At 40.1% G+C, this 130,652-nt stretch overlaps 4 protein-coding genes across 7 annotated transcripts; 3 read left to right on the top strand and 1 right to left on the bottom strand.

Moving 5' to 3' along the window:
• The first annotated feature begins 48,376 nt into the window (after window positions 1-48,376).
• ACTL6A (actin like 6A) lies at window positions 48,377-57,355 on the top strand. 3 transcript variants are annotated; one of them, XM_057400477.1, is made up of 14 exons: window positions 48,377-48,446; window positions 49,385-49,461; window positions 49,656-49,830; window positions 50,199-50,299; window positions 51,625-51,722; window positions 52,415-52,509; window positions 52,745-52,851; window positions 52,935-53,024; window positions 53,196-53,257; window positions 53,578-53,692; window positions 54,092-54,172; window positions 55,154-55,249; window positions 56,302-56,388; window positions 56,920-57,355. In XM_057400477.1, exons 1-14 carry the CDS (start codon window positions 48,422-48,424, stop codon window positions 56,998-57,000), a joined length of 1,290 nt encoding a protein of 429 aa, XP_057256460.1. In that variant the 5' UTR covers window positions 48,377-48,421; the 3' UTR covers window positions 57,001-57,355. The 3 variants fall into 3 exon arrangements, with proteins under 3 accessions (XP_057256460.1, XP_057256461.1, XP_057256462.1); XM_057400479.1 differs by lacking the exon at window positions 48,377-48,446 and adding an exon at window positions 48,935-49,038; XM_057400478.1 differs by lacking the exon at window positions 49,385-49,461 and having other exon boundaries at window positions 48,378-48,446.
• A 2,203-nt stretch (window positions 57,356-59,558) lies between these two features.
• MRPL47 (mitochondrial ribosomal protein L47) lies at window positions 59,559-66,437 on the bottom strand. The gene is made up of 7 exons (XM_057400490.1): window positions 66,337-66,437; window positions 65,650-65,795; window positions 65,003-65,063; window positions 63,739-63,835; window positions 62,035-62,165; window positions 60,162-60,257; window positions 59,559-59,773 (listed from the first exon to the last, which is right to left on the bottom strand). Exons 1-7 carry the CDS (start codon window positions 66,435-66,437, stop codon window positions 59,656-59,658), a joined length of 750 nt encoding a protein of 249 aa, XP_057256473.1. The 3' UTR covers window positions 59,559-59,655.
• Window positions 66,438-66,499: 62 nt separating this feature from the next.
• NDUFB5 (NADH:ubiquinone oxidoreductase subunit B5) lies at window positions 66,500-71,629 on the top strand. Its single transcript, XM_057400491.1, has 6 exons — window positions 66,500-66,723; window positions 67,320-67,408; window positions 68,308-68,374; window positions 69,096-69,157; window positions 70,170-70,276; window positions 71,164-71,629. The coding sequence occupies exons 1-6, from the start codon at window positions 66,597-66,599 to the stop codon at window positions 71,282-71,284; spliced, it is 573 nt and encodes a 190-aa protein (XP_057256474.1). The 5' UTR covers window positions 66,500-66,596; the 3' UTR covers window positions 71,285-71,629.
• A 2,769-nt stretch (window positions 71,630-74,398) lies between these two features.
• Window positions 74,399-129,517, top strand: USP13 (ubiquitin specific peptidase 13). Of its 2 annotated transcripts, XM_057400457.1 has the most exons (21): window positions 74,399-74,745; window positions 86,383-86,508; window positions 90,918-90,978; window positions 99,062-99,183; window positions 99,597-99,739; window positions 99,938-100,122; window positions 104,001-104,095; window positions 104,940-105,127; window positions 107,193-107,264; window positions 107,522-107,615; window positions 112,179-112,304; window positions 113,600-113,753; window positions 118,270-118,444; window positions 120,406-120,494; window positions 120,867-120,989; window positions 123,245-123,271; window positions 124,034-124,177; window positions 125,148-125,314; window positions 125,832-125,991; window positions 127,581-127,665; window positions 128,306-129,517. In XM_057400457.1, the coding sequence occupies exons 1-21, from the start codon at window positions 74,593-74,595 to the stop codon at window positions 128,397-128,399; spliced, it is 2,583 nt and encodes an 860-aa protein (XP_057256440.1). In that variant the 5' UTR covers window positions 74,399-74,592; the 3' UTR covers window positions 128,400-129,517. The 2 variants fall into 2 exon arrangements, with proteins under 2 accessions (XP_057256440.1, XP_057256441.1); XM_057400458.1 differs by lacking the exons at window positions 125,832-125,991; window positions 127,581-127,665; window positions 128,306-129,517 and adding an exon at window positions 124,460-124,498.
• The last annotated feature ends 1,135 nt before the right edge of the window (window positions 129,518-130,652 follow it).

Here is a 130,652-nt window from a genome sequence, read left to right as displayed (position 1 = left end):
AGCTTTGTCCTGGTTGCAAAGTCTGCTTTGTGCTCTCCTGCACTGCAATACATCTGTCCTCTGTTTATTCAAAGGACGGCTGTCATTCAGCAATGTGTTTACTTTGCATTTAATGAGTGATCACATAGCAAAAATCAACAAGGAACGGATTTGATTTTGTTGACCATACCTGAAGAAGAAAAAAACAGCTCTCTCAGAGTCACTATATCACTGTATAAGTTGGTTAACTTATTATAAAAGGAGAAATTTGCACAAGGATAGTGTTACCTTATATATTTCTTAATTCAATCTTCAGAACTCTTGAGGAGTGATTACTGACAAGATACAGCCCCAGAATAAGCACATAATTTCTCATCTTATGTTTTGAAACAGCTCTGGAAAATAGCAGGCAGTAAGCAAAGCACCAGAAAAGTTCAGATGGTATTTAGGATGATATTTAGGTAGTTACATATTATGTAATTATCAGTCTTTGTCCTTCCAGTGCAGCAAATTAAAACATTTTATAAAAATTACATCATTTATCCTCATGACTCATTTGGAAGTCAAGGAAGTTCCCGCAGTTGCAGACTGGGAAAATAAAGCACACAGGACATGGTTCTCAGCAAGGGAACTCATCTTGCAGGGGTGGCATTGCTGCCACCACAGTGGTCCAAGGCTAATAGCAAAGCTGAGTTTGCAAGGAGCAGCATCTTTTCTTAGGCCAACAATACAAATAAAAGTAATTGCCTCTCCTTATAAAACTCATCTTACCCATTGTGTAGTCTGTCTAGTCATTTATTACACAAAGAAGTTATGAATTCCTACTCCAACAGAAATCACCAGTCTGGCTACTGGCAATATTTTACAACCAGTTTTTACCCAGTTCTGCTTCTGATCACTGGTTTCATATGCGCCAAACCCCACTCTGCAAAATCAGAGCTACCTCTAATAGAGCTATTCTTATGCCAATTCAGCAATATGCTTTGTATTATTTTAGAATTTATATAAGGAATCCATTTGTTCTGCAGGGAAAGAGAAATGCTGAGATACAGTGCCAGACGAGTTTTTAAAATCAATATCTAGATCAGTTTCTCTAACATGTTCTCTTTGAATTATGAGTTACTGCAGCCAACACAGCAACTTTGGTTTCTGATAGATTAAATGTTACTGGAGGCCTCCAGAGCCTGGATTCCTGCCCGATGAGTCTGAAACATCTCCAAAGAGAAGGTAGAGGAAGGGAACCTGTTAGGAGGTTGTACTGATTTCACTGTAACTGCAAACCTTAGCCAGGTGCACCATAAACACCCTTTGGATTTCGGATAGAAATTTTGTGAATCACTACATGTCAGAACAGTGAATGGGTAAGAGGAAGTAAGGAGATACTTGCTAAAAAACTCCCCTGTCCTGGCAAAGTCTGAGACCAAAAGGCATAAAGACGGACAGCACACATATAATCTCAATGGCTAAAAATACCACTAAACTTTATGCATGTCTTTTCTTGGTTCAAGAGAAATGCAGAGTTCATTGTCAGACCGGTACTTTCCATGTTCCAGAAAGCCCCTACATTTCATCAGCTCATTATCTAATCACTTCCCAAAACACTTCAGGATCACGTTGTTCAGGAGACAAGTTAAAGTGAAAATAAACCCAATGAACCAACAGACAAACCAGGTAACTATGAGACAAAGATCCAGAGGGAATCCCCTCCACTGGTGTGACTGAATCACACCACCCCTTTGACTGGCTTTAGTATAACAAAAGAAAAACATAAATTGCTCATTCAGACTTCAGAATTAATTTATCAGTGTGGCAATCCACTTTCTTGACACCTCTGTAGTGGCAACACTGGTTTTCTTTCATGATTATTTTTTTTCACTGATTAAATCAGACCCTTCGGCAGTACATACACTTCTGTTTTGTTTTATCGTCATTCTTTGTTTATGTCTGACAGCATTTCTGCTGCTGTAATCCACACAGATATTTGGGTGAGGTGCTAATCTACATAATTTTCCCCTTGCCTTTCCATTAAAAATTAAAATGATACCCCTTACTAATAAATGAGGAATCTCACATCTTTCTTTATTCAAGTTTTATGAAGAGACAGAGACTTGAAAGTTCATTTAATTTACTGATATATTTTAGTTACTGTGCTAAGCAGGATTACACATATTATCTTCATATCCCATTATCCATGATGGGAAAACATATGCACATTCAGATACCCCTTCCTGAATTCATTCCTAAATATGAAAGCAAATATTTTACTGCTTTACCTTCAATCTGCTGGTTTTATTCTTAATCAAGTCCAACATTCACTTATTCCAGGACCCCCCAACTTGATCAGCTGCATGACTGAAGCATGAGAGATCACCTTTTGTCATTCTGTCAGTGGCCTGCTTACATATGGACAACCTTTCACAGCACAAAGCAGCAGTGATCTCTGCACACCAGCTGATGCTCTACATGAAATGCATCTAAGGCAGCAGTTTAGTTCACATTGCGTACGTGTCTCTCCAGAAGTCCAAGAATGAATGCATACAGCAACTGCACTAGCTGCTCACCACCGGCTATGGTCTGTGGATCACTCTTTAACTGGGCAGCTGGAGGAGAGTATCCTCACTGTGTTTTACTAGTATCTACTAAGAAACAGTGAGCTTTAGTTTCTAGGGCTGCCAATCCAGCATAATTCAGTTCCTTTTATTTCCATATGCTAATTCTCTAATACTTAATTCAAAGGAAAAAAAAGAACAAGCAAAAAGAATATCAGGAGAAACAGTAGTCATATTTTTCTTGTTTATTTAGAAGATTGAAGAAACAGTGGGTTTCAGAGAGTACATTTACTTTCTGAGGTCCAGTAAAATAACTGATGAAGCTACACAGTTGGATTGTTGTGCAGCTACAGCTTTGAGTCTAGAGTCCTGATTCCAGAATGAGCCAGGTGATTCATCCTTTGAAGAAAATTGAACAATCAGTGAACACTATTCAAACAGGAGAAAGGGGAGTGCGCATGTATGCAAATATGCTTTATGTATGGCCTTATGTATGAGTGTATTTATGAATAATATATTAATATTTCTTTCAGGCAAAATGATGAAGGATACTCGTGGAACTGCTGCAAATGCTCATCATAGAAAAACGGTAACAACAATCAAACAGGCTGAAAAAGACATCTGATCTACACTGTTCCCTTCAAAGGCCAGTTGCAACATTGAGATCAGTAGCAGGTTTCATGCACTTACGGTAATTTGCAGGGTATTTCACCAGTGTTTAAGATCACTAAGTGAGGCAGAGGAAGGAGAATCTGTATTTAAGACCTACATAGAAAAAATTAAGAGTCTGCCTACAAATCCCAGACTCAGAGGATGAAGCCTCACATCAGCTGTAATTCTCTGGCAATGATTTTGCTTGAAATGGCCAGGGAGAAGGCTCCTTTCTACCAAGGGTGTGGGTGTGGAATTGTAATAGACGCTTCCATAAACTGCTGTCTGCTCAAATGTCATGATGTTGGCTTTCTGCCTCATTTTCAGCTGCAGAGAACAGCAGATGGGAGGGGCAGAAACAATGAAGATCCCTTTTTAACTCTCAATTTGACAGATCTCCCAACCCTTTTCATCCAAATAGCTCTTCTCCAAACTATTAGGAATGGTATTTTCTAGATCCTGCTTTGGAAATTACAATTACTTTACTGTATTCCTAGCCTGATCTTAAACCCCAAGAATTTTACAGTGTTGGCAATAGGGAGCAAACAAGGATTAATTAACTGCACATAGAACAGCAAGTGATCAGTTTTGGTGAGTTTTCAGTTACTTCAACAAATAAAGAGCAGAATGTACATTAAAGTTGTGTTCCAGGTACTAAGTGGTATGAACAGAGACAAAAGAGAAAATGAGAATAGTCATGAAAGAATCTTAATAAAGGATTCAGTAAGTGACATGGGCAGTAAAATACTGTAGAATTAGGAAGAAAGAAGTATTGAAGAAGTGTTATTCTGTTCAGTCTGTCCAGAGATTGTTTGGCCCTTTTATGGAACAAGACAGGAAGCCAAGCGAAGAAGCATGATCAGATCCACTAATTAGCTTTAGAACTTCTTACAGATGTAAGCTACTTTTCAATCACAACAAAACCTACTGTTTCACATTTTAAATGACAGATTCTTGCATTCCACTGCTACCCAGCATCTTAGAAAATAATGGTGTAACAATTTTTTAGTGTATGTATTCACATAGTGCCACGAACAAATGAAAGCACTTACAGAGCCAAACCCCCCTGTATTGTCCCACTGAGCACAGATAAATGTTGCTAATTGCAGACTGCACAATACCGAGCTATTGGGTGTCATACTGCAAATGCTTTGAAGATCAGTAAACTGTGAGTTGCAGTTGCATTACTGTCAAGATGGCAAAAGCTGCTTATTCTTCAGTTTTGGAACCTAAGCTAACCTCCAGGTGTAGCACAGCAAGAAATTTTCACTACAGTTGGTGTTGCATATTAGAAGGATTACAGATATATTTCATCTTCTTCTGAACTTCGAGTCTTAGCTTATGCTGAGATGTCAGGGGTATTATTCAAGCTGGGTAAATTTTAAGTTTTGCCATTTAACTTACAGAATTTTTGGTACCAGAAGAGTTTTATGGTCATGAATGAAGAGATCTGATAAAACAGGCTGGGTTTCCAGGTCTACAGAGGGACAGAAACAATTACTAGTAGTCTTTTCAGCATACTGCTGCTGCTGGCTCTTAACCTGCATCAGCGTTGTTGCTATGACCCCAGCCTTTCCTGAGGGAACAGTGTTTCAGTTATAGTGACTTAACAATACTGGAAATGGCACCGGGACCTAGGCAGAGAAACGACACTGTTTCTGTTGTTATCTGCAACAGTTTAAAAGACTGTAATACAAAATTATACAGCAATACATACTCTGTGCAGTGCGAATTCAGATCTGTACTGTAACTGTGTTTCACTAGCTACTAAGATTTGCTATTTGCAGGTCACACCTGTTAAATGGGCTGGAGGATCTGGAACATTTTTGACTTTTTACGGTTTGAAAACTAAGGTGTCTGTGGTGGTTTGGATGTGTACACTGATGATGACTCAACATTTAGACCTAATTCAGGAAAGGAAAATGAAGAGCAGAGTCTGGGTTTAATCAACTCACTCTTTAAGGAGCAAATGGAATAAAATAATTGGTTTCATTTCTGTTTTCCTTCAGTAAATAGAACTCATAGATGCATAGATTTCTCTTTTGTCAAAGATTTTAAACTGTTCTTCAACTATGAGTCTCTTTCTGTGGGGAAGTAAGGCACAGAGTGGTGTAAAAAGCCTGCCAAGCAACCAGGGGCAGAGCCAAAGTCATAATTCAGATTGCCTGCCCACCTGCATTCCTTCTACTCTTGCTGCTGAGCAAGTTACCAAATATGAGAGCTGTACAGATGGAAGAACAAACGAGGAAACAAAGGAGTGTAATTAATTATGAGCAAAGTGAACAGGACCAGTACAAGAGTCTGAATAACAAAAATGTTAAATGAAAAAGAAACAGAAAAAAAAAAAATTACAGTAAAGAAGTAATTTTTAACACGACTGCTAATGGTGTGCTAATGATTTTCCTCATATACACAGGGCTTCGGTGCAAAACTCTGAATGAAACCATTCATAGTCTTCTGTGTATTGTTTACCAGAAGGTATCAGTGCTCCTTAGCTGAGGCGCTCCTTATTTTTGTTCATTTTGCTTGCCTGTTTTCACTGTGTGTCATTTCAACGCTGGGGAAAGCATCAGCTTGACAGCTTCGCAGGCTAATGTTCTTTCTTCACAGAGAAGGGAAAGATGTGGAGGAAGCTGGCTACAACAGCACTCAGCTGCATGCCTCAGCTCAGCTCTGCCCTGAATGAACCCACTGGCAAGGCTCCGGCCCCCTTTGCTTGCAGAGAGAGTCAGTTAGGGACAATGGCAATACTGGTTTCTGTGATGTTTTTCCTGCTAGAAACTGGACTCCAGCACAGTTCACATCATCCATCAGACTGTGTTAACGTGGTAACAGTTTCTAGTCACTAATGACCTGGGCTAGATTTGACTGGGCAACAGGCCACAATAAGAAAGCCTCTGTTACCCATTACCAGCTCCTCTGAACCATTCAAACCTCTGTAATGCTAGCAACAAAAGAGGCACTTTTTAAAACAAAGCTTCTCACAACTGACAGAGATGCAGTCGCCCCCACACACACCTTTTTCACTCACTGCACTGAACTGGCATTCCTTCAAGAGTTGGGAAGGGCCCAGAGCTGCTGATTCAAAGACATTTTGAACAATTGAAGGCTTTTGTGCCTTCCTGGCTTCTTGCTTCTTTCCTTGGCCTGCTCTGCCTGCCCATGCTGAACGTCAATCAGCAGAGCAGTAGCACCTTTGCAAAGAAGTCCCTAGAATCTTAGCAAGTACATTAACAAGCATGTTGAAAAAAACCAAGGTTTCCACTACTTCAGAGAATAAAAGGCTGGTTTAGAGTGATGGAGCTAAGCAACAGACAGGGTCAAAGGGCTAGGGGGTCGATAAAGTTATATAACCTTGTCTAAACTACAGCAGACACAGAGGTGCATCTTTCAGAAAAGACTTCTGAATGACCCACGTAGTGTGCCCACAGCCTATTTTCAGAGACATCTGCTTACGTCAAATACCCCTGGAAAAACTGTCACAAGGAAATTGCCAGAATCAGTTGCTATTTGCACTTGCAGAGAACTGCATCTTATGTCAAAGTGGTTGTGATCAAGCCAAAGCATTTCTCAAAAAAGGCAGTTGCATCTTTATTCAAGTCTCTGCAGTCTTACAGCTGATGGGTATTTGATGTTCAGTGCCATCTTGGAATGAGTAACAGCTCAAACGTTTATTATGAATTAGTTATGAAGCTGTGGTTAGGACCAGCCTAAGTGAGCAAACAGAAAAAAAATGATTTGAATTCAACAAATTCAAGTCTCCCTCTTTGCTGGTCTGATTAAACTGGATCATCTCAATCTTTTGTAACTACTGAATAGCTGAGAATCTGTTTCTTTTGCAACCTGTCAGTTCGACAGCTACATTTAAAAAAGGAGCTGTTTTCCTGATGATTACCATGTGAAGCTCTAAATGACTGAGCATATCATCTTTCCATTTTAGAAAGCAAATGTTGTATTTACTGTTTAATAACACTTTCAAGGTCAATATAACAGGATATTCCCTGCAATTGTTTTAAATAAATATAAAATTTTAAATTGAAAATAATGGTTTTAAGGTGGCTAGTGAAATTCTGAGGCTACATTGATTAAAATCCCAAACAATTCCATTCATTTCATAAAATTCATTGCAGTTTCAAGTAACATGGAAGAGAATTTACTTTTTTTACGCATCGCTAAAACAAAAAAGAGAACACAAGAGCACTCTGTAGTGCTAATAGGAACCAAATACTGTCTCCATTTGGATGAGGCATACTACAATAAAAATATATTTAATTTTTTAAGCCTAAATCATGTTCAACTATCCCTGTTCAATAGGCATGGTAAGCCTCTCAGAGCAACTATGAAAAGAGATTTGACTGTTCCTTGGATTTCTTCAAGTTTCCTGCTAGATCCCACCGCAACAGGAAACTGGGGAGTTGAGTGATAGACCTGGCACAATGACCTCATTGATCTCTCAATTATTTCTGCTTGAAGAAAAAAAAATAAAGATAGCAAAAGGAACCGGAGAAAGAGGGATATACTGGCTTGTGTGCGCACTGTAGAAATTATTAGCTGAAGAATATCAAATGGGATAATGTCCCTGCATGATTATCTTCAGACTACTCTGATTAGTGACAAATAGCAGAGGGCTGGAGATCTATACAAATGTCATTAGACCAAGGGTTGTAATATAATTTAGTGACATGGCTACAGTGATAGCTGGTTCCCTTTGCACAGCAAAACATACAGTGTTTTAGCACTGTAGATTCACTACTGTGTGCATCTAACTACTGCAGCTGTGTGCATTCACTACTGCAAGCATCCAACACAAATGTGTGGTTGTACAAGCAGGCAAGCAAGGGGTTGATGCTTATTTGCATTACTGTGTATTAAACTGATGACTTAAATTGGCAGTGAGTCAGGTCCTAGGACAAAACGTACTTCCAAACACTGCAACAGTGAAATGCGGTTTGATCTTTCCAGCACACAAAGATTAATTCCTTTTCCCACTACTCCCATTCACCTTGCTTCATCTTTGACTCTCACAGGCCAGGCTGTCACTGGCTTCTTTAGGTGGCACCTGCTGGGGATGCTTTCTGCAGCAGCAGCAGGCAGAGTCTCTGCTGCAGTCTTGTTTCAGGGAATCACCAATGACAAGCATATCGGTTGGGCTCCAGCTGCCCATGCTAGTTCTCAGATTGCTTTTTCTGGGTATCTATTGAACAGTTCTCCTCCCACAATAGGGCAATTTTTAACTCTTCTCTCTAGAGAAGTAGTGAGAAATGAAACTTCTTTGGGATAATGAAAGATAATATTGCTTGTAATCCCATAAAACTTTTGGGGTTGTTTTTGTAATCTTAATTATATCCTGGTTAACTTAACCCAGTGGTCTATGTGAGATAGCAGCATCTCATCTATTTCAGGGCATCACACCAGGAAAGCCAGAAAAAAGTCTGTAGGAAATTGCCCCAGTCCTTTTCTACTCTTCCACCAGTAAAGAAGGACAGATCCTTTTTGATGACTGGAGGATAGGAGTCTGGGTATGTTCAGTGCAGCAATCTAAATGCATTCATAAGCAAATGAGTATTTGTTATTAAATGATACAGTTTTATGAATAACTGTATGTTAGACAATCATTTCCAACTAATTTCCAACCACCAATAAAATCAACCCCAAAAGGCATTCTTAGTAAGTATATAGGACAGAATGAAGTTAACTATTTGAAGTCTTGGTTTTCAAATTCATATTGGTGATTAGGTTCTTTGTAGACTAATTGCAGCTGATCTCTTTTTTAGCGTTTTAAAGTATGCCTGTCATTGTTAATCTACAAAGCATGTGAACGCAATTTTCGGTTTTACAGCCCTGATTTAATCTCATTTGTAAACTCTAGAAAACAAACTTAGCAGTACCATAAAACTGATGAGCAGGGCCCTGAAATATAGTGCACAAAACCATATTCCCTCTAACTTATATCTGTCTTCTGAAGGACATAATGCAGTTACTGTTTGCCTTCTTTCATGGTCATATTGTTCATACCAGTGGGAGGACGCTCGCTTGTGACATATGACTGGCAAAACATCAGCATGCGTTGAAAACAGATACTCTGCAACAGTCTTCAGACACTCTGCATCTAAGCAGAGATGAATAGAATGAAAATATTCTTAGCTTAAGATAGGAAAGGGGGGAGATGTCTCATAGGCTGAAGCACTTCCTTGAAGGCCTTCACAACATAAATAGTAAATTGTGTAACTGATACACTTGAACAGATTGACAAAGCAAGGAACTAAATCCTCAGCACTAGTTTTGAGTGATCATTTAACAAAATGCTATTTCTGTGAACATGTTGTTTTTTTTTTTTCTACAGTATTTGTAAATTCACAAGGGAAAGAGAGAGTTTATGCACAGAAGACAGTACCATGCTTTCTGTTTATTCTGGACACAAAATAAGACCCAGAGCTTCCTCTAAGAGCCTGCTGAGAACATAGACTAAAAGAAAGCCTCCAAGAGGAAGTACTGAAAAGCAAATGGGCAGTGCAGGCAAAGCAGGAGACTCATGACAGAAAGTCAGTCAGTGCGTCAAGAGTTTTGGTTAGTACCTTGAACATATAAATTAAACTCTTTGTCTTTTTTCCTTTTTGATAAAGAGGAAATAATTCATTTCCAGGAATATAAATGGCTTTAATTCACTTGGATCAAGCCTCTTTCTTTTTTCTTTTCCCCTCTGATTCAGTGCTTGACTCAGAACTGTCGTTCTTACAGCTTTTGTCATACTATACCACACTTCCCGGTGGTTTTTACTCCTGCAGTCTGGAGGCACTCTTTGTTCTTATAGTCCCAGTGCCTACTAAGGCTTTTCTTTTCATGTCCTTTGACATTTATTCCCTTGTGTCTTACACATGAGCCAAATCTCCCAATGAATTTGCAAACATGCAGGATCAGCAACTAAAACAGTTTATTTGTTCTTCAGGGTTCTCTGTGTTCACAGGGAAAAGGATGCCTATAGGCAAACACTGCGCTGCTAGGTTTCATCTTCACAAAAAGGAAGCTTAGAGAGGAAAGAAGGCACAAGAGTGCAAAGTTAAAGATTAAAAAACAAAAAAATAGCCTGAGAGACTGGTGGTTACAGATGGAGTTACAGGACACTGAACTTACACGTTTCTTGAAATACATCAAAAGACTCCTTCACTGGGTTGGCAGAGTGTCAACACGAATAACTGATTCCAGCATGTTGTCAGAATAATATGTATCTTTGGATGTATTTTTGAGACATCTTTCAACTTGGATATCTATGCTACATCTACACTTAGGAACCTGAATTGTCTAATGTCCTGGCACCTCAGGCTGGAAAGCACTGCCTGTTCCCATTTACTTCAGCTTTGGTATCTGCATCAGAGAATGCTGTCCTGGCATGATAGAAAATGTAATGTATTCAATTTATGTCCTGCATAAAAGCTGGGATCAGCATCAATGAATAGACCAAATCTGAAGCTTTAATTCAAACCAAAAGCACTGCTGACTATTTCTCTGGATTAGGACTCTATCTTACAAACTTACGTATTAGACGATCTTCAAACTTCACGTTAATGCAGATGTCCCTTTTCTGATGTCAGAAATGTCATGGCAAGTATTCTTGGTGATGAGGAAGGATTTGACATGATCTAACAATCTTATCATTAAAATTAATGGTGGGACAGTGCTGTTAATATATTCTTATCCAGCAGAATGGAAATCTCCTCTTGTTTTCTATCTGCTGTGCACATATAGGACAGAGCTATTGCTATAGATGCATGTATTTTCCAGCCAGATAGATTATTCTAATCTTTTAGTCTGATATTTTAGAGCAATAGTCAACCATGTTCCCTAAGTAGTTCATATATCAGATCCTTTAACTTGTCAGTGTTAATTTGAATTCCATGTGTGAAGACAAGCCCTCGATTACTGTGCATGTGAAACATCACGTTTCTCGTCTAGATATGCTAATGTTTAATGACCCACACTAACAGGCATCGTATGCTTCATTTCCAGTCTGAATCTATCTCGACTCAGCTTCCTGCTATTGGACCTTAATACTTTCCAGGCACATATTTTGTTGAATTGTCCATTGTTTCAGTGTGATCTAGCTTGGGTTATGTAAAACTGATAAATATGTAATTCCGCAAGTGTTTTATTAAGACTTTTACCCTAATTTTATTGATTATTTAAGTCCACCACCCTTAGATTTTTCACAAAAATCCAAAGAGTAGATCCATTCATAGTCATTTACATAGTACATTTTTCTACCTTGCTACTACTTACAGTGAGACAACTTCCATAGACAGTAGGTCCATTTGCACACAAGAAGCATTGCACAAGGGTTTGAAGGCTCAGCTAAAGTCAGAAGACCTAAGGCTCAGGTAGATCTACCTCTCAGTGAGAGTTATTTTGTACACGCCTTTGTTTAACCTTGAAAACAGAACATGCAAGCTGGTGCCACCACCTACATATGATGCAGTAAGTATATGCCACATCAGCACCACTTTGCAAACATTCCAACAGGAAATTATATTCTGTAGAGGATATTTACTCTATTGCCATTATAATCAGTGATGTACTGGTGAAAGCATTAAGCAGACAGAGTCTGCCAGAAGATCACAGTTGTCCGTGCTTTTGCATGTGCCTTTATCCCTGATGGTATCCCCCAAACCAAGAGATAATAATATTTTTATGAATAAATCACTCTACATTCAGATGAATGCATGCTAGAGTAGTGAGATGCTCTGGGATACTGAAACAGCTTGTGAATGAAAAATCATTCACTAGTACAAAATAAGGGCGTTGCTGCATTGTCTGCAGGAGATAACAAAATTCAGCCTTCTGGAAGATATAGCAAAGAAAATTTGATGCAGCAGGGAATCTTTCTAAACAAGAAGTTGGCCATCTGCTAAAAACTGTATACATTTTATGTTGTAAAAACTTCTCTGTATTTTTATTTCTTCAGATGCTACTCCTTCAGGTAGTTTTAAGGAGATACCTAAAAACACTCCTCTTCCTAAAAAAACAAAATAAATAAAACTTAATCTCACAAAAACTGTATAGATGAAAAATTTATCAATAAAAGGTTTTTATTATGTTATGTTATATTCTACTACATTTTGCCACTCCAGCCACCACCACTGAATACAGAATTTCTTCAGTTTTTTTTCCTTTTTTTTTGTGCCTGTTTTGCAGACTGAAGAAAATGACTGTAAATCAGTTTGCATTCAAAACACCACACCCGCAACTAAAAGGACAGGATATTATACCATTAAAAATAAGATTCAGTACAATGGTAAAAATTCTGTGACTGACAGCAGAACACCTTTTGAGTCATAAATTCTCATTTTTAAAGGACAAAAGGGACTGTCACAATCACAGTCTGAATTCCTACATAGAAGAGACAACGTAATTTCACAAAACAATTACCTACAACAGTCCCCTGCCTTCTGATCTGCAAAAAATCTTCTGCTTTACATGTAACACCCCATAAGCAAAGGACTCAGGGATTCTTCAGCTATACTCATGACAATTATCAGATTTACAAAAAGCATTATCAGCAAAAAGGCAGAATCAAATCCTTGGCTCCAAACAACCTCAAACACAGATGAATCAGCACAAGGAAATAATGATGGGATGGAAATATCTTTTAGAGACATCTTCTTTTACAGGATGAACACAGGGTAAAATCAAACTATTTTATACTTCACAAAGTTCCTGTAATTGGATCTTGTAAAATGGATAATTACTGTAATGGATCTGTTGCTTCCTTAGCATGCACTCTGATAACCTGCAGTACAACATCCATCAAGCAATTCATTCCCTGTGGGGAAGGCTCCTGCAAGTGGTTTACAGAGACATGAGTCAGGCTCTGTAGGATCAGCAGACTTGTGTTTATAGCTTGTGTACTGGCTGCAAAGAGGATACCAGGCAGTTTGGGCCCAGGGTGCAAAAGCTGGAGGGAGAACAGGCTGTTCTCCCTGATAAGGGACAAGTGCTAGTTACAAGTGATTTCTGATGTTTCTGAATCACCATAAAGCTGAGTCCAAAGACGTGAGGAAAAGATTATACTTTGGCCTATTTGATTAGCATTTGCAGCTTGAAATAAGAATCTCTGCCACTTGTCGGGAAGAGTCACAACTTCATATTTCTACCCCTGCCTGCTCTAAGACAGTAAGTTAAGAAGTATAGAAAAGACCGTTATGAGTAGATCAGGTTAGAAAACCATCTCACAGCACTGATATGCCTAGTTGAACATTTCTGTCCATGGCCTAATTAGTATAAACAACCCAGGATGAGATGTTTTCCAAGGCTGTGAGACGCCTTGTCCAACCTTAATCTTAACTTCCATGTTATATTGCTTTTGTATTTATATGTGTTTTCCTTATTAGATAAGCTTTTATTTGGAGCAGTTTAGTATCTGAAGCACCTTGCTAGTACCACAGAACCGTTAAACAGAAATACATTACAGAACTGGAATTAAGATAAAGCCTGAAAATGTGACTTTTGTCTTCAATCCTGTCTTAGCTCTTAGATCATGGCCTAAAGGTCATAACTGGTGACAAAAGAATTTGCACCAAATAGCCCCAAAACACATGCAGAGCAGGATACTTTCCTGAACTTGGAGACTAGAGGCACCATTTACACCTGCATATAGCTTTTAGTGTACATTATTTCTTAGCCTTTGAACACTTCATTTTACAATATGAATATTGCTTTGTGTTTTTTAGTTGAACAGTGATTATACTGGCAGTAACACTGACATCCTCATGCTATGAATCCCACAGCTACACTTACATTAAGAACTGCAAAACACAGATTACTCAGATCAGATAACCTAACCAGTGGGAAATAAACACAAAAAAGCTCACTTACCATGACAGTTTTGGAATTGCACCAGGGATGAACTTGTCTCCGTGGGCTCTCCCAGCTCACGAGTCCTTAAGGCATCATCTGCAACATTTGCCACGATCGCAGCCCAGTGTCATCCTTGCATTCAAATAAAAGAGGCCCTCGCCTGAGCTCTATCTCTTTACCTTCCCATTCACCGGTGGTTTAAACAGACATTTGATTTTTCTATTCTATGCTTGCCTGTATCTATTTTTAGCAGATAATAACTGACACCCTAGGGAGCATGATGTCATCACACTTCGCACTTATGGAGCTCTCGAAAGTCAAAACCAGACAGCAGCAGCTGTCATCATGGTGAGCTGGCTCATTAGGCAAGGGTGAGGGAGTGACACCACCAGATCTGAGTTCAAAAGACCAAACAGAAGGAAGTTCAGTAAGATCTCAAAAAAATAAGTAACTGTAAGTAATCTGCAGATCAGATTTGAAACACGGCATGTATTTTCTAAGGCTGCTGAATACTTTTGATGGTACTACAACAACCACAACCACCCCATGCAATGCTACAGGCCTGGGGAAGAGTGGCTGGAAAGCTGCTCCGTGGAAAAGGATCCAGGCATGCTGATTGATGGAGTTGAATATGAGCCAGCTTATGCTCAGGCAGCCAAGAAGGCCAGTGGCATTCTGACCTGTATCAGAAACTGGGGGGCCAGCAGGGCCAGGAAAGTGATCATCCCCCTGAGCAGCACTGGGCACTGGTGAGTCTACACTTTGAATCCTGTGTTCCGTTCTGAGCCCCTCATTACAAGAGAGACATTGAGGTGCTGAAGCAAGTCCAAAGAAGGGCAATGGAGCTGGTGAAGGGCCTGAAGCACAAGTGTTATGAGGAACAGCTGAGGGATCTGTGGTTGCCCAGCCTGGAGAGAGAAGGCTGCGTAGAGACCTCATAGCAGCCTTCCAGTATCTGAAGGGGCTTACAAGGATGCTGGAGAAGTACTCTTCATCAGCAACTGTAGCAATAGGACAAGGGGTAATGAGTTTAAACTTAAGCATATAGGTTAGCTATAAGGAAGAAGTTCTTTCCTGTGAGGGTAGTGAGGCACTGGAACAGGTTGCCTGAAGAAGTGGTAAATGCTCCATCCGTGGCAGTGTTCAAGGCCAGGTTGGACAGAGCCTTGGGCGACATGGTCTAGGCTGAGGTGTGGGGGTCGAGCTCTCCTTCCAAGTCATAAGTGATAGGACATGAGGTAATGGCCTCAAGCTGCGCCAGGGGAGGCTCAGATTGGATATTAGGAAAAATCTCTTTGTAGAGAGGGTGATCAGGCATTGAAACAGGCTTCCCAGGGAAGTGGTGGAATCACCATCCCTGCTCAAAATCAGTGTAGATGAGGCCCTTAGTGACATGGGTTAGTGGTGGACTTGGCAGTCCTGGGGTAAAGGTTGGACTTGATAGTCTGAAAGGTCTTTTCCAACCTGGTTGATTCTATGATTGCATAATAAAAATACAGTCTTACTGGCAAACACCTTGTCAGTGTTACGTGGAAATTGTGTTTTGCAGATTTCTGGAATTAACACCAGTTGACTATCCCCATCACAAAAGAAAACTTCTGAACATGTCTTGAACAGTTGACATGGAACCTATCTATTTACCAATATTTGCTCTCAGTATATTTTAGTTCATTGCCCTGGAAAACTCCATTTGGTTGGGTATATGAGGCATTTCTAATTTCCCTTCAAAATATGGAGCTTCATTCCCTTTCTCATCCTGTAGCTCTCTTATTTGTCTCAAGATGGCTAAACACAACTGTAGAAATACTCCAGAGGAGTCAACATGCCGTGTAAGATGGTATTTTCTTCTACCTGTGAAAAAAACTTGCACTTTCCAGGACTGCATTATCTTTTCTACCATTATTATGTTCCATTTTCTAAACTTATTCATTCTTCCACTTACAAGTACACTCAGATTTATTTCCACCTCTGTTAATTGCAGTTCATAAACCCCCAACTTATAGATGAAATTACTGAACTCAAAGTGTATGGCTTCATACAGTATGCTACTTATATGACATTACCAGCAAGTTAGTAAAGAAGTTAGTCTAATTCTTTTTGAACAAAACCCTGTCCTCCTCAGAATTGGCAGTACCTCACAACTTCTCTTACCTAGGGATTTCACCTCAACACACCAGTAAATGTATTAAATACAACAGGTCCCCAGACTAACCCCAGAGAAACACCACTAGTAATGTTTGTCCAGCCTTGTCACTTTCTTTTGAATATTACTTTTAGTCAGCACTTTAGCCAGCTCACAATTCCTGTGTTCACCACCATAATTCCCAAATTCAAGAACAGTTTCCTGTGGGATATCAGTTACTGGAATCTAAGTGGACGAAGATCACTTTAATTGCTCCTTAAAAAACCCATTATCATATTGAAATATATTGAGCATTATGATCTACCTTTGATAAAACAATGTTTTGATTTATTCTAAAATAGGTCCACACTTAGAGCAGCCAACATGGCTTTACCAAGGGGAGATCATGTTTGACCAACCTTATAGCCTTCTATGAGCAAGTAACTAGGTGGATGGATGATGGTAGAGCAGTAGATGTGGTTTTTCTTGATTTCAGTAAGGCATTTGATACTATCTCCCACAGCATCCTCATAGATAAGCTAAGGAAGTGTGGGCTTGATGATCAGGTGGTGAGGTGGATCAAGAACTGGTTGGAAGGAAGAAGGCAGAGAGTTGTGGTCAATGGGGCAGAATCTAGCTGGAGGTCTGTGACTAGTGCAGTCCCTCAGGGGTCGGTGCTGGGACCAGTGCTGTTTAACATTTTCATCAACGACCTGGATGAGGGAACTGAATGTACCCTCAGCAAGTTCGCTGATGATACTGAACTGGGAGGAGTGGCTGACACACCAGAGGGCTGTGTTGCCATTCAGCGAGACCTGGACAGGCTGGAGAGTTGAGCAGGGAGAAACTTGATGAAATTCAACAGAGCCAAGTGTAGATACTTGCATCTGGGGAAGAACAACCCCACGTGCCAGTACAGGCTGGGGGCTGACCTGCTGGACAGTAGCGAAGGGGAAAGGGACCTGGGGGTCCTGGTGGATAGGAGGATGACCATGAGCCAGCAATGTGCCCTTGTGGCCAAGAAGGCCAATGGCATCCTAGGGTGCATTAGAAAGGGTGTGGTTAGATCAAGAGAAGTTCTCCTCCCCCTCTACTTTGCCTTGGTGAGGCCGCATCTGGATTATTGTGTCCAGTTCTGGGCCCCTCAGTTCAAGAAGGACAGGGAATTGCTTGAAAGAGTCCAGCGCAGAGCCACAAAGATGATTAAGGGAATGGAACATCTCCCTTATGAGGAGAGGCTGAGGGAGCTGGGTCTTTTTAGCTTGGAGAAGAGGAGACTGAGGGGTGACCTCATCAATGTTTACAGATATGTAAAGGGTGAGTGTCAGGATGATGGAGCTAGGTTTTTTTTCAGTGATGTCCAGTGATAGGACAAGGGGCAATGGGTGTAAACTGGAGCATAGGAGGTTCCATGTGAACATCAGGAAAAATTTCTTTACTGTGAGAGTGACAGAGCACTGGAACGGGTTGCCCAGGGGGGTTGTGGAGTCACCTACATTGGAGATATTCAAGGCCCGCCTGGACAAGTTCCTGTGTGATGTACTCTAGGTTACCCTGCTCTTACAGGGGGGGTTGGACTAGATGATCTTTTGAGGTCCCTTCCAACCCTTAGGATTCTGTGATTCTGTGACTTGCCAGACATAGGAAAAAAACCACAACAAACTAACTTCCCAAAGAAGCCCAACAAAACAAAACAAAACAAAAACCCAGACTCACTACAAACCTCACATTACTGCAGTTTCATCAGCATTCTGGAAATTACCTGCATCACCTGAATTTGTTTTACCAAGAAGCTTTGCTGCCATGCCAGCAGCTGTAATTTACACATATGTATCATCATAATTTGCATGACAGAATTATCATAGATCTCATCAACTATACTAAAAACTGAGACTTAAAATTCATTTGATATGTGGGTCATAGCTACCAAACTGTTAATCTGTATCCTGGCCTTTGTATGAGGTGTCCCACTTCCTTCTTACTTGACACCAAATCTACATTTTATATGCATACAATACACCTTCTTTTGTATGTGTACACAAGTTGTAACAGTTTCTTTACGCAAAAGACAAGTACCAATACAGTGACCAAACCAGGAATATCAATTACTAATGAAATTGTGTGTGTTATTTTCATTTATGAATATCCTTTCATTAACACTTATCTTTTTTCTCGCTTTACACACTTGACACCTTGAGCACCTGGAATCTCACCCACATGGCTGAAATTAATGTGAAGCATTTTCTTCTCCATGAAGAATTAAACACTTAGAATTTATGTTGGATTTTGTTCATTCTTAACTACTGGACAGTAATCTCCAAAGGCAAAAAAAAATCTAAGCAAGGATGTTCTAAATCTCCTTAGCATGTTGGGCGCAGTCTCTCAAAGCCCAAGATTGAAAGGGCCTTTTCAAGTATCAAAAATGATGTCCCCTAGAGAATCATGCTGTGCTTCTTTTGCCCATTCTTTTGAAAGGCTGTACCAGGAAACCTCCTGTTATCAGTCACATGAAAAACACCAACTAGACCTCAAAGCTGAGCTGATGTCAGAGGGACATTTAAAGGGTCTGTCTAAATGCAGCTGAAAGGCTTGCTACAAGCCACAGTATAGGCGCACTCACATCAGACAAGAACAGGGGAATTGCTGGCACCAGAAATAATGGGATGACACAGCAGTAGGCCTAGAGATGTGGAAGCATGATGCTCAGCAAGAGTTTTGCCCAGAGAACATGTTTGTAACTACGATTACTTATTCTCTACTCAGTCAAAAAGTACAAAAAAAATATAAAAATAGACTTAAAAGAATAGTAAAGCTTAACAAAGGTGCAACGAGTAGACTTATAAGTGTGTCTGTCTTCTTTGGCATTGGAAGAGTTTAGCATCAACACAGATAAGTTGCATGAATTTAAGGACTTGGATTAATTCATTGTTTATAGATATACATCAGGGAAACAGAAATTTTCTCTCTACAAAACACGCATCCATGTTAGTGCTAGTGTTAGTGTATTTTTCCATTGAATTCACGGCATTTCTCAGCCACAAGGTTGAAGATATTTTGTGTGTCTACTTATAATTTTCCAGAATCATTTATTAAAGTAGTTGCATTTAGAAGTTAAAGTCTACTTTCTAGAATTTTAAAATGCATTTCCCTTTAGCTGTCTTTGTTACCATAAAGTCTACTTTCTAGAATTTTAAAATGCATTTCCCTTTAGCTGTCTTTGTTACCACTTTGTTCATTTCTTACAAATGCTTGAGTGGTTCACTGAACAAGTCTTGCTTTACATATTTAAATAATTTCTTTGTTTGTCCTTGTGCCCTTCCCCTGACATTTTCTTTTAGTCCAATTTTTTTAATACATATTTACCTTTAATTACATATTCAAGAAAATAATACTCAGATTTCTAATACCAAAAACTTGTCTTCATTCTTTTGTCATCTCCAAGGCTGAATTACCATACAGCTCTAAAGTCTGTTTCTTTGTTCAATTCCTAATTTTTCAGTTTAGGGGAATATACCCACTCTGATTTTGCTATTCCATGCTAAGTATGTGTCGTGGTTTAAACCCAGTCAGGTAACTCGTTCACTCACTCCTCCCCTCTTCTTTCCCTCCCCCTACTCCCTGAGGGACGGAGAGGAGAATCGAAAAGAATGCAACTCCCACGGGTTGAGATAAGAACAGTTTAGTAACTAAGGTATAACACAAATCACTACTGCTACCACCAATGATAATAATGATAAAGGAAATAACAAGGGAACAGAATACAACACCTCACCACCCGCTGACCGATAACTCGCCCCCCAAGCCCGACCAAGCTCCGACCGATACCTCCTCCAACCCTGCAGTCTCCCAGCCCTTCCGGCTAACTCCCAGTTACATCCTGGGCACGACGTGCTGTGGTATGGAATACCTCTTTGGTCAGTTTGGGTCAGGTGTCCTGTCTCTGCTTCCTCCTGGCTTCCCCTCCTCCCTGGCAGAGCATGAGGCTCACAAAGTCCTTGGCCAAACCAAAACATCTCTATCAGCTCTGTTCCCGAGCTGAAAGTCAAAACACTGCACTGCACCAGCTACCAAGGAGGAGAAACATGACTGCTACTGCTGAACCCAGGACATTATCCACCCCTTATTCCATACCACTCATGTCATGCTCAGATCCCACATTTTCAATATACCATCACTCTTATCTTAATGCATGGACCAGTCCCTATAAAGCTGCTGAGTCCATCTGGTCCATGATGCCAGGCTCCATCTCTTGTAAGTCTTTCAGAGCAGGAGAGACTGTGTGCAGTGCTCACTCTTGTGAATAATCTGGGCAATAGTGTCCATTGCTAAGTCCACCCCTCGATCATGAGTCCATCTCTATGTTGCATCTGTACCCTGTTGGCCTGAAACGGGCCCACCAGGCTTAAAATAATTCACTGTCCCCTTAAGCAGTTTCTGCAGCTTGTTGCTGGGGACTCCATACAGCTGCCTTCCATCTCCGATGCTTCCAAAGCACTGGAGGGGCCCAGTGGACTAGATACTTGCCCATACTGTCCCACATGCCCTGCCACTCATGACTGTCCAGCCTTGGAGAAAACCTCTTCGTCCCCCTATATCGTTGTCTAACCCCAGACAAGACCCAAACCTGACTTGGCTTAACTTCTGAGATCAGACAAAATGGTTGTGGGTAGAACACAGCCTGTATGTGTGCCAACATGCTGATCCCCATCACAATCAGCAGGCAGGTCCCAAGGATACCAAAGGCCATTCAAAACCTTCAGAACTCTCAAACGATGCTGCTGTACTTGTCACTGGGGCTGGTGTAGCTGCTGTGCTTGCCGGCTCTCCCACCACCGGCTTCTCTTTTCCTGAGTCCAGCTCTTCCTCCTCTGCCTTGCTGGGAAATGCTGCGTGGTCTCCTGCATCCTCCTGGGGCTCGGCTGGCGGCTTCCGGGAAACGCTCTCGGACGCCGCGGGGCTCGGCTCCTCCGCCGCCTTCTCCCCCTGCTCGGCAGCCGCCTCCTTCCGCTCCTCGACCGCCCCGGCCTCCTCCACCGGCAGCCGTCCCCTCGCTGCATCCGGCCCCGCTCCCGCCGCCGGTTGCTCCCCGGGGCCGCTCTCCCGGGCCGCTTCAGCAGCCGCCGGCTTCCCCCTCAGCACAAAGATGGAGGCGAGGGCGAGGGCCAGGACGGTGAAGAGCAGCCGGACGGCCAGGTACGAGTCCACGGCCACGTCCGTCCCGCCCTGCTGCTGGAGCCCGCCCGTATTACAAGTCATTGCCATAAAATACAGTGAGACAAGAGCCTTAGCCCAAGCCCCACACTTGATAAACACTAACACAGCAAATACCGGCTCTAACAGAAAGTTACAACATTCTGAAGCTGTGAGATCAAGGGGAACAACTCTGAGAGCCAATAAATCAGCATTGTGACGAATGACTATTAATCCAGTCAAATCTGTCGTTATCTCAACCCTTCGTGCCCCACGTTGGGCGCCAAAAAGAACTGTCGTGGTTTAAACCCAGTCAGGTAACTCGTTCACTCACTCCTCCCCTCTTCTTTCCCTCCCCCTACTCCCTGAGGGACGGAGAGGAGAATCGAAAAGAATGCAACTCCCACGGGTTGAGATAAGAACAGTTTAGTAACTAAGGTATAACACAAATCACTACTGCTACCACCAATGATAATAATGATAAAGGAAATAACAAGGGAACAGAATACAACACCTCACCACCCGCTGACCGATAACTCGCCCCCAAGCCCGACCAAGCTCCGACCGATACCTCCTCCAACCCTGCAGTCTCCCAGCCCTTCCGGCTAACTCCCAGTTACATCCTGGGCACGACGTGCTGTGGTATGGAATACCTCTTTGGTCAGTTTGGGTCAGGTGTCCTGTCTCTGCTTCCTCCTGGCTTCCCCTCCTCCCTGGCAGAGCATGAGGCTCACAAAGTCCTTGGCCAAACCAAAACATCTCTATCAGCTCTGTTCCCGAGCTGAAAGTCAAAACACTGCACTGCACCAGCTACCAAGGAGGAGAAACATGACTGCTACTGCTGAACCCAGGACAGTATGAGTGATTTCATTTCCTAATTTTCTGGTTGAGGGCAACTCTGCTCAGTGTTTCTATATTTTTACTTCAACTGAAATGATTTCTCTCTGCTCTGTATCATGGAATACTGTAAGGCCACAGATGGTCTGTTTAATCAACTGACCTTACAACCAAAACTGACAATGAGAAACGACCTGACCACACAAGAACTAAACATGAAACCTAAAAAAAGTTACAGAAAATAATTAACATATTCCTATTTCGTCCTTCAGCTAATGTGAAATTGTTAACATACATTACATATTTTCTGTCCAGTAACTGGCCTTTCACTAAGCCATTTTAGAGAGTCAGTCTAGCAACAGGGTTTCATAATGGCTTTGTGGTGTTCAGCACATAAAATTCTTTCTCAGATTCTCTCCCATAACTCTTAATCTAACACTGACCATATACTGGCAAAATCTCTAACCAATGGGTCTGTGCTTAATTCTGTCATAGGACCAAACTAAAATTCGTAACACCATTTCCGAGGCAAACTGACACTTTTTTCTTCTGTAGCAGTATCATAACAATACCAGGTTGGAAGGGACCTCAAAGATCATCTGGTCCAGACTTTCTTGGCAAAAGCACAGTCTAGAAAGGTGGCTCAGCTCCCTGTCCAGCTGAATCTTAGGTGTCCAATGTTGGGAAATCCACAACTTCCCTGGGAAGATTATTCCAGTGGTTGATTACTCTTGCTGTGAAAAATTTTCCTTGTGTCCAGCTAGAATCTCTCTGTAACTTGTACCCATTACCCCTTGTCTTTCCTTGTGAAAACAGCCTCCAGCTTCTTTGTAGCCACCCTTTGAATACTGGAACATGGTGGTCAGATCTCCCCTGAGCCTTCTTTTCTCTAGGCTGAACAAACTCAGTTACCTCAGTCTTTCCTCATATGCAAGCTTCTCAGTCCTTTTATAATCTTTGTGCCCCTTTTCTGGACCCTCTTCAGCCTTTTTTCCAGAGCAGAGGCCAAAAAACTGAACACAGTATTCCAGGTGTGGCCTGACAAATGCTGAGTGGGATGCTGACTTCTTTATCTTTGCTTTCTCTCTTTACCTTTGATGCAACCCAGCATCCTGTTGGCTTTCTTTGCCACAGCAGTGCACTGTTCACTCATATTGAGCTTGCTGTACACCAGGATCCCTAGGTTCCCTCCCCCAGCCGCGTAGATCCCAGCCTGTGCTGCACTCCTAGATCAGGCGCAAGACCCTACGCTAGACCTTGTTGAACTTTATAAGGTTATTTTTAGCTGACTACTCCAGCCTATCCAGGCCTTCCTGCAGGGCAGCTCTTCCTTACAAAATGTCCACTTACCCACTCAGTTTGGTATCACCAGCAAACTTCACCAGGGTACACTTGATCCCATCATCTGGATCACTTATGAAGATATTGAACAGTGTTGGGCCCAGTATCAATCCCTGGGGGACCCCACTTGTGACAAGTTGCCAGTTTGAAGAGGAGCTATTCACCACCACCCTCCTGTCAGCCAGCTGCCCCTCACTAGGCAGACCACTTGTTTAGACCATATCATATCAGTTTCTCCAGGAGAAGGCTGTAGGAAATCATACTGAAAGCCTTGGAGAAATTCAGGTAGACAATGTCCACCACTCACCTCACATTAACTGAGTAGGTTACTTTGTTGGAAGGTAATCAGTTTGTCAAACATAATTTGCCCTTGGTGAATACATGATGGCCCTTCCCAATCACATGCTTCATTTGACTTGTGATAGCCCTCAGGCAGAACTAGCCTTCCCAGGAACTAAAATAAGACTAACGGGCCTATAATTTCCTGGGTCCTCCTTTGAGCCCTTCTTGTAGATGTGGGTGAAATTAGCATTCTTCCAGTCTTCTAGGACGTCCCCCGTGTCCATGACTTCTCAAAGGTTATGAAGAGTGGCCTCACAAATGACATCAGCCAGGTCTTTTAACACCTAAAGCAGATATTGTCAGGGCCCACCAATCTGTTAGGGTCAAGCTCCTGCAGTGGTTCATACACCAACTCTTCCTTCCTTGATGGTGGGCCAGTGTTTGCATCAACCAGGATTTTTGTTCCCAGCGCCTAGGGCCCAACAGTGCTGGTAAGGACAGAGGTGAAGAAAGTGTTGAGAACCTCTGCCTTTTCAGCATATTCGGTGACTAATTCATCTCTCCTGCTTAACAGTGGGCCAATATTTGCCTTCTGTTTCTGCTTGTTGTTTACATACCTGAAGAACCCTTTCTTGTAGTTTTTGACATCTCTGGCAAATTTCAATTCAAGTTGAGCTTTTGCTTTTCTAACTGCATCTCTGCAAGCCCTGGCAGTGCCCTTGTAGTCCTCAATGGTTATTTGTCCGCTTTTCCATCTCTAGTATGCTTCTCCTTTGGTTTTGAAAAGATTCAGAAGCCCACAGTTAAGCCAAGGGGGTGTCTTGCTCTGTGTACTTCCCTTACCTTTAATGGGGATGAATTGGTTTTGTGATTCCAGGAGAGCGTTTTTGGAAATCCCCCAGCACTCCTACTGCACAAACTGTGGCGCTTTCTCCAAGGCTGTTTGTGATGCTTCTGGCTGCTTGCACTCCCCAGGACCATTTCAATCCCCTGCAGTTGCTCCTGGTTGTGCCCAAGCTGCATCAGCCTCTCTTGCAAGGCCAGCCAGCACCTGGCAGGGCTCTCAGCTTTTCCTCTGGGTCCCCTGGCTGCAGGAACCCCCAGGATACCTCCATGTAGCACCCAGCAACATGACCTACCACTGGTACCACAGCACGCTTGCCCAGCAGAGTTATTTACACTACCAGCTGGATTTTAAACATTGTGCATACTTCCTGGTGACATTATTAGCTAAATTCGATCTTCTCTGTATAAAGGGCCACTTAATAGGAGGAGGAAGTTTCCTCTTACTACTTTATATGCTATGATGAATGCTCATGCAAGAACTGGTGATTAGTGTCGACCAAAATGAAGAAATCCTTTCTTGCTCCATGAAACATATTAATGTCACTGTCCCCATGCTTCATTTAGGCTAAAAATAATTTATTTTTTCTTATAATTTTCTTAAATCAGAACAGGCATTTTTATGGAGATATATACAGGAAAAAAGATGGCGTTTATATTTTTAAGTCCTGGCTGCAGCAGTAAGTAAAACACACAGTGTGTATCAGGATCAAATAGTAGCATCTGTCTGTAAAGATTTGTTGGTATAGAGCTGTCACCCACATGGCTTCTTGTCTTGTATTAAACAAGACAAGTGCAACAAGGAAACATGAAAAGTGTTGATAGTGCTGCAAGTCAGATGCAAAGGACAGAGAATTCAACAGATCTTCTGAAGCTAGGCCTTGGATGCAAAATTTTCAGAAACAACTTTTTGTTTCTTTTTTTTTAAAGCATTTTTAACCATAAATAAAAAAATTAATCCTTTTTGAATTAAAAAAACATCCATTTTAATGAAAAGCCAAGTTTTATGTATATTGCTTTTCAATACATGATGCTTTCTTACTAAATCAGATATGGCACAAAAAGTATTGCTCTTGTTCTGAGTACAAACTTTTCTCTATTTTCAGAGATCTTATTGAACTAAACAGCACAATTTACACTTTTGCCAGGGACTTTTACAAAAGTCAATTCTATCTAGAGAAATAACCTCCCATCTCTAGGAAGGAACACAGAAGAGGAGAGTCCTTGAGTCTGTCTGACTTTAGATTCGGTTACAGATGCAATGCGCAGATCTAAGGTACTCTCTTACATTGACTTTGTCTTTCAGACAAACTATACAGCCTTCACATACGTGATCTGAATGTCATATAAAGAACAGAAAGTCTTATGGGAAAATTGAAGTTTCCCAAGGCGATGATACAAGGAAAGAATATTATCAGTATTAGGTTTGTAGCCCTGGGTACAAAGTTGCTTTTGCAGTGACTCTACATGGACTGGGTTTTTACTACTGCGTGAGTTTAATACCTAACTCAGGGGCTTAAGGTGGTTAGTTAGTTTAACTAAGTCTTCAACATAATGAGTGAGGAGTGTCAGGCTCCTTCAGAGGTGCTTCAGAGCAGAAGTAGTACTTGTGGATTCTGAATTACTTTTGTAATTCAGAACATCCTCTGCATTTAATCTTCCAATAGCCAGGAAAACTTATCTTCCTCATTGCCCTGGGTTCAGCAGTAGCAGACATTTTTTCTCCTTCTTAGTAGCTGGTGCAGTGCTGTGTTTTTGACTTTCAGCCTGGGAACAGCGCTGATAACACCGATGTTTTTAGTTGGTGCTCAGTAATGTTTAGTCTGACCAAGGACATGCTCTGCCAGGGAGGAGGGGAAGCCAGGAGGAAGCAGAGACAGGACACCTGACCCAAACTGACCAAAGAGGTATACCATACCACAGCACGTCATGCCCACTATATAAACTGGAACTGGAGGCAGCTATCCGGAAGGGTTAGATCACTGCTCGGGTCGGGCTGGGTATCGGTTGGCGGGTGGTGAGAGGGTGTATTCTCTTCCCTTGTTACTCCCCTCATCATTATTATTATTGGTGGTAGCAGCAGTGGTTTGTGTTATACCTTAGTTACAGGACTGTTCTTATCTCAACCTGTGGGAGTTACATTCTTTCGATTCTCCTTCCCATCCCTCCTGGAGCTGGGGGGAGGAAGGGGGGGGGAGTGAGAGATAGGCTCAGTGGTTCTGATTTATGGCTGGGCTTAAACCACGACACTCATTTAGGCACTTACGTTAGGCATGTAAGATTAGGCAATGGAAACTGCTTTACACATCTCTTTCCCTGTGTTTCTGTACTCCATTTCTGTGCCACAATTTTTGCTGAAGCTAGAAGCAGCAGATTTTATCAGTGCAGTAACTGGTTCAACCACACTCTTTCCTGCTCTAATATTTCTGGTTGTTTGCATGTCTAAACATCATCTGGATCTTTGATCCCCTCTATGGAGTGTGCACTCTTAAATTTGACTATTTTTAGTATCTCACCCATGACTATCTTCTCCAAGATGAAAGATGTCCCTATCTATATAACACAGGACGATGCCGCCTACGTGTGTTTGTGAACAGCTTACTTACTGATTGTGAAAATCCCTATGCAGGCATAGCATATTGCATTTTTATAATTAGATACACAGTATGACTGTTTCAGTCTTCTGTATTCACCTGAATATCAATTTACTTCTTGTAATTTGTCACACTTCGAGAAAATCAATTTTCCATTTCTGAGAAGACAGCATTCTGATTAACAGAAACTCAGTCCACTGCACGTCCTCCCTCCCGTGTTTCGTGGACATGGAAAATACTAACATGTTTTCTTTGACGAGTGAAAAAAATTCTGTGACAAGTGATACAGAAGAGGAGGCTTGAATTTTTTTAAACACAAAATTATAATAAAATTCTTATGGAAAGGCCAGTACATTAAGCATGTGATTCCCTGACAACAGAAGTAAGTATACACAGATTATATAGACAGAGAGCAAAAGTGTAATGACTGGTTTGGGATCAGGCAGAGATACAAGTCAGGAGGCTTCAGAGGTCTTGTTCCACCTCTCCCAGAGTCCCTGGATGGGGTCTGAATCCAGCCTGCAGGTTATAGCACGGAACACTACCACATCTTTTAAAAGTAGCCCAGTCTCAGTAGCTGGTAGCTACCTAGAGGAGGAAAGGCAGAGTAAACCAGGCTTGCTTTACTGTGGAGCAAATGTCAGTATCTCTCAGGGAAATCAGAGATGTAAATGGCTGCAGAAAATATTTCCAGCTCCACAGCAGTCACTTTACAACAGGAAATGTGAATTGTCATGCTAAGAGTTTATAAAAGGGTAAAGACACAGAATATACAGAGTACCATATATTCAGGAATCTGCATCTCTGTCCTTCTGGGGACAAAGTTAAGAATTTGTATGTTAGTGAAAAGTCTTAGGGGGCTGCTCATGAAACCCTGTGGGTATTCTATCCAGCCATCCTCCTATGTAGGAATTTTTTAGCAGGGTAGTACCTGAATGCCTGCTTGGATTACTGATGTTTCTGGAACACAAATCTATCTGGACATTCAGGCAGAAATCTTGTAGGAAACTCTGAGGTAGGAAAATCCAAGCCTGGGTGCTGTTTGGTTTGGGTTTTTGAATTTCCTTTCTCAATTATAACATCACCATCCGAAACTACTAGAAATCCAAGTCAAAACCATGATAAAGCTGGCTTCAGATTCCAAGATGAAAATATAAATACTGCTTTGGTTTGATAGATGGGGAGAACATAAAACCTGGGCCTGGGTTATAAGATGTGGGTCTGTTCTTAAGCCTGTTACCAAGCTGCTCATCAATCTTAGGTACTCACTTCCTCTTTCTGTGCTTTCATTTCTATAAAACAAGGCCATGATATTGACAGTCATTATAAACCACTTAGAGATCTGTGGATGCAAACTACTAAATAAGAAGGAATTATTATCATTAGGTTGGATACAGAAACAAAAGTCATCAGTTTTCTAATTCAGCCTTACTAGTGATTGTAATTATAATCTCATCAGAAGAGTTTGGCCTGAAATGGCAGGAATCTCATAAGGATAAATCAGAGTATTTTATCACTGTTCTATTAGAAACCCTAGCTTTGCTTGAAACTCAAGTCTCAAAGTCTAGCCTTACTTAAGCCTCATCATCTGTGCGTCACCTTAATTCTTCATAGCTGCATTGTGCTAGTAAAGTGTTAGAATGCCTGAAAACAGAACTACTACTTGCTCTCAAAATAGTTTTTTCCTCTGTACTACAAGCTAAATGAAAACACAGCAGATACAAATGGACAGTTACCATTTTAAGCCAATTAGATTTTATAAAGCCATTCAGAAAATTATTTTCAAAATATCCTGTGTGTCTTTAAGACCAAAATTATTACCCACAATTCCATAAAATTTCAGTTTTTTTCTTGACAACCCCACTACTCCTTTTGGATGGTTTTTAGTCTTTTTTTTAAACCTCTTTAACAGGCAAACTGTATCCTGCCCCTTGTCAGCATGCTAACATACCTAGCCAAGTACGTGTGTTGAAAGTTTCTTTTGCTGCAAGGTTCAGATCATGCCTTTGATAAGAAAAACACATTCTCTTTTTAAAGTTGAAACACTTCAGCAAATAGTGGTGCAATATATCTGCTTTATTATAAAGAAAATCCTCTTTAAGAAAGGGCTTTGGATTTATATTCCCAGTCCAAACTGTGCATCACACACTGAATTTCATAGTCTGATAGCACTAGTAAAACACCTCCCAGAGACTAAATTCATCATTAATTCAGGTTTTTCTGGCCAGCAGAGAATTAACAAAATCCCACTGCAGAGTCTAATGCCTCTAACAGCTTCTTTGCTAAATCCCATATTCCCTCCACATAGTAAGTAGCTGGGGAAAATAGCATTCCTAAAAAACAGATGTTTAAGAGGAAGATGAGAGAATACCCATCCAAAGTGGGCAATTCAGGAGCAGTCCAGCTCTACATGCTATTTATTTTTAACCTCCATTGAACATTAATGAATATAAGTCTAAATTTCGAACTTGATTTATGATGTTCTTACTACATTACCTCATGCTATCCTGTGCATAAAACAATGGAATCAAAGGCCCCAATTTTAGCTGTCATAAGTTAAAGAATAAATGGCAGCAGAAGCTTTCACTTATAAGTGCAGGATTTTAGGTAACTACAGAAAAAGTGATCTTTTCTGTATGTGAACAAACGCTCAACCGTTTAAGCAAAATTTCAGAAATGGTGAGAAGTTGTATGCGCTTAAGAGTTAACAGTGAAGGTGTCACTATGCTCAGAAATAGAGCCGACTTCCATGTCACATTCAGCTTATTAGTAACCAAGTTATTTCTGTTGCAATGGCACATGTCTCTCTCTGCTTTTTGTTATTGTTATGCAACTAGAATAGCTTTCAGAATCACTTTTGGCTGAGCTGGAAGAGGTAAATTACAAAATTCAGCTAGACTAAGTTTTATGCTGAAATGCCACTGCAATTCAATAGATGAATGTTGAGTGACATAGAGTATGTAATTATGCAAGAAGACTGTTTGCAACAAGCCATCTTGGAAGTACTTCCATTTGTAAGAGGATTTTTCCATATTCTGAATCTGAATATATTAAAAAGCCTGTAATCAATTAATAGAGTAAAATCTGCAATTCTTAATTCTGAGTATCTTCTGTAACAAGATGAGCTTCTCTATTCTCATGATTAACGTGGAAACAAAGCCAAATACAAGAAGCTGGTTCCCAAAAATCAATGCAGGGAATCAGTGCCAGTTTTCTCATAAATATTTCTCCTTAGAAACCACTGAAATTTACACTTCCTTTATCATGTGTTGTATATAACTATATGCAATTACAACACTTCCTACATAAAATAATGCAGATCTTGGTAAGATCTTGCACAAATGGATATAAAAATTATATGCAACATTATGACAAATTGCCAAAGTGGCCCTTATGCTTACAAAATAGTGCATCAATCTGATCTAATCTCTGTGTTTATACACGTATGACAATTTTGCTGGAAATCTGCTTTGTTTAGCTATGTATCTTCATGACCTTGCAGCTCAGGATAATGTATTTTTTATTCTACTCAGTATCTTCACACAAGGATATCTACAGTCATTGTAAAAAAATTTCCAGTTGGAGGAGTAGGGAAAAAAAAGGAACTTCAACTGCTCAGTTTCTAAATTAAGCTACATCTGAAGTTAAAAATAGCCCTTCCGCCTGAAGATGCTATGCTGCCTGAATTTAAATAGCCTGTTTCTTTCCCTGACAGATAGCATTTATTGTGCTCACTGCTACAGCAAAAAAAAAAATGCCTTCTATAAGGAGGCTACCTCTTTTTTTTCCACCTAAGGCTACCTTTCACTTCACCTAAGATGACAGAATAGCCAGCGTTCTAGCCAGGATATGTATCAATTTTCTCATTGATAAATTTCTCAAATTTTACCAAATAGACCTAAAGATATGCATTTGTGTATGTGTGACTTTCCCTAGCTCTTTCTGCAGATTTCTCTGGGAAGATCTATGGTAAGAATATATTGCATGAAATGCAATCAGATTTCTACAGTACATGTCCTAAAAGTGCTTATGCCCATTTCTAGTACCTCTTTTGTTTTCATTTACTTTCATATATATGTTTCTAGACATTTCTTTGCTGTATTAAATGCAATTATACACGCTATATGTGAAATGGTTTACTCACTGTTTTCCCCCAAAGCACTGAATGGAAAAGAGTAGAAACTGTATTCCATTTCTTTCTGGGGCCAACACAGAGCCAGCATAAGTGTATCATCTGTCCTACCCATATTCCTACTGTGACCACAGGCTGGTCAGAATTAAGTTACACGAGGCCTGCTTGTGCTACTCATGTAGAGTATCTCAGGCACTGATTTTACCTTGCATCCACATTAGAAAGATGGAAATTCTATTAAGCCATCCAGCCCCTTCTTGCCAAAGCAGGTTATCTCTTTCTGCTAATATTTCTAGTGCTACAACCAGTGTAGTTTTAAAATTTCAAGAACTGTATCCTGCTTACCCCTGGGAAACTGTTAATTTTCCTCAATATTCATTCTAAATTTACTGTGCCTTAATTTCATCATTTTATGAGAATTGAAATTAATCAGATTCACTTCTACATTTTAGGCAGGAAAATAAGAAAGGCATACTTCTAATGTGCAGAAATGAAACTTGAATCTTGCTATACTGAGACAACTCTACTTTTCCCCTCTTTGTTAAATTGCGTATTTTATATGAGCACTCCCAAAGGAATAGCACAGAAAGACTCAGGAATAAGTAAATGAAAGATGAGATGGATATAAGTACTTTTAGCCTCAAGCAAGACTTTCGCATTGCAGTCAATTTGTGGACTAAAAGCCTGAAAGATCCCTGAAAGCTTTATAAGCATCACTAATATTTGCAATGATGTAAGCCAAAGGCAATGATCTAAATTCTGCAGTCCCTAATTGATTAAAACACCTATCGAAGTCAACAGAAATTGCACTCAATTAAGCTGTTCAGTATTTCAGGTCTGTAGCATTTTACATAACATTACCACATAGAACTTAACGAGTAGTTTTATTTGCATAGGGCAATGTTTGTGGATGCAAGCCTGTGTGAAAGAAGGCAGAACTGTAACATCCATATGTATTTCAGTTGAACTGAACTGCAGTCACCGATCAGCAGCACATTAAGGTAGGATGCTTGTTCATTTGTCCAGGTGAGGCTATAAGGCTCCTTTGATTTGTAGGCCTGAAATAGCAAGGTCAATCATGTTACAGGGAGACTGAATTTAACTCAAATCTTAGATAAAACGGGAAGTAAAATTAAGTCTTTGTGAAATCTGATGTGCATGTCCATAGCCCATAATACTCAGAGAATATAATTTCTCTAAACAAATTAATCTATAGTCTCAGCTGTTATATACTTACCAATGAACAGATATGTGTGTGTCAGAATCTTATGAGGATCATAAAATCATAGAATCATAGAATAGTTAGGACTGGAAAGGACTTTAAGATCATCAAGTTCCAATTGCCCTGCCATGGGCAGGGACACCTCGTACTAGACCATGTTGCCCCAGGCTCTGTCCAATGATGCAGAATAGCTTGTACAAGGCAACCTGTGTCAGGACTTACAAGGTCTGGGACTTCAGCAGTGGTTAAGAGTCCTTATCTGTTACACCCCCTACTCAGCTTTATTACCAAGCATGTGAAATGAGAGTCACATGTGTTGCCATTGAGGAATCAGACAGGAATGAGAGTCAGTCTATAGCACTGGCATTGCAGATGGTTTGGTATCACTTCTGCTTCTGGGAAGACAGGATCATGGTTGCCAGAAACCATTTGCATTGCACTGTGTCAGAGTGCTTCTCAAAAGCATGTAATAATGCATGTAATGAGTCTCCAGAATCACATTTGTGAGGCCTGGAGGATGTTTCTCTTTCCAAATGTGAGCTACTGAGTCACCCTGTTCATGTGAGACAGACTGTATTCTCTTCCCAGAGAGCTCCTTTGAGTCACTATTACCACCAGATAACAGATGTTGCTCTCCAGGAAAGTTTTTCATACAAGCTCTTATACGGATTATTTCAATGTGACCCTGTAACTACAATAGAAATATAGGATGAACTAGGGGATGTCAGAGGGCTGTGCATATCTAAGTATTGAGGCCCTGAACAGCATGACTACTCAAAACACTACACAAAGAATAACATATAACGTCCATAGTCTCACAAGGTTCAAACGCATCTATGTCTCTTTGAAACTTAGAGCCTACAGATGTGCAATGAAACTCAAGTTATATAATTTGAAAAGATGACTGAAATTATGAATTGGAAGCTTTTAATAAAGTGCTTTAAAATGCCCATCTTCTGGCAACCACTTCTGTTGTAAACCATGGGTCACATTCTCTAAAATTACTTCTTTAAAGTAAACCTGAACATGGACTTTAAAAGAGGTACTGAAAAGATCTGTAATACCTACTAATTTTCAGTCTTTCCTAACTATGCATACTTCTGGTCAAGTATCAGTAACTTTCCTCCTGTATGCCTTTATTATGTTCCCGGATTGCAACTTTGGATGATAAAGCATATTTTCACCACTTTTTTTTTCAAAAATGCCAATAACTGGTAATATAAAAATCAGACATTTATATCACAACTATTTCGGTGTTTTCTGGTGCCACTTTAACTAAGTCCATGCAATTATATTTTTTATCTAATGCCCTGAATACATGTGTTCCATGATTTCACATCAGAGTTTGGGAGTTATGTCACCATATCCCAGAAGTAATAGAGCTATGATTATTCATAACAGAGAACAGTCAGGCCCAGGTAATGCAGTAATAGTTTGGACTCCAAACAACAGCAACAAAAAACACAGAACCACAGGGCTTTGGTTAGATAAAAATGAATTAGTAAATTTTTCATCAGATGGTCTCATTAATTACTACAGTCATGAACTCAAACTCACAGTATTCCTTTAAGAGAGATACTGTTCATTAAATAAACGCCAAAAAAACAACCAACAAAAAAGATAAACCAAATCATATATGCCACCTATAAGATAAAATAATACATCAGGTCTCAGGAGAAGTAACCTCTAGCAGCAACCACCAAAGCTTAGGCTGAGCCATCTAGTGCAGCGATAGTACTAAGACTTGTATCAGTAACGATCTGCTTTGTCATACACTTTGTTCAGAAATTATTGTTCACCTGATTATTATTCACTTTCATTTATTTTTCTGCCTTCTGTTTCTCAAAGGATGAGAAGTTTGGGCTACTGATTTTTATATATTCTTGCACTTATCCAGCATGTCTCAGTCTTTCTAGGATAACCACTGCTTCTTTTGTCATTCTAACTTATCTTCCCATTCATGAGTTATCTCCTCATTTTTTAGCCTCTGCCATACTCTTCCACCCTGCTATAAAGCCTGACTTTTTGTCAGTGTATCAGTTTGTGCTGTTAATTCTTCCTCTTCTTTCCTATGTATTCAAAAGTAAAAGATAAAGAAACAACTGTAATTTGCCATTCCAAATTTTCTAGCAATAGATATTGTGACTGCAATGGCATTAAAAGGGTCAAATTGTTCAAACAGCACTTACACTGTGTCGTGGGTGAATACTGTACCTCAGACTTGAGTGTCTGTCTCTAGCCAACCTACCCTCTCCAGCTTAATCACCCCAAAGCTTGTATACCAGCTTCATCGAGATGCTTCAGGAGCCCTGTGTCTTCCTAGTCTGCTCCCTGGAGCTCTCTACAACTTGGTTAGTTTACTGCACTCCCAGTATGAGCACTGCTAAACCCACTTAGTTTCACCTAACTTGAGAGCTATCCTTCATTACTCCCAGTCTGTTTGACTCCCAATTTCTGAGACTTGTTGCTGCAAAACTGCCTGTCTCCTCCATTACTCCTCAGAGCCCAAATACCTTTCCTAATTGTTGACATTCTACTGTGAACAACTCACAATGCAGACTTCATCCCCTTCTCCTCCTTTCAGCTGTCTCTCTGTGCCACTGTGAAAGTAGATGCTGTTCTCTGTATAATACAGTTACAGAGCATTTTCAAGTTGGAAAGAGAGATGGAGAAGCAGATGGAAAACGTTGAACAGAAAGATAAAGACTGGGGCTTGCTATCCACCATCTCCTCCAGAAAGGTTTACCTCTGAATCTCTCATTTGAAAACCACTTTACTAATTAACATGCCTTACCTAGTGGTCATCATGTTATTTTTCTCTCATTAGACACCACCAAGGATAATACAAAGTGATCTTTTTGTGCTTTTGCTTCCCAGATTATTAAAAATGGTGAAATCACATGGAATGCTGATAAACTAGGAACATTAGATAATGATTTTCTTTGAGCTTACTGATTTTTTTTCCTCCAGTCTAAGCATTTAACTATTATTTATATCTTAAACTGCTTAAAAGTGATATCCAGAACAGAGCTGTCAAAAAAAATAACAATTTTTAAAAAGAGGAAAAATAATACTTTCTGAAAAAACACACTATTTTCTCAAAAGCATGATGAAAAGATCATTTTTACCTCAGACTAAAATTGTCACTCTCAGTGTTCTCTCATATATACTCATCAACAGTTACTGCTGTGCTTCTGTTGTTCTGATAATGTGAAGCTATTGCAAACCTATCTCAATACACAGTAACATCCAAAATTTATCAACTGGAATTTACCATGCTAAATTAAACACTCCAAACATATTTTTCCACAGGGGAAAAGTGCGAGTCAAACTCACACTCTATATGCATATGCAATAAGCAGAAAATACAAGTGAAAAATATATGCGCTTTATTCTGGTCAGTTTATGTTGTGCCCTTCACAACATGTTAAGACTGCCAGGATGAAAAGCACAACACACAGGTACAAATATATTAAGCTGTAAATAGTAATTTTGGTGAGACACTATTTTGAACTCTGATGCCTCAGCAATTCTACAGTAGAAAAATACAACCACTTTGTCATTCTTTTTCTCCCAGGACACCAGGTCACAAACAGCAGACTCTACCAACAAATGTGATCTTGCCTTGAAGTTATTCCAATGTGGGTCAAAACAACCCACCCCAAACAGCCACTTCAGTCATATGTGTCATAACCCAGATCACATGTAAATACTTCACATAAACTTCTAAAGTCATTTGGAACTTCTGAATGATTTTTTTAAACTCGTTTCCTATGCAGTGTTTATGTGTCCTCGCAGAAGAACAAAATATGGGCTCATTCTGCAAGGCACTTCTCACCACCAGCTTCCACTGATGGGATCTGTTCCAGAAAATAATCTGGAGACTCTGTTTTCTAATTGCCTACAGGTGAGCAAAGAGTTTGCCTATGAGCCTGCAAGTGTCTATTTAATAGGCAAAATTTAAAAAACAACACGTCTTCAACATCTTATAGGATAGGGCTCAACTCTAGATTTTCAGTTTCCAGTTAATGTGGCCTATTATGTACATACAGTACAATGAAGACTATTCAGAACTTCCCATTTGCCTTAGAGGCAACCACAGTTAATGCTCTGTAATCTGCATTACAACACACTGTGGGGTTTTTTGTTTTTAATTAATTCTTCTGAAAATATTTTTGGGATGAGTGGATGCATATGATGAATGTAGTCGTGAGAAAGGCTGTGGGATTCATAATTACAAAAAGAATAAAAACCTGACCTGCTGTATGTGCAGCACTACTAAGATTTCATTGTTCAAATTAAGCAAAACCTCTCAGCTATTACTAATTTCAAGGTCAGCAACACGTATAGCGAATAAAACTGGTAATGATGCTTAGTGTTTTGAGTAAGTCCAGACAGAGCTGTTACTAACATAAAAAAGGAAAAATCTCACTTACCTTAATAGTTGTAAGCTGTTATTTCATACTCTGCAAACTTTCACTCCCTCCAAACTAGACAAAAGTTCTGCAATCTTGGTATTAGAATAGCTCTCAAATACATACTGCAGATTACCAAAAAAGAGAAAGCCTATGTTGTCTTTACTAGCAGGCACCTCTCCAGGGATGATTGGTCATTACCCTGGCAACCCTCACAAATGGCATATGACGTAAAGAGAGTGGGAAAAAAGCCACTGAGAGCAGAAAGCACTATATGCATTATAGATAGTTCTGAGAACCCATGCTCATATATGCATTAAATGGCTTCAGAGGAGCACAAGGGACCTTCCATTTTGCAGAGATGCCTGCCCAGGTGAATAGAAACTTTCTAAATTTTTTCTTAATCAAAGCATTGGGAGCATCTTTATGTTTTTAATTGAAGCAAATTGGTTTCTGATTATTTTAATAATTCACACACTGGGCGTTTCTTTGTTTTTTTTTGTTTCAATTATGTTAAAATTTCCCATTAAAATAGCTCACAGTGCTAGTCAGACAAGAGTGGATGCATTTTTCATTATTCCCATTCACTTCATTTATTGTTACATAAAGTTACTTATTGTTTTATTTATTCATATTAGGTCTCACATCCTCATTTTTCCCTAACAGTGCATTTATACAATTTGTGCAAGAGTCCTTATGCTTATGTCATTAGAAATAAACACATTAGCAGTTGTATTTAGTGTTACGGATAACTATACTTGGCCTAAAGAAGGCATATTAGAGAACAAAGAAGAAATATTAGAGAACAAATGCAAAAATAACAAAATGATTTTTAAAAGTGTGATCACAGTGATTTGACCACACTGTGACATGTACATCACCGAGCTAGAGAAATTTAGGTGTGGTTAATTCTTCTACAATTAGGTGGAAAAAAAAAATGCAAGTAAGATGAAAAGGAAATGTGCTTTGAGATTCTTTAGCATCTGTACCACTCTTCTTCACGCAACTAAGTAAAACTGAAGGAATTCTGTGTACAAAACCCAAGAGGAGCATCTTCTAGCCCTGCTTGCATATGTTACCAATTACAGTTTAGGATCAGGCATCCTTTTACTTGCTCTTCCTTAGACCTCAGGATTTTTGGATTCCTAAATGCACGAGCCAACTTTCAAAGAGCATAGTGGAAAGCATTAGCACTCAGATCATTTTATAACCTACAGGAAAGGGCACAATTCTCAGAGATGAAATAAGAAGAGCTGAGGAAGTAAGTGAACTGAGGTAGCTGCTCTAACTACTTAGCTATTATGTAAAAGTTGGATAGGAATGGCTCTACCATGACAACTGAATATTGCGCTGAATTCCTTATGAAAACACATAAGATGATGTATTTGAACTCTGCCCCACTTCAAACCTGAAATGAAACATAAGTAACCAGCAGCTGCAACTAGGTTATTTCTGAACCTAGCTGCCTAAATTCAATTAGTTATAACTTTCTGGAGTAAAATTTAGCACTCATTGAAATTTAGATGCATTCAAATTCAGGTGTTCTTGAAGAAGGGGCTAAACAGGCTTTAGAAGCCCAGCTTGCTCAACAAGAATAAAGGTAAGAAACTTTGTCCACACCTCAATTAAAAAATTATATCCAGGTCCTTCAAGAAGACTCGGCATTCTAAATGCAGCATATACATTTCTACCAAATAAATCCTGTTGAAAATGTGGCTTTCTAAGTGTAACAGAAGGACGTCTCTGAACTGATAATTGCACAGGGAAATACATGCAATACTTCACCAAATAATGGAGTTGACATGAAAAAAAAGTCTTTATCAGAACAGTTGCTGTGGAATAGCGAGATTTCCTCACAGGCATAGCAACATGCCCAGCCCTCCATTCCAAGGTGTGACAAAGGCATGGACAAGCTGCACTGTCACTCTGCACCTGGAAACAGCCTCCTGACATGAGGCATGAATGAGCCTTACCCTCCAGCTGCTGGTGGTCAGACTGGAGATTTGATTAAATCTTTTCAGCTCCAAAATTTGGAAGCAGATAACAAGGGGAAGACAAGCACCTTTGCTCCTTTTTTCACTTGTTTCTAGTCAAGATTAGATCTATACACAATCACCATCTACATGAGACAAAATGTAACCAAATGAGCAGAAGGTCCCCTGATTGTCCTCGTGAATAAGGCAGAATAAGGCAGTGAGCTAAGATTTAAGGAGACCCAAGTTAACTCAAGCTCTACTACTACCTTGTTGGGTTAAGTTCTACAAAATATTTCCCCAGCTGTAAAATATGAATAAAGATTCTAAATCCTTTAAAAAGAGCTTTCAGTGCTATCACTGAAAAGGTTTATATAAGAAAGGGTTTCATTTTTATTATTTTTAGAATGTACTATCCCCCTGCTATCAGGAAAAAGGCAGTATACTTGTACTATGACCATCTTCCAAAAGACTGAACGAGCCATTCCAAGTGACTGAAATTTATGACAAAACACATAATGAACAGAAGGGTTATTCAAAAGATAATGCTCCATTAGGTGTACTCTACTTATTTGCTGATAACAACAGATTTTTAATTATTTAAACGCTGGCAATATCATACTAGCAAATGGTTCTGCTGGGTTATAATTGACAGAAATATTGTGAACTGAGCAAAGTGAAGCCTCACTGTAACTACCTCTGATTCTACATTCTCCTGACAGGAGGACAGCAAGCGCTGTTTTGCACTTTCTGTGGTTTCTAAACACGGCCAATGTGCGCTCTATGCTTCCCATAAGTCTACTCTTTGATGATCGAAATCTAAGCTGGTAATTTTTTCCTAATTACTGTTTGCAGAAATTTAGATCCAACAACAGACTTTCCACCTACCTTATACTCACCACAACTGAACAAAACTCTTACCGACAGTGTTCTCAAACTTGCCTTTTTAAGAACAAATGCGATCTGTCATGGACATATTTTGTGTGAAATGTTGTTATATATAAGACCAGAAAGTATTTTTAAATATACAGCAAATTTATGTGTTTTTTGCAAATAGTTAGTCTTAAAAAAACAGTAATCTTTCTTTATTCTATCCAACCCTACTAACTTGCTTTTGTCTCAGCATGTGAGATTAGTATGGGACTGTTCTGGGCAGCACAACAGGGACAAATCCAGTCAATGAATGGGGAGAAAGGGAAGATACTGATGCAGAGGTGCAGTCAGGGAACAAGGCTTCTGATGGAGTCTTAAGAAGAGGCACAATGACAGAATCGTACATGCATTTTGTGACACTGTGCCAGCCATGCTGCTGAATCTAGCATATGCAATACCTGATGAAAAACTGGGTTGCCAATCCCTAAAGAATCCTTTCCATACACTGCCAAAATTTGTAAATGCATTAGGAAGTTAAATTAAAAATTGGTCAGTATATTAAAAAAAGACTGGAGACGGGAATCATCCAGTAAGTAATTTATTACTGATTTTATTCTAAGTGATTAATCCCAGAAAGGATCAGCTCACTCAAGTCAGTAGAAGATAAAAATCTTCAGCATTGCTCTGGACCAACAATTCAAATGCTTGTGAAATGCAGCATGTTGCAGAATCCAGCCATTTAAACATGCCTATAGTCACATGTTGTAAAAGACAATCACACAGGGTCTTCTCCATACTTTTGAAGGTCTGTCATTCCTCTTAGGTGTGTCTACGCCAATCTGCTTTTTAGCTGGAGAAAATGAGCTCACGGTTTAGCAGGCCTAATGCACTACACACCAGAAAGTCAAAATAAATTAAAAAAAAAAACAACTGTAAGAACATATTATGTCTATAAAGGCCCTTACACCATTATATATAAAAAAAATAATCAAAGGAGTCAGTAACTATTTTTGTTTCCTAAGCTCTGAATATGTTCTGAACAATACACTGTTCAGTAAATAAAATATCTTTTTCGTTTGCTGTCCTTCTAGAGGACAGATATGTCCCGCGTCAGACGATGCCAAACCCATCATTAGTGTCCTTGCGCTTCTCCATTAGTGATATTGCAGATGGAGTAGCTGATGTCAAGGATGTCTGTGTTGAAAGATAAGAACATTCCTTAGTAGCAGAAACTATGAGCTTTCAGCATTCTTTGGCCTTCCCATGGTTTGGCTTTAACTGGGAATATTATTACAGTGAAATTTAGTGAGATAAACTAAGGAATAGAGAGTACTGGCATTCAGAAAATGAAAACATCTGAATATGAATACATTGCTATTAGCATCCTTTAGTACTCAATTTTAATGAAATTCGTAGATAAAGTCTGCTCTTTAACACAGTTGCACCCAAATCCAGCAATTCATTACTCTCATTTCATCTTTTTTTCCAGTTCCAGCATTTGTTGTCTAGCACCTTTGAAACTCAGAGCTCCTGATCTCCCAGACTATCTGCCAGAATATTCCAGTAGGTGAAAACAACCTCAGCTGGGGAACCCTGGGGCAGGAAAATTGAAGTAGCTCTGACAAGAGAGCACAGTGGCAAGTCCAACCATTCCAACACAAGTCACAGGTCATATGGACCACCAGTGATGGTGACATCTGCAGTCTCTGCTGACTTACTTTCAGGGCTGGTAGTACAGGTTAACCATCGGCTGCCAAGTCAACCAAGCCACACTTCGGTTGCCAGGATGCACACAGCACTGGAACTTCTAAGTTCCCACGACTGACTATCCCTGTGCTAGCACTAGTGAGCATGAAAGCACTAGTATAGGCAGAGAATTGTGCTTATAACTTTAAGGCAGATCTAAATAAGCCATTGAAAATAAACAGCTTCTGAGAAATACAGCTTAAAAGGCCTGGTTCCCTCCAGTTGGGTTTCATGTTTGGTTTTTTTTCGTGTATCTCAAAAAGCAAAAATTTCTGATCAAAGCTCTTATTAGGATAAATATATTTATGCAGTCTATGCTTCTAGATGTTGTCAGCTAATATAATATATCTTATGCTGCAACCTTACCACCTGTGTAAACAACCAAAATGTAGCATAAACCCAGTTTCCTAGTTTACTAGTTTTTAGTACTAGTTTAAAAATACCTGAGACTTCTTGCTGACATTAGATCTCCCCTGCCACAAGGATCCCACAGAGCTAGTTTTCCATCTCTATTTTTTTTTTTGATTGTTCAGAGAAAACAAGTATCATGAATGATAATAAAACTCTCCCTCTAAAAGCCTTGTATAGGTAAAAGGTTCAAGAAATTAAGGAATATAAAATAACAAGACTGTTACAGAGTGGTGCTTTTACATGCTGCTTATGTCCCATGAGAAAGAACACCCCTGACCACCCTCCTAGCCAGTATTCCCTATGCCAAAGCTAATTTTCATATAAAGGAGAAAATAATGAAGACTACCCACACAGGTAAGGTGATATATCAGAACTCTAGGAAAGCTCATCCTCTGCAAATGTCAAGTTCTGCTCTGTACCACATCTTTTCCTAACAATACTTGAAAACACTTATTCCTCTCCATTTCACTTGTAAGAAAGATGTCTTGGGCCTGATGAACCTCTTGGCTACAATTCTGCTGCACTGAAATAAAAGACACAGTGCCAGTGGAAAAGTGGCGAGAGAGAAAAATCTGACTCTATGATAATCTATGAAGAAAAAGGGATTACAAATTTGCATGTGATATAAAAAACAGAATTACAATAGTTATTAAAAATGGTATGAACTTATCTGCTATGGAAATTTAAATGATCATGCAAAGATCTTATCAACCACCCTAATGACTTAAATATGTAGTATATTAATACAGATGTGTGCTGATGCTGTGATTTAGCAGCTGATACTTTTGAACAGTAGTAGCATAACTGCCCCAAAAAACAGATTTTCTGTGAATAAGTATTCAGATAAAACATTGCAATCCTAAGCTTTCCTGTGTAAATGTCTCCTGAATAAAAGCACACCCTTTTCCGCATCAGACTTCTTGCTCCAGTGCAATTGCATTGCTTTACATACTCAATTTGGATGATAAAATATGTACTTGTCACAGTAATGACCCGAATTAATTCAGGAAAAAAGTGACTATCTCTTTGCAATCATGCCTATCCAGCAAATACACCATTATTTTTCCTCACTACAGTTTAATAATTGTTTATAACAATCTCTTTCTTTTTTTTTGGTGATACAATAATAAATCTAGAAAAATCAAGTCAATACCTTGTCCCAGGAGGACTCTAGCTTGTATTCCAAAACCTGCTACACTGATGTTGATTGCCATGTGTCTGCCTCTGCTCTGCCTATGCCCTCTCCTGGTGGTATAATCTGCACAGAATAGACATGGTTACACCAAAACCTCCCCTTCACAGCAAACATTTCCAGATGCCAAGTGAAAACAGCTTTCTATAGTAAACCAGGCCAAGATTCCAAGCCTAACAGTGTTCCAAAAAAGTAATGTAAAGTGTCATGACTCTTATAAGATCATTCATTAGCACACCTGTACAGCAATACTCCCCAAACTGCCTTATTTTATTCAGTAAAGTATGCATTTGAAAAAACAGGGACTCAGGCCTCTTTTCTCTCAGAGAAGTAGGTGTCCTGGGTTCAGCAGTAGCAGACATGTTTTTTTTCCTTTTGGATTCCTTACCTGTGGCTGCACAGAACCATGATTCTTAGCCGCATGGTATCACAGTTTCAGACTGCTAGCAAGGCAACTCCCCTTCCTGGGAAAGTTAGGAATAGGAATTTGAATCTTGCAAGTTGAAGACAGAGCATTTGACCAAGAAACAGGAGATCTGTACTCCATGCTACTTGCTCAGCTATTATAACCAAATTTCCACTCTAGCAGTGGGAAGTGCAAGGGATCAAAATGCCTCATATAATGGTAAGGTTCAGCTGGCACAAAGATCTTCTGGTTATCAGACTAAGCTGGCTTCCCAGCTGTAGGTAGCTTTGTTTCTACAGATGACAGGTACTGAGCCAGGTCATGTTTGGCCCAGCTGCCAAGCAAATAAGCCCTGCAAGAATCCAAAGTGACTACAGACCAAGCACTAAGCCTGAAACAGTAAGTTCTGCCAGATCTGAGCCAAATGAGACACATGTGCACAAGAAGCTCATTTCAGAAGGGCAATACAGGCATACTTAAGTTCTGACCAGGGCTGGCCTTAGTCCAGCAGACCTATTAATTACCTGGAGAACCAGTTCCAGGCAAATGTTGCACTTTCACACCTAATCTGGCTCTGTGAATTCACACTATGCTTGAGCTAGAAAAGCAAGTGGTTCACAGTCCTCCAATTTTGTTTCACAGGATCCACTTATGGTTCAGAACAATAAGGCAGCACTAATACAATGAGGGGTTTTTCCCCATTCTCCAGTGTATCCAAGACACTATTATTCCAGCCAGTCAGATGGAATCTCAAAATGCATTCTTTTTTTTTTTTTTTCCATTCCTTTCTCTAAAAACTAGTCACCCCATGATGCAAAGTTGACTGTATAATAACAATAAGCACCATGTCTTCTTCCTCCTAGCATGTTCTAAAATAAGAGTGAGTCATGGGTCTTTTACAAAAGGTCCAGTTAAACACACCAGCTCCAAAAGAAGACTCTGGAACATATATCCCCCTGACTGCCTTGCTGGAGTCACAGACAGATTTCAGACAGATTTCCTCTCCTCTTCACCATTTTCAATTGCTAAGCCTAAACATACTGTGCAGTGGTTATAATGTAACACATCCAGGTTTAAGATCTATGTTTTTAGTACATTTTATATGAACCATAAATCAGTATCTGGATTCCAGCCCGAGGTAAAAACCCTGTCAGGTGTGGCCCCTTAGCACTTACCTTGTGTTCTAGCACTTTCTCTGCAGGAGGAGGATGACAGAGTAGTTATACTCACAGCACCCCAGTAGGGAAGGAAAGTATTAAAATTGACCAAGTATCCAAGTACTTCAGCAAAGAAAGTGGAATGTTGAGCGGTCATAACAAAGCTCTTGACTGAATGAGTGTTAAAGACTATTTTGCTCTCCATCTACATACACTTTTTTTAGTTCACATAAACATTTAAGACCTCTTCTGAAAACAGGAAAAATAAAACCTTTAACATGAACTTTGCAATCAAGAAACAATAAGGAATACAGATGTTATGAATAACCCACTGTCACAACCAGTCTGCTGCCACATCCAAAAGCTGGCATTGCAGTCTGGGAGATTGCCTGGCAGTTGTATAGTAATGTTGAAAAGCAACAGGCCATCAGCCACCCAATGGGGAAGTGTGGCTTGTTGAGAAACAGAAGATCATTCTGTTAAATTTTGGCTTGACATACACATCACTTTCCACAATGCTTTATATTACCAAAAGGTGAATGTACTTGCTTGAAAAAATTACGTCTTAATGAAGTTTTAAAGACCTCAAAGAAATAATTAGGAAGCTTCAGATTCTTCAGACTATCACGGATTAATTTTTACTTACTAGTACACATAATTATTTGGTGTCTTGATTCGTGCCTCACTTTTACAGTGAGGCCTCTGTTTATTCCTATTGACAATTTATATTAGTATATGGCTCTAGAGTTATATATAATGAAACATGGAGAAAAGCAGTATGTGATATTCCCATGAAAAGCATGTAGTTCACATTATACCTACACTTGCAACTCCTGCCAAGGTGCTATAGCCATTTGTACCGGTATGGGAACCCAAATAAAATACATTCACTGTTTCTATCTACTTTGATTTTATAATTCTTGCTTCTGAGAAACTAAGCAAAAACAGTTAAAAAAACCCCAACCAAACCAAAGCATTTGAGTATACTGCAGACAGTGGTGGCAAAGCTCTAGATTTCATGTGCTCTTATACAAACATAGGATGATGTGCAGGAATTATTCACTGAAATAACCTAGATTTGCAGCACTAAGAAAGATTGGACTCTGCTGAAAAAAGATGCCTGGTGTCTATTTCTCTTGTTCACTGAACTTTGTGTGGTTATTCCCATTGCTGTAAAGCAACGTCACTGTAAAATGTTATCAAACAACACATTTTCCACTGATATAAATGCCTATGAAAGTGTGAGGCAAAGAAAAGACCTAGAGAGTTGTCAGCCTAAATTTCCTTTCCTTTATCCTTCAGGCTTCTTGAAGATTACACAAATTTGACTTTATTTCCCTATACTTGTCAAATCCCGAAGCTTCTAGATATCAGAATGGTTTCCAGTGCACATTACCTTACAGTTCCATCCAGATCAGCCACTGGAGCAGTAAAGATGATCTTTACAGGCTCACTCTCTCTCCATGCCTCGCACAGCCACAAGCCTTTTTACCCTGGCACACGTTTTCCGATGGCATCACTGGGAATTCTTCTGTGTTGAAGAAATACTGAAGAAAAATAAAGCAGCAGAATGCTGTATTTGTTTCCAGCTTGCAGAGCAATCACAAGCAGCTCTTGTGCAGACAGCAGGATCTGGCTTAAAAGTGTCAATTATCATATGAATACAGTGAATAATTACTACAAAATAAAGTATAAGCAGGAGCTAAATGAAGATCATCTGGCACTGTAATTCCAAATTTTCCGAACAGCTTTTTCCATCTGCAATTAATTCCTCCTCCTCAAACAACTCTACCTTGAGTATTAGTGCCACATACTGGATATAGTGTTAACAAATTAACTTCAACAGATTTCACAATACAAAATCGGGACGCACTGACTTTGAGGTATAGTTAGTCAAAGAGCAGTATTTATCTTTCTAATGATAGCATGTAAATTTTGTAGTTATTTTATCAAGCTTATGTAAAAACTTCACATTTTTTAATTGCATGATAAAATTATGAAGTCTGCTCATTAAAGAAACAGAAAATCAAACTGTGTGCCAAATTAAATTCCCTGTCCTGGAGAGTTAGTAAGTCCAGACAGCTCCTGGTATTCTCATAATTATGCTTAAAACCCCCTTACTGTTGGATTTTACTGTTTTTTGTACGTTCTGATTCAGGATGAGACTTAAGGGGGAAGCAGCCTGACATTAACTACAGCATCTCAAGAGCTTTAGTCCAAACACACACATACACACACGGGCTGCTTTTCCCCTTCACTAGCACAATGGTTGCTGAAATTGGTCATAATCCGTTCTAGTCACAACAGTTTTACAAACTTCCTGGAAAAAAAAAACCAACACCCTACTGGGTACACCAAATGTAAATTTCACCTCTCCTTACCTGATTACATTCAGTGTAAATAAGATATCACTGAAACTTAAGTCACAACTTAGAAAAAAACAAACCCACCCCTTTGTAGGAAGTTCTGAACTTTCTATCAAAATAAGACAAAATGAGACTCATACCACTAAATTTTGTCTTACGGTGAAAATATGAGACACTTTTTTACCATATACAGTCTAATAATTAGTTGCTATTAATGGCACTTGTTATTCTAACACTTTATAGGTAAATGTAAATGTAATAAAATTATCTTATGCTGACTAAATCTAATCATTTGGAGATCCTTACTATAGTATTACATAAATAAGCTATATATCTTACGTGAACTTGAAAAGAACACTCATAACGTCTTATAGCAGGCCACACACAACCAAACCAGCTCCCGTCCCCTCCAAAAAAAAAACCCTCATATAGGAATTCAAAAAGGTGCGCACCAGGTGTGCTTGCACCTTATTCTCAAATTCGAATTTTACTCTTCTCTAATATTAGCTCTTAATATTAGAAGTATCTCTATGATACACCTCTTTCTTCCATTTCCTTTAATTCCTACAACTTTATGTTTTCCCCTCTCTGGATACTCTGGCTGAACACCAAGCTTAGCCAAGAACTCTAACTCTAATGCTGTACAAGGCAATCTGAAATCCTATTCACAAATTCAACTACTAAACTGGCAACGGATCTGGCAAATTAAGACTGCCCAGTAAGCCAGGCAAGCTAGCCTCAGGGATCGAAGTCAGAGGTTCAAAGGAGTGTCCTAAGCCAGAATAGCACACCACAAGGCTGGAATATCAATATATACTTTAATCACGTTTAATTTTCAGTTCAAGAGCCCAAAGGAACAGCGGCGGTAGCAGGGGAAGGACTCATGGAAGGCCCAGCTACAGCAACTGTAGCACCTTTCCACAACCAGCCTCTCTCCCCAGAAGCTCTTTACTCACCCCATTCCTCTGCACCCATGAGGCGGCACCAAACCCACCCTACCAGCCCTCAGGATTCCAGAGCTACCTTTCCCCACTCCACCGAACGCAGCAGCCTTCCCCTGAACCCTCCCCTACTCAGCCAGCATTCCCGCCGCTCTCCCCACACCTCACTGACCCCCTACACCACCACTCCCACACGCTACGCCAACGCGTTGCTATTGGCGGGAAGGCGACGGCCTGCAGGTTAGGCAGTGGCGCCGGCGGGGAGCGAGGTGAAGGCGCTATTGTTGGTTGGGTTTGTGAGAAGAGGAGCCGGCAGGTACCGGGGCTCGCTGCTCGGGCCCAGTGGCAGCCATGAGCGGCGGCGTGTATGGGGGAGGTGAGTCTGGCGCCGCCTCGCTTATCCGCCCTCCCCTCCCCCCCGCGACCGTTGAGCGCGGCGTCGTCCCGTGAGGCGGCGCGTGAGAGCCTCTCCCGGGCGCTTTCCGCCTCCCTGCGGTTCCTTCAGGCCCGGGCTCGGGGGCCCGCGGCCCCTTTTCTCCGCCACGGAGCCGGAGCCCTCCCCGTTCTTCCGTGAACTAGGCGGGGGGTGGTAGCGTGCATGAGGAGGAGGCGGCGGCGGCGGGCGGCCTTGTGTCTCTGCCGGCGTCGTTTCGCTGCGATGCTTCCTCCGGACCCCCGTTAAGCTGTGGTCTTTGGCTGAATTAGCACTTACTCGGGTGCCGAGTGGAGCGGGAAGGCCCCGCGCTTTGGAAACGGGGATGTAGTTTCTTCCCAGAGGACTTCTGCAGACTTCTCCGTGAGAATGAAAGCCCCGGTATTTTGTTTCAGGCTTTGGTTTTCTTCAGGACGTGCAGAGCAGCCCAGTGAGGATCGGGGCCCACGAGGATGAGGGTGCTTCATGTGACAGCTTTCACTTACAGACGTGGTGTTTTCAGGCCCCCCTTTCTAATTCTGATCACCTCCGGGAGGTCTGGGCTCACCTGGCTTCCTCTTGCTGTTATGCTAGCACTTTCTGAAAGTTTTACCTTGTAATCTATTTGGAGGCAACTATGTTCTCCCTCTTATGTTTAAATTTACCTTTTACGTATGCTAATGGAAGATACTGCAATGTCTCAGTTAAAATTTATCTGCAATCTTCTAATAGCTCTCAGCTAATTAGAATTCTGTATAGAGAATTTTTTTCTTTGCCTGGAAAAAGCTGCCTTGACTTGTTTTTCTTCTTTTGCAAGCAAAACAGGCAATGGGTACAGAAAGGTCAGGATTGTAGCAGAGTATAATAACCATTCACAACCTCTCCATTAACAATCTTTTCAGATGAAGTTGGAGCTCTTGTATTTGACATTGGCTCGTACACAGTGAGAGCAGGCTATGCGGGTGAAGATTGTCCAAAGGTGAGGATCTCGTGACTTAATGAAAGTGCAACATGAATTTATGCCTTAAGTCTTGTTGTTTAGTTATGAGTTCTCAGAATATGTTGGGGTTTGTTCTGACTGTGTTGTATAAGGAAAGCTCTGAATTAATGAACAAAAACGCCACCCCAGACATTCATTTAATTCTCATATATTGCTTACCTTTTGCCTTACAGGTTGATTTTCCAACTGCCATTGGTGTGGTGCTAGAAAGGGATAATGGCAGTACTCTGATGGAGATAGATGGTGACAAAGGCAAACAAGGCGGCCCAACTTACTACATAGACACCAATGCCCTGAGAGTTCCAAGGGAAAATATGGAGGCAATTTCACCTTTAAAAAATGGAATGAGTATGGTCCTCTGTCATTTTGTATCTGTTTGTGAAATAGCATTGCTAGGCAGCAAAATGTCATAGCTTTTATTTAAACAGGCTATGTATGGCAGCAGAAGCTATAAGAATGGATACCTGACTTACAAATAGCATGAAGTATGATTGGTTTACAACTTTCAAACTTTCAACAGAATTCTTGAAGTGTTATGATGATGATGATTACAGAATGAGAGAATTCTGTAGGGCTGCAAAGAAGTTTGTGTCTGCTGAGGGTATCTTTTAGCTAAAGAGCTGTACTCAAAAAAAAGCTTTGGAAAACTTCTATCCATTTATGAAATGGAACAAAACTCAGAAGTAACTAATCCACTCACTTCAATGTTGTTACAGTTGAAGACTGGGATAGTTTCCAGGCAATTTTGGATCACACTTACAAGATGCATATTAAATCTGAAGCAAGCCTGCATCCTGTCCTTATGTCCGAAGCACCAGTGAGTAAAAAGCAGCTTTGCATTTCGATAAGTCTTGACTGTATCTTCTTGCTGACTCTATAAACATTAGCGTGGGACAAGTCTGGCACAGGCTTGTAGGTTTCAAGTGTTAAAAGTTATCTACAAAAATAGCAGTTTTAAAATATTTTGCCAGGTTTGGGGAAGTAATCTGTTTAAGAACATGTCTAGGAAAAAAAAAAAGAAACACCAAAGGCCAAACCCAATTTGAAATAGTTTGTGTAGTTATATTAGAAAGTATTAGGAAGTATTAGAAAGTGTTATTGTTTTTCACATATTGAAAAGAAGTAAAAATTAAATATACTCTTACTTTACTGCCTAGAGTAAAAGCAAAAAGTTGTTTGGATGTCTAAATATGTACTAAATTACACTTAATAAAGTGCCATTGAAAATCTGTCACTTTATTCAGCCTTCTGACAAATACTACATGACAGAGAATAATGGAGAAGTTTTCATTTTTCTGTCTTCATTTCTGTAAATGGCCCTTTGAGTAAGTGAAGTGGATGTAAAGAAATTTCTGGGAAAATGTATGGACAAGGTTTCTGTTGTTTAATACTGTGCAGCATATGAAGGACAGATCTTAATGTCAGAATACAGAGGATAGCCGTACAAAATTTATGCCTTTCTTTAATAAAATCTTATGAAAAGAATTTTCTTCTTCATTATTCCCTTGCATTGAATTGCAGTGTGTGGGGTATGGTTAAATTTGCAATGGCTATATCATGTTTGATACCTCATTGTGTGTCTGAATAGAGGATCCTATTAACAGTCTCCTTAGAGAGCTAACCTTTACTTTAATGTATTGGCTTGGAAAAAGCTTCATGTTTTCGGTAATATGTAGAATATTTATATATGTATATCTCCTGGTTTAATCTCTGGTACAGTAGAACTGTATGAAAATACCTTGGAAACATGAAAATCTGGATTTCTTTCAACTAGGCAAGTTACTTGTATCTTTCCCCTTATAAAATAGGCATGTTGCTTGGTTTATAGAATTCTTTGAGAGACTGAGACTTAGAAAGCTGTAGGAGTGTAAAGAAATCTGTTGTAACAGTGAAAATATGTATCATTTCTGTGTGATAGATAAGTAGTAATGTAGTAGAATTGGAATAAAGGTTCTGAAGAAGTAAATTGCTAGAAATCTGTCTCTATGAATTTTGGTATGATTTGAAAACATGGCTATAATAATTCTAACTACTAGGGAAATATGTTATCATTCTTTTAGTGTACTCTAATTGTCCTCAAGATAAACATATCTTCCCTTTGATTGTTTATTTGTGGTTTGGTATGTTTTTTTTTTCTTCTAGTGGAATACTAGAGCAAAGCGTGAAAAACTGACTGAATTGATGTTTGAACACTACAACATCCCTGCTTTTTTCTTGTGTAAAACTGCTGTTCTAACAGCGTATCCTTTGGAATGTTTCACTGCTTCTTCCTTCCACCTACCCCAGGAAATTACAGTAAACTTCTTACAGGCAATTCCTAGTGTAACAGCACATCTAACTTTTCTTCTTTCAAATTAATTTTTCCATAAACATCTAAGGAGGAAATAAGTAAATTCCATTTATGAATTTTAAAGCTGCTGAGCTCACTTTTGAAATGCTCCCAATCTGACTGTTTTGCTTGGAGGCAATGTCTTTTTATTTTTACTAGTTCTCTCTTATAGTTTTTTCCTATTGTATACCATGGGTAAGAACATTACAGACCTAAAATGGTGTTGTCCAGACTACTGAATACAGTAATTACAGCTTGAAGTTCCCATAGCCTTAAGATTAATATTTGTAATTATTTTAAACTAATAACATGTTTTCAGCTTCAGACTCCAAATTAGTTGAATGTGCTTAGAGCTTGTTGCATAGTACTGACGTGAAGTCTCACCTTTGTACATCCAGAGCTCAAGTCAGTTCACAGCTGAAAGTTAAATGCCATTCATGCTGAGGTTGTGCACTTTGTAGACAAATGATGCACACTGGAAAACGGCAAATCCTTTTGTAGATCCAAGGAATAACACCCTGGGGTCCTAGTTATGCTGAGGTTGTAGACAACTTTTTTTCCTAAAGTGAAAATGACAATATTTTCCATAATCATTTTGGCTAGTTTTGCTAATGGGAGATCTACAGGTCTCATTTTGGATAGTGGAGCAACACACACCACTGCTATTCCAGTGCATGATGGATATGTACTTCAGCAAGGTAAAAAAAATCTTATGGCTGATAGCATTGTAGTGCCAAGGTTGAATTAGCTTGCTTTCTGCTTTTTTTTTTTGTTACTGTCTTTAAATCTGTGCAACCCATAAAATGGGGAGGGGGGGACGACCCCAAAACATTCTAATGGTGTTCACTGGCAAATGGTTTGTTAGGAGAGTTTATTCATGATTTCGGTTCTTTCAAGGTGATGGGTTTTTTTGGTTCTCTTTTTGTCTTCGAGGTATTGTGAAGTCACCACTTGCAGGAGACTTTATAACTATGCAATGCCGAGAATTGTTTCAGGAAATGAACATAGAGATAATTCCTCCATATATGATTGCTTCAAAGGTGGGAAAGTAATTTATTAATAAGCTTTTTCTTGAGGAGAGGTTTAAATGATTAACTGATGATCATGTTTTTTACAATCTCAGGAGGCAGTTCGTGAGGGGTCACCAGCAAATTGGAAGAGAAAAGAGAAGTTACCCCAGGTCACTAGGTCTTGGCACAACTACATGTGTAATGTAAGTAGACCATTTCTCCCACTATCAGACTCCCCTAGCTGACCCGTAAAGAAGTTTTGTTTGCAAGTATATCAGGTTTTTTTCTTGAAGAGCTAAATTCTTTAAGAAGTCAGTATTTATATAAAATCGAAGACTGAAATTCTTTTAACCATATTCTTCTTAACTCCATAGTGTGTCATTCAGGACTTCCAGGCTTCCGTCCTCCAAGTATCAGATTCAACCTATGATGAACAGTATGTCACTGTTTTCATTCTTGCAAAATTAATTATCAGTTGTGCATGGGGTGCTTAGATTGTTCGTTGCTGTTGGCTGGTTTTGTCACAGAGGTATTTTTTGGATATGTTTGTTTCTGAAAGTAGAAATACAGTGTACATACAGGTGATAGCTTTTTATTTGATATTCCAAGATGCATGACTTCACAATAAATATTGGAAGTATAAGTCATATAAATCACAATATTCCCATTTAAACCTTAGTTTATAATGCTAATTGGATAACTTAACATCCTGTTTACATAGCATTTTAATGTGTTACTTTCCGGCTGACGCTCCAGGGTAGCAGCGCAGATGCCGACAGTTCATTATGAGTTCCCTAATGGCTATAACTGTGACTTTGGTGCTGAGCGTCTAAAAATCCCTGAAGGATTGTTTGACCCTTCTAATGTAAAGGTAAAACAACTATGCTGTGTAGGAATTGGAAGGCTGTAAATTGCTAGATTTACACATGGCTTCCTTTTGTATGATGCTCTTAATTTCATAATTTGTATGTGTGTATTTACAGTGTGCAGTTCTGCAGGAAGAATTTGCCTGTGTTTTATTAAGGTTGGACAAGCGAAGAATAAAATGTCATTTAAACCGGGTGATGATGAGCTGAATGGGGGAATAGGGTTGTTTGGGTGGTTTTTTTTTTGGTTTGGGTGTTTTTTTTGTTTTTTTGTTTTTTTTGTTTTTTTTTACCTTCCGTAACAATGCCTATCTAGTCATACTTGTAAATTGAACTCATTTGGGGCTTTTATATGTCTTGCTCTTTTGAAGTGATGATGTATAGATTACTAATTTTAATTCTAGGGTTTATCTGGTAACACGATGTTGGGCGTGAGCCACGTTGTCACAACAAGTGTTGGAATGTGTGATATAGACATCAGGCCGGTAAGTGTTAGTCAGACCTGTATTGTTATAAGGCATAGATAGTTTTGTGCTGATAAAATTTTTTGGGACTAGAACACTGTTGATGAAGAAATGCGATTTCCTAGGATAATGATAAACACATGAGAATAATTCTCTAAGTATTACTTACACATTTGTATATAGGAATATGTACAATTACTGTTTTGTGTTACAGAATGCTAAATCAGGATTTATTTACCTAGTGTTTCTATCAGTATTTAAGTAGCTACTGTCCAGATCTTGTGGCTGGCACTGCATAGGGTGCGTGGTATTTGCTTCAGATGAGCATTTGGTGCTCATAACTGTGAGTGCCATCCTTGGACTTCTGGGCATGGCAGTTATACTTCCTAAATGTAACCAATCTTATGGAACTTTCTGTAGAGAGTAGAAGGAAGAAATGAGATTTTTAAAGGAAAACTTTATTCTTAAAACTATGTTCTAGCTTTCTCAATTTGAAAATATTCAAGTTTGATACATACTGCATGGGGGTTGTTTCAGAAACTTTTCCTCTTAACTGGCGTGGCAGGCAGGCTTAGCAGGCAAGGACATGGTTTGTGTTCACCAGCTGCAGCATTAGTGAGACTGAAAACTGTTGCAGTGCTGTGGGGCTTTCCTTTGTGGTTGGAACAAATCAGCTGTAAGAAAACAATTTGGATACAGGAGGTATCTGTAGGTGTAGGGTTTCCTATATTAGAAAATATTCTGTGAAATCATCTAGAATTGGTAATCATGTGGCTTCTGTCTTCCTTGTATAGTTCAATATTAAGCTGTCTTGAAACTTTTTTCAAGTGATTAAAAAGTAATTGGACTGGGAGAGGTAGTATTGTTGCCAAGTGTGTCACACAACTGATGTATTATTGCTGTTGGTTAAGATATACCTATGTGCTGTTCCTCTATTTTGTGAAACAGTTTTTTCAGTTTGATTTCAGAGTTAACATTGTAGGTTGATTATTCTCTTTTTAGGGCCTCTATGGCAGTGTGATTGTAGCGGGAGGAAACACTCTAATACAGAGTTTCACAGACAGATTGAACAGAGAGCTGTCCCAGAAGACTCCACCGGTAAAACAGCTCTTTAAATTACTGCATTGAGTTACTTATTATTTTGGGGGTTTGCCACATAAATACACGACCATGTGTTGTAACCCTGACTTTGTTAGGATCCCAACAGCTGGAGAAATTTCTCTGGGTAAGAAATCTCCTCTAAAGAAAAGAAAGAAGTCTTGAAAAAGTCTTGTATGACATGAATTTCAGCAGCTAACAGCTTTCTGAATATTTTACTTCTCTATTCCTGCTTTCAGATTGTGATTTTAAGTTCTGTAATTGTCCCTAAGCAAGTCTCCCCTTGGTGGCCTCTCTTCTGAAGTGTTGCTGACTAACTTGAGGCACATTCAGTCATTCTGCCTGAGGTCTTGTCACTTTGTCACAGGGATTCTAGAGAGAACTTGACCTACTCATAGATAAAACCTTGTGATTTGACATACTTGTTTTATTTTTTATCACTTGATGTCAAAGAAAATATTAATACCTTACATGAGTGTTCTTGAGAGCACATATAGCGTATGAAATTTCTTGAGTATTCTGAAAATATTCTACTCACAGTAACTCTTAAATCATAAATGTTATGAGAAACAGGGAGGTAGTTACCTGCTGCTGCTGCTTATAATAGCTGAAGAGGAGCCCATTGAAATTTGAAGATTTTATTACAGTAAGGCATTTTGAAAGCAAAAGGAATGAATGGGTCCTGAAAGGACCAGCTGAACTGGAGCAATGTTAGAAATTTTAGTTCCAGTGCACATTTTAATTAGCCCAGTGTTATAGATAATGATACATGCTGTATTATTGCTCTCTGCCTGGTCTGTTTCTAGCCTTAAGCATTTGTTGCTGCTTCCTTTTGAGAAGCAATATAAAAGCTACAGATTCTGTTCCACTGTGGCTATTCTTGAATTCTAAGTACAGGGCAAATGAGCATTATTGCAAGTTTAACAAAAATGACCTTTTCACTTTCATGTTAGTATATACACTGAGGTCTTTGTGTTTGCCTTTGCTTGTCCGTAAAGGTCACTAGCGTACTAGTTGTCTGATTTGTTCTTTCATTTACCTTCTCTATTCAGAGCATGCGTCTGAAGTTGATAGCAAACAACACAACAGTTGAGCGAAGGTTCAGCTCGTGGATTGGTGGTTCGATTTTGGCTTCTTTGGTTAGTAAACCTGTGTTACTGTGTTGCTTGTCCAAAAACCTAATTCTGCGTAAGCGTGCATTGCAGAGTTTGTGCTAACATGGCAGTCATTATCAATTTAAAGAACAAGACAACATGAGCATTCCCAATCAAAAAGTAACTCGCTGTGTTCTCCCATTTTTAATGGCAAGGCACAGGATTGAAATATGATAGGTAAACATGTCATTTATACAGTATATCTTGAAAGTAGCGAACTTGTAGAATGAAGCTCAGGAATATAATGCAGAAATAAGTTACTGAATACCAAAATGGTTTGTGGGGATTTAACATAGCAGTGAAAAGGGAGACTGAAATTGGCTTTTGGTACTGCAACTTCCTGCCTTTTGTTTAATTGCTAGCAATATAAATCTCCAAAGAAAAGATAAGCAGGTCAAGTCCTCTTAGCTTGTTTAAGACTTGCTTGGTTTTCCTCCTAGCAAAAGCTAAGCATGTTTCACTTAACTTTCATTTGTTTTGTTTTTTATTTATTGAGTTGTTTTGTTTTTCTTGTAGGGTACTTTTCAACAGATGTGGATTTCTAAACAAGAATATGAAGAAGGAGGGAAACAGTGTGTAGAAAGAAAATGTCCTTAAACCTCTTACTGTGAAAACTGCTGCCTGCTCAGTGCTCCTTCTGTTTTATAGCTTTAGCATACTCAGGAATGGGATGGACTTTTTTTGTAGAAAGTTTATATTGGATTTTTTGCATAATTCAAGTTCCATTTTAACAAACCTTAGAAATTTTGAGACCTAATTGGTACTATCATAGAAAAAGGATGTTTACATCCCTTGTAAAGCAATAATTTACATAACAAGCATTTTATAATTTTGTATAAATGTCTATTTTCTCTAGCATTTTTTCCTGGGAACAGCTTTACAGGTTAGCTGATAGAGGCATAACCTTGCAAATACCTGTGCAAATCTATTAAAAATCTCTTGTCTACTTTCATATACTGGTCTTCCTTGCTGGTACTTTGGCCTTAAATTGCTCTTATTTCTCTCTTCAGAAGCAAAATTTGGCTTTGTGCATACTTGAAGAGAAAGTTACTCTTCTTTAAAAAGGGAGTTTGTTTAGTACTGTATTATAGGTGAATCAGTTCAGTGTGAGCTTTTACTGTCTTGTGAAATTGCTACATTCCATGTAGTGAATGTTACATTAAGCACTGATTTGCTAATTTTTTTATTATGGAGCATTTCCATTTCAGTAAACAATTGGTGCTCTCCACGTGATTCCTTAGAATGTATATAATGTCTTTGTAATGTAGGCAAGAAGCAAAACTTGGTTTAGCCAGGGAAGTTAAAGTAAAGAATTGTCTCTGCAAGACTAGGAGGATAGTCTTAGAAGACCTCAGGATGTGGCTTGAAATTTTTACAGGAAGCTGTAACTCAAAGGGGCTATTTGCTACTTGTTTGTTGTTGGTATAGCTCCGCAGCTGACTCACACTAGGGTCAGTAAGTGCCTGTTTTGGAGGAAGAGTGTGCACTCAGGGTCAGCAAGTAACATGATTTTTAATTTTTTGGAGGGCAGGAACTGGCTGTCAAGACGCAGATCTATGTTGCTGTTAAATTTGCTTTAATTTACAACAGTGTGATGTTCTGTACTGGGACACAATGAAGTTTTGCTCCTTATCTTCAAAGTTGTGGAAAACCAAATACCGTTTAAATGACTTAAAAAAATAATGTCGACAGTACTGCGACATTTTTCTATCCTAAAAATTTTGTGGGTAAATAATGGTGAGGCCTCTAGTTGAAAATTTTCACATTACCTTCAGACAATAAAGTAATTTATCAAAACAGCCTGCTTTTGTCTTATCACGATAACCATTAGTTGCTTGAGACAAAGTTGATTGTTTCAGATATTCTCAGCTATTGACAAACCATATTTCTCTCACAAAATGAGGCAAACTTAAGTCAGCTACAGTAGGTGATACGTCACCAGATAGTGTTGTCAGACTGGAAGACAAGACTCAGTCTGGTTTGCATGGAAGTAGAATGTGGAATGTCAGTTGAACATGTATCCCAGTACGCTGCAGGGAGTAATGCTTTATAAAGTTAGTGTGGCATTGGTGAAGCATTGAGTGACTGAACAGCTCATAGCTAGAGGTGAAGATACAAAGTAGGCTTTTTTTGTTTCTCTTCAGGAATTGGCTGTGCATTTGAAACTTTTCTTCTGTGTCATGTGCTTAGAAGATAAAGGTTGATTATCTTCTTGACAGAATTGCAATGCCATGGTAGTATCTCTGAATGTCGTATCACTATACTGGAGAGCAAAACACATTGTGTTTTTCTCACCACTGTAGAGAGTTCCTGTTTAAATGGGTATTTTCTGTGACACAGAGGAGTAACTGTTGATGATGGAGACAGACTCATCTATCTCCTACAGTTTTGGCTTCCTTGGAGTTTACAGTGTTTCATCAGGTTGTACTGTATAGCACATTTGTTTCCTAAAAGACTTCATTCAAAAATCCTACATCACCTCAGCAGAAAGTTAAAAGCTTTCCTGAGTAGGTGTTCACCATCAACTGAGAGCAGCACCAGTACCTTTCTACTTCAGTTTTACAAGTATTACTATCTTCCTTCAACTATTCTGCACACTGAAAAAAAAAAAAAAACAAAAAAACAGCCATCCCAAAACACTGCACTGATGTTTGAATTTGTCATAGCTATCTAGAAATCTAGATAGAAAGAAAGACTGCACAGGTAGAAGTTCACATACTAAATATTTCAGACTTTCTAATGAGCCAGGCTTAAAGCATGGGAAGTTTCTCTAGCAGACTGAAAGCATGGTTTCCTATGCTTTTATGCAGAAAGCATGTGTAACTTAAGTGAGGCATCTGCAACTCAGATGGTCAAGGAACAAAGCTTTGTATGTGAGTTTCAGAGACACTTAGGTCTCTCCTTTCAAAGTGTGTTTGTTAAACTAAACCAGGTAACTATGTCTACACTTCATACTTTCATCTGGCAGTCAGTTGCTGCTCTTCACTCTTAATGATGCCTGTCTCACTATTATAAAAGTGACTTAAGTCATTTTTCAAGTGTTTCTGGGAACAGCTGTTAGGATTAGAGGTATGCACTGAAGCTGCTTTTAATTCCCAATCACAAATTTAATTTAGATCAAGCATGGGGAAAAAAAAAAACAAACAAAAAGGAGACTCGGGAATGCTCAGTCAAGTTGTTCACTGGTTTCAGAATTGTTTCATGTTCCAGTAACAAAGACACTTGGCCAATTGCTTGCCATGCTTCAGTGTGTTACTGACTCTGAGATTTTATAGCAAGGTGAGGGAACTTCCTTTCCAAGAGCTTCTGCTTTGTTTTCTCCAGGCTTTGCCTTCTTGCCCTTGTGCGTAAAGATTGTTCAAGTCTGAGCCTGAAATAAAGAAGTCAGTGTGGTTAATTTCTAGATTGCTTCTAAGAACTTTCATGAGCTCAGTATTCATTTACTTTCAATAAGCTAAAATGCCTTCAACGGAAATTATTTTTTTTCTTCTGCTTTTGAATGCAACAAAAATTCAACCTTAGGTAGCCTGCATGTGAAGTTACTTTTACACTGCAACTTCACAGGTAACCAAGCCTCTTAATAATTAAGATGGGAACTACAAAAAACAGAGCAAGCTGTTATTCTAAAAAAAGCCTTATTTTCCATCTACCAACTGTAAAATAGGAAAACTACTATTTTTTTTTCCTTGTAAAGTGGAATAAAGAGGACCGAGGAAGGGATCAGAAAAATATTTAAAATGTCAAAACCATCTTTTTACCTGATAAAGCGTTCCACGTGAGGTAAGTAATAAAATTTCCTCTTCTTGTATTTCTTGTTCAAGTACCATGGTATTGGCCATTCTTTATAAGAGTACCTGTTAAAGACAGATAAAACTTGTTACAGAATGTATACTTACTGTCTTCATTCTTGGATTCTACTAGGTACACGTGGTCACAGCACAGTGACAAAGGGGTCTGACTGGTAAATCATGGAATTTGCCTGTGGGTGTTTACGTGCTATTGCTGGCCTGGTTTGTAACTACAGCTCATATCTAACTCGGGTCTCTCAGTGTAGAAAGCAGCGTTGCTTTAAAAATTGGAAGTTTGAAGGGAGGGCCCAGTATAGATTGTGATTCTTTACACTTACATTTTAAAGTTACTCCTCCATAAGAAAACTCTCAAAAGCTGATGTGAACAAACTGTGTGTGAAGAATTTTGTTTCTACTATAATTTTCTTTTAAAATACCAGTGTTGGAGTATCACGTCAAGTTGATATCTACCTGAATGTCTTTACCTCTAAATATAGACTCTTATTATGTCTGCCTGGGGTTCCTCCTGTGTATGGGCTGCACAGATGGCTTCTGCAGACTCCTGTGCATCAAGATTGTGTCAGACCTACTGCTATATACTGCAGAGTTTCTCCATGTGCATAAAAAGACTCCATGGTGTCTGCCCCTTTCCCCTGCTTTAACTGGGGACTGGACTTTCAAATAAATGGGTAAATTCTTTGTGGACAATTTTTCCAAGCAGAAAGGTATCTTAGAATGGCTTGGGTTGGAAGGGACCTTAAAGACCATCCATTTCCACCCCCGTCATGGGTAGGGACACCTTCCACTAGACCAGACTGCACAAAGGCCTGTCATGGGGCAGCCACAGCTTCTATGGGCAACCTGTGCCAGTATTTCACCACTCTCACAGTGAAGAATTTCTTCCTAATCCAGTTCTAAATCTACCTTCTTTCAATTCAAAGTCATTCCCCCTTGTCCTATCCACAACACCAGACTACAGTCAAGCACAACAGGATCTTTTCCCCCACTGATTTCCACCAAGTCCCTTCTCTTGGCTGTGGCTTCACTGGCTAGTAGGTAGGGACAGGAGTAATCTTGTTTATCCATTCCTGCATCTTGCTAATTAGATGATGAGGTACTTGGCTACCTTAAGAGAGTCACAGATACAGAAAGAAGTCTCACCCCTAGAGATCTAATCTAGTCATTGGTGCATTTAGTACTATGCCGATTTGTATTTTATGGGTAAACAAATGCAACCTTCTGTTATCTGCACTGTTACTACCAATCTTAATACTGTAATTAGTGCATCAAATGCCAATATGATGAGGGTAAAATGCTGGTTGATGAAATAGCAGGTCCTGCCAGAGCCTTCAGTATCATCACCTGAAGTTACAGATTACTGAAAGCATCTGCACAGTAAATAATTCTTAGAAGCTTCTAAGTTAACTATCTGCCAAGAGTAGCAGGGAATTCCAAGGGACATTTAGGTGGTCTCATGCAACACTTTGGGTAGTTGTCTCTCAGTATGTGGATTTTGCATTAGAACCAGAGAAATCCAAGTGATTCAACTTGAGCAGTACTCCCTAGTTCATCTGTGTGCTGCAGAATAGCTATAGCGCAGAAATCAGTTGCATGGAACTAATTTTATTAGAATTAATGGTAAAGCTTGCTATTGAATTGTAACCGCATCAAAAAACCCATAGAAATAACAAAAATCAAACAGGACATGAATACTAATCAGAAAACGTTTCTTTCTATAAACCACATGCATGCTTTCCTGATTAGAGAAGGATTTCATTTAAAGAGACTTTTCCACAAGCAAAAGTCACATAAGAATTAGAAGAAAAGGTTCTTTTTCTCATACCAGTAGGTGCGTCCTAGGAAGTCATGTCTCCACTCGCCAGGTACTGGCTTTTCATGGCCAGTTTGTAGAAGCCTCAAAGCAATTTCTCTTTCTCTGACAACCAAATCTATATTTTTCATAGACTCTTCTACCTGACAATAGGAAACAGTTTAAAAATGGGCCAACAAAACACAATACCAACAAATTAAAAGATCTTGAAGATATAAGACAAAATCTAAACAAAAAGCAAATGTTGAACACTCTGGGAATTCTGTCATCAGTAATCTCACACTTGTGGAGTGAGTGAAACAGCTGAATTGGTCCTGTGTTAGAACAGTAAAGAACCAGTGCTTTAAAAACTTAACTTACAAGCAGAAGAGAGATGAAATAACTGATGGTCTATTTCATTAAGTAATAGATGGATAATACACAACGCTAGATCTAATGCTGATGCCCAGCTCGGAGGCAGGTGTGGGGAGGAAGTAGAAGCAGCAGCTGGTATTTTATGTATTTCTGTCAGATGGTTTGTACTGTCTGTTAATCTAGTTTTAACTTTGGAGTTGGGTCACAGCCTCAATAACGCCTACTGGCTGATTAGAAAGCTGCCTCGACTAAATCATGCCACTTGCATTGAAGTGTTTTAGTCAGATCTGTCCCATATTACTGTAACACACATTACATATGGCAACATGTTAAATGCATGGGAACCTGCTAGAGCTAATTCTAATAAGCAGATTGCTGTATTTTATCTCAATGCAATCATAGTATTTAACTGGTGCTTGATTTCTAGTTTTCTTGGGCTACAGGGAATTAGTAAGATTTGATTTTTAAAGCGTTAGGGCCACTTAGTTAAGTTCCCTCCCAAAACAAGTTCTGTTGTGATTTGTAATTGCTGAATAGGGATGTGTAGAGGTGGGTCTAAGTCAAAAATGCTGTTCAGACTGGGAATCACAAAATACAGTTAAGAAACTGTATTGCAATACATTAGAAAAAGATACACTGAGATCCAGTTTTATATTGGGTCTTCCCTAATTTACAAGTACAGCAATTAAATGACGAGGAGGAAACCAAATCATTCCATGTCTGACACAAAACAGAGAAATCGTAATGCAGTTACAGATATATGTAATGGCAAATAACAGCTGAATTATTAAACATACAAATAAATTCAAATTAACAATGTAAAAGCTTTTCCCAAATTAATTTGGATGCATAGGGGGATATCTGAGAATATCTCTCAAGTCAAACAGCTGGATTATTTAACTAGCCAGTGAAGGTGTAGGTTTCCATCTGCGAGACATAAGCATAGAGATGGCAGTGGATTTACAAGTAAATGATGATTCCAATAGTAAAGATACTGAGGAAAGAATTCAGTAAATTTGCAGCAGAACTGCAATAATGCAAGAGAAGGTGGGAATGTGAGGACAGCAAAGAACTAAAGAGCAAAAGTTTGGAGACAACAATGTCAGAGGCAAGAAGTTGGCAACAGTGGAGGGTAAGGAGAGAGAGCATACTGAAGTTTTAGCACAAAGAAAACAAAATATTCCTTAATGTTAGAGAAACCTTTCCCACCGTGTTGACTGAGCAGTGTTTATGCACATACTAAAATCAGGGAAATAATATATTTTAAGAAAAAAAAGAAAAAAAAAGTCATTAAGTTTAAAAACACTTCCTCTTTCACTCAGCTATTTTAGTCATACTTTTAGCTATGTATGAAAATGTTACCTTTTCTAATCGTTCTGGACTTGGCATAGGCTTGAGTTGTCGTTTTGATTCTAGCTCTAAAGTTAAAAGCATGTTTTTTTCCTTCAGTAGGACATACCTAGATCAGAAAGCACAGTACTTCAGAAATAATTTCTGGATCTATTAGCAATTATTCAGTCACTAACCTGCTGGACGGAGCAGAGTTGTTCAACCTCTAATCTCATATCCCATGCCTTCTAGCTCCATATGAAGAGGCGAAGGTACTAACTGCAGAAAGCCCAGCAGAGGTGGGGAAGGCTGACACACAGAATCATAGAACAGTTTGGCTTGGAAAGAATCTTAAAGCTCATACAGTTCCGACCAGCCTGCCGCGTGCAGGGACACCTTCCACCAGACCAAGCTGCTCAAAGCCCCATCGAACCTGGCCTTGAACACTGCCAGGGATGAGGCAGCTACAGCTTCTCTGGACAACCTGTGCCAGGGCTTCATGACCTTCTCTGTAGAGAGTTTCTTTCTATTATCTAATCTAAATCTTCCCTCTTTCAGTTTTAAGCCATTCCCCCTTGTTCTAGCCTATGCGCCCTTGTAAAAGCCCCTCTCCAGCCTTCTTGTTGGCCCCTTCAGGTAGGTACTGGAACGCTGCTCTAAGGTCTCCCCCGAGCCTTCTCTTCCCCAGGCTGAACAAGAACATATGAGCAGAGGCTGAGGAATAAAGGTTTACTTAACCTGGAATAAAGGCGGCTAAGAAGGGAAGAGGTTAATGCTAAGTAGTCTTCCACTGCCTGGACAGAGCCAGACTCTTACAGGTACACAGCAAGAAGAATATACAGCAAGAAGAATATATAACAAGACAAAAACCATTCACAGTAATAACTAAATACTAACTATCTTAGACCTGGCACAGGTTGCCTAGAGTGGTGACGCAATCTCTAACCTCAAAGACTTTGGTACCAGCATAAGATTCAGAGCTGAGGAACATAATCTAATGTAATGGTCAGCCTCCCCAAGTGTCCTGCAGTTCAAGCAACCTCCAAAGGGCCCGGACACAGCCTTTTCATACCAAACCTGATCCTTTTGCATGGGGCACAGCTATCACATAGCCACCTGCTTTATAGCTTGTGCATGCTGAGGGTACCTAAACTTGGGCTGTTAAAAGCATGGGGAGCAATATGGCAGGCTGCTGCATTAGGTAAATGTGCTGACTAGTAAGTTCACTAGCCACATTTTAATAAAACATCCAGAGCTGCTCTGAAACAAGACAGGTACTTCACTAAAACATACTTACCAAAGCTTGTGTAAGTCCTCACTACTTTTGGCCCTCAGTTGCTTTATATTCCATGCATCCCCTGTGAAAAGGGAAGCAAAAAAAATCGTCAATAGAACAAAGTTCTCGTATTCCAACAGAAAAAATGAGAAATGCTTCCATTAGCAGGCTCGGAAGTATTACAGAACAAGGGCCACTTTTTAGAAAAAGAGCTGTCCTTTGAAAGCAGTCCTTGTGGATACTCAGCTTTGCTTTGCACATACACACACCTTAAAAAGGCAATTACATGCTCTTTTATTTGTGTCTGTAAGAGGCTGGGAACAGGGAAAGATGAAAAATGAATCTTTACATTGAAATATTTTTCTTCCACAGTACCGTATATTTTATCAAAGAACATTTCTTCTGTGATACACTGTCGCTTAAGAGCAAGGCAGAGGATTTACAGTAAAATATTTTGCTGCGTAATAGCTATTTGCTTTCATAAACACAGAATACGCACAGGAAAATAAAATTAACAGGTATAAAGATGCAAAAGTACTGTGTACATATACACGTTAAAAATGTTTTGTGTACCTATGAATGCTTCCTAGAATGCAGAGGATGTCAGATTTCAGCTGACCACAAGTGGCTCAAAGATCTCTATTAGAAATTATAAAAGTAAAACTCACCGGACTTTACACTTTTTTCTCCCCAGTTTACTGGATCATCAAAAAACTCCTCCAGACCTTTCCGAGACAAAGTAGTGTGCAGAAACTTCAACTGATGGAGAAGCTCAACTTTTGCTTGGCTCTTGAGAAAGAGATTTGGTGTCAACCTGCATAAAAATTACAAGAAAAACCATATATGATAAGAAAAAATATAATAATATAAATGCAAATGTTGTTCTACAGAGAGATGAATGCCACAGTCCAGGGAGAAAAGGCATAGGTTCAATTCTTCATAAAACTGTCATCTCAGTGGTGTTTTCTCCTCCCCTCGTCTCATCTAATTATCACTTATGTATACTCAGAAATAAGTAAGTTTGAAATTTAAAAGAAAGAGTAAGTCTGAGCTACGCAGTCTAAGAACACATCCTCCGACGCTGACTTCAGCTAAACGGCAAAAGCGGTTAACACACGGCGTAAGCACAAAACCCACGCCGCAGTGATGCATGACAACAAAAAAGTAACACGCAAAAAGCAGCGCTTCACGCTTACACAACGCCTCACACAGCATAAGCCACTCGCAACACTCAGACGTGGTTTCAGAGGCCAGGCCACCTGGACAGCCCGCCTCCCACCAAGGGCGGCTCTCCTTCCTCCCGACGACGCGCCCGCGCCCACCCCAGCCACTTCCTGAGCCTGTGCAGTGCCCACCCAGGGATGCCAGCAGCCATCAAACTCGGGCGCGCTCCTGACAACCGCAGTGAGCCCATGAGGCGCCGGCACAAGGCGGACATTCCCGCGGCGGCCGCCATGACGCGCTCCGCCCCACAAAGCCTGGCTCCGCGGACGGCGGCCCGCAAGGGCGCCGGAAGGGGAGAGAAGACTTTGCCATTTTCCAAGATGGCGGCTGATTAGCTTCATCCCGCCGAGGAAAACAGCGCCAGCGGCCCCGCCCTTTACCAGTTCCCGCAATGGCGGCCATGAGCGTGATTCTCCGGGCAGCGGCTGCCTGGGGTGCCCGGAGGGCGGCGAGCGGCGCAGCGGGGGGCGCTCACCTGCCCTGGCTCGGCGGAGCCTCCCGCCTCCCCGGCACTGTCGGTAGGGCCTCGGCGGCGGGAATGGGGGGAGCGGCTGTGCCAGGGGCGAGGTGACCTTGGGGAGCGTGGGAGAGCTGCTCTCCTGAGGATGAGGGGCCGCCCGTCCTTTCCCTACTGCACTGGCAGTGGGGCAGGAGAGGGTTGCTGTGCGGTACGGTTACCGTTGCTTCCGCTCTTGTTTGTGCAGGTGTAAACGCGTTCGACGTGAAGAAAATCCCGTGAGGGGGTGCAACGTGTGTCATCATTTCCCTCAGAAATTGCATTTCTGGGATAGAAATTGGGTCAAAATTGGCGGGAGGCCAAACTTACCCATCTGTGAATTTACCTGGCCCCATATGATGACATTTGGTGATTTCTTTGTTGGGACTTGCAGGTAGAAATAGACCTATGTTGGAAGTTAGAAGAAAAATAGGTTCATCCTAGCAAAATAAGAAATAGACAGACCTGTGGGTACATTGATATCCCCTAGAAAACCAGCTTGTAACTATTCAGATGATGTTGTATACTCTTTGTTTGTTTTCCACATGTGTTGTTGACCTTGTCCTGGCACAGTCACCAAAGGGAGAAAAACACATAATACTTTGGTTCAATTTTCAGCTCCTGTACGACATAGCAGCAGCCATGGGAAAAGAATGTTCATTATCAAGGCAACAAAATTTTATGATACTCGATTTCTGAACTTGTTGGTGAGTTAAAACTGAATTTACTATATTCACTATAACACATCCTTTGCAAATGGTGTAAAAATGTCTAAGATACAGTTTTCTCTATTGTTTACATGAGAACGTCTAAAATGTGGCTGGCACTACTGACATAAGAATTTCCAGTCCTCCTTCTAAATATTTTTTTTGTCATGTGTTGTAAAATCAGGGCCAGATGAAGTAAAAAGAATGGCTGAATGGCAAAAATTGTGATAGGTACTTAAAGCTGTAGTAGCATTCTTAAATTATGTGCATGTGTTATATATGCATAACCTACAAATGCTTTGTACTATAGCCTCCTTTTAATAATGTATTAGGTTACTCTTCTGCAGGGTTTGGCTTCAGTTACCCAAATCCCTAAGCACCAGAGATGAGACTTTGGAAGCCTGACCTGAATTTGACCCCTAAAAAGCTATAGGTTTCAGGTAAAGCCTGTTACAGCCGGTAACAGTCAACTTGATATAACCCCCTTTGTGCACTCAGGCTTCCTTTATCTGTCTTCCACAGTTACCAAAGCCAGCACTGGTTGTATTTATGATGGATTACATTACATTGGTATTAGCGCCTTGGTATGGTTAAATGCTGAAGCTGGTCATCACAAGATGCTGAGACAGCATTCAGGGAAAGCATTGCTGCCTGCTTCTACGAGACTGAGAGATGGGAAGCTGAACTAAATAGGCTCCTGGACTGACACAGCATCACCGTTTCTGTGTTCTAATTAAGTAATTTTAAGCAGCAATATGTCTTTACATACAGCATCCTTATCTAAGATATGAATGCAAATCTGTTGGCTCTTACATCATTGTCAGACTAACCTCATTTAAATGTTGTCAGGCTTCTGAGTTTCCCATACTGTTTCTTTTTTTCTTTTATTCCCTGTACAGCGATTCTATGTACTTCTGACGGGAATACCAGTGGCAATATTTATAACATATGTCAACATCTTCATTGGTGAGTGCTCTGTCGTGACTAAGCTAAATACACTGTCAAAAATTATCAACTGGAAACTAAGCGTACTAGATAGAAACAAGTGATCTCTTAAGGTTTGATCTTTGGGAGACCATGAAATAGGCCTAACAGTTATGGCAATCTTGTAAGTACATGGAATATGTTCCCAGTATTTTTATTTTTCTGTAGTTGTTGCTTTTTTAAAAGAAGGTTACCACATTTTTAAAAATGGAAGAATTCCATCTTTTTTACAGTCTTTCAAACATCGGTGAGGTTTAGAGAACAGTTCTGTGTTCAGATGAGGAGTCTGTATTACCTTGTTTGGCATACTTTAAAAAGGCTGCATACACTGCAACTGTCGCTTTTATCTGGCAATAAAATTTTGCTTGGCAATACTTGTTTTACGTCTACTACAGTAATAATATAGAATTGATTTAATAAAGAAATTAGGAAAAATCCATGCTTTCAGCTCATATGCTTTAAAGGGCATTTGTGCAGACTTGATCATAGTTATTTCTTATGTATAGCAGCTAATTTCACACTTTTTTGTGTGGCTAAATCTATGAGCTAGATACACACTGTGTGAAGTGTCTGGAAATATTTCTGAATAGAGCTCAGACTGAGGAATTAAGTACCCTCCCAATTTTCCCAATATGCAAAGTAGAATATAAAGTACATAAAGGAAAAATATGTGAATTAAATGTTCCTCCCTTTTCCTTGTCAGGTGAAGCTGAACTTGCAGAGATTCCTGAAGGTTATGTTCCAGAGTACTGGGAATACTACAAAGTGAGTGTAACGTGTAAAAGGGTGGCATGTTTATCAACAACCTTCCTCTTGATGACACTTTTGGGAGTAAAATGTGTGGAATATGATAATGAGGATGGCCTTTGGGTATTGGTGTAACAGAACTCAAATTCTGCAATTATGATTTTGGTAAACTTGCTTTTTTCAGCTTTATGGAACATGCATGTTGCTGTAGGAGGTCTGTTTATTGACAAAAGTAGATATGAATGGTCTGTAACTATATGCAAATAAACTGCTGAAGCTGTATGTCAAGAATTTTTTATAATATTCCTAAGTAGTAAGAACAGTCTTCTGTTCTCTTTATTCCCTACATGCAGTTTTTGTCTTTTATTTCTTGCTCTGGAACTACAGCACCTTAAGATACTGGAGTTTAAAGTGACATTACTTTCTTTTGTACTGTTTGCTACTGTCATTTCAAAGTCCAGCACTACACAGGCTTTTATATCTAGAACTGGAGATTTTTATATTCAGAAACTCTCAGTTACACTTTTTTCATTTTATTTTCTTAAAATTAGTTTGTGGCTTCTTGCTGCAAGCACATTTTTGGTAGGAAGTAATTGAATTCAGTGATTCTAATATGACTGTTTCAACACACTTAGACTTCTGTTCCTAGTGAAATGACTTCTATGTGGAAGCAAAACTTTAAAATGTCACTGAATATGGTAAGAGTTTTGGAGTCCATTTCTGTAATTACGGTGGAAGTTTTTACTTCAACAGAAAGAAAATAATTCACGTCTTCCATTAGCCTTTAATTTTGCTACAGAATAGTCGTCTGCTGGTTATCTTGGCATCAAAAATGTCAAAAGAAATATTTGAGAGTTCTGATCTTACAAATAGTTGAGCGTGTTTTTAACTTTACTATTACGGTTTGAGTGATTAGCACTCATAGCGTTGATGACATGTTTTCAGGACCAGGAACATGCAAAATGGTTTAGTTATGATGACATTTCTACTTGTAAATTGCAGGAATAATCTCTGCTTTTGTATTTTCCAGCACCCTATAAGTCGCTGGATAGCCCGTTACCTCCTTGACCCCCCTGAAAAGAACTATGAAAAGGAGATGGCTGTACTTCATATTGAAGCGAAGAAAACTCAAATGAGGTATGTTATATAGCTCAGGGATTAAAAAAACATTCATACTGTAGTTGACCATTTTGCTTAACTTACAAAGTTGAATGCTGATGTAACATGCTTACTTCTGTATCACTTGACTCTGAATGCTTGCTGCACTGGCTGATGCGAAAGTGGAAGTTAGGGTATCTGTAGTCTCTGCCTTCTCAGTATTACCAGAACTGGAAGGATCCAAGGGCAGTCTTGTAAAACAACAGTGACTCTTCAGAACAGTTGGTATTTATAAAGGTATAGCTCTGTCTTCCTGAGTCAGCAGATGGACAGCTCTTTTTGCCTCTGCTAATGCTCATCACTTAATTGGGCAACTAAGTGACAATTTACAGGATTGATACTGTTCGTTGTTGCTGTTGAAAATTTTGTGGGCAGGAATGACATTGTACTGAGTTTGTTCTGCACTTACTCAGAGTAAATGGTGGTGATGGAAGAAAGTCTGAGTTCCACGAACTGTTGCCACTTAGACCAAGACAGCATAACTCCTTCTACTATCACATTTACTCCTGATTTTCTTACTTCTATGTATTCTTAGTTTAAAGCTGTATCAAAACTGTCTAGCCCCTTACCAGGCAAGAAGCTGTGGCAGAACTGCAAGTATTTTTATTACTTTTCTATGACTTGCTGAAAAAAAAAGATTGAAATAGAAGGCTGTAATAGCTCATGTTTTAGTTGAGCCCTTCATATTTTGGTATTGTCTATGTTTCAGTAGTATTAACCATATTTAGCATACTTAGTATCTTTAGCATACTTAGCATCTATTTATTAACCATAGATGCTAAACTCATTGCTGACATTGATATACGTATGATCAAACCCAATAAACTTCATGTTGAGTGTGTTCATTGGTTTGGTTGTTTTTGTAGGCTGATGGAGTTGGAGGCACGCAGACTGATGAGACAGAGGGGCGATGGACCTTGGTATCATTACGAAACACCTGATAAAAATCTTGTTGACAATTCTATGAAATCCACACCTGACAATTAAACAGTTTTAAGACTGTATGCATGGTCTTAAATGCATACCAACAGATTGTGGCTGAGCTATGTAATACACATCCTGCTGTTAACTGATGGAAATCAATAAACCGTGTTTTTGTTGATTCCCATAATTTGAAAGAAACTGTGTGGTAGTTAAGCTCATATAGCTGTTAAAGCTGTTAATCAGAGAAAATGCCATGTATCAGTTGCCAACAATTATTCCTTTTCTCTAGAACACAGGTGTAGAGTGGGCTTTGTGACCTAATATATATGAAACAAGTTGATGTTATTAGTGTTCATTGTGTGAATTCCAGTCTTAAAAATTTTCAATGAAAGGTGCGGGAAACTGCAAGGCTTTCTTGTGCAAAGCGTTCCCAGGTAATTTGTGGAAGATTAACTAAGTAAGAAAAATATCTTCAGATCTTCAGAATATTGGGATTATATCTACCCCTTTAGGCAAATAGTTTCTTTCTCATTACTTGTAGTTGAATTCATCTCTCACTATTTTTTCCCAACTTGCATATTGTTCAACAATGTGCTGTCATTTTCTCTGCATGATTTCATACATTTCTCTCTTTAAAGAACTGTTAATAGCCTTCATCCCTGATAGTGTCACCCATGCTGTTCTTCCTTTATTATTGCCACCAGCTCTAAACTTTTTTCTTCTTGTATATGTATCATTTATGCTTCTCTACTCTTTCATTTTCTCCAGTCTCACCTCCTATATATAGTCTATGTCTGTAAAAGACTTTGTAAACACTCTTAAAAAGGCAAACCAAAGTGTCTCCCCCCCCCCAAAAAAAAAAACAAACCAACAAACAAAAAAACAAACTTTGGACTAGGCAATTCTCTATGTAGATCATCCAGAAATTGTTGTCTGTTGAACATATTTCTCCATGGTTCTGGGGGTTTTTGGTTGGTTGTTTTTTCAGTGGGTTGGTTTTAAATAAGGCTTAAAAGTGTAACAGGTACTTTTGCTTCATACTCTAAATGGTAATATATCTAAAACAGAGCTACATACTCCCTTTGTGGCAGAAAAGATTTTCAGTGATGAAAACACATTGCAAGGTAATACATTAATATTTCTCTTAGTGAGAGATACATACCAATGTCACGTAACTTTCATGTTATTAAATATTTATCTGGCGACATGAAGAATCACATGTAGTTGTGGGGAGGATAGTCTTTACTAGGTGTTTTTCTACACTTCTAACAATTATGTAGGGATAACAGAGGGTATTCTTTACCTGGCCGACTTTTGCCACTAGAGGGGTGTGTTTCCTCGGAGGCTGTGGTACTCCTCCACTTTAAATGCCTCAAGAGATTGATGGATTGATGCCTCTGACACTTTGTGACATTGAACTATCTGTCCAATTCAAAATTTCTCCTTTTTAAGGATATAAGCCAAAATAACCCCTGGCCATGTTGTGGTTTGAAGCTGTTAAAACATAAATTTATGTGAAGCAACATTACACAGACCATTTTCAGCAAAGACTGCCTTGTTTGCTGTTTCCCAGTACTGCCAAACATTAGAAAGACTCAGACTGATTTTTATATCAGTGCAATGACTTTCCTTTTTGTTTGAGACAATCTTTCAGGTTAGACAGCTTGTATGTCTTACTGTGGCTCTCATAAATGCTGAGTTAATAATGAGGGAAGCCATTGTAAAAGCACAAAGTTTTCTCAGGTAAAGTAAATCTATCTGGTGACTCTATCGATTTGGGTTTTATTCAGCATCCAACGAGGCTCACAAGTTTTTGATGCAATGTCTGTTCTTCAACTAAGCCTAAGGCCATTCATTCTACTGATACCATAATTTGGCCCTAGTATTTCACGCTGTTCCCAGCACTTGAAACACTTCTTTCAAGATAGAAAGAATGCTGAGAACAGACTGCAGTGGTCTCACTCTCACAGCCTATTTCGTTGTAGCTGGATACAAAGTTAATATTCAAGTCTGTTGTTAGTTGGGATTTTACTAGAATCACCTTTTGAAATTTAATTTTTTGAGGTAAACAGTGGTTCTAGCAAAGGTCACATCACCTGCTTGGATTGAATCCTTAGATATAATGTGGACTGTAGATGGAAGGCTATTCATCTACATTACAGACCTTAAATTGAAGTGATTGGTCATTTCTTTAATCCTGCTGCTGTCAGGCATCTGTAATAGTTATTAGATATCAAGGGGGAGGGGGGAAGAAAAGTAACTTTTTCCCAGAAACCTTTTCTCCTACCCTCAGCTGTATTATTTCAAAATGAAAAGCAAAGAGAAACACAGCAAATGCAGGGGAAAAAAAAAAGAAAAAAAAAACAACAGGGAAAAAAAAAGGAATTTTAAGCTAAACGTCCCATCTCTCAAGACATGGGGTTTAGTTGCTGGTGCTGCAGCAGGCTTCCTAGGAGACCTCGGGCTGAGTCTCCCTGCCCTGCATGCCAGCAGCCCCCTCCTCTGTGCCAGCCCGTTCCGCTTGCTCTGGCAGGTTACACACCACTGGGTCGCCAGCGCTGTCCAGGGCGGGGCCGCCACGCTCGCCCCGCGTACCCAATGGTCGCGGCACCTTTGCCGTGAACTGCAGGGCGTGTCTGAAAGCTTACTTTTGGCATGTAAAGTTAGTAGATCCTTGCAGCTGAGAATTAATGTACACTTAGTATTCGCTTGCTCAAAAATAAATAAAGCCTCCTGTAGCAGAGCATTACGGCTCAAAGGCAAACCTCCTCTGAGCTACCCAGGGAGACCTGGAGACCAAGCCTCCGTTCTCTCATAGAGCCACAGAATGGTTTGGGTTGGAAGGGACCTTAAAGACCATCTAGTTCCACCCCCCTCTGCCATGGGCAGGGACACCTTCCACCAGTCCGGGTTGCTCCAAGCCCCGGACAACCTGGCCTTGAACGACGGCAGGGATGGAGCCGACCCCTCCGGGAGCCGCCGCGGGTCTCGGCGGGTGCGCAGCGCGGCCGCGCGCCGCCGGCTGCCACCTAACGGTGGTCCGAGGCACGCGCGCGGGGGCGGGAATCACCTCAGGGGAGCGTCCCGCACCGCCCCCGCGGGCGGTACCTCCCGGCGTCCGCCGGAGCCCGCTCCGCCCCTGCCGCCCTGCCCCTCCCTCTCGCCCTCCCGCGCTGGGACCCCCGAGTGCCGCCGCTGCAGCTGGTGCTGTTCCCGCCGCCACTGGATTAAAAATAGCATCTTCCCTCCCCCTTTCCTCCTGCAGGCACGGCTCGCCCCCGCCGCGCCCTGCCCTGGGCCCGGCTACTATCCGCCCCTATTGCCCTCGCACTGGCTGCTCGTCGTCTGCCGACCGGTGGGAGTGAAGGAACATGCAGCGGGCCGCGCTCTTCAGCGGCGGTGATGCGCAGATGGCCGCCGGGGACCTGGGCGAGCTGCTTGTCCCCTACATGCCCACGATCCGGGTGCCCAAGTCAGGGGACCGGGTCTACAAGACGGAGTGTGCCTTCTCCTACGACTCGCCTGTGAGTGCAGCGAAGCCGCCCCGGCTGCCTTCGCTCCCCCTCCCCGCCGGCGCCCGACCTGCCCTCAACCGGCGCTGTACGGGAAACGTGACCCTCCCGCGGCCCGTTCTCCATCGCACCCCGTTCGGGGAACAGCCTGTCTCTCCCGGGGTCGCTGCTTCTTCCGCAGGCTTCATAACCTCGGCTGTTCCTTCCGTTACCAGCTCGCCCGCCTCCACCTGCCGTGGCTTACTCCGCAGCCAGGCTTCCCTTCGCTTCCCTCCCACCCCCCGCCGAGCTGCCGGGCTTCCCCCGCCACGCGTGGGAATAGCGGTGGGTAGAGGCCCAGCCCTGCCCCGTCCTGTGCCCGCGGGCTGCTGCACCGGGGCGTCTCTCGGCACATCGCTGCTGGCTCGTACGCTGTCGCCGTGCTTGTTCGTGTATTTCCCTTTCTACTTAAAGCGGTCCGAAGTGGTTGCTTAAACATGGGGTTTTTGCAGATTTGGGGAAACTTTCCTGCCTGGGAAGTGGCCTTTAGTGGTCCGGGGTCTGTCCGCTCCCGTAGGGAGATTTGTGTTTGCTTTCACACGGGCCGTAAAAAAGGGCAGTAGCTGGCATGTTTCTGCTAGTAGATGCCGATCGTTTTGCTTTTCTGCTGTGTCGGTGCTCATTGTTCTTTTTGCAGTCTTGGGAGAAAGCTTCCAAAGTAAAGGCTGTTCCTGAAAATCAGTGTGAACACCCTTCTGAAACACTCTCTCCTAAGGTTTCAGTTTTGTCACTGGGCTTCAATGAACTTGTAGCGTTTCCCCACTAGCTTGCTTAGTTTGCTGTCAAATGAATGCTTGATGTACAGGAAACTTTCTGTGGTGTTACAGCTGTCTTGCAAAACACCCACAAGCTCCACAGATTGTACGTGTTCAGCAGCAGTTTGGGGCCTGACTAATTCTTAAGTTTGCTGATAGTGCTGGAAGCCGTCATTAATAGGAATGATAAGTGCTTTGTAAGAAACAGGTGCTTAGAAATTACACTTTTTAAATGGAGCTGAAATTTTAATAAGTGTCTTCTATACATGAAGTTGACGTTTTTCAGAGGTGGTTGAGCCCTCTGTGTTGATGTTAAGCCAATGGCAGCAAGGAAAAGGAAGCTCAGAGTTTACATTACAGACTATTCAATGAAAGATACATTTCAGACAGATTTTTTAATTCTTTAACTCCCTCTTTTTGATAATACTTTCTAATTCAGAAAATTAAAATTGGTTTAAAGGTGACTCAGCTGTCTGGTGTTCATCATGTCTTGTTGAACAGAGGTTATTTTTACCCACACTCTTCAGATCTCAAGTGTCACCCATCAGCCCCGACTGTTCTGGGAGGGATTCAGATTAAAACTGCCAAAGCAGACTGCTGAAGAGGTGCTAATTGCATTATATATTTAATAAAGTTGTGTGTTTTTTTGTTGTTTTTTTTTTGTTGGGAGGGAAATCAGTGTACAGCAATTTTCCTTTAAATTTCTGCTTGGATGAGCACATGGTTGATTTTTTTAGCAATACTTTCATTCGTATTCAGAATTGTGGTTTATAAAAGTTGCTGTTAACAAGTAGGAAGGGATATTAAATACTGCTGCGGATTGAAAAAGCAATCACATCCGCCAACAAGCCTCAAGTAAACACCACAAAAGCTGTGTGTAGCAAAACAATGTGTTTGAACAGGACATAACATTTGAGAAAAACTCAACAGACGCTCTGTGTAAAACTAGCAAAAGGAGTGGGAATTGCCATATGTGATTTCATTTTTTTTATTTCTCCCCAAAATGTTTCAGCCCTTTGATCTTATTGGAAAGAGATTTCAGATTTTGGACAATGTTGTTCTCTGTTGTTGAAGCTTTTTGTTAAAATTGCATTATAGGCATTCACTGAGCAAAAGGCTTAGCGGAACCTGTGCAGTACCAGTAAAAATGAAACTAGTATCAGTTTCGATTGTTTTCCATGGCTTTTCAAGCCCATGCCACTCTGCACCTTAGCTGAGCAAAGACTTACCTCGGATTTTATTTTTTTCTTCCTGTATAACCTAATGAATACTGAGTATTGTTTATAGGATGACAGTTCTAAAGAGCAAGTGTGTGCATTCTTGGGTTAAACAATGTTATTTTCAAATTGAAAATAGCAGAGAACTTTTTTCAGTCTTTTGTTCAGGAGGAAGGTGATGGGATACAGACAGGTTGTTGCCTTGGCTAATGGGAGATGTTTGTGCTTTGTATTAGATTAGTTTTGCAATTTATTTTCTCAGGTCAGCTATGTATAACCCAAGCAAGCCTCTTCCTATTGGGGTGTCTGCCTCTTTTTGGAAGAAGATACACACTTTGCTTATTTTGTTAAATACTAAAGCAAATGATCAGTGTTTAAAAAAATGCATTCTTGGTTTTATGTTCCATGGTAAAATTCCAAATTACTTTTTTGATGGCAGAGGTGTTTTCTCTTGTAAGCTTCTTTCTCAGTGTTCTTCACATCATCTCATTTTGCCATTTTAAATATGTTCCTTGTTACAGTTTAACTTCAGCATGTCTCTAGAGTCAGCTTCATGAGAGATGTTTTATTCTGTCACTTTTCTTCAGTACCAGATCTTTAGTAGTTTCTTTAATTAATGCTGTAAAATTGTCTCTCAAGCTTTACCCTTTTTAGTTGTTTATTTTGTGTTTTGTTTGGGTTTTTTGTGAGTTTTTCATTTGGTTGTTTGGTTTGTTTGTTTTTTTTCTTCTCCAAAGTGAATTTCCTGACAGAGAAGTAAATTTTCTGAGTGTTTGTCTATGTCTTTAAAGTGTTGTATCCAGTCACGCAGCAACTCCATACTCAAGTTTTTTACATTGATTGTGTGTTATTACATTTCCTGTAAGGAAGTCTTGTGATCCTTAAAATACACTAACCATCAGACATGTGAGCATTAAGGTACAAAGTAGTATTATATTTATAAATAAAAGATTCTGCAGCAGTTTTGAAAAGGACCAAGAAGGGTGGGATGGTCAAAACCAGAGCTATTTGTGTCAGGGGGTGCCAAAGAAAATGAGGTACTGGGTGTGAGGCTCCACCTTTAACTTTCGGTTGTGCAAAGCTTAAAGTGGCTGGGAGACCTTGCTTTGTCATTCTATCATTGTGTCCCCTTGTCCAGATTTGAGCGGTGTAGCATCACTGAGATTGGTGTTCCAGTGGATATGGGCAGCTTCACTCATTGTTCTCAAATTGGTTGAGGTTCCTTTTCCATGAGCTGGAAATCTTACTTCCTGGGGTGAAGATCTGAGAACAGTGGTACTTTTGTGCTGCAAAGAGAGTTGTTAGTTCAGATCAAAAGTGTGAGGTAGGAGAGGTACAAGAGGATATTCATTGTATTTTTTTTTTCCATGTGGATTAACTGTAGCGTGATGGTCTTTTTAGTAAGGTAGTATTGTTAGAAAGACCACTAGAAAGATGAGAAATTCATGTCCTTAGATTTGGCCTATTTCCAGCAACATACTGGAGTTGGTTTCTAGGAAAGCTGGCAGAAACAGGGGGCAAATTTCTGTGTGCTTAAGAGCCTTAGTGACACTTTTTAGTTTGCTTGTCTCATAAGATTAGAAAAGGTACTTTTTTAAGAGTTAATTTTTAATGACTTCTTTCCTGTGTTGGTTGGTGGTTGGGTGGTTGGTTGTGGGTTGGTTTTTTTTTTTTTTTTTTTTTTTTTTTTGTTTTTTGTGGCTTCTAGAAAAAACTTTATCTAATGAGGACTCCTACTCCAGATAACCATTGATTATTTATACAGGAATTGAGTGACTGGCCCAGCAGCTAGCTATTGTAGTCTAGTACCACTTCCTTGTTTCCAACTTGGCTGATGAAGTCCTGTACCTCTCATTTTTCAGATTTGACACATGGTTGTCCCTCCTGGTGACTTTTTCTGTGTCTGTGCCCCTGTCATGGAGATTTCCTGTCTCCGATTTCCTGTCTCCACTGTGACATCTTTTGTCACATCTTTTGGCAGATGAGCCAGACTTTGTATTCAGTACAATGCAGGAGGCAAAAAGACTGTGTTGTATAATCTTTTGTTTTAGTATTATTTCTATAGAAGTATAGCATTCAGCTGGAAATTCTGTCTGGGATCCTTGTCTCAAAGGCCTCCAGTCATTTTGGACAAGATACATCTGAGGGAGAGGCAGCTGCTACAAATACGATACCAACTGGAACATAAGAAAGGTTTGCATTCAGGCTGTATATGTTTAAATGGATATGCTCTGAAAGCTTCTTCATGAAGGGCATTGTTTTACAACCACAGCACAGGTTATGAGCCCGATACAGTGACAGGACCAAACTGGTTCTGTAGGTTGCAGAACTGTTTGATTGAGCAGCCTACAGCTTGGCTTCACTCTGCTGGAACACCTTGCAGCTTCTAACGGCTTCCTCTGTGAATCTTGCTGACTTAATTTTTGTGACTAGGGGACTCTGTAGTGGTTATGTTAGGACAGCTCACAGAAGCTAGACTATTCTGAAGCTCTGCTGTTTATAAGACAGCCGAGCTAGGACTGAAAATCCTTAAGAGTTTGCAGTGTATAATGGGTGTCGGTGACCATGCTGCATAAATGTTTCTAGAAATAAGCACCTCTCATCTGGCTTTTCTTTTGGTCAATATTCATTGAAGAAAATTAGTCACTGGGGCCACTGTCTGGGAGGGGTAGCCTGGTATCTTGTTTCTATTGATGGGACAGGAGCAGCAGTGAGGAAACAAGTAAGGTGACTGAATACACCAAGACAAATCGAATATTCCAGACAAAGGATTTTAGCCTAGATGCAAAATTATATCCAGATTATTGAGGGAGTGAATTGCCTGGTAGTGGGTGATCACTCTGAAAAATCAAAGCAGTGTTGTACGGTTGCATCACAGGGCAGTACCAAAGCTGTCCCATGGGTGAGTGTTTTGCTGGCTGGGTGCGCACCAGGACACCAAGGTTAACAAAATGGTCTTCCAAAGCTGGAGAATGGTAAAATCAGTAAGGGCTGTGCCTGCAGTGTCTCACAAATGTGAGAAGTAACTGTGGATTTGGAGAAAAAACATTGTGTGTGTGTGCATTGTACATTTCTGTGTGTTTGATCTAAATTTGGGTCTTACTAGCCTTCCCCTCTATAGCCATGACTGACCAAACATTAGTTATCCTGTTATCCAGAGCAATGATGGGCTGGAATATTATGGGTAGCAGAGAGACTTTGATTGGAAGTTACCTGGAGTGATAGAGGATAAACACAGAAATGCAGATGAATGGACAACCCTGCACCTCTGCTGAATCACTGTGGAGCCATTAGGTTTCCGCTCAGCTCTTCCCCATGTTTTCTGTTCTGGAAGCACTGTCTTTGTGACCAACAGAATTGTATGGCTAGAGCTCTGCACAAACCAAAAATCATCAGGCTTTCTCTAAGCTGCCATGGAAGCAGTATGAGTGGCACTGCTAGAGCTGGGAAGTAAACCTTCATGGGATCTCTGTCAGTGGCTCATGCAATCTGCACCTGGGTAATATGACCTCAAACAGTCTTGATTGATGGGTGGAAGTTCTGTGTTCCTTGTTGCAGATTAGAAGTACCTAATGATAGTTTTACCATTATTATCTGCTCACCTACCACGAAGCCTTGATCCTGCCTGTGAATGTGACTTGTGAATACTGCTTTGGAATTATGTGTGCCCTGTTCTGGAGTCTGCCTGTGATTTATGCATGTGAGTGAGCAGTCAATCCACCTTTTGGAATGGTGGTTTGGTTTCATTTTAGTGACTGGCTGCCTGAACAGCTTTTTTTTTTTCTTGCCAGGGCATACAAGTGCTGCACTTGATTGGCCTTGTCCGTGTGCCCATCTAGAAGCTCCAATGAAGACAAGACATCTTTGTCAAGCAATTGCAGAATAATCTGTTAGTAGGGAAATACCCAGTGCCATCCTTACTACTTGGCATTTAGCCCAGAACATGATGAATTGTAAACTTTTCAGAATGGTAATATATTTGCTGTTACAAGTTCATCTGGCTGTCCACATGATATCAGGACCCCAGAGACTGGATATGTTTTTTATTTTGGTTATGCATCATTTGTTCAGTATTTTGCATGTTGTTATTGCAAAGTGTGACAAAACAGTAAATAGTAACTTACATATTTGGTTTTTTTTTGTTTGTTTGGTTTTTGTTTGGTGTTTGTTTGTTTTGATGGGAAGGTGTGGGAAGGATTTCTTTAGCACTTGGAGCTACCAGTCCAGTTACTAGAAATCCTGTACTTTATTTCAGATCATTTGTCCTTTCTTTCTCTGCCCAATCCAGCTCTTCTTTTTCCTCCCATCTCTTTTGCCTTTTACCAGTTCCAGTAGTACATGCCTTCTCTTCACTGCTTGTGTATGTTTTCACATTAATGCTTATGTATGTCTGTGTCATTCCATTCCTTTTCTGTTGCTTTTCCCTCTCCTCCTCTTTACCAGATGTCAAATTTTACCCTCTTATTATTCCTTTTCTGCTGTAATTTAGTTACACTATTGTGAGATTCAATGTGATGTGTATGACGGTCCTGTACGTTTTCTAAATATATTCAGGATTGGATTGCAGTTATGCAGCAAAGGTCTTGTGACCACAGCCAAATTAATTTTGGTGATTGCTGATGAATAAACAGTCTGAATAGAGCCTGTAACAGTTCTGTATGGTCGTGGGTTTTGTAGTGAAATGCTCTCATGGAAACCATGACCAAATGCACAGAGGAGCCAGTGACCCTTTGTCATAACTGGCACTTTTTACTTTATATGTGATAACATAAGCAAACTTCTCTTTATATTTAGGTATGAAGACTTGTAAAGACTTGAGGTGCCATTTTGCCCTCTTTTCTCATACCTGTATTAGCAATATTCATCATGTTCTAGTGGACCTAAAGAAAATAGCTGTGTAGTAGATTTGCCTGAGTATGTAACTCTTTGCTGCGTTAGTAGATCACCACAGCAGCTGTGGCTTTATAAATTCATTATTGTCTAAAATTGCTAAACCCTAGATTTCCCTGAGGGGTTTAAATGGTTTGGGGTTTGGTAATGAGATACGGGCCATTAGTTCAAATCCTGATCAGGTTAGTAGTGTTGGAAAGCTGTTAGTCTGTGGTGTCATAAGCATATGTGAAGTGAGGTGGTATTCTCTCTGTTTCCTCGTGGACTGGAGTTTGTGTTGGCCAGACCTCTTGTCCACCAGCTTTCTTGCTCTGTTTTTCAGGCCTGAGAGGGGGTAAGTCTGTTGCAGTTTAGCTCTTTTTCCTTCCTCCTCTGCGAAACATGAATATCTAAATAAGTAAGAAGACCTTTTTTAAAAAACAAAGCATAACTTATCTCCTTGGTGTGGACTGTGCCTCCCTTTGTATCTGTAAAGCACCTGGTATATTGTGGCTTAACTAGGGGCAAATTGTGCCTGACAAATTTGATCACCTGCTATGACAGGGTTACAGTGTTTGTGGATAAGGGGTGAGCAACTGACATCATCTGCCTGGACTTGTACAAGGCATTTGATACTATCCTTGCATGACATTCTCTAAGCTGGAGAGTTGTGGATTTGATGAATGGCCCACTTAGTGAATAAAGAACTTGCTTAATGGTCTCACACTTGAAGAGCTGCAGTCTGTCTTGATGTCTGGGTGCAGACCAATGATGAGTGTTATCCCTTGGGGGTCAGCACTGGGACAGGCGCTGTTCAACATCTTTGTTGGTGACATGGACAACAGGATTAAGTGTACCCTCAGAAAGCTTGCTGACGACACCAAGCTGTGTGATGTGGTCAACATGCTGGAGAGAAGGGATGCCATCCAGAGGGACCTTGACAAGTTGAAGAACTGGAGGCCTGTGCAAAACTTGTGAAGGTCAACAAATGCAAGTTCCTGCATGTGGGTCAGGGCTGTCCTAGGCACAGGTACAGGCTGAGTGGAGAATGGCTTGAGAACAGCCCTGAGCAGCAGGATTTTGGGGTGTTCGTTGATGAGAAGCTCCACATGACCTGGCACTGTGAGCTTGTAGCCAAATATTTGCTGGGCTGCTTCACAAAGAAGCATGATCAGCAGGTGAAGGGAGGTGATTATCCCTCTCTGCTCTGGTGACGCCCCCACCCGGAGTACAGCATTCAGGTCTGGAGCCCCTGTACAAGAAGGACATGGACCCGTTGGAGAGAGGCCAGAGGAGGTCACGAAGATGATCAGAGGGCTGGAGCACATCTCCTGTGAAGAGGCTCAGAGACCTAGGGTTGTTCAGCCTGGGGAAGAGAAGGCTCTTGGGAGACCTTAGAGCAGCCTTCTGGTACCTAAAGGGGCTCTTCAAGAAGAGGGAAGATCTACGTTAGGTATTAGGGAAAAATTCTTCACTATGAGGGAGGTGAGGCCCTGACACAGGTTGCCCATAGAAGCTGTGGCTGCCCCATCCATGGCAGTGTTCAGTGGGGCCTTTGAGCAACCTGATCTAGTGGAAGGTGTCTTTGCCCATGGCAGGGGTGTTGAAACTACATGATCCTTAAGGTCCCTTCCAACCCAAACCATTCTGTGATTCTGCTATGACCATCTTAGCTTTGATTCTTGAGACAAGCTATATTCTTCTGGTGTAAGATAATTGTCTTCAGTACTTTAGATATGTTTCCTTTCTCCAGTGTAAACTTTCACACATATGTAAAATGACTGTTGGTTGCAAAGATTTGTATGCCACAGGGTATGTAAAATACTATTCCTTCCAGAACTGGTTGTGTGCTCAGTAGGGTTCTCCAGCATAAAGCTTGTCTTAGATCACAGTCAGGTGTTCTTTAAGCACCAAGTAGGGGCCTAATCCTTTATACAGCCTTCTGCAAAGGTGGCTTTTTCACACATCCCTGTTTTGCTGTGACCTTTTAGGCTTTTGAACAGTCTGTCCAATTCTTTCCAAATTGTGAGAGAATAGCATGCCTGTGTTCTCCAGGAGAAATTACTGTTTTGTTAGTAACCACAACCAACTTACTCAGATTCTACATTTAGCTCATAGACTGGAAGTGTCAGATTGTTGTCATAGGCAGCTTATCAGAGCGGTTCAGTGGTCTCTTGGATTCCCTCCAGAAAAAGAGAAAATGGTCTCCAAGAAAACAAATTTGTAAACAAAGTTCCTGAGACCCTAGAGTAACAACACTATATATTTTTATTTAGGCTGGGTGCCTATAGTCCTCTCTTGTAGAGGACACATGCATGACTTTCTCACGGAAGATAATACAGGATGAAAGAGTAGACAGCATAGGTATAAAATGGGCCTTAAATAGATAAATCTGTGAAAGAGTAGTGTAAATTAAAATTAATTAAATTAATATAATTACAGTTTTAAATGCAACTGTATTTTAATACTATTTTGAGTTTTAACTACTTTATTACTTTTGAGCACAATCTTAACTGTCCGCCGTGTTCTCAAAGCTGTGAACATGTCAGATTTAAGGAGCTGTATGGTTATTTTATTTTATTTTTAATACAATCTCAGGTAGGTGTTATGTGGATTAGAAATTAGATGACTAAATAGTTTACTGTTTACTCTGCAGAGATAATCATTGTGGTATCTAGATGCTGAAAAAATGACTTCCTGGTATATATTAAGTGTGAATGGCAGATAGTTTAAATCCTTATGCTTCAGATTGATTGGAATGCTCAGAGCAATTTTTTGTCCTTTAGTTAAAGCAACAGCTGTATACATCATTACATGTTTATCTTTTGCTAAACCTGAGTTGCTGAAGCTTGTAAGTGTTGCTCCACATGAAGAAAAGCGGAAGAGACTTTTTCTAAAGTCTTGGGGTAAATCATCCTTCTCTGGTCTCTCTTTATGGTGTGTTTCTCAGCTCCATGGTTGTGTTGCGCACTGCGGAAGTACCGATATGAGTTGGTGTCTGAGGCAGTTCTTCAATTCTTGCGTTGTATTGATTCAAACAAACATGCTTGAAGGTGTAGCATAGAGGTATGCATGACAGTTGTAGGTTAACTGGAACTTTTCGTTCCTTCAAGACCTTAGAAATACTCAGTGCCAGTCTTTGAAAGAGACTGGGAAGAAATAACTGTGTTTAGAGTGGAACATTCAAGCCTGGTTTTCTTTCATAGTGAGAGGAGAGAGACTTACAAGGGTCTTATCTGGTCTGTGCCAGGTATCAAATGAGCAACAACTGTTCAACACTATTAGCCCTTCAGCTTCTTTTTTCTGGAAGAGAATAAGGTATATTAATCTAGTGCAAATAGGTGAATACTGGAGATCAGCTACGATTTCTGTCAGACTTGTGCTCTGCTGCTTGTTTGAGTGCACTGAACTGGAAAGAGCCTAACTGGTACAGTGGCTGTCTGGTGCAGCATGATGGACAACTTTGTGTTCGCTCTGAGAGAGGGGCCTGCTAGGGCTTGGAGGTGGAGTACAGGTTCTTGCCTGGCAGAGCACTGAAGAGAGGCAAGCTGGGCAGGAGAGAGTTTCATTTTATTGCACTGAATATATTTCAGGTGTGGCACTATCAGGTGGTATCCTGTCAAAGCAATTGTTGATGTAACAATTCTCAATACATGATTATGTGCATGTATGTGCCTAAGGTGACTTTTTTTTTTAATTTTCTGGATGTAAGGATTTTTATTTATTTATTTACTTAATTTCTTTTCAAGTTGCCTATGGTTTGGCTCATGTTCTTTGAGGAATATAGTGTGAGCTTTTCTGTGCCTGTGTTTGTGCTCCAATAGCACAAACACCTTCACAATAGAAGGAAGGTCACAGTGCTTCTGAAAGGCTCAATCTTTGTTATGCACCATCTACTCAAAACAATACATGTTGGAGAGGGCTTAAAAAATTGATCCAACACCAAGGAACCAGATGACTGAAAGTCCTTCTGGGAGTCTGAATATATAAGAGAGATCTAGGAGTAGTGTTAAAATGGACCAAGACCCCAGTAACAGTCAGCATCAACACCCAGCTTTTGGGAGAGCAGAAAGTGACAAGACTCCTGCCAGGTTATGTCAGCATTTGTGATCAGTACCAGGAATATATATCTTTGTATTTCCTTTCAGTACCCTTGTCTCCAAGCACTCTAATTGTATGAATAGAGAGAATCCCTGATAGGCACTGAAGAATTTTCACAAAACACTTGAGGATTTTCTTGTTAGCCAGTTTTGAGCTGTAAGATCACTTGAGATCTGTTTTTCTCAGACAAGATTCTGATCAACAGTAGAAGTTGTGGCTGAATCCCTGGACTATGAGCTCTGCCACGCTTCTGATTTGGAATGTTGTTCTTGCAATCAAACATCCAAAAGAGTTCCATTTTAAACGACTGTGCTTGATTATTTCTGGGCTTTACAAATTTCTGCACCTATAAATCTCTGGGGATCAGGCACTTAAATGGAATTTTTCAAGACTAACTTGTAGACCTCCAATTTGGACAGTTGCTAATCTGTAGTTTTAAAGTGATCCATTCCAGTGACTTTCTAAAGGCTATGATAGGGTGTGGAATTTTTAGAGGATGACTGATGTAAACACCATAATGAGCTATGAAAGGTGTATTTTAAGTGCTTGCCCAATAACAGAGTCTGCCATTTTTTAAAATTAATTAATTTATTTATTCCTGCTTGCTAGGTGCTTTCTGTCCTGCTCTGTTCCTTCTGTGCTATAACTATTTTTGTTATTTGTTTTAGGATTCAGAAGGAGGTCTCTATGTGTGCATGAACACATTTCTGGGATTTGGAAGGGAACACATTGAGAGGCATTACCGGAAAACAGGACAGTGTGTATATTTGCATCTGAAGCGACGTGTGATAGAGGTGAGACCTGTGGCTTCCCAACTAACTACCCCAGTATTTCTTGGGTCTCATTTAAATAATGCATTGGGGACATAGACCAAATCTTGAATGACAGAGATGAGCATGTTCAGATTTGAGGCTTGGATGTCAAATTCAGGTGCTTAGATCCCAGCCAATCCCATAACTTCAGTTCTGCAGTGAATCAAAGACCCTAAAGAATCAGAACTTCAAGGCAGCCAGTTGCCTGGCTTCCGCTGATCTTTTTCACTACATGCTTCTGCCTATCCCATGCATATTTTCTGCATATTATGTGCATACTGTAGTTAACCAAATACTTTTCTGAAGCTTTGGTAGAATACTTGTTGGTTTTGTTTTTGTTTTAATATGAGGTATTATCTCAGGGTAGTGGGACTTTTCATCCTAAGATTTCTGTATAATTAAACCACAAGCCTTAATCCTGACCTGGGATCTAAAGCTTAGCTTAAATTAATGATAGATTCTAGAGCCATACGCTGCCCTCATTGAGTCTTAACACCCACACATATACGGATGTATACATACAAACTTCATGTTCACTGTTCTTCCATAATATCACTGCCTATCTACAGTAACTTGTAACATTTTCTTTATGACATCTGTTTGTGTGTGGTTGGTCTGGTATCTCTAAAGGGCTGTTAATGACTTCTGGTTGGAGCTGTATGGAAGGCACTGGGTGTGCTTACAGCTCACTCTCCCATAAGCTCTGTCCCCTTCAGCAAGATAGAGGGCCTAAAATAGCTGCTTGGAATGGGATAGAATACTTTGTTTCCCATGGGTGATGAAGGCCCTGAGATATGTAGAGTGCCCTTACCACTTATTTTATTTCCAGTAGATGGCTATTCATATTTTATCTGAATTACAGTGAGGTGGATTGCATGTCTCCAGTTTGAGGTTCTCAATGATGTTTGTTAGACTTCAGAATTGTTTTTCCTTGCAAGAGTGATATCAATATTTTCCTTCACACTCTTAACTGAGTTTTTGGAGGGCCTCATCTAGTTCTAGCAACAGTTCTTACAAGTGAATTTAACACTCCTGAAAGATGATATCTAGGACTAGAGACAGGTGGGCAGAAATCCTGTCACCTTTCCTTGTATGTAACTTTTTTCCCAGCATATGACCAGGGATTTTTCAATATTAAGCTAAACTGGGATTAAAATAAGGCCTCAGAAATTCCTTTCCTGGGTAAAGATTAGGCTGCAGAACTCCAAAAGGGAACCAATATATCAACTGCTGCTTGATGCTCTTCAGCTGATCTAGTTTGGTGGTTCCTGTTTTTTTCCCCTGTGAATCATAATGTAGCAGAGGGGCCTGGTATCTGTGTTTGAAGGTGGTGACACACTGGTGCACTGGAGCCTGTGGTAGGAAAGAGTGTTTGACTCTACAGTACAGGTGAAGATTGTGTCATCTGACATAGCTCATAGATAAGATTCCTCATAGATTAGCTGTGGATTTTGTTTACAATGAGTGTTTGCTTCTTATGTGCCATCCATGTTTTCCTTTAGGCAATATGAAACATCAGGCCTTCACTGGTACAATTCTATGAAGCGTCTGGCACATGCTACATTGTGGGTTTTGGTTTTCTTGGGTGTGGTTTTTTTAAGCCAATCTTTTGATGATGTGGGATACAGTAAAGCCAAAACATTGAATATGCTATCTTAGGACTCTTAGTGAGGCTGCTATTCTTGCCTGTGCTTTCCTTGGCATCCTGCTTGCAGAATGCACTGCGTTGCTGCAGAAATTCCTGTTTGCTTCCAGAGGTGTTTGGAATAAGTATGAGTTGTGTATCTTGTCACAAATCAGTTAGAAAATAATGGTCAGATCTTCAGCCTATTGGCTTAAGTGGATCTGCAATATCTGCCAGTAGCAGATCAGCACCAGCCGCATCTGCTGAATCATCAGAAATGTGCACAAGTGCAAGTTACAAAGCACCCTCTGGTAAAATTCTTAGATAAGTTTTTATATATATTTTTTTTTCTTTTCACAGAGGTTCACTCTTCAGAATTTTTAAATCAGCCACTTTGCTGTAGTATATGATGTGTATACAACTGCCTGGGTAGTATTCAGCCCCAGGAGGACCTTTAGCTTGATGATATAGTAATACCTCAGCCCTATTGAAAACACCGAGTAGAGAAGCATGAAATTTCCTGCAGTAATGGATTATTATATTATTCAGTGATTGTGCTGTTAAAAAATGTGGCAATGGTGCAGTTAAAGAGAATAGGCTACACTCTCATCTTGTATGAGAAACATCACTAATGGAATTTAATCCCACTGCTGATGGATTGTGTGGACTCCCATTTGCTGTGTATGTCACTTCTGTTAGAAGCCAAAATAGTTTTGTAAATGGGGAATGTTTTCAGTGATTCCTGACAGGTGGAGAAACAAGGTAAAAACCCCTGTCAGTTTCTGTTTTTTTCAGGACTGCTGAGCATCCGCAATTCCAGTTCAAATGTATTCAGCAGTTTGGAAAATCGGGCTGACATATTTAATGTCAGGCTGGCAGATAAACACTCCATGCAAATTATTCCTCTTTGAAATCTCTAGTCTTAATGACTTTCACAATATCCCACTTGGTGGCATAAGAATTCAATTGGAGCTTCCTAGTATTGGTAACTTTTTTTTTTTTTTTTAGTTCTGAAGCTATAATCTTTGGAGTATGGTATTTATTTATTCATTATTTATTTATATTTTTTATAAGTAATTTATTCATACTCAAATATGCATTCATAGTATATTTGTAATTGGATTATTATGGAATCTTAGAATGGTTTGGGTTGGAAAGGACTTTAAGATCATCTAGTTCCAAGTGACAGGGACGCATCACATTAGATCACATTGCCCAAGGCTCTGTCCAGCCTGGCCTGGAACGCTGCCAGGGATGGAGCATTGACCACTTCTTTGGGCAGCCTGTTCCAGTGCCTCACCACCTTCACAGTAAAGAACTTTTTCCTTATATCTAACCTGAACTTCTCTTATTGAAGTTTAACATGTCGTATCTTGCTGCTGCTTTCTAAAAATAGATTTGGATTATTGGCAACTTCCTTTCCACTGCTTAAATTCCAGTAGTATTAAGGGGAAAAAGAAAAAAGTTCTGTTCATTATTTTCACTTCATTGAGGACTTTTTTTTTTTCCTAAATGGTGGAGTTGTGACTCTAACTCCACTGTGCTAGGAGTTGTATATATGCATAATAGGTTCCATTCCTAAGTGCAGCCAATGAGTGTTAGTTGACATCTGCTCTTTCTAAGAATGGAAAACTTTCCTATGATGTATAAGACTTCACTGATGATTTCAGCAGTAGCTTTGGTCAAAGCTTTATTTACATGGTGAAGGGAACCACCCAAAATATGTGACCCTTTCACTTATGAAGGAGCAGAGGTACACATGAACTTTCCCTAGGCTGACAGGTTCTTGGCTAGTTTCTCTCCACCTGTTGTATCCCAATATTACTATTAAAAAAGGAAAAAAGTTACTCAGCAACCTCACCATTTACACTAACATTATATACTACGTAATACATCATGTTAGCATTATAGCCACAGAGGCTTATTTATCTTGATTTGATTTAATGATGGCTGTTCATAAACAGCTTAAGAAGCAAGTGCATTGACTTTCACATTTCCTTGGCTTCTAGTGTTTTCCCTATTATGAGGTGTTTTGAACTGGGGAAATAGTTTTTGAAATGGAATGTCACTTGGAAGTTTACTATTCTCAGCTGTGGAACTTACTTAAATTATAAAATAAAAATAAATAAAAATCCTTCTAAAACAATTGCTTGGGTGTGGTCAGGTTTTCCTCCATACTTTCTAATATTAAGAAAGCATGGTGGTAACTTTGATCTTAATGGAAGCAGGCATGGATCCTATTGGAAAGGGCATTTTTTCTGGATAGAAGAAAATTAGCTGAACTAATAGATCACAGTAAAGTGTTCATACTGGAATTGGTTATGAAGGATTGAATCTTTTATGTGCATAATAGCCTTTTCTTCCCCTCTCTAATTCAGCTTTAGTATTAAGAAATACTATAAGGGATCAAGTGGTGATAGGTCTGAGTGATGGTAGGTGCTTCTGTTTGTGGACAGAACAGCAGTCACCCATGATGACCATGAGTCATGCTCTGTTTAATTATGAACAGAGTGAAGTATGAAAGATTCAGATGGTGGCTTTCTCACTCCGTGAGGGTAGTAAGCAATGATGAGTTGAGTCTTCTTGTCAGAGGTGAATGAAGAGGATTTACATGCTTGCTCAGCAAGGACTGCGATTTAATAGTAGGACGATGAACAGATAGAGGTGTGTTGGAAGTGGTGATGGTATGGGATTATTGCTGGTTTACTCTTGTCTCAATTGATAGATTTTTTTTTTTTTTTCAAACTGTTTCTTTCTCTCTTTCCAGAAGGTACCAGGGGCATCTGGTGGAGCTTTACCAAAGAGGAGGAATGCTAAGCTATTTTTAGGTATTGTTAACAGCTGTTTTCACACAGTCCTTTTCTGACCCTGTCTGCATGTAAACTTGTGTTTTGTCCACCATATTGTCTGGCTTTGGAGCTCTTTGTGGCTTTTCTTTTTGGTTGGTTGTTATTTTGGGGGGGGGGGGAAGGGGGGTTGGGGAAGAGGATTGGGTTGATTGTTTGGATGATTTTTGTTTGGTTTTGATTGTATTGGGTTGTTGTGGTTTTTCGTTTGAAAAAGTAGGCCCTCAATTATTCTCACAACAGCTTTTTTTTTTTTTTTTTACAGTTAGCGGCTCTTATGGCTAAAGCGAAACAATAGCATGACCTCCCTTTGGAATTACTTTGATCTGTGGAATGTGTCTTTAAGAGGACTTTGCAGATTGTGTTCCATTAAATTGTTGCTGTTAATGTTTGGAGTAAGATTTCAAAGGAGGGCTTAGAGAAATGAAAAATAAAATCTAAAGATGAGTCATAAAGAAATGAAAATTCTTTTGTAGGAGTTAAGTCAGTTAAGGAGTTAATTTGCAGATGCTGTTCTAAATGCCATTTACTGGATGCTTGTAAAATAATAGGTTCAGCAACAAAGCTGGTTGTGGTGCAGCAAAGGTTGTACAGTGTTAGCAATGTGAGTGTAAATAAGTACAAAAGCATGGTCTAATTTTATTCTTGCTGATCTACTGCCTGCATTTTGAGGCTCCTGTCATTATGGTATTCTGGCACACAGCATATGTAGCATATTTCCTCTGCTGTGCCATGTTGGAGTCTTCAAATTCCATCCTTGCACATGAGCATTTTGTTCCCACTGAATAAATCTGGTGCAGCAGTTCCAAGTGTCCCAGGAGACTTATGAAGGTGGTGTAGTTCCACTGGGGTGGATTTAACACATGAACTATCACCATTTAATCCAACATTCTGGCATCTAATGTACTTTTGAAAATGTACCTCATCTGGTCTCTTCTGCAGTCTTCTTTGCAGCCCCTGCTGGCTGGGAGTAAAATGGTATCAATTCTGATCTTTCCTGTGCATCCAAATGCATTATATTCACTTCTTTGGCTCAGCAGATTTTATTATTTTTTGGTCATACTTAAAGAAAACAACAAATAATTATTCCTGTCCTTGTTCATAGCTGAGGAAATCAAAGCACAGAGAGGCCAGCTGATTGCATGTGACAGCAGTAGAGATGGTTAGCCAAATTTGGCATTTTATCTCTTAATCCAGCATCTTCCTCATTGGTTCATTGCTGCTGGACTTCTAATGTTACCAGGCCATTTTAGTTCTGACTTTCTCATTGTGGTGAACTTAAGGCACTTATGGTAGAGGTTTGCATAAAGCTGGCTGTTATCGGCCTGCAATTAAGGGCTTACCCTGTCAAACAGGAATAGATAATTATCGATGGATAGCTCTAACATCATGGTGTTTCTAGGTGTCTTTGAAGAATTCTCTGAAGACCCAGTTTGTGTACAAACCGGTCCAGTTTGGGCATTTGTTACATTGCTTCTTATAATCATCTCTGATGTAAAGCTATTAAAGATACTAAACCTTTCTCAATCTCCACAGTATTAGGACAACATCTTTTGGATACTTACTGGTAACTTTCTAGCACTGCTGGTATCCAGTAAATGCAATGGAAACACAGACTGGTTGGGTCAGTCAGCTGGAAGGTTAAAAGATCTGTGACAAAGTGTGTGTGCATAATAACAAAATTGGGTTTTGAGATTACTCTGTTTTGTTTATCTTCTGGAGAAGGTTGGACGGTGTTGTCTGTGAGTATTCTATGTAATCAGGAAGACGAATAAAACATTGTGCATTGAAATGGATGAGCTGCCTTTAGGTTATTTAGGTGTTGCTAGGCAGTGTAGATATGGTTACTTCAGCTCAGATGTGCAAGCTTCAGGGCATTTGGGGTGGTATTTAGGGCAGACTGTGTCATGATGCATGGAATAGTATCCTTACTGCATTGTTAGCTAGGCTAGCAAGATTGAAGATACGTTGTGCTTGTCAATATTTGTGGCTTTCCCACAAAGAGGTTTTAGATCCAGTCTGTAAAATTAATTGATTGGACAAGATGGTAGCTCCCCATGACTTCACAAGGTTCTCAGATAAGAATCAGCTGCATCGTTGTTTTTGGTATGCACAGTCTTGTTTAAATCAGCCGCAGTGTGGTAAATGTGATAGCAGGTATAGGGGGAAAACAAACAAAAAAAAGGACATGATGGGACAAGAAAAGTACCATCACTAAATTTGATTTTCATATTTGCACGTCTGGAAGGAAACAAATGGATGAGAACTGAGAGAAAGTTGTATAAATATGCTGTAACAGATAAGAACCATTATGGATTTTCCAAAGTGAAGCAATGGTTCTGGGCCTAAGAATATTCTGTGACTGCGTGTAGTAGGCTCCCTACGTATTCGGTGATTATGTGAATAAGAGCAATTTGGTTAACAGGATGTACTGTGATCTTCCTTATGAGACCCTGGTCAAAAGGAGTAGTAGAATAAGGGGGAAGATCCTTGTGTTAAAAAGATTGGAGGCCCAGTTCTTACAGCAGAGTTATCAGCGGAGTCCTTTATAATGTTCTGATGAATTAATGCGATCATAAGTGGCTTGAGAAGATACTGGAAAATGAGGAAATAGAGTTTGGTGGTTGATTTAAAATCTTAAAGTGATTCTTAAATGTGCTAATAACTAAACTATAGATGAAGTAAATGTTGGAAAATGCAAGGAAGACGAGAAGTGCTTTAACTATGTGTACATAGTGATGTCTAAATTAGCTATAGCTGTTCAGAAAGGTAGTTCTGAGAGAGATGGTGTGAGTGGTTCTCTGAAAATGTCAGCTCAGTTGTCAGCAGCAGGGAGAGTTAAGTGAAACATCAGGAGTAGAGCAGCATTTTATATTTTGTTCTCTATTATTTTGCTTTATAAATAAGTGAACCTCTCTTTTCGAATAGAGAAACCACAGCTGCATGCAGTATCTCCCCTGTCTCTCGAAACCAACCAGGCAAGCACACTCCTCACTGCCCCAGCAAACAAAACTCCCTAGATAGTTATCTGGAAGGGAGGAGGTATATCTTGCAGGAGGAATCACTGCAGTTTTGCCCTGTTCTGGTATCCTCTTCTAGGCGCCTGTTGGTCCCTGCCAAAGTCTGGACTCTAGGTTAAACAGAGCTGACAGAGGGGCTGTCGTAAAACTTGTCCATAGACATCCTCTTCCAGATCAGTTACCACAGCAGGATCTGCCAGTGCAGCAAGTTGCGTGCGCTCTGTTCAGAGCAAAGTCAGAGCTAACTCAGACCGTCAATTAAAAGTGTTTTGAAGTTCTCAAATGAACAGCTCTGTCAGCAGATCTGTGAGGATGGTAATTGCTTGTGAGTCTCAGTGAGGAGCTGTATCCATGACACACAGCTGGTCTCAGAGGCGGCCTTGGAAAGGAAGACCAAACTTCCACTTAAGAGTTTCTGGGGAACATATAAACTTGTTGGGCTTTTCCTGGGTGGCATCTGCCTGCCTGTGGCAGTGAATGTAGTTATGACTACTGTTTCTAACTGTAAAGACCATTCATAAGAGTGGCCATGCTGCATTTCAGCACAGCTTCACTTAACTTTCCTAGATCTCATAGCACGGAGTAGCAGAACCCAATTTTCAGTATGGATGCTTTTGTTTGGTAAGCTTTTGAAGAGGACTTTTTACTACCAGTGGTTTAAGTTTGTATTTATTCAAGTAAGTACTGAAATAGTATGCATCTATGAGTGGAAAGCTTGATTTAGGAGGATTTGAGGGTGTTCCAGCAATATTTTTAAATTTTAGAGCAGTAAAGTTGTGTGAACTCACCAGCAGTAGCAGTGGAACTGATTAGACCATAGCAAGCAATTTTAATGTTATTTTACAGATAGCGAATTATCTAAATGATCTTAGTGCAAAGTTTTGCTTTTCCTTTTGCCACAAAGGAGACTGGAGACTGTCATTACTAAAGAGGGTTTTTTTGTTTGTTTTTTTCTGTTCTTTTTTTTTTTTAATAGTTCATCTGGTGAGGTCAGTGTTTCAGATATGCCTGAAGACAAATGAATTGAATAGCCTTTATTTTGCAAAGTGCTGTTGCTGCAATACATTATTATTTAGAGGCTTCAGGAAGAAATATTTTGATTTAAAGACTCAGTCCTCCACTTCCAAGTCAATACAAATTTGTCTGTTGCTTTTCAGTGAGAGAGCAGGGTCAAGCCCAGATTCCTAAGATGTCTTTCTAGGGTTTCAAAATTAGTTGTAGGCTTACTAGTTAACATTCTCATTCAATTTTTGTGTTTGTGTTCCCATTCCTATGACACAGATACATCCATATGCACAGGAAATACTGTTTAGGGGTCCTGGCTGGAGTCTCCTTATACCACTATTATTAGTGCAGTCTGTTGGTAACCTGTCTAAATTTGATCTGAGCACCTCCACTCCTTCCCCTCCAGTGGGTTGGTTTACAGTACTGTCTTCCACTTCCAGCTGCTGTTTTCAGTCAGCTCAGCAGCAGTGAATTTCTCACCGTCACTAAAGTTATGCCTATGAGCTGCAGTAAATTTATTCTACTGACTACTTGCCCAAAATAATGTCAGTCGAGCTTCTGTTTGTTATTTTGCTTTGCCTGTCATCCTGGCCTCCCAACACCACACTTATGACCTATCGACACTGTTTTAGTGACCACAGAGTTTAACTGGGGCCCTGAGGAGACACCATAAAGCTGTTACTCCACGATGTCATATGGGCATTCCCCATCAAGTTGTCGGCTCTTTAAAAATATTAGGATGGTTGGTTGTCTTGTGCGTCAGTCTTGGAACTGAGTAAAGCCTTTCTTTTTCCTCAGAAGTTCTTCCTGTCTGAAGTATAGTGCTTGAAGGTTCATATTTTTCAGTGCCTTTAGTACTACAGTAATTTTTAGTCAAATAATGCTGCATTTGGAAGTCAGTTTCCCCCAGCTCCTCTTTCATGCAGTTACTCTTATTCCTCTCTGAAAGTCTGCTCTAGTATTAAAATCTAAGTTCAAAGCTGCCTACAGACTGCACATTGTGCCTGCTGGCTACAGGGTCAACCTCTGCCCTCATTTAGTGTGGCTCTGTTGCCTTCTAAAGTAATAATTGTCTGTTTCTATTATATCTATGCTCATACTTTCTTAGCTGTGTTGGCTCTTGCACAGGCATGGAAAATATAATGCAGGTAGAACTTCTTACTGAACTTCGCAACTATGGCTCTCAGCGCATACAAGCCAAGGTGTGAAAGGATGAGTAGTCATTTGAGGGTTTTCTGCTGGACATCATTAAGGGGCCCGTCTGACAGTCAACAGAAGGGATAAGTTTATATGGTCATCTGCTGCAGCAAGGGATTTCAGTCATTGACCTTAGAAGGCTTTTCCACTCTTATGTACTGGATCTGAATCCTGAGAAACTGTCTTCAGAGTCATAATTGCCAGAAAGTACTGACAGTACTTAATTCCTGTTCAGAGGGAGTAGGAGTGTGGAGTAGAAGTCTACCAGCTTTACATGGTCACCTTCAAAAGTGATTTGAATCGCCAGTTAAATCCTCTTTTTTTTTTTTCCTGTTATGAAGTTGCACATATCTTTCTTTAAAATAGGAAGTATGATGCTGCCATATCAGTGTGTTGGATATCCAGAATGCCATGCTGACAGGACATGGTTTTCTGCTTTTCTGGTAATGTGAACTGTATGAGACCCACGAAGGTAAAAAGGATCTTTCATTCCCTACCCACTGGACACAAAAGGCTGATGCTTCTAAGTGTGTGATGTCCGGTGGCAGTGGATCACTGCTAATAGGGTTTTCCGTCTTTTATCCCTGGATCACTAGTTCAAATGCAGGTCAGGTCAGCAGCAGTAAAGTTAGTACTGGCTGGCTGTTGTCTGGCTTGTGAGATGAGCTGGAGTGGGTCTGAATTTTGAATCCAGGTAACTGTATCATTGCTGTTTCTATACAGCGGATTTTAAATACCATAAGCTTAATGTCAGTGTCGCAAGGAAATGAAAATACCAGCCCATCTCACACATGTCTACAGATAATAGCAGTTGACGTGAGTTGTCCTTAGGTTCCCTCTGGTGGCTGAGCGAGGTGTATGACTGCAGGCCCTGGAAGAGGCGTTTGCTGTCCTTAAAGCTGGCTGAAGATACACGCAGTTTTCATAGTTTCTGAGGAACCTCTGTCATATATAGGAGATGATCAGTGCTTCTGGTTTTGCTATCTTGGTCACCATTAAATTTCAGGGCACTAAATCTCTTATCCTTTGCTTGTGTCAGCTTGGAGATACTAAGTTTCTTTGCTTCAGAGAGTGAAAAATCTTAATGTTACAGACCATGTCTGTTGAGATTCACTCCTTTATTAAAACACAGGATTGTAATACAAGATGGGAAAGAAGCCCAGAGTGAAGTGAGGTCATTGGTTATCTCTTATGCTGTAGTAATGGAAGGGATCCTTCTGAAAATAATGTGATTTGGGGAATTAGTAACAAATTAATATTTTCTTTATAAATGTCATTCAGTATAAGAAGAAGTCCTTGCTTTTGGGTCTATATTCAGCTGATAAGAAGGGGCATTTGTTTGTTACTGCTAAGAAAGAGGTCATGCTGCTGGAAGTCTCTGACAGTGGGGGTTGCCACCCCTCAGGACTGGCTGGTGAGCAGGTGAGCCAAGAATTGAATGGAAACTGGATTATGCTGTTCTCAAGAAGTGATCTTTCCAGGTCAAGTTAAAATATCTTTTGATACTTGTTTTATCACTTAGGATTTCAGGCTGTTACTGCTCACTGGATAAACAGAGTTTAGTTTTCTGAATCTGGCTTCTGCCATTCTCACCTCTCTGCCAAATATACATTTGAGATTTCAGTCATTCCCTGGGTGCAGTGGTTGCTGCCAATGCTCGTTTAGTATTGAGTGAGCCATTAAGCATATGCATGTACTTAGAGTGAAAATAAGAGCCAGCTTTAGCTACTGCTAATGTATCTTCTTTCTTGGTTGAACCTTATTCTGTCAGTGACTGTCTGGTACATTGGAATATAGTCGATCCAGCATCTCAGATGGGAGAAGAATGCAGAACATTCCATCCTTGCCTAGGCTACTCTTGCAATTGAATCTTGTGAAATGTCAGACAGCTTGCACATGTTTGGTCTTAACTTTTTCAGTTGTCCTGGAAAGAGCTGAGCAAGATTTGAACTGTCTTGTCACTATGGGATAATTATGTTTTTGATGAAGCTAGAGATAAAAATACTAGTGATTTAGCTACTTATATACCCTCCTGGCTTATCTCTGGGTCCGCTTATTTCTGGATGAGTGTTTTAGCTGAAGGCACATTTTTAAGCAAAAAAGTCATCCTTACACTGGAATAAGAGGATACACAAACACTATGGAAGACTTTATCTTCAAAGGAAAGCTTTATTAGTAAGTGTTTTCTAAACACTTAGCTAGTTACAGAGTGGAGTTTGCAATAGAGGGATAATGCTGTTATAACTGTACTTGATATAGCTGTTTGGGAGTATGAACGAGATGCGTGAATACTTCCAGCCTTGGACATCTTCATGAGCAGAAAGGCCAGAAGCTCATGATGGATGAGAATCATAGCACGTTTCAGCCAGTCCTGTCTGGAAAATATGGGGGGGTGAAACAGAGGTGCATTATTCCTGCTCTGCAATTTGGACATGGGTAGTGTGACCTGGTCTCTATATTGTATAGCATTTCAAGATCCTGGGTGAAAGACATGAACAGTGTTACATCCTGTTTTTGTCCAAAATGAGCAGTATTTTATTAGCTGCTTCCCAGAATGTGATGTCTGCAACAAAGCACTGCTTGGAGAGAGGCCAAATCAGCTTTGACTGGGGATGAGATTAAGATGGAAATCTTTGCCCTCAGAGCATTCTCTTGTAGGATGGTTAGATTTCAGTTTAGATCAGGATTTCACAAACATTTATAGCCAGAAGAAACTACTTACTTGACAGTATCAACTTGCTGGCTGATGCCAGGCGAGGAATGCTTCATAATGGTACCCATGCCACAATTTAGGAACCTTGATCTCGGGACAGTCTCCTAACATTCCCCATCTTGTTTTCCAGATCTAGAGATAAACAGTGATCTGAACAGTGATGACTTTGAATATGAAGATGAAGCAAAACTCGTTTTATTTCCTGATCACTATGAAATCCCATTGCCTAATATAGAAGAGCTACCAGCACTGGTCAGTGAGTGTGTGGAAGCTGTGATAGGAATTGTCTTCTACTTCAGTTTTTATCAAGATGGTGCTTTGTTTTCTCATGTGTGGTGCTTGGTTTTACATAAAGATCTTTTTTAATCAGCTGTAATAGAAATTTTTAAAACTCTGATTTGTCTTTGTTTCTTGCATTTCATTTTTACCTCCTGTATTCCTTCGCTTATTATGATGCCAGATTGTCCCAGGGAAACTCACTTAATACATGTGTCTGTTTTTACGCTAAAATAAAACTGCAATCCAGAAGATTACATGCACATTTAAGTATATAAATAGTGTTACTGATATCCAGTTCTGTAAGTGGTTGGCAGTGGGCTGAATGCCAAGTTCTGTCTAGTCACTGAATCATGTTAGGTTTTGATTGATGTACATTTGTCTTCCAGGTGACGATAGCTTGTGATGCACTCCTCAGTGCAAAATCACCCTACAGGAAGCAGGACCCTGACTCCTGGGAAGAAGAACTACAGGCATCTAAACATGCCAAAACACTTGTACAGTTAGACAATGGTGTTAGAATTCCCCCCAGGTAAGGGTAATAAGGTTGGTTTGTTGTAGATTCTCTAATAATGTCCAGAGGAACAGAATTAAAGCCAGCAACTCAGCCAACAGTTCTGCATGACTCTGGTCTGGGTGTGTATGCTTGGTTTTATCCACCATAACTGGAAATACAGGACTAGTTCCTGACTTACTTAGTTCTGTAATTTCTTCCTGTTTTCTCTTGCAGTGGTTGGAAATGCTCAAAATGTGACCTGCGGGAGAATCTGTGGCTGAACTTGACAGATGGTTCTGTGCTTTGTGGAAAGTGGTTCTTTGATGGCAGTGGGGGGAACGGGCATGCAATGGAGCACTACAAGGAGACAGGTTATCCCCTAGCAGTGAAGTTGGGAACCATCACTCCTGATGGAGCAGGTCAGCTGCCTAGCAGGCTCTGAGATGAGCTATCTTTTGTGCATGTGTATATCTATTACAAAGTGCGTTTGTACTTCTAGTATAAATCTTTCTGAGAGTGTGATATGCAAAGGAAGCCCTGTGAGTCTGTGAATCTTGATTGGGATAGGGAGGACCAACACACACTCCGTTTGGAGAAAGCCCTTACCTTTTTTATCTGCTCTGCTCCTGTTTCATATTTAGTGTAAATAGGTTTTTTGGGTTTGTATAATAGTAGATATGTAATAGAAGAACGGTATTATTTTGAGACAGTAGAATCCAGAGTAACAGTGGTTTTCAGTTCTACATTTGCTAGGGCATATGGTTCAATCTTATGTACATAGAAACAATAACAGGGAAATTATTTTTAAGTCAGAAAAGCCTGTTATTAACAGCATGTATGTTGTTTTTTTTTATACTGGAAACTGTGCTGGTTTTCCTTACTGTTTTGGTAACATTTGGTTCAGTCTAATGAGCACCCATCTTCATGGAGCTGCTGTGATGCACATTTGCAAAATGCCTCATGATCTTGAGAGGGGGAAGAAGGCTATAGAGGTATCTTTGTCACACTTGGAGAATATGCAAACATTCTGCATTGTTGCTGTGGAGGGTTATGGTGTGTGAGGATTAAATGGAGTAAATTCTTGAAGCTGAAAAAGTCATAAACAAAGCAATCCTTTGCTGTAGCAGTATGGAGAAATAAAAATGGCAGAACACGTAGCATAATTACATTTTGGGCTTAATGCTTATGACCATGTGGGGAAAGACAGCTGTTTAGAGCAGCCCCCTTTTTAACACATCAGTTGATTTTTTTTTTTTATTTTTTTCATCTTTTTCCCATCTTTTCCTCCTATTCAGTGTCAAGGAAAGGAGACTGTAGTCAGATTCAGCCAGTGCTGCCTAAGAAACACTTGAGCAAAATTCATTCTTTTCTCTCCCAGATGGAATATTGTTTCCTTGCGTGAGTCTGGTCTTGGATGTTTTCCGTTTGAATCTCTGAATTATTGAAGGTGTTTAGGGTTTGCTCAGTTGTAGATTTCAACTGCATCTACAAAATAAACAAAATACTCTTTAATGGGTTTTGTGTTTGGGATAACAATGGACAGGCTGTCGTCCTTCCCTCTGAAAGAGGGGTACCAGCTGTTCTCCACAGACCTTTGCTCCTCTGGATGGTGTTTACTTGGTTTCCCTATAGAAAGGATGTCCTTCCCCAAACCCTCCTTGTTTCTTTTCCAGTAATTATTCTCTCTCTGATGTGTATTGCTGTGTTAATCATAACCTCTCAATAGGGCTGGATGACAGGTGAGGTTTGGGAAAGAGGGCTCCATGACTGATTGTGATGCGGAGTCTGTCTGGTTTCTGATTCCCTGGGCTGGAGGTGAAGAGGTGATGGTAGAGGAGTAATAAGCATTTAGTCCCTCTGCTGATATAACTTACTCCATTTTCACAACAGTAAGAGGAGAAAGACGTGGTGCCAGTATTCCACTTACACTTTTCCTGTGTATGAACAGAGGGAGCAGAGGAGAGCTGCTCGTGTAGGAAATGTATCTTATATACATTATGAAAGATTTCTGGAGCATTAGCCTTTTGTAGCATTCTGACAACAAATACATCTGAGATCAGTGCAGAAATTGAACCAGACTTCTGTCTTCTGCTCTTGGACCTTGGACAGGATGCACAAGTGTCAGAAATGTTGCTTCCTTCAATAGGTTGAGTAACTACTCTGCAGACTATGCAATGTGTTGCCTCTCTCGACAATGCCATTAGATTTCATTTCAAGACATTCTGAGATTGCGTGTTTAAAACTGCCTTGAGGAATGGGATGGGGATTTGACACTGGAAGCCATATCTGACAGATACTTGAATGAGTTACTTTGTGGATGCCAGTCTTGGCAATTGTCAGATACTTCTTTGGGGATCCTGAGCAATTTTTCTCTCCAGGGACAGTGTTGCCATTGGCTGTTATCCTTTAAGTAGGAAGGAGGGATGTCTATGCAGCCAGAACTTATATGAATAATAATGATTTTTTTCTCTTTAATAGCATTGTTATCTACCTCAGATTTTTCTTTTTTGTTTGTTTTGTTTTTTTGTTTTTGGTTTTGTTTTTTCTTTCTTTTTGTCCCCCTCCCTCCCTTTTTCCTCCTTTCTCACTTTAAGGATACCAGCTTTTGTGTGTCACATTTACCAACTTGTTTACATTTCTTGTCTACATTTGTCCATGTAACAACATTACAGACCTGTGTTTGTGGGATCTCATCCTCTTTTTAGGATTTGTTGCTGTTTGATTTTGATTTTATTTCTATTTTTTTTAAAGTGAATTATATCTCTCTCACATGAATTTAAGTTGAAAAGTACTAAAGCAGAAAGTATAAAGTATATGACACAAGCTGGGCTTGAGCAAAAGATTGTGGTTTTGTGTTCCATTTTTGCTGCTCTGGGTCAGTAGTCCCAGATGGCTGCTTTCTCTTCAGTTGCCAGAGCAGAGGAAAAACAAAATCAAACCTTCCACGTCGAAAATATTCACCCAAAATCAACTGATGTGTAGTCTCACTCCATTTAAATTTGAACTTTTCATGATCTGTTGGTTGCACCGTGACCTCACCAGAAGACTATGAGAATGTTGTGATGTCTTGTATGTGGATGAACAGTTGTATCTTCTGGGTATGGTTGCTACCACACAGTGGTATTCCAGCAGATGGGCAGCTACAGCCAGAGGCATGCCACAGAGGTCATCAGGATCAGTAATAGAGAGTCTGATGGCTATTCAGCAGCTGGCAGCACAACTGAAAAGTTCAATTCCTTGTTTTGAGAGTGTTTGTTTTTCATAGGGCTGATAAATTTAAAAAGTTGCATTAGATCTGTGAGCTCTTGGCTGACCTTCAGCTTATAATTTTAGTGTGAGTTTGGTACTATCAGTCTTCAAGGAAGCTGCCTTTTTGTTAGAAGTCTTACATACAGGATGGGCTGCATCAGAGCCAGGGTCTGTAGCTGCAAGGAGAGGGCAGGGTAAGGACATTTTAGAAGTTATATTTGTGCTGCAGACAGCTGTTATGTGGGTTCCTGCTCTCTTCTGGGTTTGTTTTATCTTTCCTCTGGCTAAGTTTTCTCTGTTAGCCTACATCTGGTCAAATGGGGAAAGGTCATTGTGAGAAAATGCTTGACATGAAGACGTGGCTGAGAAGCACAGCCAGACTGGCAGAGGGATTCTGGATTTTGGTATGAGTAGGGACCGAAGGAGGGAAGTAGTCATTCACTACAGAGGAAGAGGCCAATCCAGTGGTGTGCAATCCAATAAACACCTCTTTATTTCTAATGCAGAATTTCTCAGTTCTTTCTGCATCCCTGTGGGAAAAGGGCATAGATGGATTCCTTGAATTGTACTAGATATTAAAGTACCATTGGCAGTAGTCAGTTGGGCCTGTATACTCACAGTTTTGATGTGTCTGCCTGTATCTAATAGCTCCACAAAAATTCAGAATCTCTTGTTGTCATGTTCAAAATGCGGACTGGCCTCGTATCTGAGAATTTTGCATACCCTCGTGCTCTATTTCTTGTTTTTCCTACAAATTTCTCCTTTTTGGGAGGGAAATACTATAATACTATAAATGTTCTTAGGTTTTAATACTGTGAGCCATGTAATTTCTTCTGAGGAGAGTGGTTGAGGTGATTGTGTTGAGAACATTGAAGATATTTACTGAGCTATATGGATGTCTATGCATTTTTCTGCATTTTTCATAACCAAATTTGGTGAATATGACTGAGGCACGTTGTATAGGCAGTCCTGTACTGAGATTGAAATGTTGGTAAACAAAGAGAAGGAATAACATTTGATACTCATTGGTTTCTCTCTGCTTTCATAGATGTCTATTCCTTTGATGAAGAGGAGCCAGTTTTAGACCCACATATAGCAAAACATTTGGCACACTTTGGAATTGATATGCTGCAGATGCAAGTGGTAGGAAATCTGTCTTTTGTTTATTTTGCTTTTTACTTGTCTTAGCTGGGGGTGGGAGAGAAATGGGAGAATGATACTGGTAGTTTATATTTGTGTGATCTTTCAGACTGTTCTGATAGTATTTAATTTTGTAAAGCCAGACATTTCATGTTTAATTTTCTGAGGTCTGAGTGAATCATTACTCTTATCTAGTGGTCTTCCCAGGAAACCTATTTTACTCAGCAACATTGAAAACTTAGTCTTAGCTGTTGTAAAGGTTTCATCTCTGTTCTTCAGACCAGTCTGCAATTCTTAGTGAAGTAATGGAGTAGTGCCAGCAGTAAATGACAGTATAGTGATCCATACCTACAAGCTGTGAACAATTGATGTGTCTGAATGCTGAGCTGTAAAGGGGAGAAACTTCAGTGTCATAAATTCTGGCTTTTCCCATTTGAAAGAAGGGCATAATTCTTGGATATGCAGCTTTTTGTGTGGTTTGTTTGCTGGGATCAGCTTCTACAGCAGTTATTCCTGTTCATTAGAAGTGGAATATGAAACCTGAAATAATGCAGTGTTTTGATGAGGTCAGAGCCCTGGTAGAAGTGAAGCTCCCAGCTGGGTTTGAGGTCACAACTAGGAACACTCAGCCAGTAGTCTGTGGTAAAGAGCTAAGATGTATATTAGCAGAAGAAGCTGCTAGTGTTCTGACCCCGATTTCCTCCGCTATGTGCAGGATTTACCTCTTTGCCTATTCGCTTGGCTCTTCTTTTCTAGAGTATAGATCTCAAGGCTGGTGATGATGGCAGCAGCATGATTCTTGCAGAAGTTAAACAGATGAGAAAAAAAATCATCTTCTTCCTTTCAGACAGAGAATGGGTTAAGAGATAATGATATAAAACCAAGAGTCTCTGAATGGGAAGTGATTCAGGAAGCTGGTGTGAAACTCAAGCCCATGTATGGCCCAGGATACACTGGCATGAAGAACCTGGGAAATAGCTGCTACCTCAATGCTGTCATGCAAGCTATTTTCAGCATCCCAGAGTTCCAGCGAGCGTAAGTAGCTTCAAACTAGTTCTTGTCACCAGCTGCTGCATTCCTCAATCTCTTTTTCTAAGAAAAAGGTATTTTCATTTTTGTCTCACCTGCAGACAGGTCTCTTTCAGTCAGTTCAGTGGCTTCTTAGAGGATTTAGTGATTGTATTCTGTTCTGGAAAATGCTGGAATACAAAACCCAATCTGCCTTTGAAATCAGAACTTCTTAACTTAGCTTAGTGGTGGGAGATAATATGCCACCTTGTAAATTTGATTGATCTGTCAGAAAACCACAGGCTGTCCCTGTTTTTCATATATGTATGTATAGATATCAGTATATATGTATCATCAGTAACACATTAAGGTTTTTTATAGTGGCCCATCCCTCTAAAGGTGCAAGAATCATTCTATTGCTCCAGTGTCATTTGTGCAAAAAAAATGTACTGGCACAAACATGCTAATATTGATCCATGCTAATGTAAAGCAGTGCACCTTTTATGTGCAGGTCTGGCTAAAAAGAAGGAAACTATCAGAGGCATTTTAAAATTAATGTTATTATTAAAAAAATTAATCTCATTTCATGAAAAGGGTACTGTGAGCATCTTCTTCCACTGAATTTTGGGGCTGTTCAGCCTGCAGAAGAGAAGGCTGAGTGGAGACCTAATAGCAGCCTTCCAGTATCTGAAGGAGGCCTATAGGGATGCTGGAGGGGGGCTCTTCATTAGAGACTGTAGTGATAGGACAAGGGGTAACGGGTTAAAACTTAAACAGGGGAAGTCTAGATTGGATATAAGAAGGAAATTCTTCCTGTTAGGGTGGTGAGGCACTGGAATGGGTTGCCCAGGGAGGTTGTGAATGCTCCATCCCTGGCAGTGTTCAAGACCAGGTTGGACGAGGCCTTGGGTGATATGATTTAGCGTAAGGTGTCCCTGCCCATGGCAGGGGGATTGGAACTAGATGATCTTAAGGTCCCTTCCAACCCTAACTATTCTATGATTCTATGAATTAAAAGAGTAAAAGGACAAAAGCACAACAGAGGACTATGAAATATTCGTGACTGTTCAAAGCTGATCACAACCTTCCAAGGAGGGCAGCCTTTTTATAAGGGACCATCTATGGTTTGCAATAAAATTCAGAATGCTCTTTCATTCCACAGCAGTAGTAGAGTGTGTGCTGGAGTAAAGCTTTTAGATTTTGGAAAGCCTTCCAGATTTTCATGTAGCAATTGCCTTCTGGAGAAGAAGAGGGAGAAGATGTATAGTTGTTTTTTTTTAATTGCTTTTTCTTTTTTTTTTTAGCCATATGGAGTACAGTCTGTAGGTTGTAGTCTGCCAGTTTTTCTACCTCCATTTTCAAGACATACTAAAATGGGCTTTAAAGGGAGATTGTTTTCCCACAGCATGGTCCTTGGAGTTACCTGGAGCACTTCTCATCAACCAAGTAGTGAAGATCTTTGATGAAAGAGGGACTAGGAAGAAAGGAGATGTGTTCTTTCAACTTGGCTGTACCTACCTACCCTGTTTTTTCTTGTGCTCAAGGGAAGCAGTGCTCAGATAGCATAGTACTGAATGTCTCACTGTCCAACAAACTGTCTATAATAATGTATACCTCAGCATTTACTGTCGAGTTAGCTTTTGTTTCTCTGAAAAACGTCATAGAAACATTCTTTTTACATGTTTTCTTCCTGATACAAATTTGGAATTTATTTGCTGATGTTGATTAAGAATAAAAAGTACATTGATTCTCAACCCAGCTCTGTTTTGACATCAAAACATAACACCATCCTGAAGCTATTTCAGGATCACAGAATAGAATTTAAATTCCAGATGGCCACCAACCACCATATCTTTTATAGCTAGAAACATCTAAGCAAAACCTGAATGTCCATTTCCTAATTTCTTTATTACTCTTTTTTCCATGACAGAAGCACTCACAAAGGATAGATTAAGTCACTGCTATGATGCAAAAGTTGACGTGTTAGCGCAGGGGAAGCCTGCTAATGTATCATGCTGAGGATCTGCTAGGATATTCTTCAGTAAATCTAACTGCGTTATTTAAATGTTTCTGCTTTGTTCTTGCTGCCCAGGTATGTAGGAAACCTTCCACGAATATTTGACTACTCCCCTCTTGATCCAACGCAAGATTTTAGCACTCAGATGTAAGTGACGCTTCTCAGTGATTTACTTGGTCAAGTTAAATAGAATCTAAACAATTTAATGACAGAGTGAAAAAACACCTCTGTGTGGGCTTGAAAGTGAGATATGGCACAAGGTAGAACGGGAAGATTTGCCCACTTAGTTGCAGGTGATGATCTTTCAGCAGGGGGTCAAAGACAGTAAACTTCTGCTTGGAATAAAATTTCTTTTTTTTGTTTTTCTCACATTTGTTTCTACCCCATCACTCTTTTCCCTACAGGGCTAAACTGGGACATGGCCTCCTTTCAGGCCAGTACTCTAAGCCTCCCATGAAATCTGAGCTTATTGAGCAGGTGATGAAAGAAGAACACAAGGTATTTGCCTGAGTTTGTACAGCCTGGTAACTAGGTAAAAGTGATATCCTGAGAAAAGGGAACAGGTGCTGGGCATTGAAGAGCATGTGTGGATCTGTCATGGGATGCTTAGCAAGGTGGAATGTGCAGGATTTCAGTCAGGAATATATTAGTCAGGGGCTATTTGTGCAAAGCATCAAAGTAACCACTGGTTCTGCTAATAAAGTATGCTGCTGCTCCAGTGATGAGTGCAAAAGTTCATAAAACTTCCAACTTACGTTTATCTTCTCTGAGGAACAAAATAAAAAAGTTATCTAGAGAATACTGTGAATTTGGAAGCAAATTTCTAAACCCTCTTTAATTTCAGAAAGAATTACAAAGAGCTAAACAGTTGTTTCCAGGATGTGTCTGACAGAATTCCGCCTGATTACAGGAGAAGCTGTCTGGGTAATGCAAGATTAAGTGGTTGGAAGCCTTCATGTAGATGAAGGAAGGACCATGCAGAGTCTTGTCTGCTGGGGCTTTACTCAGGTTATTTCATGGTACAAAAATCACTCAGAAACATGTCTGTACCAGTGTGATCTATACTGAGAACAGCAGTGCGTGTGGGTTTTGATATAAATTGAAACTCTAATTGCCAGACAACCAAGGGAGAAGAATGTATGTATCCTGATTTATAATAATTCACAATAGAGAAAAATATTGGAATCAGCTTTTCTCAGAATAGGCAATTTCAGAACAAAGGAATACTGAGGGGCAAGAACATCCTAGATGCGAAAGAGAGGAACTGGAGGATAAAACAACCTTTTCTCTCATGTTTACATAATACAGAATTTTATTTCTCTGTCATTGTGTTACCAGTGGGAGACTGTCCTTTTATTTTTACTGTAATTTGCAATAATTTTTGCAGCAAAGCAGATACTTAGCTCACTATATCTAGCTAGTATCTAGCTTTGAGAACTCCATTATTGTTCTGTAATCTTCATATTGCCTTTGTGGTGGTCTGTCAGCAACAAGAAAGTTGCTTGTTTCTCTTATGCTTCAAAAATCATTAAGGCATGTCTTGGCATTGTAATATCCATGGACCCATGTCTTCATCTGTTTGTGCTTTTCTCCTTCTCCAGCAATGAGTAAATTCACTCATAGTCATCAGAAAGCCACTTCATATTCTTTGTCCAGCAGCCTTTTGGTTTCAGCAGTAAGGATGATCTTTGAAGGTCTTACTGATTTCTTTGTATTAACAAGGTTAATGGGCATTGCCTGATTCACTGGATTATTTTTTTTGCTTGTTCTTGCTTGATGTTGTGAAGTAATCACAGTAGCTTAGTGGTGAGATGGAAAAACTCTTCTCTTTTTGTCAGTTGGCTTAAGCTTAACATCACCCTTTGGAGAGTGAGATCAGTTCAGGTTTTGCTGTTCTGCTTAAACTCTACTGGCTTCGAAATTGCCTTTGTTTTCCCTGGAGTCATCCAATTAACAGCTGTCTTAAGCAAAATACTGGTTATTGGGACTATGTTATCTGCCCAGGCAAACATGTTGGTTTGGGTTTGTTTTATTACTCAAGCATCTGGTTTAGAGTGGTACTGGGAACACTGGACTTAGAATGTTTGTATCCCTACAAGCCTCCCGTTATTGTGACCCCAAGCAGCATATGGAGTCAACCCACAGACTCCTTTGATGGGATATTTATAAATAAAAGGTCAACTAATAACCAGTACTGAAAATGCTACCTGTAGAAAGAGCTGTCTTTACGGAGAAAGAATCTCTGATGCCAAGTTGTAGTTTTCTACACAGTAGAAATCATGCACACTTCTGTCACAGAAGCTTGGTGTGAGTTCCCCTGGTAATAGATATTTTCCTCTACCAGTTGCTGATACAGGAATTCCTCCTGAAATCAGAATACCAAGGAGATTTTGGACAAAGAGCATCTGGTACAGAGTAGTTTGCAAGATCTGAAATCCTGAGTAGTTGCTTTGTATAGTAGCTATTCAGTGTTTTGAAACAATGAATGAATCTTGTTTGTTTTCTTTAAATGGTTTAAAACTTAATCAGTTGCATCACTGTGACTAAGGAATAGTGGAGTAATTTCAACAGACTTATTTGCTTTCTTAAATGCACACAAGATATGAATGAAGAATAACGTGCTGAAGTTCAGGGATTTGAACTGTTTGAATGAAGTGTCTCTTTCATGTTTAGCCCAGCAGCCACTACTAGCAATGAGATACTAAGATTTTTTTAATTACAGATGGTATCAAACTCTGTCAGGAAGTAGTAGCCATCTGCTGGCATTTCACAATACTTGTGTTGTTCATAAGTTCAATTTAATAAAGTAGTAGTTACATGTGGCATCAGATGACTTCCTTAACTAATTCATAGCATGTATTAGGATTTGAAACAGCTTTTACTGATTTTGTTCTTTGTATTGTAGATTTATTTTAAAAGAAAAATCAAGTGTAGATATTTTCTCCATTCCCTTGCTCTGGGCATAGAAATCTGTTTTTGTCAGTCTGGTGTGCTTTTTTGTTTGTTGTATTTCCCCTTCCCCCAGTAATACTGGTGTGTGTACAGCTAGTATTTTCTCATCCAGAGAGTTGTATTGATATTTATAATAAATATAATTGCATAGGATTTTAGGCCTTCAGTGGTTTCAAGCGTTTCTGCTTTCTGTCTATAAAATCAATTATTAATTTTATTTTCTTTTTTTTCACTTTTTTTTCTCACCTCTCCTACATCCAAAGTTCTCTAGTTTTCTGGGTCTTTGGAATTCATCCAGAGTTATGGGGGGTTGTTGCCTGTAAAAGCATTCGTATGAGATCTCCAGTGGTCCAGCACAGTCTATATTTAGCTGATCTGTTCTGCAACTGTTGATGGGGAAAGTATGCTAGGTATTCTATAAATATTCATGGTACTGTGCAGCTAAAATTTTTAACTGGGGGATTTTAGTCTGGAGATGGCAGGAGTTTTCTTGTACCCACTTTAACATTAAAAACAAGCTGAAAGCCTAAAGAGTTGTCAGCTAGGACCTGAATTTCTACTTAGAGCTTTGCCATTTCTTTTGTTATTTCACTTGAAGTAGAATGGGTTTAGAGGGCAGGGCCCAGTCCTCTTCTAAAGACTGTCATGCTTGACATGTTTCTCTTCTCCCTGCTCAAATGGCTGAGTAAGTGGTGTATGGGTGGAAGCAGGCCTTGATTCCAAACTTACTCCATTATACATCAGGGCAAATGTGCCACATTGCCATATTTTTGCTTCTGATGTACAAGGAAGCCTGATATATAGTAATTTGAGCTGGTTTATGCATTCTTCTTCCTACTCCTAGCTTTGATGAAAGGCAGATGAGGACTCTGAAGCTATATATATGTGTGTGTGTGTGTATATATATATATGTATATGTGTATATATATGTATATGTGTATATATATGTATATGTGTATATATATATGTATATGTGTGTATATATATATGTGTGTATATATATATGTATCCCAAGATTCAGAAATCACTAGAATATCTCTTTGTTCAAGCAATACTGATACTGTCTCTCTATGAGAGCCTTTAAAGAGCATTTGAGCCTAATGTGGTTGCTGGTGTACTGCCAGAAATTGAAAAAGCATTAAAATCGAGAACCTACTTTTGAATTCAGTGGATCTAGGAATACCTGGTGAAACCAAGAGTAAAATTTTGCTCTTCTAGTGTGTGTTTTATGTGCCTTCCATTTTATGCTGCTTTTTCTATTTTCATATTGCTGTGGTAGCACAACTGTAGTAAAGAATGAGGTTGGCCAAGTTTTTAACAGCTTCTAATATCCTAAAGGCTGGACTTCTGGTTGGTTTGTCTTGAAAATTATTTGGTGTCATGGAGGATGAGGGCAAATTTGAGTAAGAGATTCTGACCCTTTCAACTGTGTTATTTAAAAGGCTTAATAGCTAGTTATGTCTTTAGGATGCCATTTGGGGTGGTTCAAAGGCTTCTTGAAATGGTATAGAGGGTGAGAAAGTAAAAACTAGGACTTGGAAACTAAAGATTTTCTAGTTCAGGGTAGTTTCCTACTGAAACTAAAGCAGTATGTTATGGTCCTTCAACATGGCCAACACTTGCAAATTCTTATCCCTTCTTAACAGGCCATCTGGGAAGGCATGCTGCACACATTAGTTGTTCCCTGCTTGATTCTGTAGAGATCTCTGGAAAGGTTATGTCCTGAGTAAAGCTGCTAGCTGACATACCAAAGTGCTTCATGCCCACATATATTTAGGTGGAACAGGGTTCTGAAAAAAAAGTCAGGTTTTAGAAAACAGTGCAAGCCTTTAGCCTTCTGGAAACTACTAACCTTTAGGAAACCTTGAGTAATCTCTTTTAACCTGCAAATGCCATAGAAAAATCAGATAGAGTGAATGTTGTAGGAGCTATGTTATAATACATACTCTAAACTCTCAGATCATGTTTATTAAAATGGAAAACCTGATGAAACCAAAACTATCATTTCTACAGTGGCAGAAATGGGTCCTAGATAGATCTAGTTGAGTAACTTTGGGATATTTGGTCCAGGAATTAATGTTTTAAAAGGTTTCTCTTTCTTCTGTTTAGGCTCAGCACAATGGAATAGCTCCTCAGATGTTTAAGGCTTTTATAAGTAAAGGCCACCCAGAATTTTCCTCTAATAGACAACAAGATGCACTGGAATTTTTCCTACATCTTATAAATCTAGTAGAGGTGAGAACCTGAATTACTTGTTTTCCCTGTTTATGTTAGACAATGAGGATAGAGCTGAGTGGCTCAGGTTTTTTGTTATACTTTTTTAGCTTGGGTACCTAGAAAATGGCACTGATTGAAAAGTATTTTGGTTTATAAACACTTGTTTCTTTAATACTTCCTTCTCTTTACTTCAGACCCTTCTCTGTGTGACCACACGCAATGCTAGTGCTACTGATAACAACAGCTAGAGATATAGAAAGGTCAAGCATTACTGTACAGGCTATAAGATTTATAAACATACATGACTGTCCTTTTAAATTGCTGTTCATTTTATGATTACATACTACATTGAAGTCTGTCTTGGAATATTAATGAATTGGCTATTATTATTATTACAAATTTATATCATAGTTGGGAGTGAACTAATTACCATGTCCAGTTCTCTTACAAGTCCCAGCTCTACATCAGTGGGTCATTATGGGAGGAAGGACATCTCCCACAGCAAAGTGACTCTTTGTCAGTTGAATATTTCTGTATAAAATTACAGTATAAAATCTGTTAGTTCCACTGAGCTCCAACTCAATGCTGTGTGTAGAATAGTCAGTACTGTGCATGTTAATGATGTCTTTCTGAAAAGCAAATTTACAAATATATGTGGCTTTGATTTAAAGCACTTTTCTTGCCCATCCTTCCACCCTCTTCTTCCCTTTTCCCCCAAGAATTGAGGGTATTTATTGACGTTTTACAGTCTAGATGAAGTTATTCACATTTGCATGCATTGTGTTCCATATCCCAAAATACATGTACTGATTATAGGATGGTTAGAAGACATTTTCTGGCTTTTGCCTGATAAGACATTCACTTGAACAATAAAGAGGAGGTATATTATTTGTATGACATTCCCATCTGGACAGTGAACAAGTTGCTTGTTCTGTTTCAGTGCAGATTGAGAGTGGTAGGATAAATTCTGTTTGCTGAAAGGATGCTCCATGTTGTTTACCTGAGCTTTCTATCTTTATTGTAACCTGCCACCTTTGTATCTTCTTTTGTTCACCTTGACTCATTCAGATTTATTAGGACACACTCTGAAAGTTACTATGTGTAGAGAGATACCGCTGTGTATTGCGGACTTCTCTGTGGATGTAAGAGTTCTACATGCAGTAAAATCGATGTAGAATCACAGCAGCATGAGCTGCCAGATCTAGTGCGAGATTGTTGTCTTTGTGCTTGCCATAAAACAATCAGGAGCCTTTGGCTTCTCTGGTCATTTTAATGATTGTCACTTAAATGATCTGATCTGATTTTCCTTTCAGAGGAACCCTGTAGGATCAGAAAACCCTAGTGATGTTTTCAGGTTTCTGGTGGAAGAACGCACACAATGCTGCCAGTCTAGAAAGGTCCGCTACACGGAGAGGGTGGACTATATCATGCAGTTACCTGTTGCCATGGAGGCAGCAACAAACAAAGGTAAGGAAAGCAACTAGTTTATTGACTGACCTTCTGGTGACTCTCAGTCATGAGGGAATGAAGTTCTCACCAGTGTATGATCTCTTTCCATGGATAGAATGGTTCAAGGCCATGTGGCAAATCACACCAATGAACTGATTGGGGAAGTTACTTGATTTAGTTTTTTTTAAAGAAGATTTTACCCACGCATCAGTTTGTGGCTATACCGTTCCTGCTTATATTATTAGGGAAGGAGGATTCTACCTAGATGCTCTTGGCAAGTTTTCAGACAGATTTCTCCTCAAGCTGTGTGTCCTGGGTTCAGCAGTAGCAGTCATTTTTCCCCTTCTTGGTAGCTGGTGCAGTGCAGTGTTTTGACTTTCAGCTCAGGAATAGAGCTGATAACGATGTTTTGGTTTGGCCAAGGACTTTGTGAGCCTCATGCTCTGCCAGGGAGGGAGGGGAAGCTGTGAGGAAGCAGAGACAGGACACCTGACCCAAACTGACCAAAGAGGTATTCCATACCACAGCACGTCATGCCCAGGATGTAACTGGGAGTTAGCCGGAAGGGCTGGGAGACTGCAGGGTTGGAGGAGGTATGGGTCGGTGCTTGGTCGGGCTGAGGGGGGCAAGTTATCGGTTGGCTGGTGGTGAGGTGTTGTATTCTCTTCCCTTGTTATTTCCTTTATCATTATTATCATTGGTAGTAGCAGTAGTGATTTGTGTTATACCTTAGTTACTAAAAGTTCTTATCTCAACCCGTGGGAGTTGCATTCTTTTCGATTCTCCTCTCCGTCCCTCCGGGAGCAGGGGGAGGGCAAGAAAGGGGGGGAAGTGAGTGAACGAATTACCTGACTGGGTTTAAACCACGACAGTTCTTTTTGGCGCCCAACGTGGGGCACGAAGGGTTGAGATAACGACAGATCTGTCCGGATTAATAGTCACTCATCACAATGACGATTTATTGGCTCTCAGAGTTGTTTCTCTTTATCTCACAGCTTCAGAATGTTGTAACTTACGTAGAGCCGGTATTTGCTGTGTTGGTGTTTATCAAGTGTGGGGCCTGGGCTAAGGTTCTTGTCTCACTGTGCTTTATGGCAATGGCTTGTAATACGGGCGGGCTTCAGCAGCAGGACGGGACGGACGTGGCCGTGGACTTGTACCTGGCCGTCCGGCTGCTCTTCACCGGCCTGGTCCTCACCCTATTCTCCATCTTCGTGAGGCTGCGGGAAGCCGAGGGGGAGCGGCCCCGGGAGCTGGCGGCTGCTGAAGAGGCCCGGGAGAGCGGCCCCGGGAACCAAGCGGCGGCGGGAGCGGGGCCGGAGGCCGCGAGGGGACGGCTGCGGGTGGAGGAGGTCGGGGCGGTCGAGGAGCAGAAGGAAGCGGCTGCCGAGCAGCGGGAGAAGGCGGCGGAGGAGCCGAGCCCCGCGGAGGAGCTGAGCCCCGCGGCCGAGCCGAGCCCCGCGGAGGAGCCCAGCTCCGCGACGGCCGAGAGCATTCCCCGGAAGCCGCCTGCCGAGCCCCAGGAGGATGCAGGAGACCACGCAGCATTTCCCAGCAAGGCAGAGGAGGAAGAGCTGGACTCAGGAAAAGAGAAGCCGGCGGTGGGAGAGCCGGCAAGCACAGCAGCTACACCAGCCCCAGTGACAAGCACAGCAGCTGCACCAGCCCCAGTGACAAGCACAGCAGCTACACCAGCCCCAGTGACAAGCACAGCAGCTACACCAGCCCCAGTGACAAGTACAGCAGCATCAACTGAGAGTTCTGGAGGTTTTGAATGGCCTTTGGGTATCCTTGGGACCTGCCTGCTGATTGTGATGGGGATCAGCATGTTGGCACACACACAGGCTGTGTTCTACCCACAACCATTTTGTCTGATCTCAAAAGTTAAGCAGAGTCAGGTTTGGGTCTTGTCTGGGGTTAGACGACGATATAGGGTGACCAAGAGATTTTCCTCAAAGCTGGACAGCCATGAGTGGCAGGGCATGTGGGACAGTATGGGCAAGTATCTAGTCCACTGGGCCCCTCCAGTGCTTTGGAAGCATCAGAGATGGAAGGCAGCTGTATGGAGTACCCAGCAACAAGCTGCAGAAACTGCTGAAGGGGACTGTGAATTATTTTAAGCCTGGTGGGCCCATGGCACTTCAGGCCATCAGAGCAGAGATGCAACATAGTGATGGACTCATGATCGAGGGGTGGACTTAGCAGTGGACACTATTGCCCAGGTTATTCACGAGTGTGAGCACTGCACACAGTCCTGCTCTGGAAGACTGTTACAAGAGATGAAGCCTGACATCATGGACCAGATGGACACAGCAGCTTTATAGGGACTGGTCCGTGCACTAAGATAAGAGTGCGCCGAGATAAGAGTGATGGTATATTGAAAATGTGGGATCTGAGCATGACATGAATGGTATGGAATAAGGGGTGGATAATGTCCTGGGTTCAGCAGTAGCAGTCATTTTTCCCCTTCTTGGTAGCTGGTGCAGTGCAGTGTTTTGACTTTCAGCTTGGGAACAGAGCTGATAGCGATGTTTTGGTTTGGCCAAGGACTTTGTGAGCCTCATGCCCTGCCAGGGAGGAGGGGAAGCTGTGAGGAAGCAGAGACAGGACACCTGACCCAAACTGACCAAAGAGGTATTCCATACCACAGCACGTCATGCCCAGGATGTAACTGGGAGTTAGCCGGAAGGGCTGGGAGACTGCAGGGTTGGAGGAGGTATGGGTCGGTGCTTGGTCGGGCTGAGGGGGGGCAAGTTATCGGTCGGCTGGTGGTGAGGTGTTGTATTCTCTTCCCTTGTTATTTCCTTTATCATTATTATCATTGGTAGTAGCAGTAGTGATTTGTGTTATACCTTAGTTACTAAACAGTTCTTATCTCAACCCGTGGGAGTTGCATTCTTTTGATTCTCCTCTCCGTCCCTCCGGGAGCAGGGGGAGGGCAAGAAAGGGGGGGGAAGTGAGTGAACGAGTTACCTGACTGGGTTTAAACCACGACACTGTGGGACCACCATTAAGTGTCACCACTCAGCAATATATCACAGAGAATGGCAGCAGTTTATTTGATAAAGATGTCAGTGATTTATGATTTAAGACCTTAACCTGGATTTGACTCAGGGATGTGCCACACCACTCGTACTACAATTTATTTACCCTTGTTTTTTTTTGCATATGTGTGCCCAAAGATTGTCATCAGGATTGGATTTCTTTTGTTCTGGACAGTGAACTAGTATATAAAAATTTCTTAATTCTAAAAAAGGAATCAAATATACTAGGCAATAAGTATCTTGTGAAAACAAGCATGTACTCACAAAACCCAACCAAGCAAAAAAAAAAAAACCCACACCAAAAACTAACCAAACACCCCCCCAAAAAAAAAAAACAAACAAAAAACCCAACACAAAACTCCCCCCACATTGGCTTTGTATTTATTAGCAGCAGATGATAAGGCCTAACACGATGATAAAGAATAGGGTTATAAGGCAGTTTGTTGTCTATTATGCCAAAATACACAATTTGGATATCTAGAGCTTTAGGAGAGGTGGGAAGGAGGATGAAGTGGCGGACGTTAGTTTAATATACAGGGGTGTTTTTTTCATGTCTGTGAGCTGCCTGAAACTGCATACTTTTTTTTTAAAGGAGAAAATGTCTGAGGAGGCTAGAGGACTTGGAAGCAGGAGAGAGGTACTGACACATCTTGGTTGCCCTGCAGTCAGTGGTGAAGAGTGTTGTAGGTTAACAAAATAAACATATGCCTGAGGTGGAAGTGAAGGGCACATCACAGGTGCATGAGAAGGGGGATCTTCCTCTGGTTTCCTGCATAATCTCAAAATGAAAAAAATATTTTAAAGCCAGAAGGAGCTATCCTGGTTATTTGATCTGATCCTTTGAAATAGCACAAAACACAGTTCCACCTACTGCTTTCTACCTAGCACACAGGTTCTTGAATGGGACAGTGTTTTAAAATGACCATTTTGACTTGAAAATCTAAGGTTTGTAGAGCTTTACATTCTTTGTTCATCAGTTTCAGTGATAATTCTGTGCTTATAAAATGGCATGTTATTTTCAGGCAACGGCTCAGGAGGTATATTAGATTTTGAATTTAACAAACAGTGCTGCTCAGCTTGCCAGTATTAGGATTCTTTCTGTATTGTATATAATCCTGTCCTGTCTAGAAAGTCAGATGTCACAAACGGCAATAATTTTCCAAGTCATATTGAGCTGATAAAGCAGGTAGTTGGTGTTCTCATTAACACAGGATTCTCACTATCATGGCAAGATTTTAATTGCCTGTTGCCCAGTATTACCAGTTCTATGTTGTCACCATGAACAGAAGCCTTCAAAAAACAGGTGTGGTTGTGAGTGTGGCTCCTGACCCCAATGCAGACAAAAAGATTTGATACCTAGTTAAAGCCATAGAGTGTTTTATTGATAAGTGGGGTTTTGCATTTCTAAAACATTTAAAAATAAGACTGGTGAGGGACATTATAACCATGACAATGTTCATTTAGCTATTACTGTGATATGTATTTCTCAGATGAATTAATTGCCTATGAATTGAAGAGGCAAGAAGCAGAAGCTACAAGGAGACCTCTACCAGAGCTTGTCCGTGCCAAGATCCCATTCAGTGCGTGTCTGCAGGCCTTTTCTGAGCCAAGCAATGTAGAGGACTTCTGGAGCAGTGCCCTTCAAGCAAAATCTGCAGGAGTGAAGTAAGTGTGTGTCTGGCTGCCTATGAAAAATATGTATGGTAGTGCTGTGTGGTTATTTTGGTACCTGGATATGATGCAGAGAGAAACAGACAAAGGCATAGCGGGCTTCGGTATTATATTAGTGTTGGAGTTCACAAATGTAATGTGTAGATCAAGCCTGATGGGAGTTGTAATGACCAACTGAGCAGGAAAGAAATTTTTCTCGTCAGACTTCAGGAAGTGATGTGTTCTGGTTGTTAATAGTTTGAACTTTAAATGCTTGTACCTTAATTGTCTGCCCATGTTTTAAAATTGGATCCTATGTATCACATAGTCATAGAGCTCTGTACTGTGTGGTAGGAGATACAGTCTGTATCTCTGTGCTTAGTCTCTTAATGTCTCATTTCACTAAGGATGCTGAGGGGCATTGTATGACAACAAAACAGGGTGAAGCAAACAAAAGTGTTTTCTTCTGAGAAAGTTCTTTAGATAAATGGAAACTTTTGCATTTGTGAAGTGATGAAAACTTTGGGTTTATTATGTTGTCATATTTTATATTATTGTTTGCATTTGGATTTCAACCCATCTCCTTTGTATGCTACAGTGTTTGGTTGCATCTGATAAGTTTGCTGTAGCTTACATGGGGCCATGGTACAAAGTGGACATATTAAACAAGGAAACCCTGTGTGTTTATAATGAGGTAGATAAAAGAACCAAAACCATCTTGGGCTTAAAAAAGCATTAAGAAGAAATAGTACGGCAGACAGAGATAAGTGCAATTCTCAGGGGCAGTATTTCTTGCTGAGAACAAGAGTTTAGTCTCTCATCTGGCTTCATTTTTATGTCAGCAGCAAGGAGTGGTTGAAAATTACGCTCTGCAACTGGTTTGCTAAGTGACTAGGTAGGTTATATTTTTAGATCACTTAGCATACCAATGACTCATTGCTGTCTTAGGATATAGTTTCAGTGACTTTGTATTGAAAATTGGGAGACAAGTGTACTTGGTGAAGAGAAATTCAACAATCTAAAGGGCTTTTGTATTAACCATGAACATATTGGAAGAACATTCTAGTCTTTAAGTATATCCAAGGTTAATTTGTAATATAGCTGTTCTTCATCCTCTAGGTCTTTACAAATACTGAAAGATGAAGAATAATTTGCTATTTAAAATTATAATTTTTCATGCTGCAGATGAGAAAGTTACTAAAATTGTAAGGTGGTGCTCTGAAGAATTTAGAAAGTAGTTACTTATTGTATGGTAAGAAGACCTTATATTTAGGATGCATTTACTGTACTTGACCCAGAGAGGAAAAGAATGGTGGTACATATAATGTTACACTGTGTTCAGGTTAAACTTTTTGTTAATTGGGTAAATATCAGGGATGCCCTTAAACTTGAGTCATCCTCTATTTTGATAAATATTACAGTAGCTGAGTAAGAATATCGTAAGATTTTTTTTTTTATGCAGCACTTCCATGTGAAAAACTACAAATGACAGCTTTTTCAATCTTTGCTAAATAAAATGCCTTATGGGTGGACTGATACATCATGGGCAATGCTACTGCTACTAGAAAGGGAGTGAATAAAATGCAGATTGAATTTTACTCTATTCTGTCCAAGATGTGTTTTGAGCCTGTGCCCTGATGTTCTAGTCAAGTGTCATTCAGAAATTATTTCCTCACATTCAGCTTCAAAACACCTTGAGTGAGCAAGTTTAATACTACTTTTAATTGTTTTCTATAGTCTTCCTAGAAGCTGAATTGTCTGCAAGGGTTTGAGCTGACATTCAGGGTATGGATGTATAGAAAGGTATTGCCATACTTCTCCACTGCACTTGGAAATGTCTTTGTGAAGTTTGTTTATAAAATCCATCACTTGATCTCACTCAGGGCTCAAGTTATTCATCTCAGTGTGCATGAAGTACTGAAATCTGTGCTGCCTGTGATTTTGTTTCAATGAATTGTGTTTCTTGTGCTTCCCAGGACTTCTCGGTTTGCTTCATTTCCTGAATACTTAGTGGTGCAGATAAAGAAATTCACCTTTGGCCTTGACTGGATACCCAAAAAGCTTGGTATGTGCTTTTTAGATTTACCTTTTTCTCATTCTGCCCAAAGTAATCTGCAAGATTACAAAGTACACACTTTGGTCTATAATGAGAACCTGGATTGAGTCTTGGGTTTACACTGTAAAGATCCTAGCTGAATCTTCTTTCCCCCAAACTAATCTGTCAGGTCTGTGGAGTTAAAATACAGTTCATATAGTCTGGCTTCCTAGATAAAGTGTACTTTAGTGTTCTGACTTTCTCAAATAACTGTTTTCAGGAGGGCAATCCTGGCTGTGTTTGTACTTTGAGTACCAGAGTCTGCGTCTCTGAAGCGGTAGGTTGCACCATGAGGTCATTTCACTGGATTCATAAACTTGGACTGTTTCTCTACTTTTGTAGATGTTTCTATAGACATGCCAGATTTCCTAGATATCAACCACCTTCGGGCCAGGGGTCTCCAGCCCGGAGAAGAGGAACTTCCAGACATTGCTCCTCCCATTATCATTCCTGATGACCCAAAAGGTATTTACTGACTTTCTCTCTTCTTATTCTCTCCTATAGTCCTCTTTGCCTCTAGCACATACTGATTCTCTTTAATCTTCATCTTTTGGAGCTAGGAACAATAAAGCAGCCCTTGTGCTTTTATAATTGAAGACTCTTACAACACCCCACAGCTTTTTGTTTTCCTCTCTACTAGACAACTCTAGATCCTTCCAGCTTTTCTGCTTGGATGTTTTCAGGATTTATGATTGTTGCTGTTGTTCTGGACTATCTCAAAATAATTCGCTCATAGATGGATGCTCTATTTTGTGAAATAGATTATTTCACTTACTTTACTGGTTATAGTCTTGTATACCCTGCTGTGTGGTGGTTGCCTCTTTTGCCGTAGTGTAGTGCTGCTCAGTGGAGCGATCTCTTCATCTGTACTAGCAGAATTGTTTCATGTCTTCCATATGCATGGGTAATCATCCTTAGTTAAGAATAAAGTCCTTGTGCTCATCTTCACTGAATGTTCATTGATATGTAAGACTTAAAGGAATAGAGGAGTGTGTGAACACCTCTAGACTTGTGAAAATCAGCTAAATGTAGGGAACATCTTCTGACCATTCATTGACCTTCAGTGCATGTTCGTCACTCCCTTTCAGTAAAGTCACTGTGCACTTCCCAGGGCTTGGTGTGAAGGACTTGGTCTCAGACCAATAAGCTGAGTCTCATGACAGGTGTTGTAAGTGGGGTGGCGTGTTAATCCACTCATTTCTTACATTTTCATAAGAAGAGGTGTTACTAAACTGCTGTTACCTTCTAAGTACTTTTGTACTAACTTTTGTCTGAAACCTGGTGATAAAGTGGGACTGTAGCTAAATCAATCTGTCAGTTCTTGTGTGTACAGTGAATGGTCCACCCTAATTGGAAGGAATTTTAAAATCTGTCAGTTACTATGATTATTTGCTGTAGGATTTTAGTGTTGTGGTTCTGAGAAGATGGTTTTCTGTTTAGTCATATGGCTTACTTTAATAACTTGAAACACTTTGGTTCAAGGTGAAACAACAAACACGCCATGTCTGCAGAATAGATTCATTCACAGTACAGTGATACTTAAACCACAAAGGACTACAGTTTAAGAAAACCTCTTTACAGGGATAGATTAAGACTCAAAATCTTACTAATTTTTAAATTTCAAGATTTGTTAGGTTGCAGCAGACCCTAGCAGCTGTGCAGGCATGCATAGTCCACTTCTCCGGATGTATGTGGGCTGTACAGGCCATTAAAAGGGGCTCTGTCTCAAGCAGCTGATGTCAAATTGCTGACTAAAATATCTGTAGAGCAGAAAGAGTGTGATTAACATGCTATGCTGCTTTTTTTTTTTTTTTCTTTTAGTACTGTTTCTTTCTCCCTGATATTCAGAAACAAGAATATTAGACTATCCCCCTTCCTCATTCCCTGGCTTTCTCTGGAGGATTAAATGGTTTATAGCAAGTAAAATCTTGGTTTTATAGTGTGACCTTAGACCCAGGTTGCTGCAATTTCCTCCAGATGTCTTAAGCTTGGGTGCTTCGGTATTTAATAGGAAACCAGTAATGCAACTATTCCCATGACATGACTGCCCCATTTGCTTGGATATTTGTACTAGTGGTGGTATAATATCAAGCTGTACATACGTGAAAGGAAGCTTGTACTTGAAATTGTGTGTCAGAGCAAAGGCTATGGAAAAATTGAGTTCTCAAGTTTTTGATTTTGTCCCTTATCTGTAGGATCCTTATCAAGGCTTACTTTTTTTTTTATCCTCTTGCTCAGTGGGCTAACCTAAATTTAGTGTAAATGTATGGGTGATCTACCTGGTTTTTAACAAAACAGATTCTTGCTTAAAATTGGTTTAGGTCAGCCATCAGCTATATTTCTTACCAGTTTATAATACCAGTGACACTTCGCTCTGAGGTTAGTTAGGGAAATTACTAGGCAGAAAACATCCCTGGTTTAATTCATAGCAAAAACATCAGGGATGTGAGGATGAACATGCCTTGCCTGCGTGAGGCATAGAAACATCATATTTTTCTATGATGTCATATATGACATTTCTATGATGACATTTCTATGACATCATTTCTATGACATCATAGAAAAATATGATGTGAGGCATAGAAAACATCAATTGTTTCTGTGACTTTAAAAACATGGATTTGTTTTTCCCATATGAATCTACTTTGCTTTAATATTAAGTTTTTTCCTGTTTGTTTGTTTGTTTTTTGTGTTTTTTTTATTTCTTTCTTAATTTTCAGGTCACATGATGAACAATGTCATGGAGTGTACGTATCTCATTTTTCTGAGACTGGTACTTAAGTGGCTTAAAAAATTTTCATGCTTTTGCTCAGCTAATGGCTTCTCTGTCCTCATAGAGATGCATGAAGTATTGCCCGGCATGCTGATTTTTGTACCTGTTCAGCATTTACTTCCATGTGTGCAGGATTCTTTAACAGTCTGTAGCAACATCAGCATAGCCAGAATATGAGCTGCCCGTGTCTGCTGCTCGTCAGGGGGATCTTGCAGTTCTCAGGGTCACAGCTGCCTGATCCTGTCTCCCTCTGGACTCTAATCTCAGCTGAAGCTGTCAAGCCCTGACATTCAGAGATGAAGTTCAACTGGAGACTGCTAGATCCAGCAGCTGCTGTTTCTCTGACCTGCAAGATCCTGGCTTTAAGAAAGGTGATTGCTTTGGCTGCCATCTCTTGCTAAGCACAGCACCTAATTTCTTCACCCCTTGAAATCCAGTGGTGAGTGCTTTTAGCAAATAAAGTCCTGTAGGAATTTGTAAATGTTTAAGGATCTAATGTAGATTATGGTGACAAAAGATTACCAGTAAGTCCATAATAAATACTATAAAAAATGTCCGTAACAAATGATTTATACAAGGCTGTTTTCTAATGGGTGTGGGCTTATTGTAGTACTAAAACAAATCCAAGTGATATGTGTTGTGATTTGTGTTGTAATATGTGGCACCATGAATAATAAGAAATACTGTATAATGGATAAAATTAGACTTTTATATTTTAGAAGGTCCTTTCTTTTAGCTCTAGATATTGATGAGTGTTCAGTTATGCAACTGGCAGAGATGGGTTTTCCTTTGGAAGCATGTCGTAAAGCTGTGTACTATACAGGCAACCTGGGTGCTGAAGTTGCTTTCAACTGGATCATTGCACACATGGAAGAACCAGGTTAGTGATTGGAAGGTGTAAGTTAAACTCAACTCTTGATTGTATATTTTGGCAGTCAGTAGAAATTTTATAATGGGTGACAGAGAAACAACAGGCACCTTCCCCACCCCAGGAAACCTGAAGGTGTGAGTGGACTTTCCTAAGATGTTCCTGGGATATGCAGATCTTTACCATTGTGTGGCATCCTCTGCCTAGAAGACAACAAATATAAGCTACACCAGAAGTACTCTCCTGTCCTACTGATCATGTGGGCCAGCTCTCTGTTTTCTGCCCTTTGCTTAGGTCCGTGCTGCTAAGGGGGAAGCTGACTTGTGATCAAGTGTAAGTACAAAGAACCCTGTGGTCCAGATGCTTTTCTTCCATATCGGCCTCCTCTAGCTCAGGCTAGAGCATTCATGATATACTTAGAACCTCGGCTATCTAATGGTGGACAGGGCTGCTAGATGTTCTCCACTTCCTGTGTTTCATCCATGCAAAGTCTGGACTCATGATTCAGTGCTGAGTATATCTGAGCACTTCCTTGCCAGGAAACTCGATTTGGTTGAGTTCACTCTTCACGATGGGCTTTTGTGTTGCTTATGTAAACGGGATGAGTTTCACTGGGGCTTAACTGATGTATTTCAGCTATGGAATCAATTGATTTTACAGCTATATGTATATCATCTGAGTGTCGACTTCGGTGCCATCATTGCTTCCATACTCTGCTACTTTCCTGTAGTTTTTTCACTTCTGTGATGTGCCAAGTTGTTACAGATGGCTCAGTATGAGTTTGTCCAGCTAGATATTTTGTAATATGCATGTTTGTTTTGTTGTTTTTAAGGCTTTCCAGGCATCTAAATCCCAAGTGGTCCAATGAAATAAACTTACGTTGATTTCGGGACTGCTTTTGAGGTCCTATTTGTTGTTTGTTGATTTTCCATTTCAGTGGGGCAAAAGAACAAACTGATGAATGTCTCTTTCTTTGTTCCAGACTTTGCTGAGCCATTGGTCATACCTGCATATGGAGAAGTTGCTTCCAATGGAGCAGCTGCATTTGGAACTGTTGGGCTAGATAACCAACCTCCTGAAGAGATGGTTGCAATTATAATTTCCATGGGCTTCCAAAGGAATCTGGCAATTCAAGCACTGAAGGCAACAGTGAGTTCCAGGAGTTAGTTACTGGTAGCACTTGGATTTCATTTCATGTTATGTGCTTTGTTACATGTGCATGCTCAGATGCCTTTGAAATGTGTATAAAAATCCAGTTAATGGGTGATGCACATAGAACTATTCTGCCAAAGCATGGGATGCCTGACTTGACTGGGTTAGAGTAAGGAAGGTGGTTTGTATTTCACATGAATGTTGAAGTGTGGAGGAGAGTGAGAAAAACTCAGCTTCTTTTACCATCTTTTGAGAAACAACCTGGATGCCTGGACTGTGCATCTTCAAGATGAGAACCTGGGGGTCACAGGGATTAGTTGTGGGAGGATTTCTTCTCCATCTGTCAAGCTTCTGCAGAGTGACTGTTGAATACTGTATTCAAGAAAGTAGAGTATGTATCTTACAAATTGTACATGCTATTGAACATGAACCTTCCTCTCTTCAAAGAACAATTAGCAGTAGCATGATGCTAGAGATTTTATTAAAGGCTGCTCTTTTGCTTGTTAATTCACAGAACAATAATTTGGAGCGTGGACTGGAATGGATCTTCAGCCACCCTGAACTCGAGGAAGAAAGTGAGCCTGCTTTGGACATGATGGATATGGACAACAATGCTAATGCCATTATTGCAGAGGCGGGGTCGGAGGGACCCAGGGTCAAAGATGGGTCTGGAAGTAAGTTGTTCTTCAGTGTAGAACTGGCTATCATGTTGTTGTGTCAAACCTATGCCATTCATAGAGCTCCTTTCTGTTTTGAAAGTAGTTATTGTGGGGTTTTTGGATGCGATCCAGGCAATTTACTTCAATCTTGCTTGTAGGTCTGAGTCCAGCTCTGTGGCGCTGCAAGATTCTGTGGGTTGCATTTGCTCAGAAAACTCCCTGGACTCACTGAATAACCTGAGTCAAAGTTTCTTGTTGCCACAGCATATAAGTCTCTGTTGGCCTAGCTTTATTTTTTGTTTTATTGCTCTAAGATAAAAAGACAAAATAAAACTAGGTTGTTTAAATCCTCAGAAGCTGAGCACCCTAAAGATAATATTGCTGTTACAGTTCACCTGAGTTTTTGTCCTCTTGTGGTCTGATGGGAGATTTGATAATTCCTTCAGCAAAGTTCCTTAATCTAAATACAGCAGGTATAGTTGGTATCCTGCATGTACTGTTCAGCTATTTTCTTTTGTTTCTTTTTGTTTGGTTTTGTTTGTTTTTCTTTGAGATTCTCAGTCATACAACTACTGAATAAACCACAAGATGGGGCTAATGTATGGCAAAGTTGTGAAGTAGGTAAAGAGCCTCTTTTAAGTGTAAAAGCATTAGAGTATCAAAGCTCAGTGATGGTTCTAAAATAAGTATATCGCATGATGATTTTTGAAGTGTTTTAGTGACCAGTTCAAGCAACAGAGCATGCTCTAAACTTGTACCTCTGACCTTGATTGCAATGGTCTTACAAGGAAAAAAAAAAAATTAACAGCCAATTTGAGTTTTATTTCTGTGGTTGCTGTTCTTATACAAGAATATTTATTTCTTTGGTCTTTATAACATTAAAAACAATCTTAAGTCTCTTGGAGACATTGGAAACATTGATTATCATAAGGTTAAAAAAAAGATATGGAATAATAATTTTTTGTGGTACTTAGCCTTTATAGACTGAGACCATTTACTGAGTGCCTGAAATCGTGATAACCAACATGATACTGTAAAATGGCTCCAGAAAGCCCTCTCCACCAAAATCCAGGCCCTTGTCCTTATGCAATATCCTGAAAGAAGGTACCCTTTTACTTTTGGTGGTAATTTGGGTGAATGGCATGAATGGGTGGGGAGAAAGAACCAATGTTGAGCTCTCCAGAGACATTAACCACAAAATTTTTCTTCACGTAAAAGGAAGAGGGGTCTGTGATCACACTTGCAGATGTAGCTAATTTGTGTGCAGAGTGAATGCCGTACCTGGCGCTTTCTGTGGTGCTCTCTGTGAACTGGAAATAAATCTGCTGTTTTCTTTCCTAGTAGGGACTGTGATCACAGCCCTGCTGTATATGCACAGATCTATGTGGGTTTGATTTGAATTGTTTTGATTTTTGACAGTGAAACTGGCTGCTAGTTAAAGCGAGAATATGCTGCAGTCTTAACAGAAACTGTGTTTGGGGATGCAGAATCTAAGTTAGGAGTGCTTAGCTGTTTCTCCAGTGTTAGAAAGAAAGCTTCCCCTCGAGTTATATTGTAACTTTAGTAATAAAAGATTTATGGTCCCATTTGTATTTCTTAAACAGGATACGAGCTGTTTGGGTTCATCAGCCACATGGGAACATCCACAATGAGTGGCCACTATGTTTGTCATCTCAAAAAAGAAGGAAGGTGAGTGGAATTGGGAGAGACACAAAAGGATGAACAAATGTTTTCGTTGAAGCGTACATCTCTACAGAGCAGGGTGGCAGGCAAACATTAATGTTGTTACCAGGTATACATTTCCCACCAAAGAAATGGATATTGTTACAGATTGTAGATGTGATGAGTCAGTTGTGATACTGCCGAGGTCTGTGCTGAAATGTACCATCAACTCTACTGTACTTGCTGTTCCAAATCTGTTCATTTTGGGGCCTCAGTTCTGTATCTGGCTTCATTGATCTGAGCTTCCCCCAGCTTCTTTTCATTCCCCATCAGTAGAAACCCATCAAACTATGGGCTAATATTAATACTGCTAGTACTGCAATACTGATCTTGGCTGTGAATTTTATATGCTGCTATTACTTGGCATTGGGAATATCTGATTTTCCTTCACTTGAACTGCAACTACACATTCCTCTGTATGTCCGTCATCCTTTCCAGTTCCTGACTATGCCAGTAATCCAACTTTGGCTATTTCTCTGATCTTTTGTTCTTATGGCAGTACCTAATTTTAGATTTTAAGCTCTTGCAGTCTGGGTCAGAGAAGTCCCTGATAAATTGTGATGATTTTTATACACATGGAATGTAATCAATCTTGTTTCCCTTTCAGATGGGTGATCTACAATGACCTTAGAGTCTGTGCCTCAGAACGACCTCCCAAAGACCTGGGATACATTTATTTTTACCACAGGATACCAAGTTAGGCCTGAAATCTCTTACTTGGCCTTAAAAAGCCGTAAGCCTTTTTAACCAGCCCCAAGCCCCATACAATAAAAAAGAAAATCTAAACCCCACAGAGCACCCCTAGCCCTTGAACTGCCAAAAAGCAAAGGACATCATGGGATATTTAGTTTATTTAAAAAGTCATTTGATGCTGCCTTAAGTGTTAGATGGCAAATTTCTATTAGGTGATGTACATTGTTTTAATTTTGTACATGTTAAAGGATACCTTAAGACCATGCAGATTAGTGGTGGAGTTTGCAGCTAGTATACGGAGAAAACAGAAGTTTCAGGGTTGAACAAAAATAGCCCATCAACTGGGGTTCAGCCCAGCTCCTGCCTGTTCTGACCATGCATCTGTTGAAGACCACAAAGAAATACTTGCACCTTTGGTAAGTGGGAACCAGTGTTTTCAACCAGAGTCAAGACCACTTAGATAAATCATGTCGCGTATAGAATTGGAGTGGGTATGTGAGTGTAATTCAGAATAGAATGTTTTATTTGAGATTATTTTTGATGTAGTGAGAAAATTCCAACAGATACAACTAGAGTCATATCTGTTGTAACCCAGCTTTATATTATTTTGGTTTGCCTTTTTGATGCATAAACCTAAGAAATAAATGGAGATGGAAGCAATCTCCTGCCAGCGCCCTGCACATTTTCTTAGAAAGAGAAATGATAGATTTTACTTTTGCAGATGCAGGTTTCTTCATCTTCTCTTGAATGTTTCTTTTGCAAGTTCTTCCAACAGATTCAGGATTACAGATGGCTAAAGGAAGCAGACTTTCTGACTATAAAATTAAACGCATACCCTTAGGAAAGCTAAGGGTGTTATTTAAATTTTATCTCCTTATGAAGGAGGTAAAGGAGGTGTTAATGTCCCATTATATTTATTTCAGGGAAATTTTCATCTTGACCACTCACATTCCATCTGAAATCAACTTGACAAAGCACTCACAGTGCAATTCTGCTTTCTGCCAAAGATTGCTTAAATACTTAGTTCCATCCATGAGTGGGGGAAATGGCTTAGTAAGATTGCTCATTTATTGATTTGCCTCTCTCTCCTTCCTCCCTTAGAAAATCCCAAACCATCAAAACCAAAACCAAACAACAAAAAAATCTCACCTTGAAGTGTTTCAGCTTTAAGACTTGCAAACACACCAATAATCTGATCTCTTTAACAGACACATTCTGAAGGGGTTTTTATATTTTTGGCAGGTATAAAGGTAAGGGCTGGCTTTTCCTGCCTTTCTTGTGAGAGGGGGAGTAGTGGTGTTATTTCAGTTTGTGTCACAGGTGCAGGCAAGAATATGTATGTGGGGTTTTAAACTGTTTGAGAATACTAGTTCTAGAAAAAGTAAATGGTGAGTGTGAAACCTTTAATGATTCCAAAAAACCCTCAAATGTTCACGGTGTTGGCCACTGCTTAGAGGCTGTTGCTGAAGTTGCTTCATATAATCTTACTGAGCCCTGAAAATAAATTGAAACAGTCAAAAATGAAATAAAAAATAAAATTCTCCTTACAGAGTTCAAGAGAAGCAGGGAGGTATAATTACATTTTCTTTTCAGTTAGTGCCTGCAAGTTTAATAGCAAAATTCAGGCAGCTACATGCTACAGAAGAGAATCCAAATTAAAAGTGATGTTATGAGTAGGGCATTTTATTTTTTCCAGTATAGTTTTTCCTGTAGTCATATAGCCTAATGCAGAGCCAAACCCCACTGCTGGGTGGGTGTTTTTTGTTTTTTGTTTTTTTTTTAATCAGTTTGTGATCTTACAAGATTATGAGAGAAATTCTAGTGCAGTAATTCTGTAGAGTCTAAATGGTGCCAAACTGCTGGGAAAGCTTCCTGCACTTTGTGCTCTTATTGACACAGAAGAGTGACATCCCAGCACATTAATAAGTGGCTTCTCAGATTCAGCTGCCTTGTCATTATTGAGCCACCAGTTCTGGACAAAAAAAAAAACGCTGTCAGTAATTTTTTTGCTTCTTCCGGGTTTTAAATATTTGTGTATTTCACCAGAAAGGGACAGATTTGAAAATGAGATCACGAATTTATTCAGTGATGCACCATCTATTTAAAGTGAAAGAATAAAACTTCCATGTATGTTTGTGCTCTTTCATTTTGGCAGTAGGAAAAGGACAAAAGGCTTCTACCCCTTTGCTTCTATTTTTATTTTTATTAATTTTTTTTTTCAATGCCCAGTTACATTCTGAGGAAGCTCAACAGCAGCTTCC

This window comes from Pezoporus wallicus, unplaced genomic scaffold (assembly GCF_028554395.1).
Source record: "Pezoporus wallicus isolate ANWC-B61680 ecotype Strahan unplaced genomic scaffold, APGP_CSIRO_Pwel_v1 contig_6897, whole genome shotgun sequence".
Taxonomy (NCBI): Eukaryota; Metazoa; Chordata; class Aves; order Psittaciformes; family Psittacidae; genus Pezoporus; species Pezoporus wallicus.
This window is presented reverse-complemented; position numbering and strand designations above follow the sequence as displayed.

Excerpts from the sequence above, each read along its gene's own strand:
- USP13 (XM_057400457.1), top strand. The coding sequence starts at position 74,593 with ATGCAGCGGGCCGCGCTCTTCAGCGGCGGTGATGCGCAGATGGCCGCC. Across the intron at positions 99,740-99,937 it reads GGTGTTAGAATTCCCCCCAG|TGGTTGGAAATGCTCAAAAT; the intron begins GTAAGGGTAATA and ends TTTCTCTTGCAG. Across the intron at positions 120,495-120,866 it reads CTGGATACCCAAAAAGCTTG|ATGTTTCTATAGACATGCCA; the intron begins GTATGTGCTTTT and ends CTACTTTTGTAG.
- NDUFB5 (XM_057400491.1), top strand. The coding sequence starts at position 66,597 with ATGGCGGCCATGAGCGTGATTCTCCGGGCAGCGGCTGCCTGGGGTGCC. Across the intron at positions 66,724-67,319 it reads CCGCCTCCCCGGCACTGTCG|CTCCTGTACGACATAGCAGC; the intron begins GTAGGGCCTCGG and ends TTCAATTTTCAG. Across the intron at positions 70,277-71,163 it reads GCGAAGAAAACTCAAATGAG|GCTGATGGAGTTGGAGGCAC; the intron begins GTATGTTATATA and ends TTGTTTTTGTAG.
- MRPL47 (XM_057400490.1), bottom strand. The coding sequence starts at position 66,437 with ATGGCGGCCGCCGCGGGAATGTCCGCCTTGTGCCGGCGCCTCATGGGC. Across the intron at positions 65,064-65,649 it reads AGAAAAAAGTGTAAAGTCCG|GGGATGCATGGAATATAAAG; the intron begins GTGAGTTTTACT and ends CCCTTTTCACAG. Across the intron at positions 59,774-60,161 it reads CACGTGGAACGCTTTATCAG|GCTCAGACTTGAACAATCTT; the intron begins GTAAAAAGATGG and ends TCTTTATTTCAG.
- ACTL6A (XM_057400477.1), top strand. The coding sequence starts at position 48,422 with ATGAGCGGCGGCGTGTATGGGGGAG. Across the intron at positions 52,510-52,744 it reads TGGATATGTACTTCAGCAAG|GTATTGTGAAGTCACCACTT; the intron begins GTAAAAAAAATC and ends TTTGTCTTCGAG. Across the intron at positions 53,693-54,091 it reads TTGACCCTTCTAATGTAAAG|GGTTTATCTGGTAACACGAT; the intron begins GTAAAACAACTA and ends TTTTAATTCTAG.